Genomic DNA, 131,190 nt, shown 5'->3' on the forward strand with positions numbered 1-131,190 from the left:
AAAACAATTAGCCAGGGTCCCCACATATTTTTTTAAAAAAACAATTAGCCAGGGCCCCTACACATTTTTTAAAAAAATAAAAACAATTGGCTACCACCCCCACATATTTTTAAAAAGAAAAATAATTAGCCAGGACCCCCACACATTTAAAAAAAAAAAAAAATTGGCCAGGGCCCCCACACATTTAAAAAAAAAAAAAAAAAAAACAATTGGTCAGGACAAGTTAAAAGAAAACTGCACGTACCTTAGTCAGGGAGCAAGGGAGTTCAGATGCCGGTATCTTCAGTTTCTTGTGCTCTGATTCGCCAGTGAAAGTAAGTCTTGGTAAAGCCACATGGCGATTGGATAAAGTAGAGGGGAGGTTCAAACTTTACCCAACCAATCCGCATGTGGCTTTACCGGGACTTACACTTCATGGCGAATCAGCGCACAAGAAGCAGTCATCAGAGCTCCACCCAGCCCTCCCTTCCGAAGTCTGCAGCTCACTGATGGCAGGGGCCCGACTATGCAAGTAAGTACAGCACTGTCAGGCCCTACTTAAATCCCCAAACCTTCCTGGCCCGGGACAACAGTCCCCCCTGATGGCGGCCAAGTACACATATCCTGCACACCGAAGTAGCTCTTCAAAGGCTCTAGAATTGAGGGAGCTAGAGGACATCACTCTCTACTTCCTAAAGTCCTTTTAAAGAGAAAATTGTAAGAGCAATGAATGACTTTCAGGGGGTTATGCAATAACGGCACCAAGTTTGCCCAGGAGCAGTAACCCATATAGGTTGTCATGGGTTATGGCTTCTGGGCAAACTTAGGGCCTTTTATTACATATGGGGGGTTAATTTTATAACTTATATGAATGAAAACTTTGTGGCCTGAAAATTAGCACGTTGGTTTCCCCATACCCTATTTAGGCATTTCGTTTTTTTATGTCTGATCATATGTTAAACTAAAAGGGTTGTAGCCCCAAAAATGTGAGTTTACCGAATTAATGACAGAATATCCAATTCTAAGCAACTTTCTAATATACCCAGCGCTCTACTAATCTGTGGTAATGTTTTTTGCTATGTTTGGGCACTTCACAGATATCATTTAATGTGATAAGGACACAAAGTACGTTTCCTTCAGTTTGGGCTCAGACTTTTTAGTTACAACAAACCAAGACTAGGCATTTAAATTAATACAACACATAATTACTAGTATTTTTTCAAATACTTTTTTTTTCAGATTTCTTATTCCCCAAAAAATAAATTGTGTAGGCAAGTTTTAGGTGCCCAGCTTTATTTATTTTTCAAAAACCCACTTGGGGAAGCCCACGTTCTGCTCCTCAGCTTCCTCCACTTTGTTCTACTGCTATTGTAAATAAGACAGGAGCACAGGGGAATAAGCATAAGGGGAATAAAGTACTGCCACATCTGGTGGGGTTGTCACTCAATTGAACTATATTAGAGTAAAGAAACCACAAGATAGTTTAGGAATTCTTGCATGGTTTTAGTAGTCAAAAGCTAGTGCATTCTTTTTTAAAGGTAACTTTTATTGTATTTAATAACATACATTTAGCCAAGACCAGTACAGTTCAGGGAGTGTAATAAGTAGAAGCAAACAGTGAGCTATACATCAGTAGCAAATAGACAGTATTTTGGTACATTAGAGAATTCAACCCTAAACTTATAAAAACCCTACCCTACATAGACCCCCCCCCCTCCGTCCTCCTCCTGTTACCCCGGGCAAATGCCCCTAACATTTAACTTACCCCTCGGTGCAGATTCAGGCATTGAAGTTCATGGGCACCAACTTCTTCTCTTCAGAAATTTTCAGAATGAGACCGGCATGTCGACGTATGCGCAGTTGGAGCAATTTTCTGTGTCACGACAACTGCACATGCACAGAAACTCACGAAAATAACCGATTTCATTACGAATCATTACGACTACCGAATCGACTGAAGATGGCACCTGTGAACTCAGATGCCTGAATCTGCACCGAGGTGTATGTAAAACGTTAGGGGTATTTGCCTGGGGTAACAGGAGGAGGACGGAGGGGGGGGGGTCTATGTAGGGTAGGGTTTTTTTTAAGTTGAATTCTCCTTTAAGGAGCCATTGACAAAACTAGAGTGAAGTTTTAGTTTAATGCTGCCTCACACCATGGGGACCAGATTTTTCCGTATTTGGACTGCGTCCCTCTAGCCTCATAGCTCAGTTTAATTAGGGGGATAGCCTTGTGAACCAATTGTTTGAAAGACTTTACCGTTGGAGGTCAGGGACCCATCCAGTGCATGGCTATGTTTTTCCTTACATAGAATAGTAATGAGCGGTATCTATTTCTTGCATACTTTGAAATTGCAATATTATCTAGAATTCCCAGGAGACATATAAAAGGAGAGACAATTGTTGGGAAATGGAAATGCTCAGTTAGTACCCTGAGAATTTTGATCCAATACCTGGCTAATGCTTTCTTAAAAGCAATATTGTGCACAAGGGGGAATAAAAATAATAATGCCAAGAAACCAATTTTCCCAAGTTTCAAGTGGCTTTATTTTTTTTTTCAAACAAAAATAACTGCACTAATCCAACCACTATTACATAGTGTTATTAGAAAATGTATACACTTTGCATACTGATGTCAGCATTGCTTTAAAGGGATGATTCAAATTTAAATTAACTTTTAGTAGGATATACAATGACTAAGTATAAGAAAATTTTCAATTGGCCATTTGTTTTTTAGATTTTTTTTCAATTATTTACCTACTTCTTCTGACTTTCCAGCTTTCAAATGGGGGTCACTGATCCCACCTAAAACAAATGCTCTGTAAGGACTTTTTATTCATCTTTCAATTCAGACTGTCTCCTATTTATATTCCAGTTTCTTGATCAAAAGCATGGTTGCTAGGGTAATTTGTTCCCTAGCAACCAGACTGGAAAGCTGCTGAACAAATAACTTAAAAACCACAAATAAAAAATGTAAACCAATCCCAAATTGTCTCAGAATATCACTTTCTACACCATGCTAAAAGTTAATTTAACTTCTCTCTTTTTTTTTATTTTCCAAAAATAGTTACATAGCAAGACATCAGATACAATAGTACAGTAAATACATCATATTGATCTTTTACGGAGTACATTGATGCATAAGTAACATGTGCATGGTATTGTTTACAGAGAGACATCTGGGAAACAATGTAGTAAAAGACAGAAAGATAGATAAATTGTACCAATGTAAAGAAACAATAAACATTAACAAATAAGAGAAAAAAAAGGAAAAAGAAAAAAAGAAATAAAAAAATATATAAATGCGTCCTCATTATTCAAGTATCAATAAAGGTGAAAGGCTAGTTATTCTACACGGGATATTCCTGGATAATTTCAAATTAAGTGAGTAGTAAAGGGAACGAGGGAGACCGTTTAAATTCAGACCATGGTTGCCAACGTTCCATATGAATCTCTCTCTGATCTTCAATAAGTGAGGTCAAAAATAACATTTCCTCCATGTAATTCAGCAGAGTAACATACTCTGTTATAGAAAGCGTTGGGGAGATCCAATTTAATGCTAGCTAAAAGTTAATTTAAAGGAGAACTAAAGCTTAACTAAAGAAGTAGGCTAGAAATGTTGTACATTATGTTTTGGGCTTCTGTACCAGCCCAAGGCTAACACGGCTCTTAAGCATAAAGATCTGTGCCTCCAAAGATGCCCCAGTAGCTCCCCATCTTCTTTTCTGCGGATTCACTGCACGTTTTGTGCTGCTGTCAGTTACTGAGCTTAGGGATTCCTCAAAATATACAGTACACATAAATTATAAATGTCATAATATAGGACTGATTAGTAATTAATACAGAAAATTACTACATGGCAGAAAATAAACAGTGCAACTTGTATCAGAATTTAATATTCCGCCCCATAGCATCAGCTTTTATAACAGGACAACCTCATTTTCTGCTTGATAATGTTAGACGACCCCTAAGCTTAGCTTCTCAACAGCTGCTCAGAACCCACTGAGCATGTGTGTGTGTCCCAGACACTTTCCAAGATGGTGACCCCCTGTGAGAAGTTTGAATTCCTGGATCATTGCTGCTATTGAGAAGCTGAAACTTTATGCTGATGCAATAAGCTCAGTATTTAAAATATAACATTTTGAGCCATATTTATTTTTAGGGTTTAGTTCTCCTTTAGGGGTGAACAACCCCTTTAATAGCTCCAACAGATAGACCAAATGGTTTTATTTTTTTTAAACTCAGTATTTTTTTTTTAAACTCAGGGTTTTATTCTGCTATAAAAAATGTATCACCATTCAGAATATTTGGAGTCCTCCGTCAGCTTCACATCAGGTCCTGTCTTGAAGATATTTGCCCCAACAGCATGCGTGGTCACTATTGATGGGTCCCTGCATAATTCTGGTCCCTTCAGAACCTCTTTCACTGCTCCTTTACCCTTACTTTTCACAACTGGAAAGATAACAGTGTTAGCAGGCACACATCAATATAATAAAACCAGCACAACAAACAAAAAAGGTGCCTATTACCAGGATAGAATCAGGCTGAAAAATGGAGTTTGTGATGAAGTTTGATGTAATGGGATCATAATCCATGTTGTGACCGTTACTGTGGTGGCCAATCCACACAGTGCGAGGCTTACCTGCCGAGTTCTCTAAATCGTAGAAGTTTATACGCCACTAGAACCTATCCTCGAACTATGTATGAATAGTTAATACAGCAGTATTTTCAGAAGTAGCCAACTTATGAGCTAAGGGGGCCCTGGTCAAATCTATACTTGTGTATGCTCAATGTATAATAATTTTGATCGCATTGGTATTATTTATGTGTTGTCTGGTATTTATATAGATCGGACACATTTTTGCAGTGCAGTACAGAGATTATAAATCATTTACATCAGTTCCTGCCCCTGTGGAGCTTCCAATATAACATCACTGTCACACATATCAGAGCAAATTTTATCAGGAGCCAATGAACATTCCTGCATGTTTTTGGAGCATGGGAAGAAACCAGAGTACCTGGAGGTAACCCATGTAGACAATGGCAAAACATCCTTGAAGATTGATTCCAGCTAGGGAACTAACTCAGGACTGCAAGACAGCAGTGCTAATTATTAAACTACTGTGATGCCCTATTGAAGATTTTGCCACTTGCACTATAAAAGTAAGATGTTAAAAGGCGAAAACTTTTAAAGCTCTATAGATGTCTTAATCAGATGTATTGATTTAAATAAACTCAAATATAGGTGCTTTAAGAAAAGTTGATGACTAGACTTTATGTAACTTGTACTTACACAATGCAATAAACAACACTTCTTTTATGCAGGTCAATCAGAAATGTGTTAGTTTTATCTTAAACATAAATTAACCCCTTAAGCCTCTGATGCACGAAACCGTTCAGACGTATTATAGGAACAGTACAAGTGGGAAAAGAGACTGCTGAAGCATAGTTCCACTGGCAGATGGCATGTTCAGTTGCAGCAAGAAAGTGGCAGAAAGTTTAACCATTTAGAGAATGAAGTACAACTGAAAAGTTGTTTGGAATGGAATATCTTCTATAACCTGAACTTCCCCTTCCATCAAGGTGAAGGGGTCAAAATGTACATGCTTTCCCTTTTATGTCTGCAATAACTGAAAGACGAACTTGCAGTTATCACTAAAAAATAAGGTTAGGAAAAGGAATGTCTACCCAAAAACGCCTTGAGATCGTGAATATATGTATCATTTTGCTACAGACATGAGGCAACAGACACATTGTCTGCATTGGGCATGCTTATAAAGCTGGCCATAGACGCAAAGATCCAATCGTACGATTTTCGGACCGTGTGTGGAGAGTCCCGAAATTTTTCATCCAGTGGAGATCGGTCGATCGGACAGGTTAGAAAATTTCTGTCGCCTGCCGATAATATCTCTGCATTAATTGCCGATCGTACGATTTTCATTGGGAGACTAGCTTTGTCAGACATAACTATCGTACATTTGCTGTCAGAGGTAGTACATTGGCTGATCTGTTCTTTTCCTACTTTATTTGATCGGAATGGTAAGACTTTGATCTGAATGTTTAGTGAATGGTTAGTGGCGGGTCGGGAGATGGGAACAGGGGCGATCCTGGCCCCCCCTCCCCCTGGAAATTTGCTCTTAAAGTACTAGGAGCAGAATTTTTGCTGCCCCTGTTACCTAGTGGGGCGCTGCCGACTGAGGCAACAGCCTCAACTTGCCTCATTGCCGAAGCACCCCTGGATGGGAAAGTCAGATGGTAGGTTGATTCGTACGATCGGATCTTTGCGTCTATGTCCAGCTTTACATTTAGGGTATTTGTAAATTAGCACTATATCTAAATAAAACATCACATACGCTGGTACATTTAAGAACAATGCAGGCTTTCGTGGATTGAATCTTCTCACCAGGTTTTTTTAGCGTACGCCCTAACAGAACGTATGAGGTTAAACGCGACTCTCAGCAAACCCCTCCCAGTCATGTCAGTTTTACACGCAAATACTTCCGGGACGACGAGTCATATAAACTTTAAGTGTACTAACTGCTGGTAGTTCTTCCTTTACTTCCGGCCCCACCCTTTAACCTCAAATACTCCGCTAAGCACGTTTTTTTTTTCTTGCATGTCTCCTCCTTCTCCACTCTAATGTTCCACGTTGATCTTAAAACAGCAATTTTCCTCACAGGCCAAATAGTATCTCGACAGTAATAGGTTGATCGCAGCCCAACACGAAACAAATGTAGTGATTTTAATAAAAAAATAATACTTTTATAAACAAGAGAACGGCTAGCGATTCTATCTAACGCTATAGGTTACCTAATGAACAGTTCCTATAAACGCTTTCGCCGAAAACAGATTGGAATGACACGTACAGGTTTTTTTGTTCTACAACTCCCAGCAACCCTCACCAACATAGGGACTATAAGAATTTATGGAGTGCTGAATTGTTAACACGAATTATAAGACAAACACATTTCCACGCATAACTGCTTGCAAGTGACGATGTAATTTTGTTTATGCGTTACGTTTCAGTCCCACCCTCCTCCTCCATGAACTGCATCTCCCACAATCCTCCGCGATGCGCCTTCCTACAAATATGGCAGAACCCTGGAGTTTTCTACCCTGAAAGTGACCGGGGATGGGGTTGGGAGGTATGTTAGTGGTTAGCATGTGTCAAGTTGGTTGGAAGATGTAATTTGTCATATACTGTAATGGGACCGGACGTTGTTGTTTGAGAAAACAGGAAGTCGTGTAGTAAGAATTATTAGAAGCAAGTGATATGGCATGAAAGCAGAAATCATTTTTAACGTTATTTCTTTTTTCCTATAAATCCTTGTTTTGCAGGATAAAAAGTTAATATTGCATTTGTGCTTGTTGTGAACTAAAAAGGTAATGGAGTTCCACCATGCCCAGTCCACCCCACTCTCATCGTGCCACACAAGGACACAAACTGTTTCACAAATAGATATGGAAACTCCACAACAATATGAGGAATGTTCTGTGGGTTGCAGTCTCCACTCCTCTCAAAGCCTTGAGGACCCTGTTTGTATGGACCCAACAGGTAGGGCACCCCCTCGTGTGGAAAGCTGTCCTGATATGGACACTAGACCACCTCTCACTCCAGAGCTGTACATTATGGATCTGGATGGAGAGGAGCCAGGAGAGGGCTTTCATATGCAGGAGCTTCTAAGTGAGTTAACAACTTTGGCAGAACCATTAGAGACAAGACCCAACCTAGAGACTCTCAATGAAACATCAAACAATCCACTGGAAGAACAACAAGAAGCTGAGTGTGAGCCGTGTCCTTTGCATATAGCTATGGGAAAAGGACTGCCACAGAAACCACGGCGGGTATCCGAATCAGAGATAATGCTGTCAAACAGTAGAGGTCTCTTTCTTACAGATGCCGGCTCAGAAGAATTATTGCACTTATTTCAGCATGAAGAAGGAGTGCTGGCAGATGTAGGTTCAGCCGTACCTTTGGCTAGGTTGGAAGAACTGCCCAAGAACAAATCATCTGTTTCCTGTTCCTTGCAGGAAGCTGGAGAGAAAAGCTTGGAAGAGGAAAAACAGAACTCCTCTTCTTATGCCTCAAACTTATGTAGAGAGGACTCATTTAGCAGTTTGGAAGAGTTTCCAGATGTAGAGGTGAGAAAACTATGATGGTATTTAAAGGCCCATGTACTGTGTTTATTTCTACATATGTAAAGGGCACACAACCCCGTTTTACTTTGTAGTGCACATGAGGTATTTTTAATTAGTATTCATTTTTATAGTTGTTGAGAAATGTCTTAACAGATTGCCTGTGAATTGTCTTAGGGTAAGGCCACACGAGGAGATTCAGGGAGATTTTGTTGCCTGGCGACTAATTGCCTCGTCTTTTGAGCGACTATCTCCCTGAACTGCCTCAGCGTTTTTCCCCATAGGCTACAATGAAAAGTCACCTGCGCTAATGCATACGCGGTGATGCGTTTTCAATAGTCGCCCAAAGTTGCCTCAAAATCTCCCCGAATTTCCTTGTGTGAACTAGCCCTTAACAGAATTGCAGGATAATATGACCCCTAACATATACCCACCCATATAACCTAAAGGGGTGATTCACCTTAGGTTAACTTTTATTATGTTATAGAATAGCCAATTCTAATCAACTTTTCAATTGGTCTTCATTATTTATTTTTTTAGTTTTTGAATGAATTGCCTTTTCTTTTGACTCTCTCCAGCTTTCAAATGGAGGTCACTGACCCCATTTAAACAACAAATGCTCTGAAAGGCTACACATATATTGTTACTGCTACTTTTTATTACTCATCTTTCTATTCAGGCCCTCGCATTTAAATCAATGCATTGTTGCTAAGATTATTTGGATCATAGCAATCAGGTAGCTGAAATTGCAAACTGGAGAGCTGCTGAATAAAAAGCTAAATAACTCAAAAGCCACAAATAATAAAAAATGAAAACCAATTGCAAATTGTCTTAAAATATCACTCTCCACATCATACTAAAAGTTAATTTAAAGGTGAATAAACCCATTTATTGTAAAATTGGTTTGAGTGCTGTTCTGAGCATCATTGCATCCAGCATGACTTGAAATAGAGGCTAATGTTATGTAATCATAATAATAATGGTGGAGGTGTTTGTTCACTGTGATTTTTAAAAACACGTTTGCGGTGACTAAAAGCCATAGTGTAATGGTGATTTCAATTGGCGAATTACCAACCACTGTATTCATATTGTTATAGATTTTACAGCTACACTCTCAAAAAAGTTCTACTGGTGACCTGAAGCTCCAGTGGCTCCAGAATAGTACAGTATATTTTACACGTGGCAGCTTGTGTCTGGCAGAGGAACTGTGGTGATTAGTTGCCATGATTTGGTTTTTAAAAATCACATCAGCTTATCACCCGGTGTGTCATTACCCTACGTTCTGGTGGCACTTGATTGAGGCAGAGAGCACAGCCACTTACTGAATTGTGGGGTGTCTGAATACTATTGCCTTTGACAGCGACTATTCGCAAGTGCTGTAGGTATCTCTCCTGGTATACTGCCTTTTGTTAATTTAATATAAGCCCTTTTCACCTTGTTGGTCATATATGTCAATGGCATAAGTACTTGTAACAGTGGTCTGCTAGTTGTTTCACATCCCCAGAGAGGGGGGGGGTAGAGGAGTCTGCAAGAATGCAAGGGCTGGGGGAGCAGACATTTTATTTTCTGGAAAGGCTGCTCCTTTAAGTTTTGGCACACTGAACACACGGAACTTCAGAGCATTCAGGCTTCTCACTCAGCCCTGCTGGCTTACCCTCCTGGGACTCAGGCTCACTATCCTCTGCCAGTCCCTTCTCCCATCCAGGGATTTAGGTTTACCAGCCTCTGCAGCACTCTTGTTGGCAGCAAGACCCCCCTCTGCCAGACACTGTCTCTCCCAGCAGCACCACAATTTCCTCCACTCTAGGAGGTGTCCGGAGAGCCCCAAGGTGTGGTAACACAGTCCTTGGCTTTAACCCTACCTGTGCTTGGAATCCCTCTGCAACACATGAGGGATGCAACATGCAGCACACCTGTTTCCTTGTGAGGCAACTTCGGAAAACAAAGCTTTCAGAGTGCCATCCCGCCGGCGACTTAGATTCTAGCCAGCGGGAAGGCTTTTCGGAGAGATTTGTCGCCGGTCGACTAAATCTCCCCAAATCTTAGTGTGTGGCCTTACCCTAAAAAGAAAGTAGCTGCATGGTGAAAGAGAATATGGAAATGATAATTTTAAAAATAACAATTGCGTCACATGGTTGTGTTTACAACATGTTCAGAATTGGTATTACAATGGCAATAGATATCTTTTATTTTCCTTTATAATATAGGATGCATTTTGAGAGGGCAAAACAATCTTTTGAGGGGATTATTCCCTTGTCAGTTTTAATGGACAGCCTCTATCTCTTTCAGACCCTGGATACACCATCGACTACCGCCTCAGTAGCAAAAGGTAGGTCCATTTAAGTAGTTTGTTGTTGAAAAACAATAGTGCAAATTTACTTACAGCTTTCAAATAATTTCTTTCCACTGCGCTGAATGAGAATACACTAGTATCTAATGCTTTAATGTTTAACATTAATATAAACATTAGCACTGTAAAGAGGTTGCCTTCTATATCAACCAGACTATTTAAGTTGCTATACCTTAGTGTCTGTTTAGTCTTGCATTCTTAGCAAGCTGTATGGCTTGTTTGTATTTTTTGAAAAGCAATATTAGAAACATTGATACTCTTCTTAAAAGGTGACCAGCTTTTACTTTTCTCTAAAATTTTGTTTGGGTTTGTGTGTATACACACACATTTGGACACCTTTTGCCAGATTACACATTAAGTTAATTTTGTTAGTGAAGAATAGTAATAACTACTGCAAGAATCAGTGTGTTAAAAACAGCAGTTGCAGTGCCGGGCCAAGTTAGGAGGTCAAGGCAAGCTTTCCTGATTGCATTGCCCAACTGCCGGCATTGGGGAGCTTTTTCGTACTCGCTCACCATCATAAACTCGGTCGTTGCACCCTCACCCAGAGCTTGAAATAGGTATAGACAGCCTAGTGCCCCTCCAATGTTGTTTCCTAGGCATGCGACTCTTCTTCCTACCTCTTGTTCTGGCCCTACACAGTTGTATAACAACTGATTCCTGCAGTAGTTGTTTACTTCTTTTCACTTACAAAATTAAGTAAGCATATGATGCCCAAAGCTTTTGCATACACTTCTAGGGGCCTATTTATTACACCTCATTTTTTCTGGTCGAGTTTTTAAAGGGGAAAACCCAAATTTTTAGAGGCTAAAAATCCAAAAATACTCCAGGTAAAACCTGTTGAGGTCATATAGAAGTCAATTGCAGATGTCCCTGAAGATGTTTCTTGACAACATGATTTCCGCTGGTTTTCGTACGATAATCCGAAAAAGTTAGGGTTTTTAGGCAACTGAAAAAATTGAGCGATTCGGTGTCAAACTCGAAAATTCATACAATTCAAATTCTTTCGCAATTTTGTTGAGACTTCTCCCACACCGGCTTTTTCAAGTTGTTTTTTTTTATAAAATAATTAAATTTTTGAATCAGAGTAAGGACGACTTTGTTTTAATAAATCATCATCATTCATCATCATTTATTTATATAGCACTGTCAAGATACGCAGTGCTTTACTGCAGTTATAGCAAACAGGGAATAAATGGTGGATAACAAACAAGGATTACAGAGTACAATAGGGTTAGAAGGACCTAGAGATTAGAGTTTACAAACTAAAGGTTAGGGTACAATTGAGACATTCGGATTATATAAACACTTTGTTATTTTTGATACAGCAATGATTAATTAAAGTGGACCTGTCACCCAGACACAAAAATCTGTATAATAAAAGTCCTTTTCAAATTAAACATGAAATCCAATTTCAATTTTTCATTAAAGAATTCATAGCTGTTCTAAGCTCATTTAAAAGTCTCAGCTGTCAATCAAATATTGTCTGCCCTTCCTCTATGCCATGGGCATAGAGGCAGGGCAGACAATTACTTTCACTTTCCATTCAGCACTTCTTAGATGTCACTGCTCTCCCCACATTCCCCCGTTCTCTTTACCATTTAATTGTGTAGCCAGTGCATGGGGATGGACATAAGGTCCCACATTCTGGTGCACAAACAAGATTCTGAGATGATACAAGGCTTGTCTTAATAACAGTGTCCACAAAATGGCTGCTGCCTGCTTGCTATAATTTTGAAATCCCAGACTGAAGGAAACAGGATTCAAATAATTTATATAGTGTAATTAAAGTTCATTTTGCTTGACTGATGTGATAAAATAGGATTTTGAATAATTTTTTTGGGTGACGGGTCCCCTTTAAGGTACATCGAATAAGCCTCTTTAAACAGGTGGGTCTTTAAGGAGCGCTTGAAAGTTTGGAAAGAAGGAGAAAGTCTGACAGCTTGTGGCAGAGAGTTCCAGAGAAAAGCAGAAGCCCGAGAGAAGTCTTGTAGACGAGAATGGGCAGAAGTGATCAGAGGAGAAGTGAGGCAAAGATCAGAAGCAGAGCGAAGGTTTCATGAAGGAGTGTATTTGGAGATTAGAGATGAAATATAGGGAGGGGTTTCATTATTAAGGGCCTTGAATGTGAGTGTAAGTAATTTGAATTTGATTCTAGAAGAGATTGGGAGCCAGTGAAGGGACATGCATATGGGAACAGCTGATGTTGACCGGCGAGCTAGATGAATGAGTCTAGCGGCCGCGTTTAGAACAGATTGGAGTTGTGAAAGGTGACTTGTTGGAATACCTGTGAGAAGTAAGTTGCAGTAATCAAGGCGGGAGATGATGAGAGACTGAATCAGTGTTTTAGTTGATTCTGAACTGAGATATGGTCGTATTCAAGCAATGTTGCGCAGCTGAATACGGCAAGATTTTGCAAGTGTTTGAATGTATGGTGAAAAAGACAGATGTGAGTCTAAGATAACTCCTAGGCAGCGTGCCTGTGTGGTGGAATGAAAGGTGGTGTTGTTAACAGTGAGTGATATCTGAGGGACAGGGGAAGATCTTGGAGGAAATATGAGTTCTGTTTTTGAAAGGTTCAGTTTCAGGTGGCGCTGTGACATCCAGGAGGAGACAGCAGAGAGACAGTCTGTGACTTGGGAAAGGACAGAATTAGAAAGATCAGGAGTAGACAAGTAGAGTTGGGTGTCATCAGCATAAAGGTGATACTGAAGTCCAAATGACTGAATAGGTTTTCCTAGTGAAGTTGTGTAGAGCGAGAACAGCAGGGGGCCAAGAACAGAGCCTTGAGGAACTCCAACAGAGAGTGGGAAAGTAGTAGAAGTAGAGCATATAATAATATTTGTGGTGTTATAAAATAATTACCAACATTGTAGGAAAATTCATTCAAGCTTGATATCCTAGTGTACAAATATTATCAGACTAAATCAGACTAGCAATAAGGACATAAAAAGCCACTCCCGGTAAATTTAAGAACCAAAATTCTGGGGAGGTTTCATCAGAATTTCTCAAATGCACTCTCTGCACTAGCAATGCGGCCCCCTCTCACTCCACTACCGAAAAATCAAGAGGGAGTGCTGCAGGGTGGTTTGAAATAACTCAGAGTGAAGATAAAGCTTATCACAGCTTACCAGAGAGCTCTGCAGCTCTTTATTTACTTGTAGGGGAATATTTATCAAAATAGTTTGCTGTATTTTCACACTTTGATAAATATGCTTGTATTTTGCTCATAGCAGGCACTTATGAAATTCAACTATAAAGACAGAATAATTCCTTGTTTGTTGTGAGTCATTAAGCAAATGATATAAAATATTCTTATTCTCTGTCTTGCCATTGTAGTGCCTGGCCCTTGTGATCCGGAGGATCTTCAAGACGGTGTGATATTTGGTGCACAGTATCTGGGGTCCACCCAATTGCCAGGTGAAAAACACCCTGTGGCCAGCACACGCATGAGGCAGGCTCAGGAAGCAGTAGATAGGATTAAGGTAAGAGGAATATATTTATTTTCAATGTTCTCATTCTTGTATTTTGAATAATGTACACATTTCTAGTGCTATACATAAATGCTATGTATGGACATGTAAACCTTGCTAGTCCCCTTGTACCTGTTCACTGACCTCTACTTCATCTTATCCACCTCCCCCTGTAATGGAATATTTGGCTATATATCCATAGGCTCTGGTTTCCTTTTTCAACTATAATCTTTCAACCCTCGTGTCTTACTGTTGAGTTATTTGCCTCTTATCAGTGGGAATGTGTTAGAGATCGCTATATTTAACTGAATGTAAATTGGCCCTTCTACCACCTATACAGAATTATTTTATTACTATGACTTCTGATAGATGTTCACAGTATCCCATCAAAGTTACTCGTCTGTTTTCTCTATTTCTATGTATCTATTGAGAACCAAACTGATGAAAAACAATTGCCAAATATTGTGTGATTGTTTAACAGACTAGTGTTGTGCTGTAATGATCATACTGTGCTATTCTTTTGTTGTGTTTTGTGGTGATGTATAGAATTTCTATTGCTGGCAGCTGGGGAAATTTCCCCCAGCCCTGGCCCTTACCCCATCCCAGTTATATCACGACCACGAGCTCCTTCTCTCCGGAGCAAATTCAAACAGTACAGAACTCTTACTCCTATACCCAAAAACCCAGTTAATCTTTCATGTGCTCTCTGGAATGCCAGATCTGTTTGCAACAAGCTCACCGCTATACACGACCATTTCATTGCAAATTCCTTTAACCTACTCGCACTTACTGAAACCTGGCTTTCTCCTACTGACACCGCCTCACCTGCTGCCCTGTCCTATGGGGGCCTACACCTTACTCATACTCCCAGACCTGGTAACAGACCTGGAGGTGGGGTAGGTTTGCTTCTCTCTCCCCACTGTACTTTTAAAGTTCTTCCACCTGTTCCCTCTCTATCATTCTCCTCATTTGATGCGCACTGCATTAGGCTCTTTTCTCCTGTTTCACTCTGCATTGCTGTTATATATCGACCACCAGGACCAACTGCACAATTTCTGGACAACTTTGCTGCCTGGCTTCCTTACTTTCTTTCATCTAACATCCCATCCATCATATTAGGTGACTTTAATATACCCATTAACAACATTAACAACTCCTCTGTCTCTAAACTTCTTTCACTAACTACCTCCCTAGGCTTATCTTTATGCTCAGACTCCCCCTCTCACTCCAATGGTAATGCTCTGGATCTCATACTTACCAGACTCTGTTCAACCACCAATTTTACTAACTCACCATTTCCCCTCTCTGATCACAATATGCTCACATTTCAACTTTCACTAACTCCCTCCTCACCCCCTGCTATTCCCCAAACACGTACTTACCCTGACTTGCAAGCTGTAGACGTGTCACATCTCTCTTCTTCCTTTGACTCTCTTCACTCCAATATCTCAGCCATCTCATGTCCTAATGTGGCTACCTCTGTCTACTATAGTACTCTCACCACTGCCCTAAATGAGCTTGCTCCTATAAAAACTAAACGTTCTAGACCCAAACCACTTCAACCTTGGCATACTGCTCATACAAAAGCGCTCCAAAGACACTTATGTGCACTTGAGCGTCGCTGGCGCAAATCCCGTTCATAATCAGACTTTTGGAGCTACAAATCTGCCCTGCGCTCATTTAACACCAGCCTCTTCCAAGCCAAACAAACATACTTTACTTCACTCATTAACTCCCTTTCTAAAAAAACAGCACACCTTTTCTCCACCTTTAACACTCTCCTTTCCCCTTCTCCACCCCCTCCATGCACATCTGTCTCTGCTCAAGATATTGCTGAGCACTTCAAAAACAAAATTGACACTATCAGAAGGGACATTACACTACTCAACCCCCCTAGACTTCCACCACCCTCCCTCTACACTCCCCAATCTCTCCTGTGCTCCTTCACCCCTGTCACTGATGAGGAAGTCTCAAAGCTTCTGGCCTCTTCTCACCTTACCACCTGCCCGCTTGATCCAATTCTCAAAACTTCTCCGCAATACCAATCCTTGTCTAATCAAAGCCTTAACTCACCTATTTAATCTTTCGCTCTCAACTGGACTGTTTCCTTCTCAACTAAAACATGCTCTTGTCACCCCCATTCTGAAAAAACCCTCTCTCGATCCCTCCAATCTTGACAACCTCCGACCTATCTCTCTGCTACCTTTCATCTCTAAACTACTTGAGCGCCTAGTCTACAACCGACTAACCTCATTCCTCTCTGACAATAACCTGCTGGACCCCCTACAATCTGGTTTTAAGCCACAACACTCCACGGAAACTGCCCTGACTCGACTAACTAATGACCTTTTAACCGCTAAAGCCAACAATCATTTCTCACTTCTAATACTGCTTGATCTCTCAGCCGCATTTGACACTGTAGATCACCCTCTCCTCCTCCATCCCTCTAGTTGCTTGGCCTTCGTGACAAAGCCCTGTCCTGGTTCTCTTCACCAATCGTTCCTTTAGTGTCTCCTACAATGGAGTATCATCTTCTCCCCTACCTCTTTCTGTTGGAGTTCCTCAAGGCTCTGTCCTGGGACCATTGCTATTCTCCCTCTATACTTCCTCGGCAAATTAATAAATTCGTATGGTTTCCACTACCACCTCTATGCTGACGATACTCAGATCTATCTCTCGTCTCCTGATCTCAACCCTGAACTCCTAACTCGCGTCTCCTCCTGCCTGTCCGCTATCTCTACCTGGATGTCGCAACGCTACCTTAAATTAAACCTCTCTAAAACTGAAATGGTTCTCTTTCCTCCAACTAACACCAGTAACATCCCGGAAGTATCCATCATAGTTAACAATTCCACTATCACCCCCTCTCCCCAGGCCCGGTGCCTTGGGGTTATTCTAGATTCTGCCCTGTCATTCACTCCTCATATCCAGTCACTTATTAAATCATGTCACTTCCACCTAAGGAACATATCCAAAATACGATCATTTATCACCCAAGACACTGCCAAAATTCTTATTCACTCTCTCATCATATCGCGTCTAGACTACTGTAACTCTCTTTTAATTGGCCTCCCCCTCCAGAGACTGTCACCTCTCCAGTCCATAATGAACACTGCTGCAAGGCTCATACACCTCAGCAACCGCTCCTCCTCTGCCTCGCCATTCTGTCAATCCCTGCACTGGCTTCCGTTACCTTTCAGAATCAAATTCATATTAATGACACTGACTTTCAAAGCACTTCATAACTCTGCACCACCCTACATCTCTGAACTCATCTCTTTATACTCACCCAATCGCTTACTACGCTCCTCTACTGACCTGCTACTCAACTCTTCTCTCATTACCTCCTCACATGCTCGCATTCAAGACTTTGCAAGGGCTGCACCCCTCCTCTGGAACGCTCTCCCACGGTCTGTCCGACTTTCTCCCAACCTTTCTGCTTTCAAGAAATCTCTGAAAACGCACTTCTTTCAAGAAGCCTACTCTCACTCTGCTTAACTACCAAACGCAACACCGCATACAATACCACATTTCTCACCCACTTAATTCAATCTTGCCCACTCCCACACCTTGTGTATTACTCCCTTCCCTTTAGACTGTATGCCTATGCATAGGGCCTTCCTCACCTTTTTGTACCTGTATTGATTGTGATGTTTGTTACTCCATATGTTCTATGTATGTAATTCATGTGATCTAGTTGTATAATCACATTTACTTTACAGTGCTACGCAATATGTTGGCGCTATATAAATACATGTTAATAATAATAATTGTACTGATCATTATAGATAAACGAGGTCAAGCTGTAAGAACTAAATTAATGTTCGCTTAGTTTTTATATGTATAAAATTCTTTCTCCTTTTTGGTAATTTATCTTTAAGGCACCAGATGGTGAATCACAACCAATGACAGAGGTCGATATTATGGTGTCAACAAGAAGAGTTAAAGTTCTTTCTGCAGATACTCAGGTCAGAAAGCATGTAGAATTTTTTTTGTGCAGTATACACATACACTGGCACTCACCCATGATCTGTCTAAATTTCTGTATATGTGCTTTATTTATTTTTTACATTTTAGGAGTCCTTGATGGACCATCCTCTGCATACAATCTCCTATACAGCCGACATTGGCAGTACTGTAGTCCTTATGGCACGCAGGAAAATTCCCCGTGCACAAGACTCTCCAACCCAGAAGAAGCCCAACAGAATACTTTGCCATGTTTTTCAGTCTGATGATGTGAGTTTCTGCAAAAAGCCTTGACTAATAGTTTGCAAGCAAAGAAAGGACAACCATAGTTGTGTGGCTTGTGGCACCTTTTTCTTTCTTTTGATCTTTTTTTCTCTTCTTGCCTTGTTATAATGTATTATTGCAATGTGGGAATTCCAGAATATGAAAGACAAAGGTAGGCAGTGTGTACAGGAATATGTAGGGAAAAAATGGGGCTGAAAACGCTCTTATGTGCTATTCTATCCTATGCATCCATAATATTTTGCAAGTATATTTTTGTGCTGTCTGCTTTTGGGGTTTTTTTTTGTGCAGATTAGTTTTTAGTTTTTTTGTGCAGATTAGTTTTTTTTTGTGCAGATTAGGCTGTTGTAATTTTTAGTTTGCTGTGTGCCAGATTTAAAATAAACTATTCATATCAATTGTACTTCCTCCACCCTGCTTACTAGGACTGGTGTTTACCAAGCAGGGAAATATTCAGTCAGAAACCTTTCTACCTTATGGGCTGTCTAACTGTTTGCATGGAAGTGATACAGCAGGAGGGCCTCATATTAACTACCGGTACATGTTTATATGTATGCAAATAGAAAGAATTAATAGAATTAATGCTTACAGATTCTACTGTGCTGTTAGACAGTACTTATCACAGCTAAGAATGTCTGACTCTTTCAGCTCTTTCTGCGCTTGTACTCCTATAGCATTAACAGAACACTTCAGATAGAAAAATTTTCCACTTTTGGAAATAATATTTCATACTCGTAATATCAAAAATCAGTGTGCAAAATTGTTACTCATTTTAATTTAGATTAATTGGTTGAATTACAGGGCTCCTAGACATTTTATGGCCCGCAGACTGTTACACTTATAAGAAATTAATAAATACTGTTATGTCTAATTTAGTTACCAGGTGAGTATGGAAAGTACCCACAAAAAGTTGTATAAGGGAGAGAAGTGGGTACTACCTCCTCTTAATAAGAAAAGCAGTGTATGACTCCAGAGAACCTGAGGCCGGTTATATTCTTGGAGCTCACTGTTGGTGCTGAGAGTTAGTTGTAGGTTAATTTTGTAAAGTAGTTGAGGAGTGAGGAAGGAATCTGGTGGTACATCACCCAAGTAGGGATTCTGTGGAAGAGGGGCTAGGTTAAATAGGCCTTTGTGACTTCAACACAAGGCTCACCCCTTTGCTTAAAATCTGTGAAGATACAGCGACCATGACCAAAAGAAAGAAGCAGGGAAGATAGGCAGCAGGCTAGGGCCCAGTGGCCTTGGAAACTTATCATTTATCACATTTATTGTTTGGGAGTATGTGTGGCAAATACCATTGAAGAAGCTGTCAGATAAACTAAGCATTCCTTAGTTCATCTGACAATCCTTGTGAACCTACAGTTTATTTGCTTCAAAATTTTATTTTAGTGCTCTAAGCCAAGAAAAGTCAGAGGGCACCCACAGACCTTAATAGGAAGACATTTAAATAAAAAAAATCATTAGAACGTGTTGAGACTTGGATTTTTATTACCCACCCAAGGGGGGCCTCCCCTGAGCTGTGGGGATTTTGCCACAAAATGCAGGATACTTTTGACTTTTACCACGTTCCTACATTAAACTGTCTTTTTTGTTTCCTGACCCATTTTAAACTGGTGAGATTGTGTGTAATTTATTATATATTATTATCTTAGCATGTGTTGACAACTTTACAGAAATATGAGTAAAGATTTCCTTTCCATTTTCTCTAAGTCATCTTGGGGGACACAGGGACAATGGGTATAGCTGGTACATCCAGGAGGGCAGGACACAACAATAGGAAAAACTTAGCCCCTCCTCTACTGGCTATACCCCCAGCAGGCGGAGCTTAGATCAGTTTTTGTTGTGTCCTCAGGAGGATAGGACGTCAGAATTGTACTCTGTTTATTATTTTCAATTTTGTCAGTTGCTTGACACCAGGGAATGCCCAGACCCTCTACACTGAGCAGAGGCTACCCATAGGCATTCCCCAACGTGGGACCTGACTCCGGGGCCATTAATTTGCCATCCAGTCTCATAATAGTCTCCCCTTTTTTAGGTGGAAACTGACTGGCCGGAGGGCAGAGGAGAAAGCGCAGGACTCTGTGAGTATATCGTGCTGTCCTACTCTCCTCTCTTCTATCTCTCTCTCTGCATATTAGAGGTGAGATCTGTCTCCTAAGGAAGCCCCAAAAAGACAAGCGCTGTTCAGCCACGGCGCTGCCAGAAAGGAAGTGAGACTAGCTGTGAGCAGGGCTCCCAAACCCCTCCTTCATGTTCCCCTCCCTCCTCCTATAGGGAACGGAGCTGAAGGGGCAGCGCTGTAATAATGTAAATGCGCACCTGTGTGTGGGGAGTGTCAGCTGTTTTAAACAGGGGGAAAAGATATGGCAGAAGCCTCCCTGGTGCGCAGGAACGATCCGCGCTAGTTTGGCGCGTCTTCCTCTTGGTCTCGCGTGATCTGAACGCTCCTTCAGTTCACGGCGGCCATTTTGTTTCACCGCACCGGAGCTGGGGGCAAGAGACAGTGCGCATACTATAGCGCAACAACAGCGCAATAAGAGCGCCTTTGGGGGAAGCGTTTTTCAGCTTCTAGACCTCTGCAGCCTCCTTCATATTGAGACAGCAGCAGACACAGGAGACAGCTGCGGGAGACACCATAGCAGCCTGCCTTCGCTGCCAGTCCCCAGGGAAAGACTCCTCTGCTGGGTTTACCACAGCACGGTTTGAGCTAAGATATTCATTGCTGTATATTATATATTATATATATTGCATATAATACTCTGTAGTGTATCTGCTACTAAAATGTCTGAGGGACCTAGTGACAAGCCTTTTTCTAGGGGGGCACCTTCTGCCCAAGTCAGATATTTAGCTTGTGCCACATGCCGCAAACGTTTGCCCTCTGGGCATAAAGAAACTTTATGTGCTAAGTGTAAGCCACCTGTGGTTGGTCCTGAATCTCCAGAACCTGTTCCTCCCCAAGTAGACCAGGGGGGCCAAGGGGAACCAGCATCTCGAGTCTCCGCCTCACCTCCAAGGCCATCTCATATACAACCATCCACTCCAGAGTGGGCAGCGCAGTTAGCTTCTGGGATACCTAAGTTAGCACAGTCTCTGGACAAGTTGCTTTCCCGTCTAGACAAGCCAAAGGGGAGAGTTTCAAAGCGTAGAGCTCCTTCTCCATCTGATGAAGAGAGCGATTCTCCTTCCAGATGTTTTTCGCCATTCCTACCTGATTCTGGAGATGAATTCGGGCAATCAGACGGCGAACTCTTATCAGACTCAGAAAGGGAGGATGAGGATTCGCGCAGGAATTCCTCAGAGTCTGTGGATGCACTCATTACCTCTGTACTTGAAACCCTTCATTTTCAGGACCCAGGGGCATCATCTGACACAGCAAAGAGCCTGTTTAAACGTCATAGTAAGACTTCACCTGTTTTTCCTGCACATGCTCAACTTGATCAGATCATACAGCAGGAATGGGATACTCCGGAGAGACGTTTTCAAACAAATAGAAAATTTCAAAGACTCTATCCGTTTCCCAAGGAGCTTACAGAGAAGTGGTCAATGCCACCTTCAGTGGATCCGCCGGTATCTCGGCTCTCTAAGAACACCGCACTTCCTGTCCCGGATGCTTCGTCTTTCAGGGATTCGATGGATAAGAAACTCGAAAGTCTTCTAAGCTCTGTGTTCTCCACTTCAGGCACTTCACTACGACCTGTCCTAGCCATGGCATGGGTCAGCAGAGCAGTCCAGTCCTGGTCAGACTTCTTAATTACTGCCATTGATGCTGGGACACCCCGCCATGAGCTTTCCCAATGTGCTTCCCAGATTAAGGAAGCAAATGACTACATTTGTGAGGCTTCACTAGATGCACTTCAAGTCATCAGCAGATCATCGGCACTCTCTGTGGCAGCCCGCAGATCACTTTGGATGAAGCTCTGGTCGGCAGACCTTTCCTCAAAGAAGTCTCTAACCTCCATTCCCTTTAAGGGAAAACTTCTGTTCGGTCCTGACCTGGACAAAATTATCAGCCAAGCAACAGGGGGCAAGAGCACCCTACTACCACAGCCTAAAGCTCGGCCCTCCTTCCGCAGGGGAAAATTTTTTCGTGGCTCCCAAGCCAAGCACACGAGATCTTCTCCACCTCGATCATCTTTTGCAAACAGAGGACGTTTTAGCGGAAAACAGAGATCCTCCTGGCAAAATAAGAAACACATCCCTAAGGCTGGAGACAAGACTGCCTCAGCATGACTACGTCTGCACTTCGGCAGTCACAGGTCCGATAGGGGGCAGGCTCGGCAAATTTTCCAAGGCATGGACCACACTCATACAAGACTCATGGATTCACGAGGTAGTAACCCAGGGCTACCATCTAGAATTTGCCTCAAGCCCCCCCCCCATCGTTTCTTCATGTCCAGACTGCCACAGAACCCAGACAAGAAGACAGCCTTTCTCAGCGCAATATCAGCCCTTTCGAAGGCGCAAGTTATCATTCCCGTACCGGTCACAGAACTTTTCAAGGGCTACTATTCGAACCTCTTTGTAGTGCCCAAGAAGGACGGATCGGTAAGACCAATTTTAGATCTCAAGGAATTAAACAAATTTCTTCGTTATTGAAGATTCAAGATGGAGTCTCTCAGATCTGTCATCGCGGCGATGTCCCCAGGACAATTCCTGATTTCTCTAGACATAAAGGATGCCTACCTTCATGTTCCCATTTTCCCACCGCATCAGAAATATTTGAGATTTGCCTTCCAAAATTGCCACTATCAGTTCACAAGCCTTCCCTTCGGGCTAATGTCCGCTCCGAGGGTCTTCACAAAGATCATGGCAGCAGCAACTGCAGTGATTCGCAATGCCGGAGTTTCCATCACACCCTACCTGGACGACCTGCTAATCAAAGCACCCTCCTCCTCGGAAGCTCAGAGATCTCTCCAAACTTCCAGGGACAAGCTCCAGGAGCTAGGCTGGGTCCTAAATCTAGAAAAGTCTTCCCTAACGCCCAGCCAATCCATGGTTTTCCTCGGCATGCAATTCAACACACAAACACAGAGAATTTATCTACCTCAAGAAAAGGTCTGTCATCTCCAAGCCTTAGTAAGGTCGCTCCTTCAGAAGCCTCAACACTCAGTCAAGTTCTGCATGAGGGTGTTAGGGGTCATGGTATCCGCCATAGAAGCAGTACCTTTCGCCCAATTCCATCTACGGGAACTCCAGTGGAATATTCTGAGGTCTTGGAAGAGGAAATCCCTCCTTCAAGAGATTCGACTTTCCAACAAGACAAGAGCGTCTCTCCTCTGGTGGTTGGACCACACACATCTGTCCCTGGGCAGACCTATGGGAGAACCGACATGGAGCATACTCACGACGGATGCGAGTCTATTCGGATGGGGAGCAGTCCTCGAGGGTCTCTCGGCTCAGGGTCAGTGGAACTCACGGGAAGTGAGACTACAAATCAACTTGCTCGAGATTCGTGCAATCCGCCTAGCCCTAATCCATTGGCAACAGATCCTACAAGGTCAGGCCGTAAAGATACAGTCCGACAACGCCACAGCGGTGGCCTATATCAACCACCAGGGGGGCACAAGAAGCAGAGGTGCACTAGACGAAGTCAATCTCATTTTCAAGTGGGCCGAGGCTCATCAGACCCATCTGTCAGTCATTTACATCCCAGGACTGCTAAACTGGGAAGCGGACTATCTAAGCAGACAATCCCTAGACCCAGGGGAGTGGTCATTGAAGGACGAGATCTTCCAGGAGATAATACGGAGGTGGGGCATCCCAGAGGTGGATCTAATGGCGACCAGGCACAACCGAAAGGTCCCAGCGTTCATAGCTCGATACAGAGATCCACTAGCCATAACAGCAGACGCTCTGACAGCCAAATGGCAGTTCCATCTGGCCTATGCATTTTCTCCCTTACCTCTCGTCCCCAGGACTCTCAGGAAACTTCAGCGAGAGCAGACCACTCTCATCCTCATAGCACCGAGGTGGCCGAGACGCTCCTGGTACACAGACCTTCTCAGCATGTCCGTGGCAGAGCCTTGAACCCTACCTCAAGTCCCGGATCTTCTAATGCAAGGTCCAATCCGCCACCCAAACCCAACCAATCTAAATTTGACGGCGTGGCTCTTGAAACCAAGATTCTGATCCAGAAGGGTTTTTCCCAGGCAGTAGCTAACACCATGTGCGCGGCCAGAAAGCCTGTCTCGGCAAAGACCTACCATAGAGTCTGGTCTACCTACCACCAATGGTGTGTACGTCACAAGATGCAGTTCAAACGGTTCTCTATTCCGAACATTCTGGAGTTCCTGCAAGAGGGTCTTTCCATGGGGCTATCCCTTGGCTCTCTTAAATCACAAGTCTCCACCTTATCTGTCCTTTTTCAAGAACGGATTGCTCTTTTGCCGGACGTCAAGACTTTTATGCAGGGAGTATCACATTTGGCTACTCCAGTTCGTGCACCAGCTCCTCTATGGGATCTCACCTTACGGGCTCTTCAAGACCCTCCTTTCGAGCCATTAGGATCCGTACCGCTTCTCTGGCTTACCTGGAAAACTGTCTTCCTTCTGGCCATTGCCTCTGCGAGACGTGTTTCAGAGCTCAGCGCACTGTCATGCAAACCACCCTTCCTCGTTTTTCACCACGATAGAGCAGTCCTACGCACCATTCCATCTTTTTTGCCTAAGGTAGTATCTGATTTTCACCTAAACCAGGAAATTACAATACCGACCTTCTGCCCTTCACCTTCCAACCCTAAGGAGAAGGCTCTACATACACTGGATCCTGTTAGAGCTCTAAAGTTTTACCTACACAGAGTCCAGGATTTTCGCAAAGTGGATTCCTTACTTGTCATTCCTTCAGGCCCCCACCAAGGAGGGGCGGCCACAAAATCATCCATTTCACGCTGGATCAAGCAAGCGATTCATCGAGCCTACGTGGCACGTGGAAGAACGCCACCAGCTAGACTCACAGCCCACTCTACTAGGGGAATGAGTACGTCCTGGGCGTTCAGGAACCAAGCATCAGCAGAGCAGCTGTGCAAGGCAGCTACGTGGACCTCTGTCCACTCCTTTTCAAAGTTTTACCATTTCGATACCTTTGCGGCTTCTGACACTCGCTTTGGCAGAAGAGTGCTTCAAGCCGCTGTGGTTACTTCCACCTAGGCCTCACTCTCCCTCCCGGAGATTTAAGGGGACAGCTTTGGTACGTCCCCATTGTCCCTGTGTCCCCCAAGATGACTTAGAGAAAAGGAGATTTTGTGTACTCACCGTTAAATCTTTTTCTCTTTGGTCACTTGGGGGACACAGGGCTTCCCTCCCTAGACTGAGGCCCTCATTTTTTCCGTCAGACATGTTATGTTTAATTCTAAGTTGTACGGTTAATAAAAATTTTTCCTGTTGACTTTGGAACAAACTGATCTAAGCTCCGCCTGCTGGGGGTATAGCCAGTAGAGGAGGGGCTAAGTTTTTCCTATTGTTGTGTCCTGCCCTCCTGGATGTACCAGCTATACCCATTGTCCCTGTGTCCCCCAAGTGACCAAAGAGAAAAAGATTTAACGGTGAGTACACAAAATCTCCTTTTTTTCTAAAGACTAGATGCAAACAAATCACATGTATTTTTATGTTATTTTTTTAATCCCTCCTAGGCTCGGCTCATTGCTCAAGCTATTGGTCAAGCTTTCGGTCTGGCCTATCAAAACTTTCTGCAGTCAGAGAGGGTTGGCCCTGGTCAAAGGGAGGAACACCTGTATAATGCAGATTTGCCTCACTTCAGTAAAAGTGACAACTGCAGGGAGGTAAGTATTAAATAATGATCGTGTAGGTATAGCAAACAAATATTTACATTGATTAAAAGCATACTATTTTATCAAGCATTGAACACAAATAAAACACAAAGCATTTTTTTGTTTGTATTTATTTTTTTAGAACACGTATCTATTGAACCATTAAGTACATTAATACAATATTTCAGTTGTGTTAAAAGGATGGTTTACCTTTCAGTTAACTTTTGGTATATTATAGAATGGCCAATGCTAAGCAACTTTTCAATTGGTCTTTATTATTTTTTTATTATAGTTTTTCTTTTAATTATTTGCCTTCTTCTTCTGACTCTTTCCAGCTTTCAAAGGCTACGAATGTGTTGTTATTGCTACATTTAATTACTTATTTTTCTATGCAGGCCCTCTTAATTCATATTCCAGTCTCTTATTCAAATCAATGCATGATTGCTAGGGTAATTTGAGCCCTAGCAACCAGATTGCTGAAATTTCAAACTGGAGAGCTGCTGAATAAAAAGTTAAATAACTCAAAAACTACAAATAAAAATTGAAAAGCAAATGTGAATTTCCTCAAAATATCACTCTTTACATCATACTTAGTTAATTTAAAGGTATACAAGCCCTTTAAAGTTTATAAAGGTGAATTGTAAACAAAATGAAACATTTGTAACTGCCCAAAAACTGCTTAAAAATACAACGGTGACTTTTATTTTAAAAATAAGTGTTTTCTAAAAGGAGACATATTAAAATCATTATGTGAAAAGTGCTGTTAATAAGGGGTGTCAGACAGAATATAGTACTCGATACTCAGATATAAAAAAAAAACAATATTTTACCCTTTCCAGCCTTTAAACATAGAATTGATTAAATGATAATCTTAATAGTTTTCATATACACATGCCAAATTCCTAAGAATCTGGCAACCACGGCTCAATTATAGAGGATCCAAGTCCACATCCTGACTGCTGCTATACTTGTATGCATAACCTATGTCTAATATTCCCAAAGCGACAAATTGTGAATATATGCATTATATTTAGCTTGCTAATTATACTATTAAGTGCAAGAATAAGTCTGCTACACAAAATGGTGCTGAGTTTAATATGTTGCTTTATTCTTCGGTTTGTTACCGGTTTGTTACAGTTTGACAAACTTTTGCAAAGGACCCTCTATTAGGCCAAATATACAGATTATATTGTAAAACTTAAAATGTCAATAAAAACATTGATGGGGAATAAAAACCTGAAATTTCAGCCAAAACCAGGTCACAACGGCAACTTTTTTAGTGGGAATGCAGCCACATACATTACTGTACTGTAACAGGAAGTATTATTGTGTGTTTCAAATGTACATTTCCAAACACTTCCCTTCTTAACATTTCCAGTTTCAAATAATGTTATATTTGAAACTCCGCATTGTTTACAATTCTCTAATCCAAAAAACAATGCTGTTAATTTTTGCTATGATATGCAGATTTTTCTCCCTAGGTGTGTATCCAAAAGCAGCGGGGCGAAATGCTTGGCATAGCCGTGGTTGAATCTGGATGGGGATCCTTGCTGCCTACTGTGGTTATAGCCAACCTAATGCATGGAGGTCCTGCTGAACGAAGTGGAGATCTGAGCATTGGAGATCATGTGACTAGTGTAAATGGCACCAGCCTGGTAGGGCTTCCCTTTTCAACATGCCAAGGCCTAATCCGGGTGAGAAGGGTGTGCTGGGAAAAGGTCAATTGGGACAAATGTAAAAAACTGAGAAGGAAATATGTGGTGTGAACTGTTGGCAGAGGTGGTCTTTATGATGATCATACAGGGAACACTTGGCAAAGCAACTTGTGAGAAGATTTACTTGTGAATCACTCAGGGATAACACAGAGCACATTTAACATTGTGGAAAACCAAAAATAATATAAATGGTGGAAGAGGACACAAACAACAGAGTGCAATAATACAAAAGCATAGATCATTGCAAACACGCATTACCAATATTCAGAGCACATCTTGTGACTGTTTAGTGCAGCACACAAAGTTTAAGCATGAATGCTGTTGCATATATTCCAACATAAACTAACTCTGAGCTTCACTTTGGTTTAAATACTGTACATAGATGTGCTGTCAGGGTTGCCACCTGGTCGATGTTTTACCAGTCAAATTTTCTTGGATTGGTCCTGACCCTCCCCATCTCTGTTTTTTTTTTAAAGGTTGCAAACCCCATGTGCTATATTAATGAGATAGTATGTCAGAGTTAAATTGGATCTAAAAACAAAGCTAGACAAGTCTAGTAAACTTGCATAGAAACCAGATTAGTGAATAAGGATGTATGTATAGTACGCAGTTTTATACAATCTACATCTGTTTTTACGCTGTTTTAAGCTAATATGATGACATGTGGAAAGCTATGCAGACCATTATGTTTGTTAATTTTTACACATCTACATAAATATGGCCTTAAGACTTATGGTACATGAAACATTTTCTAATTTTTATTTAATAACAGGAGGGCATGGATTTTGCAGTAAAATGTACAAAATTATTTATTTTTTTAGGACCTAAAGGGGCAAAGCGAAGTCATTCTGAGTATTGTTCGCTGCCCTCCAGTGATCACTGCCATTATTCAGAGACCCAGTGTTAGCCATCAGTTAGGCTTTTGTGTTGAAGATGGAGTGGTAAGTGTGATAAGACTGTAATATTCACAAAGTTGTTTTCTGTGAACAGGTTATATGAACATGAACAACAGATACAGGCAAGAGGATATATTAAGCAAAAAGGTGAAATTGAGTTAACCACAAATTGCCAGAGGGATATATAGTGATAAAGAATGGCACTCACAGGTCAGGTTAAAGGTGGAAAAAAGCATAATTTCACCCATATTCTAAAAAGCTTCAAATTATGGAAAGGCCGTTTCCCATAGACACAATTTTATCCAAAGAATCCAAATTTTTAAATATTATTTCCTTTTTCTCTGTAATAATTAAACCGTACCTTGTACTTGATCCAAACTAAGCTGTACTGGAGGCAAACCCAGTCTATTGGGCTTGTTTAATACTTACACGATTTTCTAGTAGGCTTAAGGTATAAAGATACAAATTACATAAAGATCCATTATCCGGAAAACCCCAAGTCCCGCGCATTCTGGATAACAGGTCCCATACCTGTAGTTTAAATTTTCAAAGATTAACCTCTCAAAAAATGAAAGTGCTGTTGCTAGCCAATTCCCCAATGGGTACACAGAGTTAATAGCATGGTAAAGCCAGTTTAAAAATGCATCACGATTAAAAACCATTGAAAGGAAATAAGTAAACATTTTATTAAAAGATTCCACTTACAAAAATATAAGATTACTAGAACCTCTGGGTAATATGGACCATAATTTTATCTCATTTACTGTTTAAGTCAAGTAAATTTCAGCAAATCAAACTTAAGCACTTAGGATATTTACTGCAACAGATGTAAGTTATTTTGCTAAAAATAGAACAGAAATCATTTTCATTTTGCTTGTTAAATAATTACTCAGTATTTTGCCCTAAGCAGGAAATGTAAAATCATTAAAGGACCAGTAACATCAAAAACATTTTTTAAAAAATTCGTTAGTATACAACAACAAAAAACACCAAGACAAATTAAAATTTCAAAATTGCAAAGCCTTTATTAAGAAATAACTTACCGAAACTCCACTTCCTGTCCTCTTCAGAAACGGTGATATGGCGACCATCCATAGTGCGGTGCTGGATTTGTCCTCCCTGGCTAGCTCCCATAGTATACTGACAGCAGGAAGACTGTGCTGGAAAACGGACGGCTGGATGAAAAGCTGAAGTGCACGGTGTGCCTCTGGGGAGATCTTGCGGGGACTCGGCCTCCTACTAACCCGGCCCTGCAGCAGCAGGCGATTCTTAGCGAGAGTGCCCCAGGCGGGTGGCAGGGCACACAGACATCGCATGCATCGCCGATTGTCTCTTCATCCCCTCTGGGCGCAACTATCAGCGCAGGAGAGTTACATCGCTCAGATACAAGAAGCGTGTGCGCACACCGACAGCCGCACACTTTTTTCACAGGCAGCAGCAGCACTCCCCTGTCCCCTCCATCGCTCCGGCTTCAGCTCCCGGTCACTGCCACAACTGCCGCTTGCATGTGAAGCACCCAGGGGCCCAGGCCTGTGGCACTCTCGCTAAGCATGCTGATAAACCTGAGGAGGAGGAGGGGAGCCCCGGAAACCAAAAGGCGGAATCGGTACAATCCCAGCAGCCTTTCTCCAGAGCGGGACTAAGGAGGCTTCCGGGCAGCGGCGCGATGCAGAGTACAATCCGTGCATGAGAATGGCCGAGTGCTGCTGCTGCTGCTGCTGCCTGTGAAAAAAGTGTGCGGCTGTCGGTGTGCGCTCACTCTTGCGCCTCACACAGACACCGGCACCAGCCGCACACGCTTCTTGTATCTGAGCGATGTAACTCTCCTGCGCTGATAGATGCGCCCAGAGGGGATGAAGAGACAATCGGCGATGCATGCGATGTCTGTGTGCCCAGCCACCCGCCTGGGCACTCTCGCTAAGAATCGCCTGCTGCTGCAGGGCCGGGTTAGTAGGAAGCTGAGTCTCGCAAGATCTCCCCAGAGGCGCACTGCTCTGCACAAGGATGTTCCGGGAACACACCGGGCACTTCAGCTTTTCATCCAGCCGTCCGCTTTCCAGCACCGTCTTCCTGCTGTCAGTATACTATGGGAGCTAGCCAGGGAGGACAAATCCAGCACCGCACTATGGATGGTCGCCATATCGCCGTTTCTGAAGAGGACAGGAAGTGGAGTTTCGGTAAGTTATTTCTTAATAAAGGCTTTGCAATTTTGAAATTTTAGTTTTTTTTTGTTGTATTCTAACGAATTTTTTTAAAAAAAAATTTGATGTTACTGGTCCTTTAAAGACCACTTAGGAAGTTAATAGGAATTAGGAGTGCACCGAATCCAGGATTCAGTTCAGGATTCGGACAGGATTCGGCCGAATCCTTGTGCCTAGCTGAACCGAATCTGAATTCTATTTTGCATATGTAAATTAGGGGCGGGTAGGGAAATCACGTGACTTTTCGTCACAAAAGATTGTTTTCCACTTTTTCCTTTCCTGCCCCTAATTTGCATATGGATTTGGTTTGGTATTCGGCCGAATCTTTCACCAAGGATTCGGCCGAATCCCAAATAGTGGATTCGGTGCATCCCTAATAGGAATGAAGAGGAAAGCATTTAAGTCAGAGGGGACAGAATGTTTTAAACATATTAATACTACAATAAGGGACAAATTTATTAAAAGCCAATGTTTTATATCGCTCATGTTTTCTTGCATCATTTACTTTTCTTATTAATCATAATTTTTAAATAATAAAAAGCTTGCTTGTGTGGGGAAAAGAGCAATCACAAAACTAGAAGGCAAACATAGAAAACAAGGATCTGTGTCATAAAAACATATACAGTACCAAAAATGTTCTTGATGATTGAGAGTGTGGCTCAATAAAAAAAAACTACAATTATTTTGTCCTAAGGGGCATTGAAAATCTATCCAAATTTTTAAAAATTAATTATTTTTTTCCTCTGTAATAATAAAACAGTACCTTGTACTTGATCCAAACTAAGATATAATTAATCCTTTTTGTAAGCAAAACTAGCCTATTGGGTTTATTTATTGTTTACATGCTTTTCTAGTAGACTTAAAGTATGAAGATCCAAATTACGAAAAGATCAGTTATCTGGAAAATCCCATGTCCCATACCTTTATTTGTATACAATCCATCATGCAAAGCAGAGCAGCATGGAAGTGTAGTATGTGAGTTAAATTGCTTAGCTGTGAACTATTTCAGCACAATGAGAATTACCCAATTTACTGATTTTTGGTTAAGTAAGAATATTATTTGCTACCAAATTCTGGATAATAAAGAGAAGAATCTTGTGCACTAACATTTTCCAGTTTGACATCATTCAAATATATCTATTTACACACACAGATATGTAGCCTGGTGCGTGGTGGCATTGCAGAGCGTGGAGGTATCAGAGTGGGTCATCGAATCATTGAAATAAATGGACAAAGTGTTGTGGCAACAGCTCATGAGAAGATCATCCAGACTTTGATGGATGCTACTGGGGAGGTGAGAAAACTTGTGCTTGGAGTACACACAGGGTCGCTGCACCAATAAGACGAATTGCAAAACTCGCCTCAGCAGGTAGCGCCGAATGAGTTACTGAAGGTGGCAAAAAAAGCTGCACCTGGTAACTTCTGGTTTCTAAAATAAAATTTGGCTCTTTTAGTGCAAGAGAGTATAACTGCACTAGAAGAGCCGACGTGGCCCCTCCGGCGCAGGAAAGGTAAGTGCTCGAGGGGGGTATTGCAGGTGTCGGCTCAGATGGCTCCTGTGCTAGAAGTGCCATTGAGAAAACATGCTGTTGACAGACTTGCTATACGATTATATACAGTATTATCCACAATGGTGTAACTGGAAGTTATTGGGCCCAACAGCAAAATCTTTTTGCGCCCCCCTAATGTTGGGAATAAGCTATTTATAAATATATATTTGACATTGATATTCAGTCTGCATCCCACTTGGCCCTGCTGCAGTCACAAGGTCTGCTTTCTCTATAGTTACACCCGTGATTTTCCAGCAAAATTATGCCCACTACAGGGAACTAATGATTCTGGGCATAGTTTTATAACTTCTACAGAGAGATACTATATTAGGGATGCACCGAATCCACTTTTTTGGATTCGGCCGAACCCCCGAATCCTTCACGGAGGATTCGGCCGAATACCGAACCGAATCCGAACCCTAATTTGCATATGCAAATTAGGGGTGGGAAGGGGAAAACATTTTTTACTTCCTTGTTTTCTGACAAAAAGTCACGCAATTTCCCTCCCTGCCCCTAATTTGCATATGCAAATTAGGATTCGGTTCGGCCGGCAGAAGGATTCGGCCGAATCCGAATCCTGCTGAAAAAGGCCGAATCCTGGCCGAATCCCGAACCGAATCCTGGATTCGGTGCATCCCTATACTATATAGAAACCTGGTAGTCATCCCTCCTATATTAGGACCCTTTGCAACTGGTTATTGACCAAAGCAATATAACCTTGTCTTTTTCACTTTGTTTTACAGCATTGTAACACAACCAAAGGGCTGGTCAGTCAGCCTTGAGAGTGGTGGCAGTTTAGGCAAAGCCTTTATTAAAGCTATCATATAAAGAGGGGACTAACTAAACAATCTTCTCCTAACATTACTATTACCCACATAGAAATAAAAATGTAGCAATTTCAATTGTTACTGTACACTTCTGATAATTTACCTCTGTCTGCAGGTCCATATAAAAACTATGCCAGCATCTACATACCGGCTTCTTACAGGACAGGAGATCCCAGTCTACTTATGAGAAGATTAGCTTTTTGTGTCTACACACTCTGCTGCATTTGTGATGCCCAGGAAGATATGTGGATATCTTTATTTTTTATAGCCTACTTTGTCTAGATGCCCACATGAATTGTGTTCAAAGCACAAATATGCTATAAACATACAATATCTTTGTGAATATCATGTTTGTAGAACTCCAGGAGCTCATTTTCTTCAAGTGGTTCAGTGTATCATGTGAGGTTGCAAAAGATTGACTGAATGCTTCTTCAGTTTCTGTATGTGGGCACCTCTTCTTATCAAGGGCACAGTGCAATAAGGAAATATGTATAGAATATCTTATGTCTTACCACATCTTGTTCATTCACTTTCTGCCTAGAAGACATTGAAGTCCCTCTCTAAAGGTTTATTGTGAAATCATCTTTATAATGCATTTGTATAATCGGCAATGAAGATGGAAAATCCCTAACAAAAATGGACTTTTTAAAATGCAGTGGGGTATTTTTCATTGGTATAATTGGCAACTACATTTTACAATAAACTTTTGGTATGTTGTATATGGAGCATAATACAATGAACAGCGTCTTATTTCATTTTTTTAATGAAAATTATATTTTTTCAGTAGCTCTTCAGTGTGACATTTAAACTGGCATATGGTCTGAACAACAGATCTTGAGGAGGGGTTATGTAAAGGAAGATAAATGAGAAAATATTTTGCTGCACAGTTATGTGGAATACTTCCAATAACAGTGTACCAAAAGGTAAAATTTAAAGTGAGCTTTCCCTTTAAATGTTTGGTTTCCTAAATTTTGTGCATATGTAACTGATCTAATGAGGAGCTAACTCTCCGTTGGTTTGGAATGTGGCAGAGCCAAGTTGAATGTGGCATGCCTGGATAACATGCCTTAGAGATATTGGAATACATTTGTGCCCGTTTTAATATTACTCTGTGACAGTCATGTTTTATTTGATATCAGAAAAATGGAACTCCTTTTTTGTTCCTGAAGAAAAATGCAACATGCAAAAGAAATTATTTATTATTAAAACAACAACAAAAATCGATTTAATGTACAGGTTTGGAAGCTTTTGTTCACTGTGCGTTCTGTATCCATGTTCAGTCCATAAATGTAAAAAGGGTTTCGCAGCAGCACTGTTACAGGTCAGTTGCAGGCCCTCCCCAAGCATCTTCCTCATCCTCTGAGCTGGAATATCTTGCATTGTTAAACTTTTTGAGGAGAGCATCATGTTCATATTCTCGACTGGGAGAGAAAAAGTTAAAGTTTACAAACTTGTCGTAAAACCACCAAAATAACCTACATCCGTGTGTAATTGTGTGCTTATGCTTAAAGGGATAGACTTTTTTTTTTTCAAAACGCATCAGTTAATAGTGCTGCTCAGCAGAATTCTGCATTGAAATCCATAAACAGATTTTTTTTATAATTAATTTTGACATGGGGCCAGATATATTGTCAGTTTCCCAGCTGCCCAAAGTCATGTAACTTGTGCTCTGATACACTTCAGTTACTCTCTACTGCTAGTTGGAGTGGTATCACCCCCCCCCCCAGCAGCCTAACAACAGAACAATGGGAAGGTAACCAGATAACAGCTCCCTGGCAGATCTAAGAACAGCACTCAATAGTAAAAGCCAAGTCCCACTGCATTACATTGAGTACGAGAAACCACAGCCTGCCAGAAATCAGTTCTATTCTAAAGTGTTCTTTCTGAAAGCACATGACCAGGCACAATTACCTGAGATGGCTGCCCACACACCTATATTACAACTTAAAATATATACTTGCTGGTTCAGGAATGAAATTTTATACTGTAGAGTGAATTTGAAGTGTAATTTAGAGATAAAAAATACATCACCAAAGGTATTTTAAAGGAATTACAATATAATGCACTGTTGCCCTGCACTGGTAAAACTGGTATGTTTGTTTCAGAAAGACTAGTTTATATAAACTAGCTGCTGGGCAGCAATTCAAGCACATGATACACACAGTAGATCACAGATAAGTTCTGAAGAATTTTTCAGCTTTGAATGGCTGCCCCCATGGCTACACAATGGCTTGCTCATATAAATTATGTCAGAGTTTCTGAAGCGAACACCCCAGTTTTATCAGTGCAGCACTACAGTAATACATAATATTTTCATTTTTTGGTGTTACTGTTCCTTTAAAGTAGTCCCTGCCACCAGATCTTCCTAAAGTTGGCCTAAAGAATTGCATATCCTTTATAAGGGATATTTAAATTCTCAACTTTCAATGCTACTTATACAACTCAATTAAGAACAAAATTGTGTTTTTGTCAATAATTGACACATTTTAAACATGGGGAAAAGTATGTGAATTGTTCTATTCAGTAACCTCCTTTAGCAACAAGAAACATATTTCTGTTAAACTTTTGAATACCATCTATGACAGCAAGCTGTGAGCTAAGGCTGCTTTAATTGTATTCTTTGCAAAACACCATGACTGACGAACACACACAAACACACACTTCCAATTGTTGTATATTGCTTTTCATTACAGCATTGTACTTGCTGTTGAGTTAGTAACCAAACCAAGCCTAAGACTAGGACAGGGCACCGCATTTGCATCTCATGAACTGGAACACCTTACTTCATGTAGATTTTGAAGACCTAATCCAAAAATGTTTATTTCTATGCCAGGGCTGACATATTGGCTCTCACAAAAAAAAGACACATGGGGAGGGGAATTCACAAAAGTAGAGAGAGCCTATTTTTGGAGTAAAAGTGGTGGTTAACTGGTGTAAAATACTTTCCATATTCACAAACAGAAATCTGCCTAAATTCTGACTCGATCACCATTTTTAATGAAAGCAAGACAGTTTACAGACTTCTATGAATTTGTCTTTCAAACTACATACAAATTACATTTTAAACAGATTTAACTGTCTGTTTAAAATACAAATTCACAAAAGTGGAGATACAGGTTTGTGAATTTGGTGGGAAATCCAACATTTATATCTCCACTTTTATTTAGTCTCAATATCACCACTTTTGTGAATTACACCTAAAGTGTTTTGTGTATTGCAAATGGTCCTAACAGTAAGGTAACCCCAAGATATAATATTTCTTCAAAATGAAATGTAAGGAAATCAAAGCATAATAGCTTTTGATAATAACTAATAAAAGCCATTCTTCATGGAACATTGTGGATTTACAAATTGACTTTTTACATACACAAACACCCAACAATAAAGACACGTTCAACAAACAGAATAAAAATTAATAGAGTAATACAGTGTTTCTATTGCTCTTGGTTTCTGCCTCTGCAACCAATTTAGTTTTGTTAACTATTTCTGGTTTATGTTAATTCCTTTCTAACTCACATGATGCCCTTTTGCTCCATAGCAATATCTGCTGGTAAATTAGGAACCAATAAGTTATCACCTCTTCTGTAAACAATCCTAACTTAAACTGCATTTCTTCACTCTGGATTCACTATTACAAAAATGTCCATTATGAGATCTGAGAAGTACCAGTACCCTTAGTCCCACTTACATTTGTCTGTGTAAAATTGACTCCAGTGACTGCAACAAAATGTCCAAAAATACCATGGAAGTCAACTGGAATCAGCACTTGCTGGCATGATCTCTTGAAAATGCCTCCTTATATACCGTAGTTTACCATATACCTACTACTATACTGTAGCATAGACCATTGCTTAGCTGACGACAAATGCAATGCTTTCATATTCTTTTTTATTTATTTTTTGTAAGTTCAGCATAACACATTCACCATATTGTCATTCTTTCTTTACTGCAAGGGCTTCTCCAATTGTAGATGTTCAAACCTAGTAGAATAGCCTATGTCCTGTTGGATAATGGTGCTTACCAGGGTTATATATCTGATTCTTGCAAATATTTCTACTTAACACAATTATTAAACTTGACATCAGCTATAAAAAAAAAAAGCAGATATTACATAATTATCACTTTTACATTTACAGGGAACAGATGAAGCCTTTTTACTTACCTGTTAATGGCACTTGCACTCCACTGGCCTTGTGGCTGGCTTTCTGATTCCTGCAAGAAAACATTCAAAGGATTAGGCTTTGAGCATTTCTTGAAGGCTTGAAAAAAAACACACCCATTTTTCAATCCAAACACACTACTGCTAAACAAAAAGTAAAATTAGTCTAATTCAAAAAGTCAAGGAAGTTTTGGGGCCCCAGGCCACCCTGGGTTGCATGTAAAACGTAGTCCCTGTGTAAAATGGAACATGAAGCAATATAACTCTTAATGACTCAGATTAAAGTGAGTGTAGGACTGCCCAGACCAGGGATGACTTTACCGTAGTTGGTCAGCTTAAATGTATTGCAATATATGGTCAAACAATCCCTGTTTTGTTTAAATGGGAGGGGGTATTTTCTAATAGCTTATTGCACAAAATCTCTTAATGTCCTTAATATATTGATAATGGGATGAGTGCAGAGGATCTGTTGTATTTGTCTGTATAAATGTTGTGGTCAAAGTCTCATTGCACCCTCATTTAATGGTTCATTATTTAGTGGCGGGCACAACTTTCCCTTTTTGTTATAGTTTATATCTTATTGAACTAAACATATATTCAAACATATCTATTAAGAAAAACTTTAGCCCTTGTCTGCATAGGATTCTATTTAGATAAAATGTTTAAAGGGATTCTGTCGTGATTTTTATGATGTCGTTTTTAATTTCTTAATTACAAATGCAAATAATATACTCTACAATATAAAATGTAATTCCTGAACCAGCAAGTGTATTTTTTTAGTTATAATATTGGTGTGTAGGCAGCCATCTCGCGTCATTTTGCCTGGTCATGGGCTTTCATAAAGAGTCAGCACTTTAGGATGGAACTGCTTTCTGGCAGGCTGTTGTTTCTCCTACTCAGTGCAACTGAATGTGTTGCAGTGGGACCTGGATTTTTCTATGGAGTGCTGTTCATAGATCTACCAGGGAGATGTTATCTTGTATCAGTAAGCTGCTATCTGGTTACATTCCCATTGTTCTGTTGTTAGGCTGCTGGGGGGAAAGGGGGGGTGATATCACTCCAACTTGCATAAGAGAGACTGAAGTTTATCAGAGCACAAGTCACATGATTGGGGGGCAGCTGGGAAACTGACAATATGTCCAGCCCCATGTCAGATTTCAAAATTAAATATAAAAAAATCTGTTTGCTCTTTTGATAAACATTTAAGTGCAGAATTCTGCTGGAGCAGAACTGATATTTTTTGAAAAAACATTTTTTCCCATTATAGTATGCATTTAAAATGCTACATCATTTCGCACCTGTTGAGGGCTGTTGCAATTAGATGGCATAGAACTTCTGTAGTTGGAACTTAATTCATGTCGTAGCTTGTTTCCATGGAAATTGTCTGTCTCTGGCAAAGATTGGTCTTTGTACTCTGAAGGATATTCATCTGGCGACTGGGCTCTGTAATATGTTGATTGATAATCCAGCACTGGTTCAGAAGACCTGGCAAGTGCTGGCTCTTGAATTTCCTCTTCCAGTTCCTGGTCAGTATAAGCTCCTCCCTCAGCATCAGTTTCTTCATAGTCACTGTTTGCACGGCTATCACAACTGAGGTAGTCATTGACTCCAGCTGTGGACTCATCCAGGAGATCCAGTGGCTCTGTGACTGTAATCTCCTTGATTAACAAAATAATTATAATTAAAAAATGTTTACAACATTAGATTTGGTATAGACCACCTATATCATCTAACATAAGTTAATAAAGCTTTACCTTATCCTCTGTTGTCCATATTGGTTTTGTCTGCTCTGTCTGAATAATTTCTTTCAAGCTGAGAAGCCACGAGTCACTTGCTCCACTCAAATTTATTTTGGCTGCAAAAAGAGTTTAAACCCACTGAAATAAGACCTGCTAAGTGATGTATCACTTGTATTTATGTTAATAGGATTACTACTTTTTCTTCCACTATATCTGAAAAAATGCATAACATACAACAATAGATTAATTGCAACTCCAAAACTATTGTATATCTTATCACTTGCTAAAAATATTCTTAATAATATGTTAGCCAAACCAGTCGTACCCTAAAGGAGAGAATTAGGGAACATATGCTCAGTATTAAGAATGCAAATAGCTCAACCACAGTTTGCAGACTGTACAAACAGCTCTCTTAACTTTTTCTCAGTAATTGGCATAGAAAAGGTCTCCTCATATATTAGAGGAGGGAAGTAAAACCCTGGACAAACTTCTTAAACAAGAAGCCAAATTAATCTTTTTTTCTAGGAACCAGATAACCATTAGGAATGAATTTAGACTATAATGTTTCTTGTTAATTTTTGCTTTAAAATATTTATAATACCAAATTGTCACCCAAACATATGTAATTGTATACAATTATTTAACTACAGAAATATCTCGAATATGTATTTTTTAAGCTTTTAAAGTTTGTACCTATGTATTTATCGTGTAACTTTTGGCAGTCTTACCTAATCTGTATCTACCTTTGATTGGCTGTCCTAAGCATGCTTCTGATTGGTTTATTTTCATTTAAATACAACTGTATGTTCAGAAGATCTTTTGCCTATGCTGACACGGCACAAAACACATAAGACTACTTTAAAAAAAAAATTGTTAAATAAATAACTATCAAGTATTGGAGTGAAGTCCGGTTTGCACCAGCCTACTACTAAATACAAGGGTGCCAATTGCCTCCTCAAGCCTAAGGTCTGGGGCTTGAGCACCTGGACCCCCATTAATATTGGTAAGTTAACCCTGTTATCTACTATGATCAACACTGGATGTCTCCTTCAAAAATTGTTTATTGTTAATTAAAAAATATACAAGGCAGCGAAAGTCTAAGGTGAAAAGGGTTATGGAAAAAACATATCTGTATATTACCGGTGAATAGGTGAGAGTAGTTCTTGCGTTGTTTAACAGCTTGTGCATACAAACGCCTGGAACTCTTTCTTGAGTCAGGAAGCAGCCATTTTCTCATGGCTTTTACTCCCTGCCTGTTCTCAGGGTTACAGAATACCACAATAGGATAGAACTGCATGTAATTAAGATGTTCTACAGCTGTTGGAGTGATCTCAAGGAGTGCGTGCTTATTCTGTGGCAATAAGAGAAATAAAACCAATGCATAAACACACGTTTACAAGTCATCTTAACGAAAACAAAATTATTAATGTGTAAGCATTCCAGCAGGAAGTCCAGACATATATCGTATCATGGCAGAATTTAAGCTCTTTTAGTGACCACTGAATGAGCAAAAGGAAAAATACACTCCTATATTAATAAACATGTAAACCATAATTCTATTGTTATAACAGAAGAAATAAAGGAAGGGTTACTTTCCCCTTGGCAGTCATTTTCCTATCAGAGAACAGAGGTTTTCTTGTTACATCATATATAAATTGTCTTTGTCTACACTTACAGATATACTGACACCAGAAATTAAACTCTTTTTTTTACATCTATCATAATATTGCCTTTGAAAGCTACTTATAACTTTGAAATAAAGTATTTGCACAGTGCTTTTACATTACAGTACCTTTTCTGATGCCCACTGTTCCTGTATGATGGGGCTGCCATATTTGTGCAGCTGGAGTCCGTTAGCATTAGAAACTTTAACGGACTGAGATGGGACAATCAGGTTGGCAAAACAGTCAGGTTTAATAAACTTCAACTAACAATTGCTTACAAAAACAAACCTCTCAGAAAAAAAAAAAACAATCAACATGACCTATAGATAACTTTTAATGTACATTCATATTTTAAAAAGTTGTTTTTTAATGTCAGTATCACTTTAAATGGCAACTCTTCTTCTTAAACAAAAAAAAGCAATTTGGGTACATTCTGCAAAGTTTGAAGCTGCCATTGTATTTCCTCTCAGGGATTTTCATGTGCAAACCTTCATTTGGTTCTGGCTCTAGGGCCCAGGTTAGCAGTTGGGGATGCCTAACAAATTTCTACACAGTGGTTTGGGTTTTCATTGTTGGGACATTGTTGCCTAAAAATAAAGCAAAATTGCCCAGTTTACTATTGGGTCTACATTTTTGATTAATATTTTTTTACAGCAGCTCTCACTTTGGTATTTGAACTGCTTCCAGCAGGCCCGGATTTGTGGAAAGGCCACCTAGGCCAAGGCCTAGGGTGGCAGGATTTTAGGGGGCAGCATGCTGCCCAACCACACCCACATTGGTTCAAAAACACTGGGGATGCGCTGGAGATCATTTTTTAAATTTCACATGCGCCAATCCCCATTGCTCCTGTCCAGATGATGAAAATTTGCATGAATAAAGGGGAGGGGACAGAGGCGATGAATGTCAGTGGGCCTAGGGGTGCTACGTAAATCCGGCCCTGGCTACCAGTTCATAGGCTTATTGACATTAGCATCAGACTTTAGATGAATGTCAAATCTATCCTCACAGTCAATATTTTTGGTGGGTCTTGGGGTATTTTAGCCTTGTTAGAAAATGCCATATTATATTTTTATTAGAAAGGCAAATAACATAACTACAAAACCTCTTCTTACAACCTAGACTTATAAATTACCCTCACCTTTCCAGCAATTTCCCTCACAATATCCAGTTTAATGACCTTAGAGGTCCCTCCATCTCGTGTGACACTCTCTAAAATAAAGAAAAAAAGTATATTTGTGAGTGTGTAAATTTAGATAGATTCAATGAACAAATCAATCTGACAATTTCAGAATGGCAGTCTCACCTGCAGCCTCAAACTCCTGGGGCAAATCTGCACAAAGTTTCTGATGAGCAATATCTGTGATTGGACCCATAACAACTACAGGCCTTTTAAAGCTTGCTGCGAATACAGACAACCAAATGAGTGGTACATATAAATAAAATCTATGAAATGCAGATTCAAAGCTTTTGTAATGTTAGACGGACTTCGTAATGAAAAATGGTTTAGAAACAGAAAGCATAAGAGAATGTATAAGCACCACATTAAATGTCATTGAGGTAATATGCTTACCTTCCCGAAGCACCACTCTTTCATATGGAGGATATTTAATTTTCTTGCTCAGTGCCGTTAAATCTTCTCTACTCTTCCTTAATAATTTCTTAGCTCCACGCAGCCCCCTTAACTTCCAGAACTCTGCCCTCTGCCCACTGGAACTCTGTGGCTTTAGCACCGTCTCCAAACTAGCGTACTGCTCTGCCCTTCAAAACAATATGGAAAGGACGAGTTAAAGGTTAGCTAAGTAATAGTATAGAGTAAAAAAAAAAAAAAGACATATTACCTGTTGCTGTTTGGTATTATTCCCTTTTCCATCTCCCTTAAATCCCTGGCAACACGTACAGCTAGCCAACTTCCCAGCTTCCCACGATACATAGTGTCTAAGACATGAAATATTTCTCCTCGAGTGAAACTTATGCCAGATGGAGCATCTGACTCATAATCGAAGTGTGTACGAATATAGAAGGAATCTCCAACATTGGACTTAATCATTTTTCTGTAAACTGTAATATAAAGTAATTCAATTAAAATCACCCTCTCCACCATCTCTGAGTAGATGGATTGGACTGGTTAATTCGCAACTGGAACTGTACAAGCTCACGTACTTAGCACGTGGATGCCCAAAGAAGTTTGAGAATATTTGGAACCCTTGGCTCGAGTCGCCAGCCACCTCGAACAACTATTGATAGATACCTTTTCAGCCGTATCCCCTTCTCCCCACTTTCCCCTTCTTTCTTTCCTTTCTAACTTGCTTTTCTTCCTTCTAATTTTCTGTTGTTAAAATTCAATAAAAATTAACCTTTAAAAAAAAAAATCACCCTCTAAATGAATATATGGGAAACAGGATTATATAGTTCTTTTGGTAGGCTGTCATATACAAAAAGTTAGCACAAATGAAACTTGTGTATTCCGACTTACTGTCCTCTTTGCCCTGCGTAAGGAATATTACATCCTCATTTTGTGGAAGACCCATTAAATACTGCACAGCATCCTCACGGGTCAAGTTATGGAAGCTTGTATCATTTACCTGAAGGCACAAAATATACAACTTTTACCTATACAAAATGTATAACATTTACCTGCTCAGTTGCCATCACATAAATCAGAGTCTATACATTAAATCTGTATTAAATGTGTAGCTTCTTTCCAAAACAGACACTGGGGCTCACTCAAAATAGAAATGAAAAAGAGCCACCCCAGCCTTGTACTTACAGACAGAGACATGCTTACTGGCTCACAGGCAAAGTTGTAATCATTAGCAATAAGCATACCGCTGTACTGCCATTTTCCTGTATCTGATCAGAGTGTGCCCATTAAACTGCATTAACGGCAATAAGCAAGACTGCTGTACTTCATTTCAAGTAATGCTGATACATTGCTAATGATTATAGAAGTGTGCCAGTATCATTAACTGCACCATATAAAGAAGGGTACAAATCAGGAGTCTGACACTTTTGAGGTCATTTACAACAAGGTAGTAACGCCACAAAGTCCAAAAAAAAATCTTGAGTTGTCATTTGTTACTCTTCCCAGAATTACCACAGGTCTTTGAGCTCTGTTATGGAGCCCAAGGGCCTGCTGCAGCCCTGATGAATTTGTATGGACTTGTAAATATAAGGATTGCAAGCAGAAACCCATTTGTAAAAGTGTTTTTATATGTACAGAACAAACTAATACATTTGTGGAACAATAAGTGAATAATAGGCTATCTAACGTACAAATGATAGCACATGGTGTATGACCAAGTCACTAACTACACTGACTAATATTAATACAGTGACAAAATACATATACTATCATGCACACTCTATCCCCCTACTCATTGTCTGTGAAATATTTGCTATGAATACATTTGCTATGAATAAATCTTATGCTAAAATTGAAGTTGCATAATTATGAAGTTTAGTGAAACAACAGCAAAAAAACAAGGCAAATAAATATTACCTGCAGGATCTGGTCACCCTCTTTTATTCCTTCGCGTTCTGCAGGACTCCCTCCCTGTACTGCAGCCACAAATATTCCCACATCATTTCCACCTGCAAGACGCAGACCAATACTTTTTTCTTTCATGAACTGAATTACACGAGCATCAGGACTATATCTGTGGAGAGAGGTAAAGTTGAAAAAAGTTGAATTGAGAAAACATATTAAAAATGTGTTTTCACAAAATATGTGAATTTACGAAAAATCTCGAAAAATGCAAAGGTTTTTAAAAAAAACGAAAAATGGTAAGGTTTTTGAAAAAACTCAAAAAATGTGAGGCTTTTTGAAAAAACTTTAATTTTTTAAGATTCATGAAAACCAGACCCTGGAAATAGCTACATTCTGAAAATACACCAACTAAAACCTGTCAAGGTCATGTAGAAGTCAATGGCAGAGGTCACTTGAACCATTTCAAGATGTTAATAGCCTTCATGATGTTCAAGTCTTTTTCAGAGGGTTTTGCCCAAAAAACTCAATTAATTCGAGTGATTTAAGTTTTTTTTCTGCTGAAAACTCAATCAATCAGAGTTTTTGGGTTGTTAACTCACTGATTCAAGTTTTTTTCCCCATTCAAGTTTTTTTCTTAAATTAGAAACCATTTGAGTTGTGAGTTCATTTGAGTTCATTCAAGGTCTAAAAAACTCTAAAAATTCAACCTTTGATAAATAACCCCTTTAGTTTTGCCAATCCTTGGATGTTTGACAATGTAACTATATCCATGAAACATAAACCTGCACACACACACAATTTGTTGTGGGTGCTTAACCTATTTGTTCAGCCATTACCACCTCAACATTTTTTGGGGGGGGGTCTTTACTTCCCTTTGTCCTGAGGTAGGGAGGTGGATCATTGAGGCGGTAATGATTGAATAAATCAGTTATGTTATGAAATTTCTCCTAGTGATCTCTATTTTTCACACTTGAATATGTCCCAGAGTTTGACATAAGAGAGCACAGACAATTGTATTTTGCACTAAATAATAGCTATAAGACATACAATACTATAAAACAATATTATGCAAAATGTAATAGTAAAAGAGAAAGTGAAAATAATGAGGGGAAAAAAGTGTTGTAGACAAACAAAGCAAGATTAGGGAGTCAAACAGTAAAAGTTTAATCAGACTAGTATCTTTAGGTAGGAATAAGTAAGATACCCTGCTCTCAGGTCTTCTCTCATGTTGTTATTGGAATTTGCTGACTCCTCTCTATATGCAGACACCACATGCACTTCTTCATTGTTTACTTCTGGTGGGAGGTAGCAAAATAAGAAAAAGCATGAAAAATGTTGTAAGTTAGAGGAAATGTTTAGAAAAGCATTTTAAAGAATCTCACTATTCTCAACTTTGGGATTCTCCATTCTCTGCACAGCCTCTGATCCATTCAGTCCTTGCCCTTCCCTGTAAAACATATGTAAGGGAAGTATAAGAATGAGAAATATAGTAATCCTGGGTTCTGCTATAAGGGTGAAAAAGAGTATGTTAACAAAATCATAAACTGTTTTGACTTACGGGGCACTATCATCACTCTCAGATGAGCTTTTCTGTTGATGTGCTGGAGGAGGTGGTGGAGCTTCAGATGGTGGTGGGGAATCACCAGAACCTATTTCAGAGATATCTGTAGAAAGAAGGGCATATAGGCATCTAGGAGAATGGACACAGCATGAAATAATGCATACACTTTTCATACTCCCTCTGCATTCTCTCTGCTCGGATTTTATACCATTTTAAAGGGACAACAATAAAAAATGACAAAGGTCCCACACTATAGCCTGCTTCTGCTGCAGATAGAAGCAGACACAGTGCTGCATGGAATTACTGCTGTGAAGTGTTTATTACATGCACAAACATTTTAGCTAAATGCACTAACATATTAGCTACATCAAACTAGGGTTTAAAATAGTTACAAGGCTTTAACCCTTTATGTGGTACATGCTAGCAGGCAGAAGCTCTATCTGCCACTACTAAGTACATTATTATGCAGGAGAGTGGTTCACTCTGCATTGGTGGCTTCAGCCGCCTCCCCAGAGAGTGTGCAGCAGTGACAGCCACCTCAGCAATGAGACTGGGGAGGCTGTCATGTCAGTCCTGCAACGCGATCTGCTGTGCTGCCTGACTTCTTTCTTCCCCAGTACCTCCCATGCACTTCCTGCTGCACAACACTCTGCAGGCACGGACCTCCAGAACCACTCCAGTGATGACATTGTCCCTCCTGCTCCAGGAACAATAAGTGGCCTTATTTAAACACACTCTTACACACACATTTTAGTAAAGATTCCTTTTCTTTTTTCTTTGTACGTTTGCCCACTATAATACTGAGGGGGAATCACAACCAGCACGCAGTACACTGTTTCTTAGAGAAAAGTCAATTTATTTAGAAACTGAACAAAACAGTAGCTTTTCCTCAGCAGAAAGTAAATGAAAATATAACACACACACAGCTTACTTCAGCATATGAAATTCCTTTGGTTTTCTCAAAGTAAAGTAGGCCTGGTCAAACAACAAAACCCCCACTGCCCAATATTAGCCAGCTTTCTTTCACAGTCCTTTGTACACAAGGGTTTTTGTTTTAGTTCTTTTTAACAACCTGTAGAAAGACTTGCAGCTCACCCGCTGCAGGCACCATCATGCTCTCCTCTAATTGCCCCTGTGCCTCCTCCTTATGCAGAGTATCAATCTGCTGCAGTAAAAGCAAGGTGTGTACCTGGGTGGAATAGAAAGGCTCACCCTGTAGCTTCCCTCCCATTCCACAGTCCGGGCCCTGAAAAACGAAGAAAACACAGCAACTAGTGTTGCTGCCAAATAATCCCCAGACTCCTTCCCTGACACACACTGCTCAAAGGGACCACAGCGCAAATAATGGAGAAATACACCTCCCGTCAAGCCCTGGTGTCCTCTACACCGCATATACACACAACTTTTAGAAGTGTTCACAAAGAACTCACAAGCAGGTTGTTTTTTTTTTTTTACTTATTCATTTTACCATTTTTTGCCTCTATTTAAGCTGACAGATCAGCAACATTTTTAGGCAGTTTTCAGAAATCTCATAAAAACTGCTAGTTTGGTGTAGAAAGACGGTTTTACCTATTTTTGATTTGTCATTATGTGTACTTTCCAAAAATATATGGGTTTTCTGTGGGTCTTTGTACGTTAGTGGGTCTTATGTCACATAATACGCAGTCAGGGGGCTCTATTTGCAGTAGCCGAGTTGGCAGCAGAGAGAATTAAAATGCACTTTTTTTCATTTGGAGTCTGTACAAAACCACATACTTTGGTAAATCTGTACATATTGGGCATTAAAGTGTTCAGTAGACCTCTCGTGTTCATATTTAATGTGATTTGCTTTTGTATATAAAAACTATGTGTGAGATAAATGGGAATATTGCAACAGTTTTTGACGATTTTCAGAAATGTTATAAAAACTTCTAAGTTTAGAAAAACTTTGGTAGTTTGGTGTAGAAAGACACCTTTACCTATTTTTGATTTGTTAGAATGTGTAGTTTACAAAAATATATGGTTTTTGCGGAGTCTTTGTACAGTTAGGGGGTCTTAGAACACATAATACGCAGTCAGGGGACTCTAATTGCAGCAGCTGAGTTGACAGGCGAGAAACTTCATATACACCATTATGGGGTCGGTACATAACCACATTATTTGGTAAATCTATGCATACTGTGCATAAAAATGTAGAGTAGACCTCTGGCGTTCATATTTAGGGTGATTTGCTTTTGTATATATAACATTGAATGAGAGTAATGTGGCAAATTGCACCATTTTGAGGACAACTTTAGGAAAACTTTGCAGTTTGTTACTTTGAAATACAAAGACATATTTTCCCATTTTGAAAAAAATATATGGTTTTCAGGGGTTGCCGTATGTTTTTGGAGTTTATACCACAAACGTAAATTTGCTGGTGTGTTCATGAATTAGTGTACATATAAACCATCAGATTAGTATGCACAAGGTAAATTTTGTGGGCCCTTACTTGTCACCTTTACACATTGGGTATCAAACTGTTCAGTGGTCCCCTGGCCTTCAAATGTATCTTGGTACCTAATGATATGTGGGAGAAAAGATGCTGCAAAGTGGAAGCTTTGAGGTGATTTTTAAAAATTTCATCAAAACCGACAAATTTAGGAAGGCTTTGCAGCTTGGTACTCTGGAGTATAAAGACATATTAACCTATTTTGGATTTGGGGAAATTAGTACTTTCCAAAAATATATGACTTTCTGGGGTTAGCATACTTTTTTGTAGCTTTACCCTACATAAAATTCAGTAAATATGTTAATTGTGCAGTAGGTGGACTTCATTTTGGGGATCCTGCAGGCCACATACTTAGGAAACCTATGCACATTGTATTTTCATGCATGAAATGTTTCTACTATATGTGTTTATATTATGGAAATAATATGGCACCATGCCTCAGACGGCAGTCTGAGGAGTTACCGGGGTGGCAAAAAGCCGAATTTCCAGTTTTTAAACTTTTCTAGCACAGTGAGCACAATTTCGCTTGGCACATAATCCACCCAGTTTGGATTATGTGCCATAAAACCCCATAACAGTAGTAAGACCCTAGAAAGCCATTCTGACAAATCCAAAATGGGTAAATACATCTTTCTATTGCAAACTACCAAACTATAAAGCTTGCATTTTACCCCATTATATGCCTCCCCTTTTGTAATGTATCAAGATAAAACATCCTAAATATGAACTCCAGGGGTCTACTGAACACTTTGATGCTCAATATGCATAGATATACCAAACTATGTGGCAAACAGAGACCCCCAAATGGAAATATAGCAGACAAAATTTAAATGGGCAAAACAAAGTAACAAAGAACAGTGCAAAATGCAATAAAATCACTAAAATCCAATAAAACCACAAAAATAAATGCTTTTTTGACCTAGTGTAATCAGCAGTCAGAATCACAGTTTGAATATTTTAGGTTGGCTAAAAAGGTTTTATGGAAAGAAAAAAGCGAATAACACCTATGCAGATCTGAAAATGAAATAAAATGGCTAAAAATCACCGAAACAACATACAAAGGGTATTGACTATGAAGATTTTCATTCATCCAGGTCTTGGTATATCTAGTATACTGTAGGTCAATCTAAAAACAACTGGACTTGCTGAGTAATCAATGAAGACGTTCCACTACTCATCCGAGCAGCTTCTTTGGTTCAACTGACTGGTGTGGGAAGTTCTCGGCATATAAACTCTTCCACTAATCCATTTACAATGGCACATTGTAACTCTTCAAAGAGGTGACATCTGAAGAAATTCACAGATGTGTTGATTCTGTGTAGTTGTGATAGGATTATCCAATGTGTCATGCAACTCCTAGATACAGGTGTTACTTGTGAGAGTTGCATGAATGGATGTGTGAAGTGTTCTTAATCCGCCGAGGTACAGATGTTAGAACAGCATTCTGTGTATAGATCTGTGCATTCCTCGCTACACTGGACTCCGTATACGGAGCAATGTGGTATACGGAGCAATGTGGTATACGGAGTCCAGTGTAGCGAGGAATGCACAGATCTATACATTGGGGAGACAAAACAACTGCTCTCCAAGCGAATGGCTCAGCACAGGAGGGAGAACTCTACAGGGCAAAACTCAGCTGTCTTTCTACACTTAAAAGTCAAGGGCCACTCCTTTGAAGATAGCAAGGTCCGAATCTTGGATAAAGAAGACCGCTGGTTTGAACGAGGCGTGAAAGAGGCGATTCATGTCAAGGTGGAGAGACCATCTCTGAACAGAGGCGGGGGCCTTCGACACCACTTGTCTGCTACATACAATGCTGTTCTAACATCTGTACCCCGGCTGATTCAGAACACTTCACACATCAATTCATGCAACTCTCACAAGTAACACCTGTATCTAGGAGTTGCATGACACATTGGATAATCCTATCACAACTACACAGAATCAACACCTCTGTGAATTTCTTCAGATGTCACCTCTTTGAAGAGTTACAATGTGCCATTATAAATGGATTAGTGGAAGAGTTTATATGCCAAAAACTTCCCACACCAGTCAGTTGAACTGAAGAAGCTGCTCGGATGAGTAGTGAAACGTCTTCATTGATTACTCAGCAAGTCCAGTTGTTTTTTTAGATTGACCTATACTAGATATACAAAGGGTATTGCACATACGGTTATTGAATACGCTATTGGCAATAAAACGTTTTTTCAGGCAAAAAAACAGATGATGTGATAAGAAAAATAAAAAGCCACAAAATAGTGTAAGTACGTATGTACTATGCACTTAGCAAATTGCCTATTATGTGTGGGTGTGTGCAAGTGTATGCAAGTGCTGTGAATGTGTGTGACTCCCCCGATCCCCAAAAATGTATGTTTGTGTGTGTGTATATGTGTAATACGTGTGTGTGTGTGTGTGTAAGTGTAAGACTAACCTGGATAGCAGCTGGGGGAGCTGGAAGAGGAGGCAGAAGACTTGGCCCAGGATTCGGTGGGTGGAGGGGTGGCACCGTGGGCCCAGGAAGGGCAGGCAACAGCAGGACACATAGAATTCACATGCCTTCTGCTGCCTTGTGGCCCCTGGGTGATTGTATCCCAGAGGCCACTCGATCCCCCACTTTGCTTGTTGCCTAGGGGCAGGGAAACGAGCGGGGGGCTAAACTGCTCCTCCACTCCTCAACCCGGCAGTGCTGCAGATCGCAGAATATACATTCTGTGACACAAAGAATTCTAAAGGTTACATTGTGCGGCGTGTTCCGATCCGACGCGATGAGAGGAAGCGGATGCAACGAGACAGATGCGCTGAATATAATGTAAGTATTACGCATGTTGACCCTACAAGCTGCGTGCATCTGACACGACTGTTGGATGAAGACGCAACGTGCGGCGTTCACATCCACCAGTCGTGACGTGCCGGATGCATGCAGCTTGCAGGTCACACATTCCTGTTGCTTACATTATATTCAGCGCATCTGTCTCATCGTGTCCACTTCCTCTCATAGTGTCGGATCGGAACAAGCCGCACGTGGAGTTCAGCCCTCAGAGATTTAAATGCTGTATCGGTAGCAATTCACATTGACTTGGCAAAGGTATTTTCAAATGTTTTGTCACCAACACTGGAGAAGATTTAGATTGGTCATGAAGTAGTTATTTGTGGCACGTCAACACCAGCTAAAAAGGCCATGAGTTTGGTCTCCCAATGCCTAGATTCAGGGGTGCCATCAGAAATCGTGGGGCCCCATACAACAAAATTATCAGGGCCCCCCTCAACAAAATTATTAAGCTCCCCCCTCAGAGCCTAGTGGTTTCTGACGAAACGTAATTTAACTACAATTTTACTATGTAAAAATCCATGCTTCCAAGCCCATTGAGCTATTAATTGCCTGGGAGACAAAGCATAGTATATCTCTAGAAGGACGGTGATTGTCTAGTTTCTGATAATAATACAATAGATCTATTCAACTCTTACCCTCTCGAGGAGAGCTTCTGTCCTCACTCTCACTATCTCTCACTTCTGGGATGTTAACGAGAAACTGACGATTGTCTCTCAAAACGGTAAGAGTAAGTTTGCCCCTTGACTTCTCAATGAGTCGCCGAGTGTCAGCCAATGACATATTCTCACTTGTCACCCCGTTAATCTGAAGGAAGAACAAAATAAATGTACAACTTCATATACAGACATAGTTTAAAGAATGCAAATAAAAAGATGTTTATAGTAACCTATTTATGGTTAATGTTGAAAAAAACTGCTGCTGAATTAAGATGAAGTTTTGAGTCCTCTAGGATGCACATTGAATGCAGCCCACATTATATAATAAAGAAGATCACCAGGATTTATATATTTTGAGCACTAGTCATGTGCTTTCATACAATTATAATATATACTGTATAAGATTAATAAGCCACAAGACATGAATCCAACAGTTGATTTATTTAAGAAAAAAAATAATGTTTCAGTTGGGTCCCTAGCCTTTGGCAAAGTGCTAGTGTGCAATACACAAATATCTTAAATGAAGTGGGTTTTTTTATTGGAAAGCACTCATATTTAACAGTGAAGCAACATCCCAACAGGATGTCCATCCCATAGTGATTCCACTCAAAAATTTTATTAGCAATGTGTTTGAGACATATAAAATACAATCGACCCACTCGCAGGTATGTGCAAATACGTACCAAGGGATGACTACAACAGAAAACCTACAGGAGTCACCCTTTTCAATGTCTGGGATGGAAACAGTGCCCTTCTTATATGTATATTATATATCTGGTTATATGCCACCAACTCATTGGCCTACAGGGGCAGAAATTGATCCTGTCTAGATCCAGTTTTATATATACATAATATATATACATAATGATGTTCACCTATGGACTATGTAAACATCACCAAAAGAAGCACCCCATCCATAAATTCTCAAAATAGCACTGATTGGTCCCTAATTGCCATGCTACAAGTTTGCAGTTTTAGTAGCTTTTTCCAGACGAGGCTTAAACGCTAATTTTTATTCTATGATAAAATATACTCTTCATATTAGTATAAAGTAACAGAAAAGGCTAGAATTTTGACTGCCTATTATGCTGGAAGCAGGTAACAGAGCAACATATATGAAGACATTGCTGTATCTTTTGAATATATATCTGTAATAAACATAAGTTGCATGATATCCCGTTTACCTTCAGAATAAGGTCTCCTTCTTGTAATGCCTTCTCTTGAGCTGCCAATCCACTTTCTGTTATGTGCTTTATGAAGATCTGACTACCCAATTTTAGACCGTATTCTGTGAGGAGATGGAGAGAAAGGTCTGATGTGTAAATCCAGCTAGAAATAATAATGAAAAAGTATCCAAAAAAAAAATGAGTTAAGCTAACACAGAAGAGCAACTGGAGTACAATAACATCTACATGACAATATAAATGAAATGTATGTACTTACCGTTAAATCCTTTTCTCTCCAGTCGTAAGGGGACACAGGGACCGTGGGGTAAAGTACCCTCCCAGGACACTGATTACATCAGAACTTTGCACCCTCCTACTGTCCCTTTATCCCCTGCTACCCTGGAAGGGGACCAGTTTTTTAACAAGTAACCAAACTAATAAACGCAATAATAATCTCTCAACACAACAGAAAAAAGTTCAGGGAGGGAAGCCCATGTCTCCATTACGACTGGAGAGAAAAGGATTTAACTGTAAGTACATAAATCTCCTTTTCTCCCATGTTGTGATACAAATGTGACATGGCAGGCCATGTATGAATGTGAATGTGATCAAGTGCATTCAATATGGCTCCTTAGTTGTAAAATGGATGTACTGATATTAGCAGGAGACCAGGGAACAACTGGAGTTGAGTTATTCAGTCATTAGCAGGAGAACAGGGAATAGACTCATAAACATATAGGTATGTTTATTAAGGAGGAAGCTCATATCTTATTCACATAGTTATAATCAAAATACACAGCAATTATATACAGCAATTATTTTCATTCACATGGTTATTTCCATTTTCATGGTCATTCTCATGGCCATGTCCTGGGCATGTAGCCATTATTATTATTTTATATGTCTATGTGTAATGATCTATTACTTTGTTATTGTACCAATATAAAAAGGAGCTCAGCTGGGGGGGCTTCGGGACTTCATCTACAAGCAGACGTGTTGTGTAGAATAATTGGTCTTGTAAGGACCATTGGCCGATTGATGTGCTCTGGGAGTCGCTGTATTTGATTTGGGCCCGGGGTCCCCCAGCTGATGTTCCTCTCAGAAGTCTGCCAAGGGAAGCTCGGCTAGACGTTGCGTTGTCTTCAATCGGTATTGTATTACTTTTCTTACAATATATTATTCTTCTCTAATGATGGTCAATGTGTGTGTGTTTTATTTCCACCCCTATATTTGATAAGTCTGCTGGGGGAAGTGCTCAGTTAGACATTTAGTTTGTGATAAGTCTGCCAAGGGAACTTGTAGCAAGACATTTTGGTACCAGGAGCGGGGTTCGAGAATAAGATAAAATGTTTAAGAGAAAGAATAATAGCATTGTGGGGAAAGCTGTAAATATTGTAGATATCCCTGGTTGGGATGATACTTCATGTAAAATTATTGCCACTGAGTGGTCTAAAGGTGCAGGATTGTGTGAGGATTGGGTGCATCAATTGAAAGATGCTAGTCCAATTAACGTAGTTACATGTTTAGAGAAAGTACCCTTTGAAAAAGGACAGGAGTTGTGTGCTTTAGGAAGACGGGGGTGGATTTTGTTGTCTGCGTATCGCAAGCAGCATAGTGATTGTTCAGAGTTAAAAGCACGTATTTCTCAGTTTGAAAAAGAAATACTTGACTTACAGAGTCGGGTTACAATGTTGCAGTGCCAAAATAGATTATTAATGGATAAAGCTGACACGTATCAGCAAGTTGCCGAAACGGCCGCTGTGCGATGTGCAAAGTATAAATATCGAAAGCGTAAAGGAAAAATTAATATGAAGAAAGTATCCAAACTAATTTCTAAGGCAGGAGTTGATTGGGATCCAGATGAGTGGGATGGCAATATTTGGGATACTAGTGATGAATCAGAGGATGATAGGGAAACCCTGTGTGAAAACCGACAACAGTACTCAAATGAGTTTCATGCTGTAGCCAAACCAATTGAGCGGAGAAAAGCAGTAAATGCGCCAGGTGGGTAGTAAATACTACCACCTTAGAAGATTTTACACAGCAAGAAGTAACAGATTTACATGATAGGTTTAAACAAAGATCATCAGAGCCCCTCATATCCTGGCTAGTGCGGTTATATGAGGGAGGGGCTGCAGGAGTTAATTTGGATAATGGAGACTCACGTAAGTTCTGTTTATTGTCTAATGAGGCAACTGTGCAGGATGAGTTTCGTAATTTTCAGGATGCAAATATGTCCTCGATGTTAGCATTGGCTGCTCGTGGTGCATCCAGGCGTTATCAGATGGAGTCAGGTTGGCCGGCTAATGATAAATTTTGGTATACTTTGAGGGATTGTGTACAGCGAATAAAAGAGGAAGGTATGAAAACTGCAGTATTTGTTGGGCAAGCAGATCAAGTACTGGATACTCCCTTAACTGTACAAATTAGAAACAAAATGATTAAGCTTGCTCCGCCAGCATATAAAAATGTTATTAAGACGCTGCTCGTTAATGAGACAGGGCAGCCTTTACAGCATGTTATTGAGTCCATTCGAGAGCTTGGAGATCAAGGAGATTGGGGTCCCAAGGATAAGTACAAGGACAGGGATAATAAAAAGGATAACAGTCAGAAGGGAAATTTTGGTGATAGAGTCCCCAGAAGGGACATGTTTAATGCCCTAATGAGAGATGGAGTCCCAATAGACGAGATAGATGGAATAGATACTTTGGAAATGTGGAGATTGTACAAAAAACGGGGCTTGCATAAAAATCAAAATAAAAGTGTGGGAAAACAAGATAAAGAGGATGTTACGACCTCTACTGGATTAAAAGCACAAGAGTTGAGTGAAGAGTCAAAAGGGATATATCCCTGGGCTGATCTGTCTCAGGCTCAGCGATTTAAATCAGATTAGGGATCAGGTCAAGCTCCAGTAATAGGGCGTATACAGCATGTAGATGACCACCCGTACGTTAATTTAAATATATATTGGAAAAATGGAAATATACAAAAAGTACAAGCCCTAGTTGATACGGGAGCGGAGGCCACTATAATTGCTGGGAATCCAAAATATTATAAAGGGCAACAAGTCACTATTACTGGATTGGGGGGAAAACAAACCCTTGGTGTACAGGCTATGGTTGAATTAAAAATTGGACAACTTCCTAAAAAGAAATATTCTGTGTTGATTGTACCTATTAAAGAACACATAATAGGTATAGATATATTAAAAGGAATGCAATTAGATTTGCCTGATGGCCGATATCAGTTTGGTGTTCGTAATTGTAAATATGTAAATACTGTTATAGTTGGTCGGTTAAAAATGCCTCCCGTGGACTTACCTCCAGCTGTTAAGACTGTGAGAATGAAACAATACTGAATTCCGGGAGGGCATAAAGAGATAACTGATACAATACCAGAGTTAGTCAAAACAGTCAGTATGCAGAATTATATGCTGTTTTTCAAACTTTAAAGCAAGAAAATTTAGGAGAGTGTTATCTATACACAGACTCGTGGTCGGTAGCTAATGGGTTAACTACCTTGTTGCCTACTTGGCAAAAACATCCCAGGACAGTTCACGCAAAAGAAATCTGTGGTAAGGATTTATGGCAGGAGATATGGGATATTGTATTTAAAACAAATGTTACTGTATTTCATGTTGATGCGCATTGTCCTATTGATTCATTAGAACATTTATTCAACTCTATTACAGATGAAAAAGCAAAAGTTGCTGAAGCAGAGACCCAGCCCATTGATGATATAGACCTTAAAGGTTTGGCTTCCTGGGCACATCAGAAAAGTGGACACTTAGGAGAAAAAGCCACGTATAGATGGGCGCAATCACTGGGAATAGGTATTCCATATGATATCATTAGAACAGTGATTTCAGAATGTCCCATATGCCAACATACACAGCATAGACCAATACCACATACTATGAAAGGACAGATTGCAAGGGGTAAATTACCTGGTCAAATATGGCAAATAGATTAGCATGGCCCCTTACAGAGCAACGCCAGATGCTGCAGGTTTAGATTTGCATGCTTATGCAGCAAATACAGTTGCTCCACAACAAGTTCAAATTATTGAAACAGGAATAAGAATTCAAATTCCTCAAAAACATTTTGGATTAATTTGTGCCAGTCAGGATTGGCTATTAAAGGTATTCAGGTATTAGGAGGAGTTATTGATTCAGATTATCAAGGAGAAATCAAAGTAATTTTACTGAATTCAAGTGATACTGATTTACTTATACAAGCAAAAGACCGTATTGCTCAAATAATCATTATGCCAGTCTATCATGGGCCAATAAATAAAGGAAATCCTCCAACTGTATTAACAATAAGAGGTGATAAAGGTTTTGGAGCTACGGGAATTCAAAGTGGTGCAAAAATTTGGATACAGCACCCAAATAAACAACCAGAACCTGCTGAAGTAATTGCAGCAGGAAAAGATAATGTTGTATTAGTAATCAGACCAGGTCAAGAGAAATGGGATTATGTCCCAATAGAAAAATGTTATTTACGAGAATAATAAACTGTATCTTTTTACAGATCAACATTAAATGAAAAAGAAGTCTTACCTATGAGGACTGAAAAACTCTTTCCCAAAATGGTGGTTGGATTCCCAGGACGATCAACTATCTTGTGGCCCTACCCAGTCTTTGCTCCAGGAAATGGAGGTCGGGTTTGTCAAGTTCTTATTTTGGCAGGACTTGTGTTCCTGATTGTCATGCTGACTACTACCTGTGTGTATCAACCGCAGGATCTGCCATGGTGTGCACAATCATCCGATCAGCTCAATGGGAGCAGAGAGAGATCTAAAAGGGCACTGTCTTTGCGAGGGGACAATTTGTGGGAGTATATGGCTAAAGATGTATTGAACACTAGCTACATGTGCTTAAAGGATGTCCTAAGTGCTGGTGAACTAATTGAGACTTGTTTTATTGCCATCCCCACACCCACAACAGTTTTGACAGCAACATTTCAAAGAAAATATAATGACTCAAATGTTGAGGACTCAGATACTGAAACTTATATACCTGTTTATGCATATGTTGCAGATCAGAATGCTACAAGAAAAATGAAAAAAAGTTTTCTTTCTTTGATCACTCACCATATAACTGCAGCAGATGTGTGTTATAATATGACTTGTGATAGTGAAAAGATTCCTGCATGTATTCAGGCAAAGATTGATACTAAAAGACCCAAACCACCAGTATGTTCTAGAACTATAAGGGAATGTAATAACATTACTACTAATATGTTGTGTAATCATACAATCCTCTCTCCCAGTCTAGATAAGTATGTCCCATTGCCAAAAGGATGGTTCTTTTCTTGTGGAAACATTTCCTTTACTTATATTCCAGCCAATATTTCTGGAGGGCCTTGTGCACTTACCAGACTTAGTTTAACTATCCCTACAAGCCATATATTACAAGATCAGACCATACATCGCTTTAAAAGAAAGGCATCGTATGAGCCACTCCCATCTGATTGTGAATCAGACTTACATTTGTTTGATAAATCAGAAATTATAGCTTTAGGTGCTTCACTGGTTGCAATACCTGGGTTAACCATATATCAAGGCCGTCAAATTAATAAGATTGCTTGTATTATAGTCAAGAGTATAAATGCTACCAGTAAAGCTATTGCTAGTCTCTTAGCAGATTTTGGAGATATTAGAAATGCAGTACTACAAAATAGGGCTGCCATTGATTATTTGCTTTTTAAGCATAACCATGGTTGTCAATATTTTAAGGGTATGTGTTGTTTTAACCTTTCTGACCATTCTCATGCCATTAACCAACAATTAGGTATTCTACATAATTTAGTCACTAACATCACTGAACATAAGGATGAAGGTTGGTGGGACTTGCTTACTAGTTGGATCCCTGATGTGGGAGGTTGGGTTCAAACAGTTATAGAAGTAGTTTTGGTTGTGATATTTTGTCTGATCATAATTCAATGCTTACCCTCACTAATATCTATGTGTACCCCAAAGCAACAAAAAAGTATAACTTTTTAAGTATATACTTATAGGTATACTATATATAGTGGATAATGTACCCCCTACTGTAATTTATAAAGATATTATGTTACCGAGGAGTTATGTGACCATATAAAAGCACGAGGCCGCAGGCCGAGTGCTTTTATACAGGTCACATAACTCCGAGGTGACTTTTAATATCTTTATAAATTTCAAGTAGGGGGTACATTTTTCATTATAATCTAAAGTTTCAGAGAGAGAAGGGAAGTTGTGGAGGGGTGTGCCTGTGTGAGTGCTGAGGGAGAGAAGACTCCTACACAGACTGACTGAGGCTTACCATGAGGTCATGGTGGGTGGTGGCACACTGCAGTAGGCAGTCTCTCTGTTCAAGTCTCGTGAGCCGAGACCTCCACACTCTGTCTCCCCAGACTCCACACAGGGCAGTCACACAGTCTGACTCCAGCCAGCGAAGCAGAGGGGAGGGGGGCGTGCCGGTGCAGCACAGCTGTGACGTCCACACTCTGTCTCCCCACCCACCCAGTCTCCAAGACTGAAGAGTGACAGGGTGTGGGAGGGGCAGAAGAGGGAGAGAGGCACTGATCATTCCCCATTGATTTGTGTTTCTGGAGCACAAGTTTATCTGCTGCTGCTGCTCTTAAAGAGCCTCCCTGCAGCAGGGCTATTTGGCAGCCCGAACTCTGCGTGAGGCTGCAGCAGTCACTAAACAGCGGCGCTGCTCCTAACAGGAGGGGGAGGGAATTAGGTCAAAGGCCGCCTCCTTAGACGGCACTCACTGCCTGACATCTCCGCTCCCTGGGGCTTAGAGTTTTGGCTCTGGGGAGAGGAGCGTTCCATGCCGTATGCGCTGCGTGAGTTAGTACGATTTAATCCCAGCAGTCAGAAGGGAGAGGGCAAGAGCGGAGGTACAGTAAAGCTGCAGGGAGACGGAAGTGGTGAGCAGCAGAGGAAGTGCTGACCCAATAAACGGCGCGTTCCGACGTCAGAACGCGCCGTTTATAAGGATATAATTTACAGTCTGGTCCCATAGGGAAATGACCAGACTGTAGATTATAACCCAATTATTTAGTGGTATAGTTACAGTTACCATAATCTTCGATAGTAGGAAAGTAGGAAATATAATTTGGTAGTACATCCAATATTGATATCATTGATTTTCATATGTTGTGAAGTCTCTCGCTTGTATTTCAACAACCGAGGGTCGTGTGAGATTCTATTGAATGCAATTGATCAAGGGTCGAATGTGATACAAATGTGACATGGCAGGCCATGTATGAATGTGAATGTGATCAAGTGCATTCAATATGGCTCCTTAGTTGTAAAATGGATGTACTGATATTAGCAGGAGACCAGGGAACAACTGGAGTTGAGTTATTCAGTCATTAGCAGGAGAACAGGGAATAGACTCATAAACATATAGGTATGTTTATTAAGGAGGAAGCTCATATCTTATTCACATAGTTATAATCAAAATACACAGCAATTATATACAGCAATTATTTTCATTCACATGGTTATTTCCATTTTCATGGTCATTCTCATGGCCATGTCCTGGGCATGTAGCCATTATTATTATTTTATATGTCTATGTGTAATGATCTATTACTTTGTTATTGTACCAATATAAAAAGGAGCTCAGCTGGGGGGGCTTCGGGACTTCATCTACAAGCAGACGTGTTGTGTAGAATAATTGGTCTTGTAAGGACCATTGGCCGATTGATGTGCTCTGGGAGTCGCTGTATTTGATTTGGGCCCGGGGTCCCCCAGCTGATGTTCCTCTCAGAAGTCTGCCAAGGGAAGCTCGGCTAGACGTTGCGTTGTCTTCAATCGGTATTGTATTACTTTTCTTACAATATATTATTCTTCTCTAATGATGATCAATGTGTGTGTGTTTTATTTCCACCCCTATATTTGATAAGTCTGCTGGGGGAAGTGCTCAGTTAGACATTTAGTTTGTGATAAGTCTGCCAAGGGAACTTGTAGCAAGACACATGTCTAAGGGGACACAGGGACCGTGGGGACGTACCAAAGACATCCCACAATAGGGAGGGAAGACTTTTTTTTTTTACATAACTACCGCCTGCAACACCTTCTTGCCGAAGGCTGCTTCTGCAGACAGGCAAGTATTGAATTGATAAAATTCTACAAATGTGTGTAGGAAGGAACCAGGTTGCTCCCCTGCAAACTTGTTCAGCCATAACCACATTTCTGTGAGTCTTTCTGTGATATGAAAGGATACCACCTTAGGAAATAATCCAGGTACCGCCCAATCTTCATGAAAGACCAAAAAGGGCTCTGAACAGGATAATGCACCTAGTTCTGACACTCGACTGGCTGACAAAATTTCAACCAGAAAAACCTTACATGTAAGTAATTCCAATCCCACCTCTTGTAAGGGTTCAAACGGACTGTCCAAAAGAGCATTGAGGACTAGATTCAGATCCCAAGGTGGCTCCGGGTGCCTGAAGGGCGGAGTGATGTGTGACACTCCCTGTAGGAATGTGCGCACATCATCCATAACTGCTATCCTCTCCTGGAAGAGGACTGATAGCGCTGACACTTGAGCCTTCAAGAAACTCAGTCCCTTTTGCTGTCCCGACTGAAGGGATTGTAGAATTCAAGGTAACTGAAAACAAGAAAATGAAACCTTCAGAAAGGCACCATTTTCTGTAATAGTCCCACACCCTGTGGTAGACTTTGGACCTAGTCAGCTTGCGAGCCTTGATCATGGCGAGTATGACCTCTTCCGAAAAGCCTTTTTGTCTTAAGACTGACGCCTCAAAAGCCATCCCATTAAGGTGAAGAGTTGCGGCTTGTGATGAAATAGAGGTCTCTGAGACAGAAGATGTGGAAATAAGGGTAGCTCTACTGGAGGTTCTAGTGACAGATAAAGAAGACCTGAATACCAGGACCTCCTGGGCCAGCGAGGTGCTGCTAGAATGACTGTAACTGGTTCCCTGGCGATCTTTCGTAAAACTCGAGGCAGCATGGGAAGAGGAGGGAACACATACGCCAGATGAAACTGCCAGGGTATTCTCATGGCATCTACCCCCTCCGCTAGAGAGTCTCAATGTCTTGCGAAGAACCTAGGCACTTTTAGGTTGTGTCTGGTCGCCATTAAGTTGATCTCTGGCTCTCCCCATCTTAGAGTCAGTACCTGGAATGCATTTTGATGCAGGCTCCATTCTCCTGGATCTAGTCGAGGTCTGCTTAGGAAATCGGCTTCTACATTGACCACTCCGGGAATGTGAATAGCCGAGATCTGGACGTTCTCCTTTTCCGTCCACTCCAGAATGCGAGACACTTCCCGATTTGCACGTCTCCTTCTTGTGCTCCTTGTCGGTTGATTTAAGCCACCGCTGTGGCATTGTCCGACTGAATCTGAACTGCCTGGTTCCGCAGGAGGTGTTCCCATGACCTTAGAGCTAGAGCGATAGCCCTGATCTCTAGAAGTCCAAAGTCCAAATTCCACGAGAAGATCATGCTTGGAAGGTTGCTCCCCACCCGATGAGACTGGCAACCGTCGTGACCATCAGCCACGATGGTTCCAAGAAGGTCTTCCCTTGCTCCAGTCCGCCTGGGAAGATCTATTCTTTGGTAGATAGACTTCCATTTCCATAGTCGCAGTACTGTCGTCTATAGTGGTCGTAAGTGAAACTGAGAGAACGGTACTGCTTCCATGGTCGAAACCATGAGACCCAGTACCCTCATACATGACTGAACATTCAGCCACTCCGACGTCCTTAGCATGTTGATTGCCTTGCAGATCTTGACCTTTTTTCCGGCGGGAGAAAAATCTTCTGGACATCTGTGTGAAACTGCAGCCCCAGGAATGGTGACAGACAGGATTTGCGAATGTTGATTGACCAACCGAACATCTGCAAATTCTGAACGGTCAGTTGTACATTCTGCTCAGCCAGGCTCATGGACCTTGCCTTGATGAGGAGATCATCCAAGTATGGAATGATGAAGACTCCTCAGACCCGAAGAAAGGCCGCCATGGATGCCAAGATCTTCGTGAAGACACGAGGCGCTGATGTCAACCCGAAGGGTAGGGCCACAAATTGGAAGTGCTGGTTCCGAAAGGTATTGTTGGCGTGAAATGAAAAGTGGGACATGCAGATATGCGTCCCATATATCCAGAGAGGCTAAAAAGTCTCCTGGTTCCAGAGCTCAAATGACAGATCGAACTGATTCAATCTTGAATCTGTGGTATTTGATTCACTTGTTCAGGTGGGCGAAATGATCCATCCTTCTTTGGCACTATGAAAAGGTTTGAATAGTAGCCTTGAAACTTCTGCTGTGAAGGAAAGGGCACAATGACCCCTGACTCTTGCAAGGACCGAATTATGGCCAAAAAGGCTTCCTGCTTTTGTCATGATGAAGGAACTCTGGAAATGAAGAAACCTCTCTGGGGTAGGCGGTGAAATTCTAGGCTATAACCTGATGAGATGGTTTGAACGACCCAGTGGTCATCTATATGTTGTGCCCAGACACCCGTGAAATGGCATACATATTGCTACTTTTTGTTACTCATCTTTTTAGTCAGGACTCTCCTATTCATATTCCAGTCTTTTATTCAAAGCATAAAACTGGTGAGCTGCTGAATAAAAACTATATCAAAAACTACAAATTATAAAAAATTAACACCAATTGCAAATTGTTTCAGAATATAACTCTCCATATCATGTTAAAACAGAAGGTATTCAAAGACTTTTATCAACACATGCATCCCAGGGAAACCTTCAGTAATCATAAAGCATTTACTATTGGCAGCAACTTCTATGTTTTGGAAATAACACTACTCACTGACCATAATAACAAGTGTCGAAATTTGACAACCCACAGTTAGGCTTATTTGTTGATACCGTGCAAAGTTAGACCTTTGCTGTAACCAATAGCAACCAATTCTTGATTAGTTGACATATAGTATATATATGACATATACTATAAACTAAAACGAGAAAAATTCTGAAATAGTTAAAGGAACTTTTCTAATGTTTTTCCATGTAGAATCATCTAGATGAAACTGACAGATTGTTTTAATGACTAACCAAAATGAAAACCCAGTACATAACAAACTACTTCCTCTGAATCATTTAGTAGTTAGGCAGGTTTAATAAGACAAAAAGGTTGAACTTGGTTGGTGTGTCTTTTTTAACCTCATCAGGGCTGGAATTAGGGGTAGGCAGAGTAGGCACGTGCCTAGGGGACAAAGCTGGGGGGCGCCAGGCACGTACCTGCTTTGTCGCCTACCCCATGTCCGGTCCACTCTCTCCCCGACTGGCGCTTTTTTTTGCGTAAATGCACTTCTGTGCATGTGCGCATGCCGGTTCGTGCATGCGTGCTCAAGCACAGTCTCACGCATGCGCGCTAGAGCATACACTCAGCCGACGACGTGGCTGGCCAGTTTGCCTGGGGTGCCTGGCCGAGTTGCCCGGCTCTGAACCTCATCTACTATGTTACTTATTTTTTGAAAACTTAAAGAGGTGAAGATTAAAAATGAAAAGTAAACACTTTACATATATTGTGGATAAAGCGAGTAGGTGGTTTAAGCAAGATTGACAATTAACAAAAAAGGCATTCTTAAACTACTAAAAAACAGCAAACGTGCCAAGCTGTCTGAATACAGGAAAGTTACAGTTTCGCTACAATTTTTCTTTGACAGGTAAAATTATATGAATAAGGAGTCATATTGCGGAAGACTTTACCTTGGTTTTCTGCACGTTTCACCAGAACAGCTTTTATAGGTTTGGCCGGCACATCCTGGACAGGTAGTCTCTTGAATCCAGACATCAGCTCTAGGCCATTTTGGTAAATCTCACTGCCAGAAACCCCCACTTCACTGCCAGACTCTTTCCTTTTATTGTAATATCCACGTGCCTCACTGCCAGAGTCCATCACATCACTGCCACTCTCTCTTCTCCTGGACCACCTTCCTGTATCGCTGCTTGAACCAGCTGCTTCCCTTCCTACCTTCCTCCTTGCATAATCTACCCCATCACTACCAACGGTTCTTCCCCTTCGATGTCTGGCTTGACGAGATGAGTGAGTGAAAGATCCCTGCGAGCTGCGGCCACTAGATGAATCCCCTTCATATCCTCTCGCTGTGTCCTCAGGAGGTTCCTGATTTGTGCTTTCATATCTCCCTCTCCATGGTAAAGGGGAGTCTGACCCATCATCCTTGTCTCTTCTTGAGGAATCTGAGAAGACAGGCTCTGAGAATTTTTGCGTATTGGAGGAATAAGTAGAAGCTGGATGCATAGAATTGCTAGCAGGAACCTGAATTTTTCGCGGCCGTTTCACAGTCTGTAATGAAAGAAAGTGATGTGCTGACTGTTTAAGCATTGTGCTAAAAGCTTCCTAAAAACTTAAAGGGCCCCCTTCTCTGTAATCTCATCTAGCAATTTGTATTTCCTAAACCACTGCAAAAGAAAAGTCTCTCAAGTAAATGAACAACTTTTTAAATAATTGTAAGATGCTGCTGACATTGACAAAAGGATACAAGTTGGTAGGACTTGCAGGCAAAGCAGCTAAAAGAGCAGCATGGAGATTTTTTGTTGTTGTTGTATAGATTATATAATAGATAGATAGATGTGTATTTACAAATGCTTATGATTTAAATTGAATTTACAATTTGCTAAATTTTTTGGCAGTTTTTTTATGTACCTTGTAGGTCTACTGAATGCAGTTAACAATAAGCCACTAGCCAGTTTCTGGTAGTACTGCTATGAAAAAACCCTTTGAAGGCAGTACTTCTAGTAACATAGTTAAATCGGGTTGAAAAAAGACAAAGTCCATCAAGTCCAACCCTCCAAATGAAATCCATACACACACCCCTCCATACTTTCACATACATTATTTATACCCATATTTATACTAACTAGAGTTTAGTATCACAATAGCATTTGATATTATGTCTGTCCAAAAAATCATCCAAACCATTCTTAAAGGCATTAACTGAATGAGCCATCACAACATCACCCGGCAGTGCATTCCACAACCTCACTGTCCTGACTGTGAAGAACCCCCTACGTTGCTTCAAATTAAATTTCTTTTCTTCTAGTCTAAAAGTGCCTTTATTCCAGAGAAAACAACCCCAACCTTGAAAGTCTCCCCTCATAATTTAAGTCTTCCATCCCTCTAACCAGTTTAGTTCCTTGTCTCTGCAATCTCTCCAGCTCATTTCTTAAAGACTGGAGTCCAAAACTGCACTGCATATTCCAGATAAGGCCTCACCAGGGACCTATAAAGAGGCATAATTATGTTTTCATCCCTTGAGTCAATTCCCTTTTTTATGCAAGACAGAACTTTATTTGCTTTAGTAGCCACAGAATGACACTGCCCAGAATTAGACAACTTGTTATCTACAAAAAACCCTAGCTCCTTCTCATTTAAGGAAACTCCCAACACACTGCCATTTAGTGTATAACTTGCTTTTATATTATTTTTGCCAAAGTGCATAACATTGCATTTGTCAACATTGAACCTCATTTTCCAGTTTGATGCCCAGTTTCCCAACTTAGACAAATCACTCTGCAAAGTGGCAGCATCCTACATGGAACCTATAGTTCTGCACAATTTGGTATAATCTGCAAAAATAGAAACAGTACGTTAATGCCCACCTCCAGGTCATTAATAAACAAGTTGAAAAGTAAGGGACCTAGAACAGAGCCCTGTGGTAGTCCACTTACAACACTGGTCCAATTAGAAAATGTTCCATTTACCACCACTCTTTATAGTCTATCTTTTAGCCAGTTATCTATCCAGGTACAAATACTATGTTCCAGGCCAACATTCCTTAATTTAACCAGTAACCTTTTGTATGGCACTGTATCAAATGCTTTAGCAAAGTCTAAGTAAATCACATCCACTGCCATCCCAGATTCAAGGTCCCTGCTTACCTTCTCATAAAAAGAAATTAAGTTAATCTGGCAAGATCTATTGCGCATAAAACCATGCTGGCACACACACATAGTATTATGATTTGCTATAAAGTCCAGTATCTTATCCTTTATTAACCCTTCTAAAAGCTTTCCTACCATTGACATCAGACTAACTGGCCTATAGTTAGCAGAGCTAAGCTCGCTAAGTACCCTTGAATGAATAGTTACCTAGTTACCAGAGGAGCAGTTTGCAACAGGCCCCTGTAAGGACCTGGCTCTGCTATGCCACCGGATGCTGTGCTCTGCTATTCATATCAGATTTTTAATCAGGCACAACCAGGAGTACAATGCAGCTTACCCGAGGTGGAAATGCTTACTGAGTACTAAGGAGTGCACTCTTGTGCCATTTTGCACTTGAGCCCTAGGGTAAAGTAAATGATACCTATGTCATTTTATTACACAAACCCTAGAGATATGTGGTATTTTTGCCTGTATGTGAGATTTAAATTTCTTTACAGAGTTTAGATTTATCAGGGGTTTTATAGTAGCCAGGCAATGTTTATTTAATTTTGTGTAATAATGGAATGAAAACATTTGTTGATAATAAATCAATAAAATGTCAATCTCAAGTTAATATAGCCAGAAATGAAATTGCTATGTGCAAATTTACTTTGCACAAGTACTACTTTGTAAGCAGTACAAAGGAAGGGGATACTGCACTGCAGCTGCTATAAACTGAGTTAATACCCATTAATTACAACAGATAATTAAGACTGATCCACACTTATTCTTCATGTTTTGTGGCCAAACCTTTTCCTTAATGGTAATGACATGTAGTGTTTAGCTCCTGCATTTTGTTGTAGCAACAAAATGAAAAGAAATCCCTTGCCATTGTTATGTGTTTATGTGTAACTTTCAGCCCCCACTATGGCACAGAATTTCTGAAATTTTGTCACTGCGACAAACTTGGAATACAAGCTGCCATATACGTCATTGCCCTTACAGACGAAATGTGGACAACACTTAAACTTCTGGAGTAGGATGGAATAAGGGAAAATTGCGACATACTTACCGTAATTTTCCTTTCCTGGTATCTCTCCATATCAGCACTTATCGGGTTAGCCTGTCCGTCACCTCATTGAAGAACCACTCTCACAAGTAATTAAATATCCAGCCAAGGTACCTACCCGCGTCTTGTGAAAAGCTTTAACCGGATAGTACTTAGGGAGGGAACCTGCTGATGGAGATGGAGAGGTACCAGGAAAGGAAAATCACGGTATGTATGTAGCAATTTTCCCTTTTCCCTGGCCCTCTCCATATCAGCACTGATCGGGATATAGCAACCTTCTCGACAAAACGGTGGGCAACACAACATGTGCCAGAATAAATTATCTTGATTCGTTTAATATGCAATTAATGTGCAAAGTAGACAGTGGAAAGAACTTCACAGCCAAAATGAGCACAGTTTGCTGAAGCCACGTCTAGACAATAGTGCGAGACACAAGTATTAGGAGATGCCCAGGAAGCCGCTCTGCAAATAACTTCCAATGGAGTACCAACTTCTGCTGCCCATGAAGCTGCTTGACCTCTGGTTGAGTGAGCTGAGGTTGTAGGAACTTGCAATCCTCTGGAAGAATAAGCCTTCGAGATGACCGACTTGATCCATTTGGAGATAGTTAATTTGGAAGCAGCTTCCCCTTTCCTATTACCTCCAGGAAGGAGAAACAATCTGTCGGTTTTCCTGAAAGCTTGAGTCGCTGTGCAATATGTATTCACCGCTCTTCCGATATCCAGAGAATGTAGAGGATGTTCTCCCTCCTCTGGATTATGGACCTGGAAAGAAGGAAGAGACAACTCGTCCCTAATATGGAAGTTGGTGACCACCTTTGGTTTGAAAGATGAAACAAACTTCAGAATGACCATTTCTTGAAGGAACACTGGACTGTCTTCCCCAAACTTCAAGGCCTGTAGTTCCCCCACTCTCTTAGCTGATTAAATTGCTATGAGGAAAACTGTCTTCAAAGTCAGCAGTCCAATAGGAACTTCCTGAATTGGCTCAAAAATATGTTCTGATAAAAATTGAAGAACTAACAGAATTTGATCTGATTGCCGCTTTAAAGAATCTGACCACCAGTAGATGAAGAGCCCACCGAATTCCCAAAAAAGCTGAGATAGCTGAAATATGCGTTTTGAGGGTGTTGGTCTTTAGCCCACTGTCTAGGCCTTGTTGAAGGAATTCAAGGAGTTCCGTCACCGAGACTGAGGATGAAGATGGATCATTGCCCTTCCTCTTCTTTTTAAAAGCTTTCCAAATGCTGCAATATCTTGATTTGATAGTTGGCTTTCTTGAGTTCATGAGAACCTCAACTACCTTGGAAAGCCCTTGAGCCTCTAGACCTTTTCATCAATCTCCAAGCCGTCAGGGCTAGGCGACCTGGGTCCGGGTGAACAAATGGTCCCTGAAACAGAAGATCCCTTGATAATGGCAACTTCCATGGAGATCGCACTGATAACATCAGGAATGTTGGAAACCATGGTCTCCTCGGCCAGGCTGGGGCAATGCTGATGACTTTTGCTCTGCACTCCGTCACCTTCTTCACAATCCTTGGGATCAGAAGAAGAGGAGGAAAGATGTAACAAATTCTCTGGCCACTGCTGTACTAGGGCATCCACTGCTGAGGCTTGCGGTTCCTGATTTCTGGAAATATAAGTCCTGCATTTGGCATTGTTCGCTGAGGCTATCAAGTCCATGCAAGGATGTCCCCATTCCTTTACCAGTTGATTGAAGATCCTCTGGTGCAGTTGCCGTTCGAGGGGATCCAGGGAATTCCGACATAAGAAGTCGGCTTCCCTGTTGAGATTTCCTGGAATGTGGACTGCTGTTAGTTCGGAGACATGTTTTTCCGCCCAAACAAACACTGGTTCTATCTCTGACAGCATTGATAGACTTCTGGTTCCCCCTTGCTTTTTGATGTATGCGACTGCTGTAGTGTTGTCGCTTCTGATTTTGACCCTGTTTCCCAATAATTCTTCCTGGAAAAAGGTGAGAGCCTCTAAAATACCTCTAGTACATTCGAGGGCATGTCTGATAAGGGCTGTTGCCACCAGCCTTGTGCTGCTTTCCCTTCTAGGACCGCGCCCCTACCTGATCCATCGTGTGTTAGGGTGACCCATCTTTTTGGAAATAAAGGAACACCTGTAGACTGTGTGTCTGGAAACACCATTGCATGGTTTCTCTCAAGGGTTGATCGATTTGAATTAGGATTTCTGGGTCGACAATCCCCCATTTTGATCAATTGGTACCGAAGAAACCTCATGTGCCAATGTGCCCAGGCCACTAACCGGATTGAAGATGTCATAATCCCCAGTAGTTGTGAGAATAGTGCCGATGGAGCCCGAGCTGCCGAAAGGATCCATGACCCCAGTAATTGAAGATCCTGCTGTGTCTGAGTTGATAGTTTCACCACCCCTGTCAGGGTATTCAAATTTTGTTTGAGCTTTAAGTTTCCTTGAGATTACTTCCCATTCACTTCTGATGAGCTCACAAACGTCCTGATGTAAGGGAAAAGTTTGGCTTTTCTTCTTTATTCCAGGAAGAAACGAAGTAGAAGGTGCCTGGTCATCTTCAACCAAACCCAGAGACCTTTTTACGGCTTTAATTAAGGGTTGGACCATGGAGAAGTCAAAGGAAGGAATATCCCCATCACACTTCAGTAGTTGTAGTGTGTCTTGCCGATGAGTCCTTGTCCTTCGAATTGGGTTTGGAAGACTTCATCACTGAAAAAGAACAAAGTCTTAAGAGTTTAGGTCATCTACTCACAAGTGAGACCGCAGGAACAGCAGAGTAGTGGCTGGGCAGTCAATACAGAAGATGCTAAGCGCGCCTGAAATATGAATACTTCCTGGTAGCGCGTTAGTTCCTGGAGTGCAGCTCTACCAATCCCCTTCTGCCACCCTCCCTGTCCAGCAAAAATGGAATACGCTAGACATGGCGCGGGCAGGAAGTGACAGCCCTTCGCACTCAGCTGCCAGTAGCATTACCGCTCACTGGGAAGACCGCCGGACGGGGGAACCTGAGACAATCAGACAAGTTTCCGCAGGTCTATGCTACCCTCAGGCAAAAAATAAGAAGTCTCCTTTAAAAAGGAGTGAGGTGAAGAAAAGAACCAAATAAAGACGGGGGTAGGTACCTTGGCTGGATATTTAATTACTTGTGGGAGTGGTTCTTCAATGAGGTAAGGGAGGGGCTAACCCGATGAGTGCTGATATTGCTTCAGTGCAATGCTGAAAAAAACCTTGGTACTGTACACATTTTTATTAATATTAGTAGCATTTCATAGCATTTTAAAATTATGGCTTACCACATTTGCAGTCTTAGTGCATGATTTCAGTGTTTGGATGGCAAAGGAGGATGACATATTTTCCATTGAAACGCCATTAACCATGACAATGCGATCTCGTGTCCTGCAACCAACATAAAAGTAATATGTATAAAAATTATTATGCACAGGTAAAACTCTTGCATAGCAGTATAGAAAGAAATGAAAACACCATTTTGAGTTACAATAACTTACTGCAGTCTACCGTCAGCTGGTCCACCTCGGATAACATCTGAAACAATGACAGAATTGTCTCCATCTGTTCCTAAAGGACGGTCTCTTCCTCCAGAGATTGCAATACCAAATCCTTTGCGAGGGTCCTTAAAATAAACAGATAGTATGGTATTCAGGATCGCCAAAACCTAACATGTGGAACTGAACCAAAGCACTGGCATACTATTGCATCCAAGAATTTCAAGCAACTTGTGAGCAACATTAGAATCTATTCAATATTATTCCAAAGCCTATAAATTATAACCTCCCAAACAACAAGTAAGCACAGCCTAAGTAACACAAACTGACACTAAACATCTTCAAATGTAAAACTGCATGTGCCGGGACCACTACAGCCTCCTCCCACAACACTGAACCTCTCACAATTCCTTTAAGGTTTGTGAAGAGGTAGGAGGACTGATAACAGATGCAGGAGGGCTGACAGCATATAGATAGAGACGGTCCAAGGTGCTATTGTTCTAATAACCGAGATCTTACATGGTGAAAGTCACATCTGGGATAATCTAGCTGCATTATTGCTGGTACTTCTCTGATAGTGATGACAGATGTTTCAAATTATTGGCCAGATTAAATTTAAGAGAAAAACATCAGCATCTATTAAGTTGTGATAAAGAATGAGTTTTTCCTGATTAAATTGTGTCTGGGTTAATTATTATACCACACTAGGCCAGTATTTAACTGTAGATTACATCTCCTCAGCCTACCCTTGTGATGATGCAAATACAAATAAATATTGTGCTAGTCAAATAAATAAAAAAAGTACCAAGATTTAATCTAACGCTGCCTGGCTTACCCGGATTAGTGTCACAGTATACTGTTCCCATATTGTCATTTCCTCCATATCTGACACCTGAAAACAGAAGATTATTGTAAAGAACTGATATAAGTGTAACATGCACATCACAAAAGAGATTTAAGCAAGCAATGAATGGAATAGCACTGCAACTTCAGGCCAATTATACATATTGTATTTTGTGCTTACAATTCACTAGTAACTTCACCTTGCGATTACAGATAATTTAGATGCTAAAAGCAGGAGGTTACATCTGTAAAGGAATGTCATTTAGGACAATTTCTATCACCATATATTTTAAAGATAAACAATCAGCAAAATGTGTGCCACTACTCTATGCATGGAGTAAGAATTATTTTTACAGCACAGCCAATGACAAACTTTGGACTCCTAGGCAGTGACCTTTTGGAGATTTTCAATTCAAGATTCCCCCTTAGCTTGTAATATACAGCAATGCAGGTGACTCCCCATGTTTTTTGTCACAGCAAGGAAAATCATACACAGCCAGCAGTATAACTTTTTACCATCCGTAATGGGACTAGTAAGCTCTGTAAGCAAGTATATTGATTTGCAAAGATCCTATTCATGGTCCTCCTGTCACTCTCTGTCAGCTGACTACATAACCTAATGATAATGTTGGTGACTGCTGTATATATTTCAGCAAATCCATGTGTGATAAGAACCCGGTACTTTTTTGTAGTCACCTAGCTCTGCTTCCTTCTCTCTGCTGTGTCACATGCCTACACAAGTGGTTGCAGAGGTTTTCAACTCCATCTCAAAACTCTGTTTGTTTCACCCCATGGAAGGCACCAGCTGCTTCAGGAAGAGATGATTTTTCATGATTACATGATACATATATTTTTTCCTCCAAGCCAGCTAATAATTTCAAGGAAAACCCCCTAGCCTTAATGCTCAATTACACAGCGATTGCCTCCATGGTATTGCTGCACTTTTGCATCTTGCGTCAGAGAAAAATCCAGTGCAAGGTGAAGAGTCAGCTTTGTACTAAACGCCTGCCACTGGCAGGCAGACAGATTGTATTGATGAAAATGACAGGCTGCTCAATAAGGTTTGGTGATTCTCTGCCAGTTAAAAAAAAACTTCAGCAAAGAATACATTACTATGTGGTATAAGCATAATGAAACCAAATTTCTGAATGGGTGCTGTGGTTTACACTGGGTAAAGTTTTATAAACACCTCTAGCAATGATACAGGATTTGTTGTATACAACTGAACAATATGAGGGATCTGCAACTGCTGGAAGATGCTTCACTGAAAAGATCTTTTGCACTAATCAACATAAATTATCAGAGCCCCTTGTGGGCATACCTCCTCAACATGCTGTCAGTCATCCTCTATGCTCCATCTTTGGTCAGTCATCCCCTATGCTCCATCCTCTGTCAACCCTCCTGCATGTTCCACTTAAATGCTAAATTTAAGATTACACTTTAAGGTTTGCGAGGAGGTAGGAGGACTTACTAAAAAAAAGCTGTTAAGGCCAAAGCTATCAATGTCCATATATTAAAAGCAGCTAGTTTCCTGTAAAAAGATTTGTACAGATGTTTAAGTACCCTACTGTAAATTAAAAGAAAATTTAAATTCAGCAAATAATTCATTAGTCAATGAACTTTAGGGTGCAAAATAATTAATAATTTTAGGGATTACATTTTTTCGTGTACATTACATAAAATGTATTTGGAATCCTCCAAGACATATTGCCTATAAACCTTAATTAATTAAATTCCCAATATCTCAAAATAGTGTGTATGTATTTTGAAGTAACTGTAACAAAACAAGATACGTTACAGATTAATCCACTTCTTAGAACTCGCTGAAAACCTGCTTCAACGAATATTAAACTTCAGCATGTAATTTACAATTGCTGGTGCATTATAAAATGTACTTTACATTTTCTGAACAAATACACACACCCACATTGTATATATACACATTTACAGACAAGGTTTCAACCTTAAGGTGTTTTTTTATTCCCATTTGTATCTCACGGATTTGTCAGAGCTAGCAATAGTAAGAATTCATCAGTAATTACAGAAATGTGCAATAGCCAGCTTACATTTCTACTTTTTCCAACTGCATGCTTTTGCCAGCAGTAAATGATCTTCAAAATAATGCTTTTGAATTTCATCATAATTGCAACAGGGTTATTTCTGGATTTAGGAGGGGTTTGTTTAACAACCCCAGGCATTGTTCACCTTGTCTACCTGGCAGGTGTAAAATTACAGTCATCTTACCTGGAACCGCACAGCCATACCTGATTTCAAGACAAGCAGGGAGAATAAGGAAAAGGATAAAGTGACCTGGGTCAGAGGGAAATCACTAGGAAATGGCTAGTGGAAATTGAAATGGCTATAAGGTAGGGGTGGCCTGAATACGGATTCACCTGTGCCTTCCTGTTGTAACTCCACCCTCAATCAAACAGGAAGGTACACGGCAGAGACAGGAATAGAGGGGAGAGAGAGAAAGGAGGAGGGATAGAGTAGGACTAGAGAAGGACACAGCAAGTTACAGTATTTAAATGGTTTAGTATTTCACATTGCACATGTTTAAACAAGGTTCTCTAAGAACGATACTTCCTTTAATGAAATGACCTGCACTTATCAGAAGAGGACTTAGTAGATGTTAAATAAAACGGCAAAATAATGGCAAAAAATCTGTTTTTAGAAACAGTCATAAATGTATGAATGTACAAACTGCAGTAAAGTAATAATTATCAATCCAAACATCTTACTGTTTAACATCCAGTATAGTAAAAATGTGATATATATATATACACAAATTGCACTAACAATGTATAAAACGATAAACCTATACTTTCTTTATAGAACAGGCTGCTATATACCATGATTGAGGTCCATTATACTGGCAATAAATCACAACGCAAAAATCACTCTAGCTAGAGGTATTATATCATTGTCCCTGCAATCATCCAATCATCCATAGGAGGGTATGCCTGAGATGATGTAAAATAATAAGATTTTACACAGTGATGCCTGGTATTTGTTTCTCTTTTTTCAACATAACTTGATAAAGATAAACATTCAAGAAAGGAAACACTCTTTCCTTAGGGATTCAGGGTTCTTTTTAACCCTTCGTTCGGATTTGGTTTGAGATTTGCCCGACTCCTTCATGAAAGATCCAGAATTTGCCCAAATACCAAAATAGTGGATTCAATGCATCCCTACTCTCCTCATTCGTATGCAAAACAGTGGGAATTATGTGAATAAAACCACTTTCATTCTTAAAATTTCCATTTTCATGAATTGCCATTTAGGTTGAAGCTCACTCACTGTGTCTGGACTTCCCGTTCTCTGCATATGCAATCAGAAAATGCTGCCTACACTTGTTTTAATCAACCCCAACATTTAAAAGGGGATTTAATTATTATTTTTTTTAATTATGTTCCTGTGATTTCTGCAAGTATTTATGTTAGTAAAGATGGTTCTTTCCCTACACATCTTTTTTTGCATTTTGTATGTAAACTTTTATATAGCACAGCCATGAACAAATTACTTTGATTGTTTCTTTAAGGTTTAATGTACGAAGATATTAGAAACTGCACAAACTCACCCTCCCTCTCCCTGGCTGGTTTGACAGGTTATGATAAATTCTGTCAATACCGAAACTCACCCTGCAGGCATAAAAGGGAAATAGCTTTCCAAATTCCTGCAGTAAAGATAGAACTGCATGAAACATGTGGAAGGATATTTACCATTGATGCAGCGCATGCCATATCAGCAGGATATACTGTATATGGCATATATGAGCATATAAAATAGGTGTTATCTGTATGTGATACCTCAGTAATTTTTATATCTTTTGGGTGTAAGAATGGACACCTCACTAGCATTAGACATAAATACATATACTTATATATAAAAGCTTGGGGGACAGATACAGTTGCACACACTTGCACTTTAACCCCCCCCCCTTGTTTTGGTAAAGTGAAAGAACTGTTCAGTGTGCCATAACTGTATTTGTATAAATAGAGGGATTGGTGATATGTAAATGTATTTGCTAACTTTAGTGTTTGCTTAAACAAGGTGTGAATATAAAAGAATTTAAAATGGATAGACTATGGCTACTCAGTACAAGAAGTGACATGATTCATACATATTTATGTTCCATGTAAGACTAGCAGCTTAAAGGACAATGCAAAACTGTTAAACACATAAAACATTGCACTAAAACTCCCAGAAATGTGTTCAAACTTTCATAACCTGCCAAATTTTGTAAAATAATGATTAATTATGGGGTATGGCCATAGCCAAAAAAAATTGCTGCACTGTGTACGGCACACGTTTTTGTCCCTTGTTTCGTTTTTCAAACTTTGGGAGGTATGCATTAACCCTGCTGAGGTACTTTGCATTTTGGCAACAGGTAGGGAAACGGGTGCTGTACTAGGTGTGGGCACACTGGTGCAGTTCAGGATGGTGGGAGGCTTCTCCTGTCCTACTATATTTTATACCTGGCTTTTATTTAAACATTTCCTGTTAAAAAAAAACAAACCATGGAGCAGCCTCATCGTTGATTATGCTTAGAATGATTTGTTGCTACAGTGTACATACTATAGAGCTGTGTTTTGCTTGAATAAATCCGTTTATTTTTTTCTCTACATAAAATATGCCAATTTTATATTTAAATAAAAACTCACGTTTTAGCATGTTGGTGAATTTATTGGTAGGCAATTGTGTGTCTTAAATAAACATTTTACTACAGCAGAATGAACATCAGTTTGCATTCCTTGGCTACCTTCAACCAACTTTGTCTGTGTTGTTGTAACGTCAAGGGCACTCTGTGGTAGGAATGCCATATGCTGCATGCAAATGAATGAAATGGTCTAAGTCATTCATATGCCTATTTTCTAATGTGTGTTTAATTTTGGTCTCCATCTCAATGAGTACAGAACGTCATGATGAGTTAGAATGATTACTTGCCATTCAGTAGAACACACTGGAAAGCACTGCAAAGCAACCACAGCACCATGTGGTTCTAGGGTTGCCACCTTTGACCTCTGCAAAAAAAACTAGGGGGCAGGATGATAGCACCAGGGGCAGAGCAATAGCATAAGGATGTGTGGTTATGACATTTGGGGGGGCTGTTTGTGCCTTGCGTGTGCTGGGTTGTGAGATCAGAGGTGGTTATTAGCCAGATTATTGTTCTAGTTTCACAAGGCTGAAACCTGAACAGGCAGTTGTGACCCGAACAGCTTAAAGAAAAAACAAACAGGTGGCAACCCTACATCATTCCTGATTCCTGCAAAGCAATGTTTTTTTTTTTTTCCCACAGCCAACAAAGGGCCCCAAGTGCCATTGCCCTTTTCCAGCACTAATTTTGTGAGATAAGATTTTCAGTTAATTTTTTTGCATTCTCAGTTTTGTGACTATGGTTGCCACCTATGGAAAAATGTCAGGATTCCTAGTTTTTTTTCTCAATTTGCTATTTATTACTTTCAAATACTTCTAATTTCGACCATCGAATTGAATTACTTCGACTATCGAAGTCGAAGTTTTTTTTCATCGAATTTGGCCATTTGCGGTCAAAGTAAAATTGTTCGATCTAATAATTAAATCCTTCGAATCGAACAATTCGAAGGGTTTCAGCGATCGATCGAACGATTTTTCTTCTACTTCAAAAAACGTAGAAAACTGCTCTAGAAGGTCCCCATAGGCTAACTTAGCACTTCGACAGGTTTAACTTGGCGAAGTATTGAAGTCGAAGTTTTTTTTAAAGAGACAGTACTTCGATTATCGAATATTCTAACTATTTTACTTTGAATCAAATTCGTAGTCGTAGTATCTTATTCGATGGTCGAAGTATTCAAAAAATTACTTTGAATTTCTTAATTTTTTTACTTTGAAAATTCCCTCTTATTCACTTCGACCCTTGATAAATCTGCCTCTAAAAGTTAACTTTGAATTGAACTAGCCCTTTGTTATGACCAAACTTTACATTTTCTACAATATGACTGTTAAATGGAATTACAGCTAGTTATGCAAAAGAAGCAGTGAATTATATCAGTGAATTTACACAGAAATCTGTTAGCTAAACTGCATCCTTGTTGCATTTTGCACCTGCTTTAGTCTCTGTTAGAAAATACCTCGAATATCATAACTTAATGTTTGTGATGTTTAAAACAAGCGCCTCAATTACACAACAGCTCCAGGTGGGACGGATCTATGAAAACGGAATTGATTTAAAAACCACAAGAAATAAAAGCACACAGCCTGGAATGACAGCTAGCAATATCAATCCGGCGACTATGTAAGTGGAGGGAGGAGGGGCGTTAGGGGCAGGGGAAAGTGCATTACAAGTGCGGGGAAAGGTGAAAGCAGGTCAAGCAAGGGTTGTGCAGAAGCGAGGATTAAATAAGGACTTTAACAACGGGGAATGTGGAACTAGTAGTAAAGGAACCCTGTATCTGACCAAACACGCGTACTTGAAAGAAAGACTTGGAAAAGTTGAAGAGGAAGAACGAGACTGAGTACTGTACGAGGAGCGATCAGAGAAAAATTATGGCTTTTTATACAAATATGGGAACAACGAATCTGCCCCTTCCCCCAAGCGTTTCTTACCTGCTGAGGGTCTCGCCTACCTTTCTCTCTCTAAGGTGTGCTCTCTACAGGTGTTTCCTGTGCCGCTGCATTTCCTGGTGCGACTCTCAGCAGTGCTAACTATGTCATCGAGAGAGGAGGGAGACTCTCGCTTAACCTCTTCCCTGCCGGGCACATTCCGTTGGGTTGTTCTGCATACAATACAGGGCACACCCATTAACACTGTTATATGTTTTCAGGTTTAGCTTTTACTAGGTTTTCCGCCACCCAGTTGACTAGCAAGGAGAAGGATTATTGCAACTTAATTATTTAGAAGGAACTGCTCAAGGAACAGTGATTTGTAATTGTGGATAAGGCGATGTGGGGCTTACCATTTATCCCAGTAACTCTACATTAAGGCCTTTTTGGGGATAGCTTTCCAGGAGTTTTTTTTTTTTAAAAAAACCTGTGATTTTTCTTGGCTTTGTGACCTAATGTTGCCAATGGAGTACCAAGTGAAGAAAATGTACCAATTTTCAATACATGGCAGACACTCTGTATCAGCAAAGCATTTACACAGCCCATGCACACAGTTTGCACTCGATATTAATGCCAGTTCGAAGAAAACTACGCCGCATACTACTGTAGGAGTGCCAAGTTGCCATCTACTTTCTCTGTATGGGTCTTTAGGCCTGGTGCTCAAGTGCAGTTAAAGCAAAGGCTTTTTGCAGCTAAGTTTTGCTTTTTACTGTACTATGTATGTCTACAGTGCTTATCTGCCACAAGGGTTCTCTAGGACATAGAAGAAGATGGCAACATGGCATTCCTACAGGCAATGCTTCTATTTCCTGAAAACGGCACCTGCCCGGCTATAGATTGACACTCCTCAGTGGTTATGGTTTCTGCGGTCATTGTCAATAAACAAAATCTGCCTGACACATCGATGGTACAAGCAGATTTTAACATGAAAATGCACATTTAGAGGCAGATTTATTATTTATTCTATTTGCACTTTGCCATGATTTGTGTAAAGTGCTTCTTAAAGGCATTAATAGAATAGAATCTGGTTACACATTCATTAAATTAACAGTGTAAAAACTGCTAATTATATTATAATGTAAATTGCAAAAGTTCTCTGAAAAGCTATTTGACATTGTTTTATATATATAGGGAGTACATACCCTTTTGTAATTGTAAGCTTTAAAGGGGTAAGTAATCACTTCTTTTCTTTATTAGGCTGCCTTGAGCCATGTCATTAAACTACAACTCTAACAACTTACATCTATCGGAAAGCTGTCATGAACTGATTTTTACTATATGGAGGGCTGCCAGTTGTCCATTATTGATAGAAGAAACATAACAAAATACCAGCATGGGTGAGCAAACTGTGTTACTGGAGTTTGATGATGGAAGTTTGGATCTGTATTTCATCAGCAGCTGGAAGGCAACAGACTGGGCATCCTAATTTTTTAATTAGTATTTTTTTTATTAATACAGGTATAGAATCTATTATCCAGAATGTTTGGGACCTGGGGTTTAGATAAGAGATCTTTCTGTGGTTTTGATCATAATAAATCTGCTAAAAATCCTTTAAACACAGGGTCTTTTTTATTATTACAGAGAAAAAAAATAGTTTTTAACTATTAGATTTGTTTAAAATTGACTAAATGGGACATGGTCTTTCGTAATGCAGAGCCTTCTGGATAATGGGTTTTCAGATAAGGGGTCCTATACCTGAAAATACATGAAAATAACATTAAAAAACCAACATGATAAGCAATCCTTAATTTTCTGAACTCCAGCAACTAGACTCCAATCTGTAATCTTGCCTTACAGTTGTAAGTGAATTTTATGTGACTAGCATGGCCGGATTTACATAGCAGGCATCCCTAGGCCGACCACTGCTCGTCATCCCCACCCCCTCCCCTTTACGTGCATGCATGCGCAAATTTCTTTTGTTGCATCCAGAGCACTGGGGAAATGTTAAAAACTATCAAATTTCTTGTGTATCCTTGGTGCTTTGGAAACAATGCTGTGTGGCTAGGCGGCATGCTGCCCCTAAAATGCTGCCCTAGGCCTGGGCCTTTGTGGCCTTTCCACAAATCCGGGCTTGGTGACTAGCATTGCATCTTACTGCAAGGTATGCTAATAAATGTGGAAACTCCCTATACAAACACAACTCTAGATAGATGAAAAGAGTGTAAACACAAATTTCTTCACCTCAGTTCTCTGTATGGCCCTAAGGAAGGGCTCTGTAGATGTGAAACATTTAGTTTTATTGGATTCTGGTGAAGGAATTAATGTATGTGCTTGTACCATATATCTTAGGTCGTGTTTATATAGCTCATGCACATATTTTATACTCAATTAGGGTTGCCACCCGGCCGGTATTTTACCGGCCTAGCCGGTAAAACACCTGCCAAGGCCTCAGCCGGTATTACAAATTTACCGGCAATGTAGCTGCTGGTAAATTTGTAATACCCTTAAAAAGACCCCTCGGCCCACCCCCCATCCCCTGTAAACTTAGCTTGTCCTTCGGTTTTTGTCCTGGCCGTGCCGTGGCCCTGCCCCTTTGCGTCACAACCCACCCCCTTTGATGTCACACCACGCCCCTTTTGTACCCGCCCCACACCAGGCAGAAAAAAAATTTGCAAAAGGTGGCAACCCTTTACTCAATATTGACTCCAGTTTTAAGAAAACTACTCTTGGTACTACTTTAGGAGTGCCAAGTTGTCATCTTAGGTGGCCTAGGGGCGCCGAAGAGGAAAATCCGGGCTTGGCCACCAACCCTGCTGCATTAATCTGCATTTTATTAAGGCAAAGGCAAACAATGTGTTCTATTGAAATAAAGGATATATATTCTGTTTTAATAAAGGATAAACAGTATACATATATGGTTTTGTTATTTCTTGCACTGAACTGGGCAAAACTGAGTAAGTAAAGTCACATTTCTACTTCTGATTCTTCAGAGCAAAATCAAACTAAAATCAAGTCCACTGAGAAGCCCTTTGTATAATGAGCTGTTTTTTTATCTGATATACAGTGGCATAACTATAGAGTAAATAGACCCCGCAGTCGCGGGGGGCTGGGGAAAAGGGGGGCCTGGACTGTGGGGTCTGCTTCCTCTATAGCTAATAAAACCCCTTCCCAGCCGCTGTTTTACCTGGGATGCTAGTCAGGTGCAGGGTGGAGGCGGGATGGGAAGTGGGCGGGAGGATGGGGATTGGATTTTTTTGCAGGGGCCCGGCGCACTCTAGTTACGTCACTGCTGATATACATAGTAAGGTTGAAAAAAATACATGATAGTGGTGTGTGGGCAATTCGTCAAAGCTGTGAATCAGATATGTTAAATTCAACCTTTCTGTCCAACAGAAACCTGCTTAAAGGGGATCTATCGCGAAAATCAAAATCTCCTAATGGATAGTTGGGGTGAAAATAATAATATCTTCAAATATATTTCTTTAGCAGATATGCTTACTTTTTTTGTAAAATGACATTTTACTACTTGCAATGAGCAATGCTTTCTCTGAGAGACAGTTCAAGCTACTGCTGAATGGGAGTGGCTTCTCACTAGCTATGATGTCACTTAGCAACTAGCAAAGTCCCACCCTCCTCCATGCTGAATAGCATCCTCACACCAACTGTTACTCTGGAAGCTCCGTTTGAGGAAAGTAAAGCCTGTCAAGGTCTGCACATTCTCCCTATCATGTACCGACAGAGTGACTAGTAAATATTCTACTGAGTCTGTGCCCCCTTGTTCTCTCCCCCCCCCCGCTGGGTCTGCTTCCTCTATAGTTACGCCACTGACCACCTTTACTCTGACTAATGGTGTTGCTTGCTCTTTTGAAGACCCATACCCCAGGTGTGCATCTAGGTCTATGCAATAAAATTAGGAGTAGTATGTGTTACCTGAAGTTCTAGTAAGCACTACTTAACACTGACTTACCTTGTGTGTAATGGGTGTGTGTAACCTGCAGCCTTTCAATTGGGATTGCACTACAACTACTGGGCATATCTTGAAATTGTATATCAACAACAGACATTTCTGAAAATCACCTAAACATATTGCAATTGGCTGCATTTATTTCACCCAATTTCTTACATACCACTGGAAAACACCATAAATATTAACGACAAGAGTCTACCGAACAGTTTGTTGCCCAATATGCATATATATACTAAAGCAGCTGGCATGTACGGACCCCAAATAAAAATAGTGCATATGAATTTTCTCCGCTGCCGATTCGCATTCTATGAACAAAGACCAGAGACTATGCATTGAGTGCCACAAGACCCTCCTAACAGCACAAAGCCCCCCCAAATCACATATTTTTGGAAAGTACACAAATCCAACAAAGACAAAGATGTCTTTCTACACCAAACTACCAAACTGCAAAGCTTTTCTAAACGTAGAGGGTTTTTCAGACATTTCAGAATATCTCCTAAAAATGTTTTGATAATGTTTTGACATTTTGATAACTTGATGCAATGATTCTTTTTACCAATTTTTAATTTCGCGATAGATCCCCTTTAAAGCTGGCCACAGATGCAAAGATCCGATCATACGAATCAACATACGATCGGACTTTCCCATCTCCCGACCTACCACTAACCATTAAGATCAAAGTCTTACCATTCAGATCAAATAAAGTAGTTAAAGAACAGATCAGCCGATGTTCTGCCCCTGACAGCAATCGTACAATAGTTATTTCCGACAAAGCTAGCGACAGTCTCCCACTGAAAATTGTACGATCGGCAATACACGCAGAGATGTTATCGGCAGCCGATAGAAATTTTCAAACCTGACGAAAAATGGCGGACGAAAAATGGCGGGACTCTCCACACACGATCCGAAAATCGTACGAATCCTCTATTTGTACGATTGGATCTTTCATTATTCTCAAATTTTCATAATGAGCAATATATAAATATATACATATACTGTACATAGTTTTCTTCTTAAAGGGGTTGTTCACCTTTGAGATAACTTAGTATGATGTAGAGAGTGATATTCTAAGACAATTTGCAATTTAATTTAAGTTTTAATTTTTTATTACTGAAGGTTTTTGAGTTTAGCTTTTTATTCAGCAGCTCTTCAATTTCCATCTTAAGCAATCTGGTAGGGTCTAAATTACCCTAGCAACCATGCATTAATTTGAATAAGAGACTGGAATATGAATAGGAGAATATGAATATGAATAATTGTATAACCAGTGCATGAGGATGGACTTCAGGGCCGCCATTCTGGTGCACAAACAAGATTTCAAGATGATACAAGGCTTGCCTTAATAAGTGTCCACAAAATTTCGCCTGCCTGCTTGAATTATGAATTCCCAGATCGAAGGAAACACTATTCAAATAATTTATATAGTTTAATTAAAGTTTATTCTGCTTGGCTAACGTGATAAAATAGGATTTGTAATAATTTTTTTCCGGGTGACAGGTCCCCTTTAAGTGCCTCTTTTGACCTTCCATACCATTTGTCAACATAAACTGGCTATAAATTGATAGATCCACTCTTCTTGGTGAGGTAGCCAAATGTGCAAATCTTTGCCAATTAGTCCTCATCCAATTAGCTGGCAACATGGAGGCATATTTAACAGAGTGAAACTAGAGATCACTACAGTCCACCAGAGTTAAATTCTGCTGTTCTCTATACATTTCTGTGGAACTTGTGAGGGCACACCTCAATAGTAGGAGCTCACCCTTTGATAAATACACAAATCTGGAGGGGCAAAGTCTGCAGTTTATATGAAGCAACAATCAAATTGCATTGTAAATATTTTACATAGCCATAAAATTGTATTCATCTGAAAAAATCAATTCTTGAATATCAATCCAAGGTTGCCATATTTTGTCTAACTTTCTGTGGCAGCCCCGATTAAATAGGTGAGTTTAATTAGTGGAAACATCCTCTTCACCAGTTTTAGCCACATCCTCTTTGTGGGTATTGTAGTGTCCATCCATCACAAAATGATACATTTTCTACATAGTAAAGAAAGGATCTGGCAAGAAGGCTCTGTGATTTTCTCTTATTCTTTCAAAAACACAGCGTAGGCAGCAGGGAGAAAAACAGGTGTGTGGAGGTGGTATGATGTGATAAATCTGCAAAAGTGTTCAATTTGTGGACAATGCCAAGTCCCATGAAGAAAGACTGGCACTGCAGCCTGTCTTGTGTGGCAGTTACATTCAATATCACTGGAGTTAGATAGAACTGATTCAAGAATCTGGAATTTTTCAGTCTGTGACAGGACAGATAGAATAAATAAAAGTCTCCTCAATCTTGTAGGCAATATTAAATACTGCTAGTTTCACTCTGGGCTAAAATAGTCATCAACTTTAAAAATGCCCACTTTAATGGAGCTCCCCATAGATCTGTTGGGGCCCTGTTCTTGTTTAAGGTGGGTGTGTCCTAATGGTCCCTGTCAGAAGCACAGTAGGAGGGGAGAATAGTCAATCACAGCATTGCATTAACAGAAGCAAAGACAGTCTACAGTTCCTTTTTAAGTCTGCCTAGCTAATGAATGTTTCCCTTTTTACAGAACCGTGTGCTTTGTGCCACAGGCACCACTTCACAGCCTGTGAATAGAGGCTGCAGGAAGTGCAACAGATGGGTGGGTTTTTGCAAAATTGTTCTATTATTCAGCCCTGTATGTCCCCTTAAAGAATTGGTATAGGTTATCTATTGCTTCTTCCAATTGATCCTCTTCTTGATCTTCCAGTGTGTCCCGCCATGAAATTAGATGCGGTGAAAAGGAGCACGTAAGCCTTTTACCAGGAGCCAGTAAAACACTAGGGAGAGGATTCAGAACTGCTCTGTAAAGGCCTCCTTTTTATTAAAAGTATGCATGCAACCACAAATTGTAAGGTACCAATTTAACTGTATAAGATGCAAAGGTAACATCAATTAAAACATGTCAGTTTTTTTAATTCCCCCAGTAGCCACATTTGAAAGTTACTGAGATCCATAGTTGTGAATACTGATCAGTCTCTAGATACATATATAGAGGGAGCATTCTGCATGGTTTCTAGCTGCCTGGAAATTATGCCTGACGTTGCATATTGGGGTTTCCGCATTTGGCACTAGCTTTTCAACATTTATATTGAGTTTTCCAAAAACAAGCAAGATTTACTTATCACAGCGCAAATTGAGTGTGATTAAGCTATTTAACTGCATGCATACATCATGCTGTTTACAACACAAAGGCATAATAAAAATTTGAAAACATAAAAATAATAAATGACTTATATTAGTGTAATGAGTCCCTTGACCCATACAATAAAGTTTAGTAACTAGATCTACTGTATAGGCTAACAAAAGCAACATACAACTAAAACAAATCTAAACCTTGCATGGTGGAGTTATAATAACACTAAATATTATGTAGATACCGAGTTAGTTTTGTTGCCCAGACATTAGGATAGTTAGATCTGTAACAGCTCCTGAATTTTAGTTTTGTGTTTAGAGTCTATTTGATCAAAGTAAAGTGACCAATTTTCAGAAAATGTAGTTTTAATATGTGGTTCCTCAAATTTAATTTTTATGGCCTCTTGCCAGCATAACTGGTTTAGATATGCTAAGATTTCTTTTAGGGAAGGGGTAGACTTTGAAATCCAGAGCAGAAATAGGGCCCTCTTAGTAGCCGCCATAAAGCGTAAAATTAAGTTTGAAATCAAAACAGGGTCGGATTTACAATGTCTACTCAATGTAAAAGAAGGGGGGCCAATATTTAAAAGGGCATAAACTGGAGATCATTTGGCACTAGCCACCAGTGTACATATGCTAGTAGTTTGCTAGTGCTCTATTTAGTAGGGTGTACAGTGTTTCTCTAGCTATTTGCTCTAACTATACTGGGGCTTTGATGTTCCAGATGTATTGAGGATTTTGCCAGTTTTGGTATTTTATTTCAATATTTATTCAGTATGTTACAAAAGAGATTTAGGCAAGAAAACCATCTTGAAAGTGTCACTGCACTTTATAGTATATACATCAGGTGCTGCCACACATTTACTGTTTTAATGAACAGATTAATGCCCAGTATGCCTAGATTTAGTAGTATTTGGCTTAAATGGCATTTGGGCATATAGCTTTTCTTGGCTGCCAATTCACCTTATGCAAACACAGCACCATGCCTGTGTATTGTGTGCCATAAAACAGCACAGCCCGCCCCCAGCATTTTCTATTCTATGTTACCCCCACATTGTTTAATATATATATATATAATACACAAAAGCCATGAATATCTTGTAAATTATATCCTTATAAACGGTGAGTTCTGATGTCATCAGTTATAAACAGTGAGTTCTGATGTCATTTCTGTCACATGACTCACTGAAATTTGTGTATTATAATAAATAAAGTACCCCCAGTTGTAAAATATGAGGATATTAGAAGTTACCTCGGAGTTCCATGACCTGTATAAAAACACTCGGCCTTCGGCCTCGTGTTTTTATATGGTCATGAAACTCCTCGGTAACTTATAATATCCTTATATTTTACAAGAGGGGGTACTTTATTCACTATATATCATTCTCACAGTATTCCTCAATGTTACCATTCTCTACATTCATTTTCTCTTGTTGTTTCTCTTATTCTCTCCTGTTCTCTATACCCTTCTCTGATGCCTCCATATTCTTCATCTATATAACACTTCTCCATCTCATCTCTACTTCACTCCCAGCAACCTTTTCTCTCCTTTTATCTTCTATATGCTCTTTTCCATTGTGCTTTTTAACCTCTCTATTTAATTTGCATTGCATTTGCAGAAGTGGGTAGCAAAAGAAAGTTTCATTATTGCAATAAAAAGTTCAGTGTTTCAAAACTCTTGCATCCCCATGTCCCAAGGTAATGATTTTGCCCTGCACATCCCTCCCCAATTCCAGCGCTGGTTTCCATAGAAAGGGTCATTCTATAGAGTTAAATGCTTTCTCCCAGTCGATTGACAGGATATCTCTAGAGCCATTGTTATCCCGGGAGATCTTTTGGTTGGCATACAGCCTTCTAATGTTTACATCCATGGCTTGAAACCAGATTCATCTGGCTCTATAAGGGTGGTATTAACTTTAGCTAATCTTGTACCTTAGTGGGTACTTTGGCATATACATTAAGTAGTAGAATTGACCTGTAAGCTCCACATTGGGCACTGTTACCTTGCCTCTTTTGGTATAACAACTATGACATTTTTGCATAGATTGAGGGAGGTTGCCTTAGGCTTGGGTTTTTGTCAGTGTGTTATGCAGGTGGGGAATTAGGTCCTCAGCATTTGCCAGGTACCAGTCAGTAGGGAATCCATCAGGCAGAGAAGGAACTAGGGGTAGCCAGAGTAGGCTTGTGCCTAGGGCACAAAGAAGGGGGGGCACCAGATACGTACCTTCTCTGCTTATTTCCTCTAGTCTGGTCCCCTATCTGCCTCTGACTGTGAAAGTGCCTAATCGCGACGGTGCGCATGCGTGCGCCTACTCCCAATTGTTTGCATGCGCCCGCCTATTCGGCACAGTGGCCGGCCAGGTTGCCTAGGGCCCGCCTAGCCCAGCACTGCCATCAGGGCCCAGTGTTTTTTTGGGTGGGAGATTTTGGAATGCTAGTGTTATATCATATTGGTAGATCAAGACACAGTAAGCCTTCTCTTGTGGGTCTACTAAATTCAATGTTATTTTGGAAATGTAATTTATTTGGGCTAGAATGACATTGAGTGTACCAACCTCTAGTTTTAGGACCTCCTCCTGCAGGGACCTACAGTATTGCTTTTTGGATTGTATAAGTCTGCCATGGACTGGCTTAAAGGCATCCCAGACTATATTGGCGGGGGTGGGGGGGTTGGAATCTGAGTATGCATTCTCACTCCAGTACTGTGCTTCATAGCTGTCCTCGGCAATGACTGAATTTGAGCCATACATATTTCTGTAATTTTAGCTCCTGATTTTATTTTTCTCCAATCAACCCACATGCTTAATCCCTTAGCAGTCAACTCACAATTACTCTAATTTGTCAATTACAATAAAGATGGCCATATATGATCTAGGGGTCTGTGCTACAGCCCTGCCATACTTCATCCTCATTCCACACCTCCTACCATTGATGACCTCTCAAAACCTCATACCCTGAGTACTCAGTTGGTTCTTACAATCATTGCATAAAGATTTTATATCCCCTCTGCAATTTTGTTAAGGATCCCCTAGGTAATCCCTGACCCCCAGCTGCGGCTCCTACCATCATACCTGGGCTTCTGCGTACTCAGTGATTGACCATTAGCCCATCCTCCTGCTCCCTATCATGTGCATTAATGGCGCTAACCCAGCCTCTCAGATGACTCAGACAAGACCGTGTAGTCCCAGGCTAGTGACTTAAGGTTAGGCCTGCACTATAACCACATACTGTTTCTGGAGCTGCACTGACGCCACCCACTGGAAAAAGAGGGAAGGGTGCCACCTATTCTTTTTCCATGGCCCACCTACTCCTTCTGTGACCTCCACCATTCCTCTACAAACCTCCTAATGTTCTCCAGGAACAACTCCAAACTCTCTTCTGACAGGTGGACTCTATCACCTCTGGAGAGATTTGTTTGCCTATACTTTATATTATCATGCCTTATTATTCTGTTAAAGGAGGAAAACATGAATTTGTGCAAGCCTTATTTACTTTTTTCCTGGCTTTCTCTACGCCCGGGGGGGGGGGGGGGAAACTCCTCCTCGCCAGTGTCCTCTCTGGATGATGTCTGACCATGCTACCTTTCCAATTTAACTGTTGCCTAACACCTCCTCCAATTCTGTCCTCATTGTCTCTATGAGTGCCGGGGTCTTTTTTGATGTAAGGTCGTTTCCTCCTGCATGTATTATTACCAAATCCACTCAATTAAATTGCCAGAGGGAGTTGTACAACCTACCTCTTAGCTGTTCCCAATTCATACCTCTCCAGCCCAGCCATGCAATCTTCATGTTTTCCTCCAGTAACCCCACTTCTGCCCAGCTGTGTGCTCTCTTGCCCAAAATACTACTCCCCTGCTGAAAGAATAAACAAATATGAACCAACCGTTACATTCCACTTCCTGTTTCCCTTATGGGGCGTATGTATTTTTTGTACACTTTTAATCGCCATCTCCCTATCCCCTTTATCCATTCTTCCTTCTTGCCTTTCATTGTCGCCTCTGCTGCTGCCCCGATCCTGAATGAATGTGACACAAACTTATTCGGGTCCCAACCGGTGGCAATCACCGCATTTTTTAGCACCTGCCTAAACTGAAAAGCAGATATAGGAAATAAATCATTGTGTATTAAAAACAACTGCCCCCTTCTGGGCATACTAACATGTATTACTGTACTGCCCTCACAGGGCATGAAACACCCTATGTTTCCTCAATCCTGACCCATCGCCCCTTAACCCAACTGGTCTGTTTTTGACCTATTAATGTAAACTAAAACTTTGCCTTCCTGTATCAACACATGCCTGAACATTAAACCCTTTCCTACTGTCTTCTTAAATGGGGCACCAATTCACATCCTGAATGCTCCCCCAAATGCCAATGTGAAAGCTGCTTTAAACAATTTGCACTCAAATATGTCCAAACAAACCATTCCAATGAGTTAATTATCAACTGTAGCCTACACTTTATTATTGGTTCTTATCCACTCTGGAACCCTCCATTCTTGACCATCCTTTCATTATTTTTTTCACCAGTGGGTTATGGGTTATATTTGGTTTTCCTTCCGCTATGGAAAAATGGGAAATTGCTGCTAACGTGGTACTCGCCCCCACTTTTGACTTTCCCTCCTTATACAACACCATCAGAAATTATAGCAAATCTGTAATGCCTTCATTACTCTTACCGCATTCGCAAAAAATAGCTGCCATCTTTTCAATTGCCTTTTGTAGGTGGCAAGAGTTTTCTCTGATACAAATTATCAGGGCATGCATGAGCTGTTTTTGATGCATTAGGTGCCAGCCAGCTCCCATTTTTCCCTAGACAAAGCATCCAACCTGGCACATGCTGTGCTCTAAAAGAGATATTAAACCTCATGTACACTAGTATTAGATTAGCAGGCAAATTATTGGGATAGAAATCTGTTATGTAGGGGTGACTGTTACCTTGTGTTCTTTAAGTGATTTGTCAGCTTTTCCCTTGTAATGTACCCCGCCAACAGGTACAGGTTCAATATTTGTAGTAGTAACAAGGAAAAGCCTATGAGGCAGGTATGCTGCTCAAAAGTAATTTATTTGCACAACATGTTTAGAGTCTTGCGACTCTTTGTCAAGTGTGTGGATAGAAATCTGATGACAAGTTGTTAACCACATGTACTACCCCCATATTATCAGAATAACTTAATTGCCTTATTTTTCAACTCTTCTGCACATAACTCCAATGCTACCAACTGCCAGTTGATCCAGACTCTAGTCAAATTTTTTGTTAACCCGTGCTCGTTCCATGCCTGTGGCCACCTGGCCGTACACCATTTTCCTGCCAAATAGGCCCCAAATCTAATAAAATGGTCCACAAGGTCCACATAAAATGCCCCCTGAAAATAACAATCAGTCAACTTAAAAGTGTCCGGAAGCAATGGTAATAACCTAAATGCCATTCTATATCTACCTTTGCCAACAACGTCCCCTCCCCAGTCTCTTCACTTTCTCCAATGCTTTATCAAATGACTGATACTGCACCCTGCATTGCTCCTTATCCAAAGTATCATTAACTGATGCTCCTTCTGGGTATGAAAAGTGCTGTATCATTCTAAATTTCCCAAGCTCTTTCTCTGGAACTATCCCTAGTGGCGATACCACTAGGTCCACAATAGGCCGATCCTCAAATGGGCCTGCCATTCTACCTGCTTTCACTTCTTCTCTATTTTCTGTTTCAATACCTCTGTATGCTTACTAGCTGATTTCATAATGTTTTAACTTTTCGCTGGGAGGGGGCACCTGTAATACTGGTATCCTAAAACCTTCTAAAAATGCCGTTGATAACAATTCTGCTACCTTTCTGTCTTCGAATCTTGACAATGCCTCACTTAGCCTGCCCATCTGAATTGGCGTTACGGCTCTTCTGTTGAGTTGCTGCCTATTAGTCTGGCTGTCTTTCTTTCTATAGCATTCACTAACAGCATGAGAAGATCCACAGGACAAGCATACATGCCTAAATTTGCACTAAATACACACTAGTGAAAACCCAAAAACCCTTCAACCAATGAAAAATGTATTTGTTTTTGTCTTTTTCTTCTTGCTTTCCCCATCTTCCTTTGCCTGCACCACTTCCCTAGTTAGCTCATAAATGTCAACAAAGTTCCCAACTTCAATTTTTTTCAATTTCCTTGGCAAATGGGAAGCTATCTTTGTGAGAGCACAAGCATACCTTCCCTTTTCCTTCCCCCTTTCTTTTAAAATATTTCTTGATCAATGCTATAATTTTACCACCATCTGCCTCATTGTCTGATCCCTCAGAATCAGAGTTTAAAATCGATACATTCATTTGTACATTCAACTCACCAACAGATCTCCTGCGCAGATCCTATAGCGCTTTAATCTCGTGGAACCGCACCCTTCTTCTGCGCTGAATGCACCGCTGTACCAGATGATCCCCGCTCTCTTTCAACTTGCCTCTGTAAAGGCCCTGCCTCCTCTTGCCTCTTCTCTCTTTTCCTCCTCCATTGCAGCCAGCTATTGAACAGTTATTGAATAGCTAACGATCAGCTAAATGAACTATTGAACAACTATTGAACAGCTAAATGAACAGCAACAACTGAAAATTCATTAAAATGAAGTGACAAATGATCACTAATCACACTGAAAAAAACTGTAATCAACAGAACACAAAACTGATCAGCAATACAAAAAAAAAGAAATGACAGTACAATCAAAAACAAGATGAAACCAACATCAAACAAAAAAAATCAATAGCAAAGTAAATATGGCAATGCAATAAGATTACTGAAAATCAGGAAAGAAATGTAATCAGCAGCAACGCAAAACTGAAAATGCAAAGTACCAGCACAAACAAGCTAGAACAATAAATCAACAGCAAAAAACATTGAAATGCAATAAGATGACTGAAAAATTAATAAAGAACAATAATTAGCAGCAACGCAAAACTGAAAAAGCAAAAACAAGCTAGCACAAGAAATCAACAGCAAAGCAACACTGAAATGCAATAAAATCACTGAAAATCAATAAAGGACAGTAATTGGCAGCAATGCAAAGGGAAAAAAAAGCAATAAAAATCACTGAAAATACAATATAAGCCAATAAAACAAAAATACAATAATATAACCTCTCACGCTGCGTACACAGGCAACAAAACAGACAGTAATACAAAATGTATGTATTCACGCTTGTAAAAGGTGTGTGTGTGTATGTGTAAAAGTAAGTAACTGTAAGTGAAAGTAAGTGATAAAAAGTGAAAACTAAAAAAAAAAAAGACAAATTAGATAAAGGTGTATAATAAGTGTGTAAATGAGTGTGAAAATGGGTTCCCTGGGGCAGGCACAGCAGATCTGACAGGCAAGGATGACAGGAGGACCATTGGGCTCCAACGATGTCCAGTACCAGCAGAGAAGATGGGGAAGGCACTGTGGGGGTGATCTTTTATACCCCAGCAGCAGGCACATCCTGATAACGTGCTGTTGAGTTGGGGTCACCGTGGGGAGTCATCGCCAATGTCCAGGAACAATCCAGCCCCCAGTGCTCGTTGCCTACAGGGTTGGCTGCTGACCTGCGAGTTTCTCTTCTTGCCGAAAGCCGCAGGAGAAGAGGAGGAACGTGCGCTGGTAAAAGCATACAAGGTACATTGCTGGTGGTGAAAGCCCTGATCTTCCAGCTCGTACGCGGTAAGTGCTTGGTTGGTAAAGGGTTAAATGGGTTCTCCACCCAAAAAAGATATTGCTTTTTGGGGCAAACTCTCCTAAAATGCACCTACTTTAGAGTGCTATAATTATAGTAACTTAGGTTGAAAAAAGAAATGTCCATTGAGTCCAACCTTTTATGTTTAAATGACACCTGCCTAACTGGGTGCAGTGTAATTGCATCAGATTCACTGCCCCTTCGTACCCGCAGTGACACTGGGATTATGGTAAAAAAAAAAAAACATGGTGATTGCACTCAAATTTGAACTGTGCTTGTTGCACTTGCAGCCATAAAGGAGCCCTCAAATATTTTTACTTTATTGCATAGCAAATAAAGCCTAGCATTTATCTGCAATAAACTAAAAATGTTTTATTCTTAATTTGTGCATGATGTATATATGATTTAGTATTAAGCTCTCAAGGATGTATTCCATCACCCCTTGGTACCTTGTTCACATTCAGATCTGGATTTCAAATTGGGCTGTCGCAGTGGGTCCTAGTGGACTCCACCCACGAGCACACCCCTCCCTCGCGAGTGCATGCGCACGCATGTGGTGGCTTGCGACGGAGCACTAGGGATTACGCACACAGCAGAGTTAAAGAGCTGCAAGTCCCCATTGCTCAGGCACAGGCCAAGCCAGCCAGGCACCCAAGGCAAACCGGCCGTCCACTTTGCCCCTTGCCGGCCATAGAGTGCACATGTGCGTGTCCGCGAGCACTCACGTGCGCATCATGCGCTTGCGTGCTGGCGGACTTGCGCATGTGTGAAAATATAACTTTCTGGAGGGAGGGGGAGAGCAGAGCATGCACAGAGCGAGCAAAGAGGCACGCTGACGCCGAACAAGGGTCCGGACCAGGGGTAGGCAGGAGAAGAGGTACGTGCTTCGCGCCCCCACTTTGTTGCTCCCTAGGCACGTGCCTCTTCTGCCTACCCTTAGTTCAGGCCCTGCCATTGCTCCTGATTTTAGAATGCGGCTGGGCAGCATGCTGCCCCTAATATCTTGCAGGCCCAAGCCCAATCCTTTGTGGCCTTGCCACAAATCTGGGCCTGTTCACATAGTAGGTGGCAAGTGCCGAATTTGTATTGCGGGCGCCCCTAGGTCGCGTGGTCCCGCACCGCCCGCACAGGGGTGATCCTGCCCCTCCGGGGGTCCACGAGGGCGGCAAAGAGGGCCAGGGCGCTAGCACAGAGAGCATAATTGTGCCCCTGGTACCGTAAGTCCAAATGCCGGAGCACTGGTGCTCCTCAGCAGGCGGCCGGTTGGCGCGCTGCCCCTAAAAGCTTGCCGTCCTAGCCTTGCCACAAATCCGGCCCTGTAGGTGGCTATTTCTTGTCATTTTTGTTTTTGTATAAAAAATATTGTGCATTTCTCTATATATATTAAATATTATTAATAGTATTAAATTAAAAAAATCATAACATGGCAAATTTTAGGGGGTACTAGAAAAATTTTCCTTTTGTAAATTAATAAAATAAATTCTGTGAAAGTTCTTTTTCTTCTTTATAAATAGTTCAATGTTTGTAACTGGCTTCTATACTTAGAGGACAGGTATAAGCCAATAATTATATAGATTCCTCTGCGTGGTACACTAAAATATATTATATTTCTGATCCTTAGGTGAAGTCTGTTAAGGTCACCATAAACACTGGGTCTCTTGGTCAAAGAGAACTACTCAGGCCAGTACTTTCAAAACTGTGGAAAAAGCTCCAATCTCATCTCCCAAAAAACTTTTATTTTTCCTAGATTTACTTTGATATCCTCCCACCATATTCTTTAAAAAGAGAAAAATATCTACAAAGTAATATAGTGTATAAGTAATTGCTATCAGGTGCACACTTCAGTCGTACACTAATAGGGGTGGTTTACCTTTAAGTCAACTTTTAGTATGTTATACAATGGCTAATTCTAATAATTTTTTTCAATTGGTCTTCATTATTTATTTTATATAGTTTTTGGCTTCTTCTTATCACTCTTTACAGCTTTCAAATATAGGTCACTGACCCCATATAAAAACAAATGCTCTGTAACACTACATATTTATTGTTAATGCTACTTTTTATTACTCATCATTCTATTCAGGCCCTCTCTTATTCACATTCCAGTTCAATCAATACATGGTTGCTAGGGTAATTTTATCACTAGCAACCAGATTGCTGAATTTGCCACTGGAGAGCTGCTGAATAAAAAGCTAAATAACTAAAAAAACACAAATAATAAAAATGAAAAACAATTGCCCATTGTCTCAGAATATCACTCTCTACATCATACTAAAAGTTGATTTAAAGATGAACAATCACTTTAAATGCTTGCGGATGCCTTCCACTGATGGTTGCATGCCATCTAGCGTAATTTGTTTGTATTACCTCTGGTTTGAAAGGATACAGTCGAGGGAAACATGAATTTGTAGTACAGGGTACCTTTTACTCTGTGAAATTTTACTAATCTAAAGTAATTACATTAAACTCCTCATTTTACACTGAGGGGCACATTTATCTAGGGTCGAATATCGAGGGTTAATTAACCCTCGATATTCGACCGTCGAAGTAAAATCCTTCGACTTCAAATATCGAAGTCGAAGGATTTACCGCTATTCCTATGATCGAATGATCGAAGGAATAATCATTCGATCGAATCGAACGATTCGAAGGATTTTAATCCATCGATTGAAGGATATTCCTTCGATCAGAAAATTGTTAGCAAGCCTATGGGGACCTTCCCCATAGGCTAACATTGGCCTCGGTAGGTTTTAGGTGGCGAACTAGGGGGTCGAAGAATTTTTTAAAGAGACAGTACTTCGACTATCGAATAGCCGAATAGTGTACGATTTTTAGTTCAAATTGTTCGATTCGAATTCGAAGGTCGTAGTCGAAGGTCGAAGTAGCCCAAAAAACCATTTGAAATTTGAACTATTTTTCCTCTATTCCTTCACTCGAGCTAAGTAAATGGGCCCCTGAGTATAACGTCACAAGTACAATCATATCAACAAAGACTGCTTTGAGCCCTCAGTAAATATGTCTGACGGGCCCAGGGCCGCCATCAGAAATCACGGGGCCCCGTACAGCAATATTTTCTGGGGCCCCCTGGTCCCAGCCCACCGCAGATCCCGCCCACACCACAGTAAAAAGTACACAAAGACACCACTGATAAAAACAGTAAACCCCCTCGCTCACAAATGATAAAAAGCCATTAGTGTCATAATTTAAAAAACACAAAAATACGCAGCAGGGGTCCCACAGAAATGTTTTTTAAAAAAAACATTAGTGGTCAGGCCCCCCCTACAAGTTAAAAGAAATCATGGTGGTCAGGACCTCCCTATAAGTTAAAAAAAATTATTGGTACCAGGTAGGGTTGCCACCTGGCCGGTATTTTACCAGCCTGGCCAGTAAAAATTATGGTTGGTCCCAATGTTATTAATAGGAAAAAAAGATAAATATATAGGAAGGCTGATATTTTTTTCCAGAAATGTTGGCAACACTATTGCCAGGGGCCCCATAAATGTTTTTTTAAAAAAACATTGGTGGTCAGGGCCAAAAACGATTGGTGCCAGGGGCCCCATAAATGTTTTTTTTTTAAAAAAACATTGGTGGTCAGGCCCCCCCCTACAAGTTAAAAAGAATCATTGGTGGCCAGGCCCCCCTATAAGTTAAAAAGAATCATTGTATAAATTGGCATTGCACACTCTGAATATAAAACAAACTCTGTACATATGCTTTTTGGTAGCTACATATAATATCACAGTGCATAGCTAGGCAAATATTAAGCACAACATACACAGCACTGCTTTGTCTCTCTCATGTTTTGCAAGCTCCAGGCTGGTGACACTCAGCTCTCTTTCTGCCATAGAGAAAGGAGTCCAAACAAGAACAGTGTGCATACAGGGGCAGGATGGAGCCTGCTGAGTGATGTAAGAAAGGGAGAAGCTGTCATTGGTTGAAAAGAAATGGGGCAGGACGAGATTGCAGAGTTTAGGGATTGTCTACCAATTCCTTACTGCTCATGAAAACTCCAGTCGTCCATTGTGTCACATCTTGAAATTGAGTTTTCTGATTGTGGCATTTGCAGATAATCCCTAACTTCGCACTTTTCCTCCTCATACTATTTTCGGCTCAGCTACGGGTCTTCAGCATAGCCGGGTACCCCTTTTAGCCCCGGCCCGTTCAGGTGTATCCCCTATGCCTCCCTGATGGCGTCCCTGGATGGGCCCACCCCGCTGTATTCTATTGGACGATTATTCTAGAGCAATATCCCGTGTTGCGTGATGACGGAGGTGTCTGTGCTTTAGAGGATTAACTGTCAAAGAGCGCAACGGGAGAAAGGAGGATGGAAGAACCGGAGGAAGAAGAGGCATGCGAAGGGGGCTCTGAAATAGGAGCAGAGGATGCAGGAGGAGACCTCGAAGCAGGTGATATTATATTGACCTTGGCAGCTGATGCTCATAGTGTGTTAATAGGATGCATCCATCCCACAGCCATAATACTGCCGTACAGAGCACACATATTTTTAATTGCTGTCCTCATGACCATGTTTTGACAGCGGGCGATGTAAGGCATATAGTATGCTTGGTAAGCATTGCTTCTCCGTGATAGAAATCCATTGCGGGACTCGAAAATACATTAGAGGGCTCTTGGCTGATGGCTTCTGGCAAAAATAGGCAACTGGGTATGTTTGGGCAGCTGGTTATGATGAGAAAAATTGGACATGTTTAGTTATAAGGTTGTGTGAATTATTTCCTAAGTCATCTATTTTTAGGTTTAATATATACATGTAAATGATGCTCCAACCATATTATGACTTCCTTTTTGGCCAACTCTTCAGGGTATCCCAATGACTGGGCTACTGAGATGGATACCAAACAACTGCCTATTTATGTCGCTGGCCAGAATTCCATATGATTAGGGGTAGCCCATGTGTACCTTTTTAATGAAATTAATCAAAAATCTCCCCAGTCGTCACTGGAGACTTGCTATATAAATCTGGCACCAGAGCTGGGGCATGAGGGTTATCCGATGCATTGTAGCGGAAGTGATTACAGACGTGACACCATACACAGCCGTGCACCTAATATCACTGCTGCAAACTCAGATCTGGTACCTAGGTAGCTTCTCTGCTCTTGCTCATCTGCTGATGCACCACGCATCACCATGCAGTTTGGACATATCTTCTTCAATTTGATAGGATGTTGTTTCAAATCAGAACTGCTTTCTGATTGGACTGGCAGGCTCAAAAAATAATAAGCACAATACTTGGAGGACTGCACCTTCAGATATGCAAGGTAACGAATTAGATAATGTATGCCATAGGCAACATATGCAGAGCTATGGAAATATTTTACATAGCAGAGGGTCTCCTCGATCCTAACAGATCTCATGGAAATAATTTCACTGGAAAAGAAGATGTCTGACAGCTTTACAATTACATGTTAGGTAGAAGCCAGGCATACATTGCTTTTCCAGTGCTGGTTCTGCCAAAACTCCAGAGATGCCAGCCAGCCAGGTCCACTAAATGTTACCAAATTTGTCACCACAGCTTCTAGATAGGTATGACAGTTTTGACATACAGCATTTTGTCATGTGATATCATGCAGTGACTTTTTTAACATTCCACCACACAGGAACTCATGAGTTAATAGACCCCATTATACCCTATAATGTCAGTGTCCATGGTGAATTAATAAACTGGTGCCATTATTCAAAAAGGGTTTTTTGTTCTTGGCCTAAAGTGTACAGGCCTGTTAGTTTGACATTGGTGGTATGAAAACTTGGCATAAGATACTGGAATACATTTCAAATAACAAAATGGTTTTACATACAATAAATCTTTCTAGACAAATGTAATTGCCTATAAGAAGTTAAGTAGAAACCTAAACATTGGGGTGGCAGTGCAAATGATTTACTTTTGTTAAAGCTTTTTACACACAGAAGGTAATTGATTAATTTAAGAAATGTTGGCCTGGAACATAATATTTGTACATGGGCAAAGAATTGACTGAATGATAGATTACAAAGACCAGTGCTGTTAGTGGAGTACCACAATTGTCTCTCCTTGGTCTTTATTTTTGCTGATACTATATTGTACAAAACATTGAGCAAATAAATACTGTCTTGCATAAAAAAGGACATTAACTTGATTGCCTTGCCTCTTTGTCTTTCTGTAATATGGATCTTCATACCTTAAGTCTGCTAAAAATTAATTTAAACATTAATTAAATCCTAGTTGGGATAAAGAACAAGGTGCTGTTTTATTATTACAGAAAAATATATTAAATATTTTTTTAAAAATGTAATTATTTGATCGAAATTGAGTCTATGGGAGATACAGGCTAATGGATAACAGATTTTGTACCTGTACAATAGAGGACCACAACTTTAAACCTAAGGAACTGAACTTTTATTTGAAGGCTCTAAAATGGTTCTTTGTGGTGAAAGCTCGAGATCAGCGAGGCTGTGATGGCAAATTCTGTTAATGCCTTAAAGAGTGGCTTGGATGACATCATGGACAGGTATAATGTCAATTTAAGTAATGATTGTTGGGGTATATGCTATCTTTATAGTAAGGACTGTGCACAGGTCCACTTCAAATACTACATATAAATTAGAAACATGCACAGCTTCTTACTTAAAACTTTTATTAGTGCATTTTAACCACAGTATAAGTATAATGTATAAAGTATAATCATACAAGTATAACGTCCCAGGCTACAGTAATTTCAGGTTCTGTAGTTTGTTTAGTATGTTTATATACAGTATATCAGTATATTTATATATTTCATATTTGTGAGTGTATCAATTAGTGTGTGTGTAAAAAAGCAGCCGCACTCACAGGACTTATCCAAAATATAAATGCTTTTATTTAGAAACTAACGTTTCGGCTGTGACCCAGCCTTTGTCGAAGTTGGGTCACAACCGAAACGTTAATTTCTAAATAAAAGCATTTATATTTTGGATAAGTCCTGTGAGTGCGGCTGCTTTTTGGGAGGACTACATGTTGAAACATCATGGCATGCACCCAGGCAAGGATAATCCACGTATCGTGAGTGCTGTGAGTTTGGGGAAGTATATATATATATATATATATATATATATATATATATATATATATATATGCGTCCTGTGGGTATCAGCACTCGATACTTGTATGAGTTTGAGGTGCAGGATCAAATTAATGATACAGGTGATGCAAGGATCAGCACACTCATTTGTAGAAAAGCAAAGTGTATTTTATTTCAACACAGCATTGTGTCCAACGTTTCGGTTCCTCCTGGGAACCTTTATCAAGGCACTGCATCCACTGCATCTATATATATATATAGAGAGAGAGAGAGAGAGAGAGAGAGAGAGAGATATAATCGGCACTCACCATTCACTTGATCACTTGCTGGGTGCTAACCAATCAATACTTATTTATTCACAGTCCATGAAAGCACTCACAGCAGACGCCATCCAGCGTGTATCAAAAGATTATTTATTGGTGCATGGTGTATCGACGCGTTTCGGCTCACGCGTCGATACACCATGCACCAATAAATAATCTTTTGATACACGCTGGATGGCGTCTGCTGTGAGTGCTTTCATGGACTGTGAATATATATATATATATATATATATATATATATATATATATATATATATATATAGTCCAAACTTCTCCCGTACACCGTTCACAATTATGAAGATCCAGGTGCCTCCACTACATGCTTCATCCGTATATATGAAAAAGAGTTGGAGCACACCGGTATTATAAACAAAGTTAAAAAAATCATGATTTTGAATAATGGTTTAAAAACAAGACTTTTCTATATTTATTAAATGGAAAAAACTGTAATTTTAAATTTCGGCCATGTAAAGCTTGCAAGGTCATGTAGAAGTCAACGGGAGCTGTCCTTGGCAAAATGTAAAGTATGTATTCAATTAGAGTTTTTACATTTTTGTTTTGAGCTTTTGATCTATTAAAAATGATGAATACACTGCCACTTTGAGATATTTGTATTTTTTTTCACGGTTTTATGCAATGAAATTTTTTGTATTTTTAATAAATACGTTCATATTTTTTTAAATTGTGAGTTTCAAAGTTGAAAAAAAAACCAAACATAATATCTAGTGTAAGTGATTTTAAAACAACTGGACCTACCTAGTAATCATTAAAGACAAAGCGATTCTGACACGTTCCTATAAAAATCATATGAACGTTAGTATCACTTTAAAGACCTTTTACTACTCATCTGAGCAGCTTCTTCAGTTCAACTGACTGGTGTGGGAAGTCCTCGACAAATAAACTCTCCCACTAATCCAACCACAATGGCAATTGTAACTCTTCAGAGAGGTCACATCTGAAACTCACAGAGGTGTGACTCTGTGGTGTTACTGTGATAGGATTACCAAGGTATCATGCAACTCCTAGAAACAGGTGTTACTTGTGAGAGTTGCGCCCATGATGCCTTATGGGAGAATTAAAACTCTTATTTTGGTATCTAGGCAGTGCTGTGTGTATGGCCTTAGACAAGTAAATACCTACTGATTTCAGAAGGCTTCACTGTCAATTGCTAGTGAAGGGCTTTTTGACTCCTTTTAGCCCTTCTCATCCTAACCAGGTTCGATTTCCCATTTCACTACTCTCCAAGTCCTACCCCTCAGAAGCCATGTTCCAATATCTTGCACTGATGAGATCTAACAAGATCGAAACAGGCTGTCTGCAAGTTTGGATACATGGCTCTCAACCAATAGGCTGTTTCTGTGCTATAAACCAGCAGTTTATGGGCGGCAAAAAAAAATTTTTTTTGACGCACACCACCGTACAAGTCTATGGGCTTCATTTCCACAGCGAAACAAGGCGAAAAAATTTGCCCATCCCTAGTCTCCACCCATGATGTCTTATTTTGGTATCTAGGCAGTGCTGTGTGTATGGCATGAGACAAGTAAATACCTTCTGATTTCAGAAGGCTTCGCTTTGCATGTCAATTGCTATTGAAGGGCTTTTTGACTCCTTTTAGCCCTTCTCACCCTAACCAGGTTCGGTTTCACATTGAAAATGGTGCAAACTCTCAAACAATCCATTTTAATTCCAGGCTGTGAGGCAATAAAACATGAAAAATGCCAAGGGGGGTGAATACTTTTGCAAGGCACTGTAAGTAAATATTGTCATTTTACTCTTTACCCTTGAGCCAAAATTCTGTAATGGTCTGTGTGCTCCCACAGATATAAATAATGCAGCGCTAACTGTGACAGCAAAAAGTGTGGGAGTAAAAGACAGAAATATGTCCATTGATTTCCTGTGACCATTGAATTCCTGTGACCTTAAATGTATGTATGCCCTTGGTTTGTTTGTTTGCACTGTGAATCATATGATCCCAGGGAGTGGCCCGTAATACTTAAAATTGAACATTTCTATTTAGGATTACCCAGTGTCACATACTACTAAAAAAGTATGTTTTTATGAAAATGGTTTATTTAGGTGAAGCAGTGTTTTATATGCAGGCTGTTTTATGCAATATATTTTTATAGAGACCTACATTTTTTGGAGGGGGTTAAATTTTCCTTTAATTGTGGATGCCAAATTAGATGTTGATGATGTAGAAGATGTAGATGAAGTTACTGAATCATTAATACTGAATCAATTGCACCAGCACACACAAGACTGGAAATTGATATCAGTAGCTGGATTGCGACCTCCAGGCCAACGTTTCGGTCCACCTTTAGGATCTTTATCGTCTTGATAAAGGTCCTAGAGGTGGACCGAAACGTTGGCCTGTTTGTAACGAAATAAAATTATGTTTTTAAGTAAATCCCAGTGTGCACTCATGCCTTTTGGACTTCTACTTATTCATGTTTACATATGAGTAGCACCTGGGTGATTTATCAATTCCAGTGGAGTGCAGATTACCTTGGACGTTTTTTTAGATATTTATGTACACCACGTGCATCACGTTAAGAAAAGTACCCCGGACAAAACTTCATAGTCCAAACTGTATGCAGAGACACGGAGCACCACAGGAATGAAGCAGAGTGTTGTAATAAAATTTCCAAAATTTATTAATCCATTAAAAACGGCACATCATAGTAGAAACATTTAAAGAACCATAGGCTTAACGCGTTTCGTGGCTATCCAGCCACTTTCTCAAAAGCACATCAGTTCAATCCACACTACGGTTTAAATTACAAACAAACCCTGCCCCTAAAAACATTTCACCCTCAGGACACCAATGCACAGTGTTTTAAACCCCAGTATGCTATGAAATAATAACTATATAGCAGTACTGGACATAGAGTGGATAAGGTAGAAAGGAAAAATAGTGAAAAATGTTTTTAGGGGCGGGGTTTGTTTGTAATTTAAACCGTAGTTTAACGTGATGCACACAGAGGAGAAGTCACACACCGTTTTGCTCCCAGGTAACTAATTTTGCGAACTAATTAGCTTGATATAACTGATCAAATGTTTTAGTCAACTTAATATCCAAAACTGTTATAAATGTAGTATTCCATTGAAACTCAAAATTGAGGGAAAATATTTTGGTTAAATCGTGTTGGAGGTTTATGCTAAGTGCTTCAGTTTTTGTATGGTTGATTGTGAGGCCCGAAATATCAGTGAATTTATTTAAAATGTTGAATAAATTAGGGGGAGAGATAGAAGGTCTTGTTAAAAATAAAGTTATATCATCAGCGAAAATGCTAAGTTTATGATGTTGACTAATATCTTTCATACCCAAAACATCTAGGTCGTTTCTAAAAACGATTGCTAATGGTTTTAGTACTAGATCAAAAAGTAAAGGGGAGAAGGGGCACCCATGTTGTGTCCCCTTTCAATATTAAATGAGTTAGAAGAATATGGTCCCACGTGAATTCTTGCCATTGGTTTATCGTGGAGTGCTTTGATCCATTTCAAGAAATTGTTCCCGGCCCCTCATTTTTGTAATAAAAATAGGGCCATGTTAAGGAATCAAATGCCTTTTTGATATCTAATTTTAAAAGCATAGGGGGGTACAGGTATTTTTAGCCCATGCTATTAATAAGATCAGTCTCCTTATAGCATCTGTTGTTTTCTGATAAACTCCACTTGATCTCTACCGCTCAAGTGAGGGAGAATTCGGCTAAGGCGAGTGGCTAAAACTTTAGCTGATATGTTTATGTCCAGATTCAAGATTGAGATTGGATGATAGTTCTTACAGTCTGTCAGATCGGTATCAGATTTAGGGATGGGGATAATTGTAGCCATAAGGTTTTGGGCTGGAAATTTGTCATCTTTGAGTATTTGATTAAACATTGTGGTCAAATAGGGAATAAGTATATGGGAGAACTTCTTATAATATAATGCCGGGAAGCTATCTGGTCCTGGTGTTTTGGGTAGTTTAAAAAGTTTGATAGCATCCTTAAACTCATCTGCCATAATCTCAGCATTTAGTGGTTGATATTGAGGGGAAGTCAAGGATGGCAAGTTTATATCTCTGAAGAAAGCTTATAGTTTATGAGTTGGGGGCACTGGTATAGCTTGGTAACGCTTTTTATATAAAGTGTGGAATTCCCGTAAGATCATTTGTAGAGTGCTTGTGACAAACCCATTAAGTTCTGATTTTAGTGATTGGGTTGAAGTGTAATCGGTTTCGGAGCATCCTGGCTAGGTTTATTAGTGTCATAGTGCAACCTCTGTTGGGTCCACTTCCAAGCTTTCTCAGTCTTATGAGTAAGAACTAAATTTAGTTTTGTACGGGTTTGATTAATCTGAGTGCGTAAGTCAATGTTAGCGATGTCTGCTTGTTGTGACAATAGATCGTTTAACTGTGAGGTAAGGTTAGTAATTTCTAGATGTTGGGCTTTTTTCCGCTGTGTACCCTATTGTATCAAGAGACCTTTTATAGTAGCCGTGTGAGCTTCTCTTAGAATAGTAGATAAAGGGGCTGAAGTAGCATTTTCTTTAAAAAAATGTTTTAAGAGAAGTTTCTACTTGGGCGAATAATTCTGACACTTTCAAAAAGGATTCATTCATGCGCCACTTAGTTAGGGTTTTGGGCAAATGGAGAAGTGTGATCTTCTATAGTATATATATCTGACAAAGTTATATTTAAAATTCTGGAGGACTGAGGTATTGTCACTAACCCTTGAGAGATCCAGATATGATCAATCCTCGTATATGCTGTAGCTTATAGGGTGGGGAGTAGTGAGTGAATTGCCTAACATCTGGATGTAACTCTCTCCAAATATCTACCCATCCCTCTGATGTACATAAAGTGTTTATTTTTGCTCCTTCTGCTGAAATATAAGGATGTTGAGGGGGGTAGCAAAACAGTTTGTCTATCCCAATATCTATCAAGAATACTATTAGTATTGCCTCCAATAAGTAGATGGCCCTCAACCCAGTGAGAAAGAAAGCCTAGTAAAGATTCAAAAAATTGTAATTGGGCATATATGAAACAAGTGTCCGTTTTACAACCGCTAGTAAAGTTTTAAGAGCTATATATCTACCACTGGTCTTTTCAAAGGCTTCTAGTATTTGGATTTGCAATCCATTTCTCATGCAAATTGCTACACCTTTAGTTTTAGTTGTACTATTAGCCATATGGACTCTCTGATAGTTTTGTGGAAGAAATCTTATCTTGTGGAAGATAAGAAGTTACTGAGAAATGAGTAATATATCTATTTGGAGAGCACTCTAATATTCTAAGGCTTTTGTTTGTTTTGACTAAATCCCTGAACATTATGGGATAATACCTTCACTCCCATTGTAATGGTAATAACAAGATAGCATACTTCTATATGGATGAACCTTGAAGTAAGGAGATAATGAATCACATAAAAAACATTTTGCATTCATACACTAAGTACCACTTTCATAGCCATTTAACACATTTTAAAAAGAAAAGAAAAAAAGGTAAAAGTAAAACAATTGTATTTACAGTTCAGTGGAACCGTCTACTGTTTAGTGAATTTTACCCTTCGGCCTCTTAGGCCGAAGGGTTACCCTTAGGCCCCGGGTAAAAATCTATTATGTTGGCCAATAATAATGATAATTACTGGACCCCTGGGTGGAAATATTGCTCAGAAGTTGTTCTACTACATGATACACTACCTCTGACACCACCTACAGTTTGGTGAGACTTTGCTTTATTGCTTTTCTCCTTCAACACCAAGGTTGTGCATTGTTGGTTTCGTGTGCTGTAAAACTAAACCACAGGCAGGAGTCTGCAAATTTTATTGCTAACCTGAGTCACCTGTCTCATCTGTGGAACTGAGTTACCTGACCCTTACCTGCTGCTGCGATATAACATGGATGTATAAAAATGGAATTTTAAAAGAATATAGTACAGACTGGCAGTTATCCTGGAAGCTTTCCATTTGTTGAGATGTCTTGTTTTCTTGAAAGCACGTCAGCGGCTGATTTTAATCCTCTGTCTACCTCTTTGCTAAGACTAAATCTATCCACTGTTGCCATCTCACCCCCCCTCCTTTTCTAAATCCTTTCACTTCTAATCCTGGTCTACATCTGTTCTCTGCTGATGATGGGTAGAACTATCCGGAAATATTGGCTAGAAAAAGGGGAAATGAAGGGACAGTTATGTGCATATGGGCCTATCTTATTGCACTGTGCTGTTTTTTTCCCTTTACTTTTAAAGATTTTCCAATTTTCATACGTATGCTGCATCTATTTGAAAACAAATTAGGAAAAGTAGAAGAAAAGGCAGAAAGGAAAGACGTAATCAAAAGAATCCTCCACGGGCAACAGTAAAGAAATGGTGGATTCATGATGAGTGCTTGGTATATAGAATCCAGGTAGTCTATATGTCCATAAATCTATCCATAATTTCATTTACAAGACAAGACCACCAAATTTGTGTGAAAAAGCCACTGTCTTGTTCCCACTGTGTAAAATATGTAGGATCAGACTTAGATGCATTACAGAGAGGAAGACTATGGATTTTGGACAAAGCAACTGTACCATTTGGAGATATTTTACATAGAACCGTGCTGTTTTCAACAGTGAGTTTCCAGGGCAACCTGTTTAGTTTTTAACAACTATAGCAGCTAAAGAATATTTTTTTTAATTGGCAGGAATAGTTAATGCCAGTTGTCTTCCCTTAGTGTGCCTTTCTTTTTCATTTACATGTATGGGACCTGTTATCCAGAATGTGCAGGACCTGGGGTTTTCCAGATAAATGATGCCATGATTTGGATATTCATGCAATAAGTCTACTAGAAAATCATGTAAACGTTAAATAAACCCAATAAGGCTTAATCGTATCTTAGTTTGAATTTAGTAATGTTTTATTATTACAGAGAAAAAGGAAAACATTTTTACAAATTTGGATAAAATGCAGTCTATCAGAGATGGCCTTTGCCTGATTCAGAGCTTTCTAGATCAGGCATTTCTGGATAATGGATCCCATACCTGTACATTTCTTGGTCAGACAGATTTCTATACACAGCATCACAGTTCCTATGTTTGAATAGACTGTAGTCCCTTATGTTATTGTCTCACATACTTGAATTTTGTTATCTCCACAGATATAGCAGAAAAAAAAGCTACTGTGTTGGAGGTGAGTTTCTTTTCTTCATGCTGTCACACTTCTATGTAGTAGTGATTGACATATATGAATATTTAACCATTCAGTGACAGTTATGATAATTTTTACCATATCTACTGTAAACAATGATGTGATCTTTATTGTGTTGTTTTCTTTAACTACATTTTATTGTATTGTGGAAGTTGTAGTTTATCTATAGCCTTATGAATAATATGCATTTTCTTAGGTTAATGTTACCCAGGTGTTTTCTCCACTGGTGGTAAAAATTTCAATCCATGCTTTGGTAAATATGCAGTGACAGGAAAGGCAATCTTAGTGTCATTTTAGTTTTGGCCCAAAAATGGGGAATTTCTGGCTAAAATCCACCTTTGGAGTGGTTTTCTCCCTTAGTTTCTTTCTTAGAGATGTTTGGTAATATATTATGGCACACAGGGGGATATAGTACATCACATGTCTTCTTGCCATCTTATGGTAATCACTTGCACCCAAGGGTAGACTGGTGTGTCAAGTGATTATTTCTCAAAAACACTGGATAATGTGTTTAATGTATCACTTTGTCACCTGCTGACTGAGCTAGAAAATGCTTTGGTGACAAAATCGCCCCATGTGCCATCACTACCCTTAGGCTCCATGACTGTTGCTTTCAGTTATTTTACTCATTTTGTCTACATAGATTTCATCATCATCTGGACAGCAAGGCGCTGGTAAAAAGATTGGGCACCGTGGAGTTGATGCTTCTGGTGAAACCACTTACAAAAAGGTTAGGAATACAATAATCCTATATCAGTCTATTATTTTCTTTTTGTTTATATACCATACCACCATAAATGTGAACAGGGCCACCATCAGAAATCATGGGGCCCTGTACAACAAAGTTTTCTGGGCCCCCTGGTCCCCACCCACCACAGCCCCCAAGCCCCACCCCAGATCCCGCCTACCCCATGGTAAAAAGGCCACACACAAGTTAAAAAAGGCCCCCCATACAAGTTAAAAAGAAACATTGGTGGCCAAGGGCCCCATAGAATATTGGTGGCCAGGGGTTTCATAAAATTAAAAAAAAACATATTGGTGTTCAGTGGAACTTACCTTAAGCTCCTTTCACGGCTTTGGGTTCTTTTCGTGGCTTTGGCTCCGTTAGCTGCTTCGGGTCTTTGGTGCTTTGGGTCTTTGGCACTTCGAGACTTTGGATATTCGGCAGTTCGTTTCATGACTTTGGCGCTGTCAAGGGGGGCCCGGATAATTAGAAAAATGCAGCACAGCCAGGCCTAAAGGCCAGGGCCCGGTACAATTGTACCCCCTGTCTCCCCCATAATGGCAGCCTTGAATGTGAAGACCTGAAAGTAGCTTTAATAAAGTATAATTTTGTTTTGAAAAAGTACTTCTTAGAAACAATATGCAGTGTGAGATTAAATTCTAGGATTCAGTTTTACTTTGTACATACAGGGCCTTATATATAGGCAGCAGAGGGCCTGTGCCTAGGATGGCAACTTTAATGGGGCAGCCCTTGGGTGCCTATATAAAAATGTAATTTTTTTAAAATAACAAATAAATGCTCTCCCCTGCCGCCAGACCTTACTGCCTGGGTCATTCATGTGGAGAAAGTGACGTCATGGTTCATGGACGTCTAGGTGCCACCGGACCTAAATACAGCACTGGGTATATACAGATCTTGAGAAAAAGGGTTACTAAATTACTAAAGTCATAGATTAAAATTTATGGCTCTATATATCAATTTTTGGCTGATTTTTTTAATTGATATTTATCTTTACTGAAAGAGAAAACCCTATACATCACTGTCTAAACACAGCATCCTGGGCACCCTTGCCCAGTCACCTGCACTAACAGGCCTGTCACTTATAAATCCTTACCCTCTTAATTGAAATACATAAAAATGTCACCTAAATTCAGAAGTGGCGGAAAAGGGCAATTAGGAAACAAGTTAGCATCTCTGCATCCGTTTGTAAAAACCATCATATTTGTTAATTGTTAATAGATTTTAGTTAAACATGTAATGTAGTTTAAAATTCCAGAGTGAAAAATCAGCAGTCACATTAGAATGGTGTTTAAATATCTACAGTAGCCTTTGCTTTCTTCTTGATATTGTGTTTTTTTGTGCTATAAATTTCTGGCTGCCTGCATTTTACCCATTCTTTTGAATTTGTTGTGAGAGTTTTGCAGTGATATAATGTAACAGACTGAACAGCATGAAAGTAAATACACTCCTTTATCAATACCGAAAATAGTTATTTTTGATGAATAATTTCAGTGATCAAAGTGGGTTAAAAATCAGCTGTAAGCAGAAATAAGCAGTTATAAATATGTTATTTATTTTATACCACTTTTACACCATTTTTCAGATGTCATTGTACACAGATTGATAAATATGGCCCTTACTATGACCTTGACATTGCTACTATATAGAACTGGTCTTAATTGTGTATTCTTTTAAAGTCAAATCATTTACTTGTTAGGGTTCCAACCTAGAAGCTAAAAAATTGTTCCACCCCCCAAAAAAAATATTTTTTGCACAGTGCAAGAACATCTAATTCTAAGCAACCTTCCAATATAATATATATGTTATATGTAAATGTCATTGCAATTGCATATACTAGTTACAACCGACTTAGAACTATACTATAATGCTTCTCTGTATTTTTAAAGCTCCCATTGCTGTGCTCACATGGGTAGGGAAAAGGGCCAGATTTCTGCAGCAGCTGCTCTGTGTTGTAATAGAGAGAGGAGAAAAAGAAACTGTGGGTTTTGTGGTCAGTGCTATCTGAATATTGTTGCCTAAATACAGAGAACAAGAAAGTAATGTTGATTCGCACTCCTCTGTCATTCTGTCAATGCATCATTAAAGTAAAGGAACATGTATAAAAACAGTACGGGTAGCTATTAATCACAAGTCAAGGGTTTGAAGGGGGTGACTTGTTGTAGAGCTGAACGGTGTTTTCGTATAAGCTTCCACTTTTTTTAGTATTTTAACCATTTCCTCTTCAAACCTCTTATAATCCTGTGTGTTACACATTGCACAGTTTTCTAGAGAATTGGAGCTGAAGGCGTTTATACTGCATACTGTTCAACTTAGTTGTAATGTTCCCAATGTATAGAGTATAGTCTAATTTTTGTTTTTATTAAATAAGAGTTAGGAAGGCTAAACAGGCAATTAAAAATGGAAAATAAGAATGCATATCTGGGATCATGTGAATAAAATGTATATAAGAAACACATAAGAACAGAAAGAAGGAGAGAAAAGACAAAGGGAAAGAAAAATCGATACCTTGGAACAAAAAGAGGTTAGCAGGATGTTGCACATTTTTATACACCTATAAGGTTTACACACTGTACTTATGGGAATGATGTATAATTTATGTAAAACACTGCTGAATATGATGTCAACACACACACACACACAGCAACCGAACTGTCAGCTTGAGGGAGGAAGTCCACATGCCCATCTGACCCTCTTATGGCATGTAGGGAGGAAGTTCATATGCCCATCTGACCCGCTTATAGCATTTAGGATATTTCATGCTGTATATGTGACCATTGTTGATATGTGGATTTTGGTGAGGGAATAACTTGCCAAAAAGCCTAGTTGTGCCATTATCTGGCAACATTGCTAACTATTGCAGAGATTCTATAGTAACAAAGTACATAGTAACGTTAGGTTGAATAAAGACACACATCCATTAAGTTCAACCTTTTGACTCTATTTTACACTATTTTTAACTGCTAGTTGATACAGAGGAAGGCATAAAACCCCTTTTTGAAGACTCTCCAATTTGCCTCAGAGGGGGAAAATATTCCTTCCTGACTCCAAAATGGTAACTGGACTAGTCCAGAGTCAACTTGTACTATGAGCTATCTTCCATAACCCTGTATTCACTCACTTGCTAAAAAGCCACCCAACCCCTTCTTAAAGCTTTCTAAAGGGAGAAATTCCACATCTTCACAGCTGTCAATGTAAAAAACCCCTTCTGAATATTTAGCCGGAACCTCCTTTTTTCTAATCGAAATGGGTGACCTTGCGTCAGCTGGAAAGACATACTGGTAAATAAAGCATTACAGAGATTATTATATGATCCCCTTATATATTTATACATAGTTATCAAATCACTCCTTAAGCTCCTCTTCTCCAGTGTACAAACCCCCAATTTGGCCAATCTTTCCTCATAGCTAAGATTCCCCTTACCTTTTACCAGCTTAGTTGCTCTTCTCTGTATCCTCTCTAATTCAATAATGTCCTGTTTGAGCACTCGATTGAGCCTTACCAGTGCTCTGTACAGTGGAAGAATGACCCCCTCTGCGATGATTCAATGCCAAAAATAAATAACCAATTACAAAGTACATTAACATCAAAGTGGATTTCATCCTTTGTTATGCTCTTTTTATTATTTAAACAATGGCATTGACACAAAATCTAATGGACAACCACCCTTACGGTATCCAGGTTGATGTCCCTAAGGTACAGAAAGTGATCAACCCTCACAAGTCTTCTGATGGACCAGACAGAGTCTCATCAAAAGTCATCCAAGTCTGTGCTGATCAACTAGTCTACAGTCTACACTAACATCTTTGACTGTACTTTCTATAGGAACTGAACTGTCTCTCTGGTTCCAAAGCCAAGATCCCCTGTCGAGATGAATAGAGACCCATTGCTGTTACCCAGAAAAGACTCAATAGCTAGTTCTTAACTTTATCTGATCTATAATTGTTCAGTTTGATATTATTTTTAATACACATTAGCTGTATTTTTTGCATAATTGATTTATATTTTGATTATTTATTCTCATGTCTGTCTTAATTTCTTTCAGACGACATCATCCACACTCAAAGGTGCCATTCAGTTGGGCATTGGGTACACTGTTGGAAATCTGAGTTCTAAGCCAGAGAGAGATGTCCTCATGCAGGATTTTTATGTGGTGGAGAGCATCTTCTTCCCTAGGTAAATCAGTGCACATAATTTCATTTTTTATCTTGTGACTGAATTATAACATCAATTTAACCTTTTTTACTTTTTCATAGTGAAGGCAGTAACCTCACACCCGCCCATCATTACCCAGATTTCCGTTTTAAAACCTATGCACCAGTTGCATTTCGCTACTTTCGAGAGCTCTTTGGAATTCGTCCAGATGATTATTTGGTGAGTGCAAGCTCCTGTGCTTGAGGAATAACTGCTGTGGTCTTTGAAGTGACAAAGAATATGAAATGAAAATGAGGATTTAACACTGTTCTTGCCATGCCAAACCATAGTGTCAGAGAGCTAGGGGCCAGGTGCTGGGAATGTGTTCTGACCAGAAATTATAACAATTTTAATTTAAAGGCTTAGTATAAACATTTGTTCAGTGAATAGCGCTTGCGCTGAAAATACTTTTTTGCCTATTGTTTTAATCATGAAAAATCTGCAGGGTTTTGTTATTTTTACATAGTAATTTAGGCTGAAAAAAAAACATGTTCATCTAGTTTAACCCCATCTGAATCCTCTCCAATTTACCTTAGTGGTGAAAATATTCCTTACTCCAAGATAGCAATCAGACTAGTCCCTGGATCAACATTCAAGAGAAATTTAGGAACCCCCGATTTTTCTCACTTGAAAAAAGGCATCTAATGTTTCAGGGGGAGATTTCCACAGCTTCAAGGCTCTTACTTTAAAAAACCCTTTCGGAATATTCAGATGGAACCCATTATATACGTAGTTATCATATCCCCCTTAAGCACCTTTTTTCCTGCCTAAACAATCCCATCTTGGTCAGTCTTTCATCATAACTGAGATTTTCTAGACCAGTTAAGTTGCCCTTCATTGGGCTCTCTAAAAATTTAATAATATATCAAATTTGATACTTAGCTGCCCAGAATGCCCAGTTTGTCAAGAACTTATTGGGCTACATAGTTTTGTATACTATGCAAACACTGGTACACTACTCAGAATGTCCTCCCCTAATTCATTAAAGTGCTTCTGTGATGATTTTTATGGTTAACTTTTTTTCTAAATAACACTGTTTACAATGCAAATAATTCACTCTACCATTTAAAATGTTATTTTTGAACCAACAAATGTATTTTTTAGCCTTTATATTGGTGTGGAGGCAGCCATCTCAGTGCATTGTGCTTGATTCTGAGCTTTGAGAAGACGCCAGCACTTCAGTCTGCAACTGCTTTTAGACAGCTTTTGTCTCCCCCCTTCTCATTGTATTTAAACGTGACCCAAGTCGTGCTCCCTAGTGGTAAACATGAGAATGGCACCCAAGTAGAAAAAAGAAGCAGAGCAATGCAAACATTTCCTTCAGAAGAGGTGTCAGGTAGCGGCTATCTGATTAGCTGCCCATTGTTCTGTTGATAAACTGCTGGGGGGGGAGAAGGGAGGGGGGTGATATCACTACAACTTGCAGTATAGCAGTAAAGACTGACTAAAGTTTATCAAAGCACATGTTACATGGTTTGGGGGCACCTGGGAAATGGACATCATGTCTAGCCCTAAGCCAAATTTCAAAATTAAATATAAAACAAATATGTTTGCTCTTTTAAAAAACAGATTTCAGCACAGAATTCTGCTGGAACAGAACTTTTAACTGATGTGTTGAAAAAACATGTTTTTTCCACGACAGTATCCCTTTAGGGCAGAGACACATGTGACAAATCTCCTCTTCTTCGTTTTCTGAAGTTGCCCGAAGTTGCCTCACGAGGAAACTTGGGGCGACTTCGGAAAGTGAAGCGCTCCAATTTCATTTAGATTCTAGCCGGCAGGAAGGCAGTTCGGGAAATTAGTCACCTGAAGAAGAGGTGATTTGTCGCTGGGCGGCTAAATCTCCCCGAATCTCCACGTGTGTCTCTGCCTTTAAAGGAGAAGGAAACCCAGTCGGCGCAAAAACCCTCCCCCCCTCCCCTGTGTTGCTTCCCCTCCCTCCTCCCCCCTGGCCTACCTGTCCCGCTGGGCAAATGCCCCTAACTTGTTACTTACCCTTCTGCGCAGGTCCAGTCCACGGAGTTCACAGGCACCATCTTCTTCCACGCAATCTTCTTCCTGCTTTGACCGGCGTTTTGGCGCATGCGCAGTAGATCCGTACCGGCGAAATGCTCCTACTGCGCATGCGCCAAAACGCCGGTCAAAGCAGGAAGAAGATCGTGTGGAAGAAGATGGTGCCATGCGCCAAAAGTCACGAAGTTTTCCGTGACTTTTGGCGCATGCGCAGTAGATCCGTACCGGCGAAATGCTCCTACTGCGCATGCGCCGGTCAAAGCAGGAAGAAAATCGCATGGAAGAAGATGGCGTCGGTGAACTCCGTAGACTGGACCTGCGCAGAAGGGTAAGTAACAAGTTAGGGGCATTTGCCCAGCGGGACAGGTAGGCCAGGGGGGAGAAGGGAGGTGAAGCAATACAGGGGAGGGGGGGGGGGGGTTTGCGCCGACTGGGTTTCCTTCTCCTTTAATGAATAAGGTTAATAGTGCACAAATTACCTCCCTGCATATTCTTGTCATATTTTTATGTATTGCATGTATTAATAACTACATTATTTCTGTCATTTGGTCTGTTAATTTTTGAGCAGAAGTCCTTAAACTTATTTTAGCTAAATTTCTTTTATGCCATTATGTCTTTATACATTGGAATGTCTATCAGACTAGTAGTAAATGATTTCTTTATATCTGTGTTTACAATCTTTGCCAATATACTTATACATCTTGTTCTCTCTTTGATAGTACTCCCTGTGTAATGAACCACTGATTGAGCTCTCTAATCCTGGGGCAAGCGGATCACTTTTTTATGTTACCAGTGATGATGAATTCATAATAAAGACTGTTATGCACAAGGAGGCTGAATTTCTACAGAAACTTCTTCCTGGATATTATATGGTGTGTCTTCAAACTTCACTTATTTTCATGTAGCTATTAAACTGGTACATGGTCACCATAGTTATTTGTTTATTTACATACATCCTGCCATCTGAACCAAGACATGTTTTATTGATGGCTTTTTCCACATGTTGTATTTCATACTAAATTGTTTAACTATTCATGTGGCAAGAAATAAGTAGAAACCAATTCGTTGTGACCCATTTGCACATTCTGTCCAATAATGGACTAATAAATATAATACCCATCCTGTCATTTATCTCCAGAGAAAGCATGAGAAAGTTTGACTAAGCTTCATCTGTAATTATTTGGAAGTTTATAACTGTTCCTGGTTTATTACTTAAAGGGGAAAAAAAGGATTTCGACATTGTTTAGGTATACTCTTCGAATCCCTTAAAAAAGCTACTTTACTTTTGTATAAACTTTACAAATACAATTTCTACCGTTTATAAGATCAAGTTTTACTAGTCATATCTGACAGCTTGGTTTCACATACTGTTGGATTTAGCATGGTTCTCGGTTACTCTTTCTTTTTTGTTTAGCAGAATCCAATCCGAATCCATTAAAAATGGTTGCTACCAGTGACAACACTTTTGTTCTGGACAATAGGTTAAGAAAACGCAAACCTGCAACCACACGGACAGGCTGTAGGATGCAAATGAGGACAACTGAGATTATCTATAGCAAATAGTAGTAAAAATACTAATATCATGTTGGAAAATTGGCAGTAAGGGATTATTATAATATAGTATTTTAAGGTGACCTGTCACCCAGACATAAAAAGCTTTATAACAAAAGTTATTTTCAAATGAAACCCACATTTGTATTTATTAAAATTTCCATACCTTCCCTGCCTCTATGCCTGTGGTACAGCGAACACTTCAGTTTCATTACTTCACTTCCTACATTTCACTCCCCTCCTCACATCCTCCCTCTCTACTCACTGGCTATATTTGTATGGCGTGTGCATCAGGTCCTCCTTTCTAGTGTGTACATTTGATTTTGGGATGATGCAAAACATTCCTTGATAACAGCTTCCAAAAATCGATGTCTGCCTATGTGCTTTAATTGTACATTCCAAAAGAATGAAGGAAACATTATTTTTATTATTTGTATAATGTGAGTAATGTTTATTTTGCTCAACAAACATGATAAAATAGGGGTTGGAATTATTTCTTAGGGTGATAGGCCCCCTTTTAATTTTGTGGGAAAACTACTTACTCTTTAACCTCAGTATCTTACCACCTGGTGCCCTAGAATTGATCATGTTACAATCACAAGAGGTTCTGTCTTGGACTTGCCACTGTACCTGATGCCAGCGTCGGATTGGCCCACCAGGATAGTAGGAAAACTCCCGGTGGGCCCAGGTGTCAGTGTGCCCTCTTCCTTCTAACCATTTAGCCTATTTCATGGTCATTACCTATTTCTTTATGGGTAAAAATGCTTAATAATGGAAGAATATAGGAAGTAGATATAAGAAGAATATAAATAGATATAAGACGAATATAGTAGGTAGATATAAAGAACTAGGAGAATAAAGAGGTTAAGGAAAGGAGGAGTAATAGTTTGGAAAAGGGACCCATAGTCTTCTGTAATAGTCGTTTTCTGGTGGGCCCCTCGCTTCCTAGTCCAACACTGCCTGATGCTCTCCATGGCTCTTTTTAATACGTTAGGGTAATGAGTAAAATTTTAAGTGGTTGTTATACCTATTTAGTTGCTAAGTAGTGGTGTACTCCACATTTTTTAAATTATTTTTTATTTATGTTGAAATGAAAAGGGTGATTTTGGTCTTTTGCAAGTAGACAGGAAATTAGATCTGCAAAAGTATACATCTAGGTTTTTAAGCTTTTTTTCCTTTTGGTATTAATAGTTTTATTTATACTAGGTTGGGCCGATATTTATGGTCTATATTTTTTGTTTTGCAGTCAAGTTAATAAGTGATTTATGCAAAAGACAACCACTTTTCACCCTCTTTCTCATTTTCCGGTTTTATGGTGATTGTGGGACATTAATGATCCACGAGGTGGTATGGTTTATGTACTGTTTTCCCACATAGTAATACATGAGGAATTAAGGACTTTTTGTAAATATATAGATATTACATTTAGATTCCCTATATATGGAATAGAGTTTATGCATAGCTGTGTCAAAATCAACATGCTGCACACATCTACACATATGTCACTCCAATTTGACACACATAATTTAGCTACATCCATACATATGCTTTGACAGCACACCAGTAAGCTCCCCATATCAGTGTTGATGCAAACTTGAAATTCAACATAAATTTCACCACAACTTCATTTTTAAGTATACCTTTACTAGACAATGGTGTAGTATGTTCACTTATCTTGAATTATTTATTTTCTGGTCTGACAGAACCTGAACCAGAATCCACGAACTCTTTTACCCAAGTTTTATGGATTGTACTGTGTACAATCAGGTGGAAAGAACATTCGTGTAGTTGTCATGAACAATATCCTGCCACGTGTTGTGCGTATGCACTTCAAGTATGATCTGAAGGGCTCCACCTACAAGCGGCGGGCATCCAAGAAAGAGAGGGAGAAACGGTGCCCTACTCACAAAGACTTAGACTTCATGCATGATGCTCCCGAAGGGCTTCTTTTGGACAATGATACCTTTAATGCTTTGGTTAAAACTATGCAGAGGGACTGTTTGGTAAGTTACTACCTAAAATAGCAACTTTCCTTAATTTGAAACCAGAGTTAAAATGTCGGTGTCCCTGATCTTTTTTTGTCATACTGTAAAAAAGATTTTTCCTAATCATTCTGCATATAAATTCTGCATATAAATAATACTTTTTTTGTGAAAAAATAAATAAGAAATAAGAAATTCAAAAATAAGTACCTGCTTTGAGGCCACTTGGAGCAACATCAAAGGGGTTGGTGAGCAACATGCTACTCACAAGCCACTGGTTGGGGATTACTGCCATATTCACTCTATCAATAAATATAATATTTGGTCCATTTAGAGGCTGAACGTGTGCATTGACATTTCTCACTTATTCATGGTTAGGTACTTGAAAGCTTCAAGATTATGGATTACAGCCTTTTGCTAGGAGTGCACAATATGGAGCAGCAAGAACGGGAGCAGCAGACAGAAGGGGCACAGAGCCAGACTGATGAGAAAAGACCAGTGGGACAAAAAGCTCTATACTCAACAGCTATGGAGTCAATTCAGGGAGGAGCAGCTCATGGGGAATCAATAGACACAGATGATACGTGAGTACATTCCTCAAGAAGCAACATTGTCCATGTTATCAGTTCTATAGTTAAAAATGTTACAGGAGATGAAGCTTAAGGAGCAGATTTATCGAATGGTCGAATATTCAAACGATTTTTACTTCAAATCGAATTTGAAGTAAATTTGAAGTCGTAGTATACTATTCGATGGTCGAAGTATCCAAAAAATGACTTTGAATCTCGAATTGTTTTACTTCGAAAATTCCCTCGAATTCACTTCGACCCATGATAAATCTGCCCCTCAATGTATGAACAGGGAAATTACATTCTGTTCCTGTAAATAAGGTTTATAAGAAGCCAAAGGATGAGTTTTATGAGGAGCTAGTTTAAATAAAAATCCAAATTTAATAAAAAGTTTAATAAAAACTGAAAAATGGAAGAGAATCTAATAACTGTGGACAATCCTGTGCTGCTATGATTTACTTACTAATCACCAATTTAACATCTACTGGTACATTGCAGTCTATCCTTTTGGTATTCATGCATAACACCATGGAAATGGAATGACATAGTGTTCATTGCATCCACAGGAGAACGTATATGGTTTTCAACTGTTTGGAAACTATGGTTTTGAAGGTTAAAGTAGACCTTCTTCTGCAGATGTATTTTATTCCTGTCACCACCACATTAGATTGACTTGATTCTGACAGTGACCATTGCCTGAAATGTAGATTTAATGAGAATTAAAAGAGAGAAGCAAAGAAGTGGGGTGTATTAGACAATGATTATAGTATGCTTATATTTTGCAACGGTTTTTAAAAGGGCCTACAGTTACTGGGAGAGAGTAACTTCTAGCAACATGATGGCATAATGCAGGAAAACAAAACATAAATTGCATATTTTTTGCCACTGTATAGATGGTGAAAATATTCACTTGTAATCTAATATCACAAATGTTGCAATTATTGCAACAATAGCAAGTGTTGACATAGAAAGTCATAGGGAAAAGTATACAACTTATACTGTACAGCTAGTTTTAACTGGTTACACCTTTTTTTGTATCAGAGCCCAAAGAGCTGTGATTGACCAGTTGTTTTATAATGCCTGCTGTAACCTTGCAAGCATTGTAACCCTGCAATGTCAGACCCAGGCACAATGCCAATTGCATTTCTTGCATTCCTGCTTAGTCCCTGGGTGCGTTATTATTGCCAGATGTTTTGGGTTTTTGACATCTGGCCAGTTTATGTATTGATTGCTTCCTGCCCTGACTTGTGCATATATTTTGACTAGAAAGGCTTCTAATACCACTATGTACTGGGGGATTCTGCTTGCATTATCATAACATTGCTCCAGTGATTTCCACTACAGAGAGTTCAGAGTTCAGTTCAGTTAATTGGTCTTTTATCCGTTGTTTGTGTTTCATGTTGCTGTGTGCTCCTCATAGGTACAAACCTACAGGAGTAAATTAGACCATTTAATGCAGATGTTGTTCTGTGGTGGAAAGCATTCTGTGCAAACTGGGTTTAAAAAATGACAGACTATGCAATTATTTTTGTTTTAATGTTTTTAGTGTTCACCAAAAAAGACCCCGTCTTTACTTTGGTAAAAGCTGAGTGAAGTGCTCTGTAGAACAACTTAAATGCACTAAGTATCATGTTCCACTTGCTAATATGTTTATTGCTTTGCATGTGTTTTTATAAAAGGTTTTGTTATGAGTAGGATATTAATCTATCTTTATACTGCTTCCTATTGTAATCGAAACAAGAAAGCAAAAACATATTTATTTTGTGTGGATATTTTCTCTTTACTGATGGCAAGCTGCAGTGGCAATTATTATTACACTTAAAAATATTACAATAACCTATTCTTTTCTCTGTTAGGATGGGGGGAATCCCAGCTGTTAATGGGAAAGGAGAGCGTCTGTTATTGTACATAGGAATTATTGACATTCTACAATCCTACAGGTAAAGTATGTTTGTAGGTCATTATCACAGTGACAAATGTTGTAGCAGCACTACTCTAAATTTTCTCTTACACATACATTTCTTTTGGCTCCGCTGTGGGTCTATACCTGCTGCAATTCTGAACAAAATAAATGCTGAGCAAGACTTACTTTTGATGTATTCAGTATTGGACCCTATTATTTTGGGTACAGACCCAGGGTGAAACTTGGGATCATTGGGTGAATATCCAAACTGGAACCTGGGATCATTGGGAAACTATCTTGCTTAGGTAGCCTGAAGCACGGAAATAATCCATTCACAATTTTTCCTGCAATGTTATTTTCTAAGTCTTACTAAAAGTTATAAGGTGATGGTGGACCCATGTTTCAGGTTTGCCTTTACTTAAATACCCTTACATAGCCTTGCTCATAATATACGGGAAACCCTTTTAAAAAAAATGGTTAGGGTTAGTCATTAATATTTGCCATTTCTCTTTCAGATTGATTAAGAAGCTGGAGCACACATGGAAAGCATTGGTGCATGATGGAGTAAGTCCTGATAATCTGCATTAAATGTTCCTGTTTTATTGAGTCTTAAATGATTACTTGCCTTAGAGAGATTTTCATGAGGTCAGAAGAGCTGTGTCAAAGAAAAGAGCACTAGCACAGTTTTGCTCACTGTATGTGTACAAACCCCTTGTGTATTTTTTTAATTGGCAAACTTAATGGGCAAAATATTTCTGTGACATTTTCATGTAATGCTCAAGTAATAATGCAATAGTATTAATGCTTTGTAGACAATAAAGCAATACATGCAAGTGTATCACAACTCACAACTTTTTTCACAAATACATAGTACAAAACTGGCTGCATACGGGCTGACCTCAGATGCATAGTGGGCACAAGCTTTACGATATTTAATTATAAAGTCTCTGGTGCATATGTTTTTGGGGGGATTTGTCCCTTTGTGACATGAAAAAATGTAAATGTGAACATGTGTATTACTATTAAATTGTGCACCTAACAAATTTGACCTGTGTGGATCGACATCCATAACATGAATCATGATATAAATTAAGAAATTGTACCATATAGTACACAGTTTACAATCTCAGGGCGGAATGCAATGAAAGTTGTTAATGGAACAATTTTTCCTTTGTGCAAATTTAACCTCATCTGCCAGTGAAAGAAAGACTGCAAACAGGGGTGTAACTACAGAGGAAGAATACTCTGCTGCTGCGGGGCCCAGTAGGTATAGGGGCCCCATGAGACCCTAATTCGTATACAATTTCAATAAATATTGTTAAAACAGGTCAATCACTAGACATTTATGTGTACCCAGACATTGACTGGGGTAATGGGGTTGCCAAAACAGAAAAAGCTAGTAGATTTGTAAATATGCTGAATGACAACTTTTTATTCCAGCACGTTCAAGAACCTACTAGGAATAACTCTCTTTTGGATCTCTCTTTTTTGAACTCATCTCTAGCATTTGTGTGGGTGAGCATTTAGGGAATAGTGATCATAACATGGTCTACTTTGAGATACTGTTGCAGAGGCAATTCTACAAGGGAGTAACTAAAACACTAAATTACAGACGTGCAAACATGGACAGTATAAGGGTATCTCTGCAACATATTAAGTGGGAAATGCTTTTCACAGGGTTAAACACAGAACAAAAATGGTAAGTCTTTAAAATGCTGCTTAATAAATATAAATGTCAGTATATTCCCCTTGTAAGCAACGAATGTCGTTGCAAAGCAAAACCATTTTGGTTCAATAGAAGTTTTGGTGTTGAGGTGGGTAAGAAAAGACGTTTTGTTAAGTCTTTAAAGTTAGCTGGGACAGCCAAATCATTTATAAGTTACAAGGAGGCCAATAAATCATGCAAAAAAGCTACCAGGCAAGCTAAAATCGATATGGAAAAGGTTATTGCAGCAAGCAGTAAAAATAATCCAAAACTAATTTTTAAATATGTTAATAGTAAAAAAAAAGAAGCAGGAAAGGATGGGACCTTTAATATCAGAGGGGGTCAGCTGGTTGATGAGAACAAAAAAAAAAGCTCAGATTTTGAGCTTTTTCGTCTGTCAACACAAATGAGAAACCAGTTAATGAAGGTTTCCTTCTTAATTGTTCCAATTCTAGTAATACAATAATAATGTATGGTTCACACATGGGGAAATTCATTCATTAAGAGACTTAAACATGTTAAGATAAACAAAGGTCCAGGGCCAGATGGTATTCATCCCAGGGTACTTAGCAAGCTTAGCTCTGTGATTGCCAAACCTCTTTATTTAATTTTTCATTGAGGTCTAGCATGGTGCCAAGAGACTGGCGAATTGCTAATGTGGTGCCGCTATTCAAAAAGGGATCCCATTCTCAGCCTCAAACTATAGGTCAGTTAGTCTGACGTCAGTGGTAGGAAAGCTTTTCGAAGAGTTAATAAAGGATAAGATACTGGACTTCATAGCAAATTGTAATACTATGAGTTTGTGCCAGCATGGTTTCATGCCCAATCGATCTTGCCAGGCTAACTTAATTTCTTTTTATGAGAAAGTAAGCAGGGACCTCGATTCTGTAATGGCAGTGGATGTGATTTACTTAGACTTTGCTAAAGCATTTGATACAGTGCCACACAGAAGGTTAATAGTTAAATTAAGGAATGTTGGCTAGGAACATAGTATTTGTACGTTGATAGAGAACTAGCTAAAAGATTAGTGGTTAATTAAACATTTTCTAATTGGACCAGTGCTGTTAGTGGAGTACCGCAAGGCTCTGTACTAGGTCCCTTGCTTTTCAACTTGTTTATTAATGACCTGGAGGTGGTCATTGAAACTACTGTTTCTATTTTTGCAGATGATACTAAATTGTGCAGAACTATAGGTTCCATGCAGGATGCTGCCACTTTGCAGAGCGATTTGTCTAAGTTGGGAAACTGGGCAGCAAACTGGAAAATGAGGTTCAATGTTGATAAATGCAAGGTTATGCACTTTGCCAAAAATAATATAAATGCAAGTTATACACTAAATGGCAGTGTGTTGGGAGTTTCCTTAAATGAGAAGGATATAGTTTTTTTTGTAGATAACAAGTTGTCTAATTCTGGGCAGTGTCATTCTGTGGCTACTAAAGCAAATAAAGTTCTGTCTTGCATAAAAAAGGGCATTAACTCAAGGGATGAAAACATAATTATGCCTCTTTATAGGTCCCTGGTAAGGCCTCATCTGGAGTATGCAGTGCAGTTTTGGACTCCAGTCTTTAAGAGGGATATAAATGAGCTGGATAGAGTGCAGAGACATGCAACTAAACTGGTTAGAGGGATGGGGTTGGGTTGTTTTCCCTGGAAAAAAGGCGCTTGCGAGGGAACATGAGTACACTTTACAAGTGAATAAGAGGACATTATAGACAAATAGCAGGGGACCTTTTTACCCATAAAGAGAATCACTGCTCCAGAGGCCACCCCTTCAGACTTTCCTCCAAAAAAAACTCGAATGTCAGGAAGGCTATTAACATCTTCAAATAGTTCAACTGACCTCTGCCATTGACTTCTACATGAACTCAGCAGGTTTTAGATGGCGCATTATTAGAGTTATTTCCAGGGTTCAAAGTATGATAAATCTTGAATTTGAATTTGAGTTTGGTTTTTATACCAACACGAAAATGTGAGTTTTGACTAAAATCCAACTCGAAAATTTTAATTTATTGTTACACCCCAAACGGTGGCCATACACGGCCCGATAAAAGCTGCCGACCGAGTCGGCAGCTTATTGGCCCGTGTATGGGGCCCCCCGACGGGCTTCCCCGATCGAGATCTGGCCGAAAGTCGGCCAGATATCGATCGGATGGGAAAAAAAATCCCGTCGGATCGCGGCCGCATCTGTTCGTTGATGTGGTCCCACGATCCGACCGCCCGTTCACATTCGTTAGGATCCGATCTTTGGGCCCTAGGGCCCACGATTGGATCAGCCCAATATTGCCCACCTCAAGGTGGGCATATCGGAGAGAGATCCTCTCATTTGGCGACATCGCCAAACGAGCTGATCTCTCCGTGTATGGCCACCTTTAGTCACAGCAAGTTGCTGCCATTTTCCTAATTTCCTGTAGCATGAACTTTATCGAGCTACCAATAAAGCGATGAGTTCAAGTCCACACCATTCACTTTTTCTTACATCTGGTTTCATTTATTAGGTGGTGTAGTCTAGGAACCTCAAAAAAAGGGGGGATCCCTCCTTTCAGATGCAGTTCTGCTTGTTTTTAACATGATTTTATGTATATTTTCATGGCATGGTTGTGAATAAATATTGCCTTTTAATACTATATTGATATATCTTTTGACATATTGCATTACCCAGCAGCAGGAGTCTTTGGGGGTTAAGTCCCAATTTTGGCCTATTTACATTTTCCTAATTTAATCCTCAAGCATCTATTTACTCTCCCAGATAAGCTAAGACCAAATGCATTTGCTTTTCCTGCATAGAAATGCAGATTTGCAGCATCTGCCTGTATGCATGAACACATGGCTCTCAAATGTGAAATAATTAATTTTTCAAGCCTATATATATATATATATATATATATATATATATATATATATATATATATATATATATATATATACATGCAATTTACTGATTACTGAACATAAGCAATTTATTTACCCATACACAATTAAAAAGCTGCTACATATTATAAATGTTGTACATAACTCCCATGCACCCTTTTATATCTCCTTTTTTTCAATTTGCAGGACACTGTGTCTGTACACAGACCCGGTTTCTATGCTGAACGCTTCTTCAAATTCATGACCCACACAGTATTTCGAAAGACTTCTTGTGAGTATTGTGTTACTGTGTATATTGCTAAATTGCATCCCTCTTTTGTGCATTTGTTGTTTGGTGCGGATATGTGACTGAGGGCATATAAGAACTTGTTGCTTAAAGGAGAATTCAACCCGTAATAAAAAAAAACCCTCCCCCCTACCCTGGGTAGACACCCTTCCTCCCCCCCCAGCCTACCTCCCCCCCCCGGGCAAATGCCCCTAATTTTTTACTCGCCCCTCGTGGCAGATTCTGGCAACGGGAGTTCATGGGCGCCATCTTCTTTCTTCAGTCTTTTTTGGAAGTTGGAGTAAATTTCTGGTCCCGAACCACTGCGCATGCGCCGAAAACTCGGTCAATACATGAAGATTACTGGAGAAGAAGAAGATGGCTGCCGTGAAGTCAAAAACTATAAAAACTAAATAATGCAGACCAATTGAAAGGTTGCTTAGAATGATCCATTATATAACATACTAAGAGTTAACTTAAAAGTGAGGCCCCCTTTTAGGCTTTAAATGGGTTGTTCAACTTCCAATGCTTTTTTTCAATTCAGTTGTTTTTAGATTATTCCCCAGAAATAAAGACTTTTTTTCAATTACTTTCCATTATTTATTTTTTACTGTTTTTCCAAAATCCAAGTTTAAATTTGAATGTTCCTGTCTTTGGTGTTTCAGACTGGCAGTTCAGTAATTCAGGTACAGACTGTTACAATTTTTCAACATTTAGTTGATAGATTTCTCAGCAGCATCTCTGGAGTATTAGTAGCTATTGTATCAATTCTAACAGCTGCCTGTCATGAAACCCAGAGATTCTACTCAGCAGGGACAAAGATAAGAAATGTATCAACTAAATGTATCTATTTAGAAAAGTTTACAGGGTTGGCGACCCCCTCCCAAAGCTGCTTCAGAAGGTGAAAAATTACACTTTACACTTCAATATTAGAAAAACGGTCACACATAGAAAATAGAAAGTCAGTGGAAAAAGCTGTTATTTCTGGTGATCTATCGAAAAACAACTAGTTGTTTGAAGGTGAACCACCCCTTTAAACAGAGTAAATTAAGAATATATAAAAAACATAATAAACCTAATATAAACATCTTAAGCATTGCAGTGAGGTATATGCTTATGTTGTCTATGTTGAGCCTTTTTTAAAGTTCGCCTGGCAGACTGAACAGTATTGTTATGAGTGTATAGCAACTGTTTGGCCCAGAAATGTGGAGCAAATGTGCCTGTATGTATGTATGTATGTATGTATGAGCTGTATGAGGTAACATTCCATTTTTTGCCTTTATTATAAAGGCACATAAAGCATTTCTCTGTATTTCATCTTGTGCAGAAAAGCCCAACAACACCTCACTCGCTACTTCCTGTCAGAAGCCTTTCAAAGCACAGCACAGTCTTTTCCATATATATACACTGGATGTTGCCAGGCATTTATCAAATAAATGTAAAAGACTTTATAGTGGTGTTTGTTTTGTTCCCTTTAAATGCAACCAGACCTACTGTTTTGTTACCTTTATATGCAACCAGGCCCACATCTATCACTTAAAATATTCACTGACAACACTGTACAGTCTTTTTTTTTTTCAATTAATTTCACTGTACTCTTTATTAGAGTTTTAAATGTACTGTTGAAATATACATTTTGGTGCTGGCTGCTTATATATAACTACTTTTTATGTAATAGCTCTGAAATCCTCCCCTTCCAAAAAGGGACGCAGTGCTCTGCTGGTACCCCGCCCACTAGGGACATCAACAGCTTTCTCTGCAGGACAGATTCCAACAGAGCAAGAAGATGGAAAGTATGATTTGCGGATTGCTCGGAGTTTCCCCACCCTGGAAGATGAAGGTGAAAAAGATAACTATATTTTCAATCATAGTGGACCTGAGAGAAAAGAGATTGTAAGGGTATATACACATATAACAGTGCTTATTGACACATCTAACAAAGCTTATTGTCCACACATTGTTAGTAAAAGTTAGTTAATACTGTAACGTCTGTTTCCAATTTTATATTATGCCAAATCTATACAAGTTCAGACTGCATAAGATTCAAGTCGTATAGCTAGTGACATGACTATCCTCATCTGGACCTGGGTGCAGGACCCAGACCCCACCCCTCCAGAGTCATGTTCTTTAACTGGAAGCACATGTGCTATAAAAAAAAATCTCTTTCTTCTACGTCCCTCCATGTCAGTACACATGGGGCATTGCCCCTCCCAGACCTGGAGGTAGGACCTATAACATAGCCAATCAAAATGAATCATGACCTATAAGACCACATGACTTCCTCCTCACCACAGTTATTTTTTGTCCTACTGGACAGGGAGGTAGGATCTCCCTCCTCACTTTTTATTTTTTGTTGATTTTTGAGAGAAATCAAACACAGTTTTTGTTTTTTGTTTTTCTTTTGTATTTTCTTTTTGTTTATTTATTTATTTTTTACCTCTGTGTAGACACAGAGGGATGATTCCCAGGTAATGGAGAAGATTTTACCTGATGCCTCAAGACGCATAATCTGTAAATTATCGCTTATTGGGAAGAAATGCAGGTGTGGGCATATCCATGGTCCTAGCCCGGTGCTAAAATAGCCCCCCTGCTATATGCCCAGCGAGGCACAAGATTCAATCTAGTGCTTTTTGGGAAGAGACACAGTTGTGGGCTTCCCACATTATTACCTGTGAGCCTTTTGTTTTTTCTTCTGTATTTTTATTTATTTATTTATTTTTGCTTATTTTTTACCTCTGTGTGGACACAGAGGGATGATTCCCAGGTAATGGAGAAGAATTTACCTGATGCCTCAAAACGCATAATCTGTAAATTATCGCTTATTGGGAAGAAGTGCAGGTGTGGGCATACCCATGGTCCTAGCCCTGTGCTAAAACAGCCCCCCTGCTATATGCCCAGCGAGGCACAAGATTCAATCTAGTGCTTTTTTGGGAACAGACACAGGTGTGGGCTTCCCACATTGTTACCTGTGAGCTTTTTGGACTCCCCTTTTCTTTTGAGTTATGTGAGGCTTTACAGAACTCTACAGAACTTCTGCAAAAGGGCCATGGGTATGCATATGGGCTAGTTATAACAGCCTGAAGCTGGTGAGTATGATTCTTCATTATCTACTGTGTGTAGTGCACTGGGAAGTCTGCATGCTAATTGGCTAATTATGTCCCTCAGCTGAGAGCTATTGGGGCTTTGGCTGGAGTTTCCATCCAGCTAATTAGCCACTCTGATAAGGTGCAGGTGTGCCTTCAGCCCTGTTGCTATTGCTGTTTAATATTTTAAGCCTTGTATGAGTGAACCTGCATCCTCTGTGCAGACACAGAAGTTATATTGGCTCATGTTACTAAGGCACCTCCAGGAAGGGCTAGAGGTTGCACTGATCAAGCAATATGGCACCTCCTTCCTTCTTATGAGTCTGCTCTTAACAAGCAGTGTTCCACCTGGATATTCCTGCTGACAAGCCTGAGCTATCTGGTAAGGTGCCTGTGTTCCCCCTGACTTCTTGTATTATCTGAAGTCTTATGTTGTGAGCGGGCGTCCTCTGTGCAAAATAGAGTATTGGCTCTTGCTACACTTTAAGTACTGGCTGGTGAATCCCTCTGCCTAAGCAGTGTGGTACCTGAATCCAGAGATTTTGATTTCTCAGTATCCATTGTGTATTTGAAACATTAATTTCACTGGGAAGTCTGCATGTTAATATGCTTAATATGTCCCTCAGCTGAAAGCTATCAGGGTTTTGGCTGGAGTTTCCATCAAGCTAACTAGTCACTATCTGGTAAGGTGCAGGTGTTCCTTTGGCCCCTTTGCTATTGCTGTTTAATATTTTAAGTTTTGTATGGGTGAACCTGCATCCTCTTGGCTGACACAGTGGTTATATTGGCTCATGTGCTCAAGCAGTATGGCTCCTCCTTCCTTTCTTATGAGTCTGCTCTTAACAAGCAGTGTTCCACTGGACTGGATATTCCTGCTGACAAGTCTGAGCTATCTGGTAAGCTGCCTGTGTTCCTCCTTATATTATATGACGTCGTATGTTGTGAGCTGGGGTCCTCTGTGCAAAATGCAGTTACACAAGGTACTAAGTCTGCATGTTAATAAGCTAATTTTGTCCCTCCGCTGAAACCTATCCGAGTTCTAGCTGAAGTTTCCAACCTGCGGACTTTTCATTGTTATCAGGTAATGTGCAGATACTCCTCAGTTTGCTACTGTTGTTTCTATTGTCCTCTGTGCAGACACAGAGGTTATATTTGCCTTTTATTACACTGGGTGCTTGCAGGGTTGGCTGGAGGCTTGCACTGCTGAAGCAGTATGGTAGCCCCTTCCTTCCTTACATTGAGTCTGCTCAGTGCTGTAACCTGATGTCATTGGGCCCCACAGCAAATTCATTTTAGGGCCCCTAACATATCCAGAGGTTGTGCTTTTTTACCAATACGTATTGAAATTGCTCTTTATTTGGGCCTCATGGGTCCCTATACCTTTTGGGCCCACCTGCAGCCGCAGGGTCTGCTTCCTCTTTAGTTACGCCCCTGAATCTGCTCCTTAGAAGCAGTCTGCCACCAAGGATCTGTCTGGATTATTCCTACTGTCTAGCGCATATTATCTGGTTAGGTGCCTGTATTCCTCTGACTTCTTGTATAGTTGTCATCTGAGGTCTTAGGTTTGTGAGACCGAGTTCTCTGCGCAGACACAGTAGGCAAGTGTGCTCTTATTACACCTGGTATTTCCAGGACCGGCTAGGGGTTTGTTCTGCTGTAGCAGCATTGTGCCCCATTTTTTCCTATGATTCCACACTTAACAGGCAGTGTTCCGAGTTATATGGTGTCTTTTTGTGTGATGTAGGCCTTCTCTTAGATATTCTATTCCCATCTGGTGGCTTTTGTTGGGACCTACATTTGTGACTGTAGGTTTCCCTTCTTTAATTGTTGGTAGATTAAAGGGCACTTACTGTTATGTCTATTGGCACCTTAACATGCTTGAAGCCAGCTTGTAGTCTATGGCCCTTTGTGTGGCCTCGGGCATCTCGCCAGGGAGCTGGGTTTGTGTGGCCTCTGGCTTTCATTATGGCCCTTGGCTTAGGTTAGAGCCCTTGTTTTGGTCCATGGCTTTTTACCATGGTCCTCGGCTCCTGGGTCTGCTGGCCTTTTACAAGGGCCCTTGTTCTGCTGGCCTGTTGCATGAGCCTTTGGCTCATGTGGTCTTTTACCCTTGGCACATTTGTTTGGTTGTCCTTTTACCTGGGTTATTATGGCTGCGGGCCTGTTTTCATGGCCCTTAACTTAGCTGCTTGCTTGCCTTTTACCAGGGTTCTTGGGCTGTTTGCCTTTTCTGTGGCCCCTGGCTAAGG

The 131,190-nt window shown here is 39.9% G+C and overlaps 3 protein-coding genes across 11 annotated transcripts in view; 2 read left to right on the top strand and 1 right to left on the bottom strand.

Annotated features, from left to right (window-relative positions):
- Positions 1-6,982: 6,982 nt before the first annotated feature.
- apba3.L (amyloid beta (A4) precursor protein-binding, family A, member 3 L homeolog) lies at positions 6,983-33,864 on the top strand. Its single transcript, XM_018254022.2, has 11 exons — positions 6,983-7,123; positions 7,317-8,120; positions 10,404-10,443; positions 13,804-13,949; positions 17,819-17,905; positions 18,015-18,173; positions 25,813-25,962; positions 27,432-27,644; positions 28,487-28,606; positions 31,916-32,056; positions 33,255-33,864. Exons 2-11 carry the CDS (start codon positions 7,365-7,367, stop codon positions 33,324-33,326), a joined length of 1,884 nt encoding a protein of 627 aa, XP_018109511.1. The 5' UTR covers positions 6,983-7,123; positions 7,317-7,364; the 3' UTR covers positions 33,327-33,864.
- Positions 33,865-34,322: 458 nt separating this feature from the next.
- On the bottom strand, positions 34,323-78,894 carry tjp3.L (tight junction protein 3 L homeolog). Of its 5 annotated transcripts, none has more exons than XM_018249975.2 (21): positions 78,742-78,894; positions 72,149-72,205; positions 71,317-71,441; positions 71,104-71,206; positions 64,568-65,165; positions 52,890-52,993; positions 51,685-51,853; positions 45,747-45,852; positions 45,571-45,635; positions 45,393-45,483; positions 44,201-44,357; positions 43,175-43,283; positions 42,540-42,759; positions 42,272-42,459; positions 42,005-42,100; positions 41,840-41,910; positions 40,178-40,388; positions 39,053-39,153; positions 38,597-38,956; positions 37,302-37,351; positions 34,323-34,560 (listed from the first exon to the last, which is right to left on the bottom strand). In XM_018249975.2, exons 2-21 carry the CDS (start codon positions 72,194-72,196, stop codon positions 34,455-34,457), a joined length of 3,078 nt encoding a protein of 1,025 aa, XP_018105464.1. In that variant the 5' UTR covers positions 72,197-72,205; positions 78,742-78,894; the 3' UTR covers positions 34,323-34,454.
- Positions 78,895-97,529: 18,635 nt separating this feature from the next.
- LOC108712206 (phosphatidylinositol 4-phosphate 5-kinase type-1 gamma) overlaps positions 97,530-131,190 on the top strand; it is a 56,209-nt gene continuing 22,548 nt past the window's right edge. For 3 of the 5 annotated variants that reach the window (XM_018254029.2, XM_018254037.2, XM_041561081.1), the window contains exons 1-12: positions 97,531-97,932; positions 108,017-108,048; positions 108,710-108,796; positions 112,854-112,984; positions 113,065-113,182; positions 115,735-115,887; positions 118,270-118,569; positions 118,927-119,132; positions 120,974-121,057; positions 121,536-121,584; positions 125,780-125,864; positions 127,537-127,698. In XM_018254029.2, the coding sequence (XP_018109518.1) occupies positions 97,851-97,932; positions 108,017-108,048; positions 108,710-108,796; positions 112,854-112,984; positions 113,065-113,182; positions 115,735-115,887; positions 118,270-118,569; positions 118,927-119,132; positions 120,974-121,057; positions 121,536-121,584; positions 125,780-125,864; positions 127,537-127,698 (1,489 nt within the window). In that variant the 5' untranslated portion in view covers positions 97,531-97,850. Of the gene's footprint in view, positions 97,933-108,016; positions 108,049-108,709; positions 108,797-112,853; positions 112,985-113,064; positions 113,183-115,734; positions 115,888-118,269; positions 118,570-118,926; positions 119,133-120,973; positions 121,058-121,535; positions 121,585-125,779; positions 125,865-127,536; positions 127,699-131,190 lie in introns of all 5 variants that reach the window. The other 2 variants (XM_041561072.1, XM_041561089.1) reach the window with 2 other exon arrangements.

The sequence above is a fragment of the Xenopus laevis genome, chromosome 1L (genome assembly GCF_017654675.1).
Source record: "Xenopus laevis strain J_2021 chromosome 1L, Xenopus_laevis_v10.1, whole genome shotgun sequence".
Lineage (NCBI taxonomy): Eukaryota > Metazoa > Chordata > Amphibia > Anura > Pipidae > Xenopus > Xenopus laevis.

Bases quoted from the DNA above. Each gene is read 5' to 3' on its own strand.
- apba3.L (XM_018254022.2), top strand. From the start codon at position 7,365: ATGGAGTTCCACCATGCCCAGTCCACCCCACTCTCATCGTGCCACACA. The intron at 8,121-10,403 runs GTGAGAAAACTA...TATCTCTTTCAG, and splicing joins AAGAGTTTCCAGATGTAGAG to ACCCTGGATACACCATCGAC. The intron at 18,174-25,812 runs GTGAGTTTCTGC...AATCCCTCCTAG, and splicing joins ATGTTTTTCAGTCTGATGAT to GCTCGGCTCATTGCTCAAGC.
- tjp3.L (XM_018249957.1), bottom strand. From the start codon at position 73,666: ATGGACATTGATAGCTTTGGCCTTAACAGCTTTTTTTTA. The intron at 65,166-71,103 runs GTAAGCCATAAT...CTTTCATTACAG, and splicing joins GCACTAAGACTGCAAATGTG to ACTGTGAAACGGCCGCGAAA. The intron at 43,284-44,200 runs GTAATATTTATT...TTGTGCCTTCAG, and splicing joins AGGGTGACCAGATCCTGCAG to GTAAATGATACAAGCTTCCA.